General features: G+C 37.4%; 7 protein-coding genes across 13 annotated transcripts in view; 2 read left to right on the forward strand and 5 right to left on the reverse strand.

The window, feature by feature from the left end:
• Positions 1–2,050, forward strand: part of LOC306886248 (uncharacterized protein) — a 5,075-nt gene extending 3,025 nt beyond the window's left edge. The window contains exon 4 of the mRNA XM_079443201.1: positions 16–2,050. Within this exon, the coding sequence (XP_079299327.1) occupies positions 16–897 (882 nt within the window). The 3' untranslated portion in view covers positions 898–2,050. The remainder of the gene's footprint in view (positions 1–15) is intronic.
• Positions 2,051–6,754: 4,704 nt separating this feature from the next.
• On the reverse strand, positions 6,755–14,709 carry LOC306886739 (kinesin-like protein KIF18B; the record flags this gene model as incomplete). Its single annotated transcript, XM_079444059.1, is given in 16 exon segments — positions 6,755–6,810; positions 7,538–7,736; positions 7,740–7,939; positions 8,014–8,206; positions 8,968–9,051; positions 9,820–9,976; positions 10,066–10,145; positions 10,668–10,772; positions 11,545–11,568; positions 11,722–11,744; positions 11,845–11,899; positions 12,058–12,156; positions 13,752–13,814; positions 13,946–14,041; positions 14,344–14,435; positions 14,646–14,709. Coding segments are annotated over 16 exon segments (1,590 nt in total).
• A 3,931-nt stretch (positions 14,710–18,640) lies between these two features.
• On the reverse strand, positions 18,641–35,915 carry LOC306886403 (exportin-1; the record flags this gene model as incomplete). 5 transcript variants are annotated; one of them, XM_079443479.1, is made up of 25 exons in its annotated part: positions 18,641–20,161; positions 20,517–20,613; positions 21,187–21,346; positions 21,638–21,772; positions 21,867–22,035; positions 22,225–22,419; positions 23,149–23,255; positions 23,700–23,883; positions 23,981–24,115; positions 24,235–24,398; positions 24,644–24,800; positions 24,883–25,064; positions 25,148–25,286; positions 25,381–25,578; positions 25,676–25,834; positions 25,929–26,057; positions 26,416–26,535; positions 26,777–26,825; positions 26,942–27,123; positions 27,299–27,343; positions 27,432–27,493; positions 28,300–28,372; positions 30,714–30,815; positions 33,005–33,136; positions 35,850–35,915. In XM_079443479.1, 24 exons carry the CDS (start codon positions 33,128–33,130, stop codon positions 20,015–20,017), a joined length of 3,216 nt encoding a protein of 1,071 aa, XP_079299605.1. In that variant the 3' UTR covers positions 18,641–20,014. The 5 variants fall into 5 exon arrangements, with proteins under 5 accessions (XP_079299605.1, XP_079299604.1, XP_079299607.1 ...); XM_079443478.1 differs by lacking the exon at positions 35,850–35,915 and adding an exon at positions 34,763–35,178; XM_079443481.1 differs by lacking the exon at positions 35,850–35,915 and adding an exon at positions 34,763–35,153 and having other exon boundaries at positions 27,432–27,646.
• A 3,718-nt stretch (positions 35,916–39,633) lies between these two features.
• Positions 39,634–50,740, reverse strand: LOC306886441 (SANT and BTB domain regulator of class switch recombination-like). 3 transcript variants are annotated; one of them, XM_079443544.1, is made up of 22 exons: positions 50,491–50,740; positions 50,260–50,375; positions 49,725–49,876; positions 48,798–48,987; positions 48,616–48,709; positions 48,279–48,526; positions 48,004–48,062; positions 47,482–47,642; positions 46,557–46,643; positions 46,282–46,392; positions 45,989–46,112; positions 44,688–44,840; positions 44,468–44,601; positions 44,225–44,330; positions 43,372–43,404; positions 43,173–43,272; positions 42,940–43,028; positions 42,766–42,794; positions 42,149–42,216; positions 41,670–41,758; positions 41,425–41,516; positions 39,634–40,870 (listed from the first exon to the last, which is right to left on the reverse strand). In XM_079443544.1, exons 2-22 carry the CDS (start codon positions 50,309–50,311, stop codon positions 40,834–40,836), a joined length of 2,208 nt encoding a protein of 735 aa, XP_079299670.1. In that variant the 5' UTR covers positions 50,312–50,375; positions 50,491–50,740; the 3' UTR covers positions 39,634–40,833. The 3 variants fall into 3 exon arrangements, with proteins under 3 accessions (XP_079299670.1, XP_079299671.1, XP_079299672.1); XM_079443545.1 differs by having other exon boundaries at positions 50,260–50,337; positions 50,491–50,716; XM_079443546.1 differs by having other exon boundaries at positions 49,725–49,902; positions 50,260–50,740.
• A 949-nt stretch (positions 50,741–51,689) lies between these two features.
• LOC306886442 (peroxisomal membrane protein PEX13-like) lies at positions 51,690–56,488 on the reverse strand. Its single transcript, XM_079443547.1, has 4 exons — positions 56,126–56,488; positions 54,995–55,716; positions 53,917–54,039; positions 51,690–53,696 (listed from the first exon to the last, which is right to left on the reverse strand). The coding sequence occupies exons 1-4, from the start codon at positions 56,194–56,196 to the stop codon at positions 53,338–53,340; spliced, it is 1,275 nt and encodes a 424-aa protein (XP_079299673.1). The 5' UTR covers positions 56,197–56,488; the 3' UTR covers positions 51,690–53,337.
• Positions 56,489–62,598: 6,110 nt separating this feature from the next.
• On the forward strand, positions 62,599–100,731 carry LOC306886443 (PDZ domain-containing protein 8-like). Its single transcript, XM_079443548.1, has 5 exons — positions 62,599–63,607; positions 75,546–75,671; positions 78,939–79,041; positions 95,643–95,805; positions 95,945–100,731. Exons 1-5 carry the CDS (start codon positions 62,742–62,744, stop codon positions 98,203–98,205), a joined length of 3,519 nt encoding a protein of 1,172 aa, XP_079299674.1. The 5' UTR covers positions 62,599–62,741; the 3' UTR covers positions 98,206–100,731.
• A 2,166-nt stretch (positions 100,732–102,897) lies between these two features.
• On the reverse strand, positions 102,898–117,267 carry LOC306886124 (synaptic vesicular amine transporter-like). The gene is made up of 16 exons (XM_079443011.1): positions 117,186–117,267; positions 116,746–116,919; positions 115,233–115,569; positions 114,657–114,715; positions 114,378–114,461; positions 113,709–113,801; positions 112,876–112,965; positions 112,623–112,666; positions 109,228–109,288; positions 108,665–108,760; positions 107,465–107,543; positions 106,305–106,356; positions 105,774–105,837; positions 105,524–105,643; positions 105,280–105,413; positions 102,898–103,645 (listed from the first exon to the last, which is right to left on the reverse strand). Exons 2-16 carry the CDS (start codon positions 116,876–116,878, stop codon positions 103,541–103,543), a joined length of 1,551 nt encoding a protein of 516 aa, XP_079299137.1. The 5' UTR covers positions 116,879–116,919; positions 117,186–117,267; the 3' UTR covers positions 102,898–103,540.
• Between the last annotated feature and the right edge of the window lie 8,180 nt (positions 117,268–125,447).

The raw sequence follows: 125,447 nt of genomic DNA on the forward strand, positions 1-125,447 counted from the left end.
TTTCTTCCAAAACAGGCTCGGCAGAACTCCTTAGAGGAACAAAGGAAGTTGTCTCACTCAGCACAGAACTCATCTCACAGTGCAGCCAATCAGGGGATGGACAGCCTGAGACAGAATTCCAAAGTAACCAATCCCAAACCGTTTCGCATGATGCTTCGTGAAGAGGATCGCAAACGGCGCAATGTGAAAACCCGCTCTGAGATGGAGCTAGAAAATGAGAGACTGAAGAAAGAACTGGACGAGCTAAAAGAATGTAGCAAGAAGTTTCGCGCTAAACCAGCCCCCGCCTCCACTTATTTGCTCTTCTATGACATCAATAAGCACCCAAATAAGCTCCAGTGGCAAAAAAATCAAATCAACCAAATGGATCACCATGGAAACCACCACAAACAAGGCAAAAAAAGCCAATCCCCACCTCTTCCGCAACAGCCATTTAGCTTCATTGAAAGAGAGCGAATGAAAAGAGAGAAAAAACTAGCGGATGAGCTAAACAAACTGACTCCAAAAGCAGAACGAAGGGCGTTCAAAGCCAGACCTGTACCGAGGTCTCTATATAGGCCCAGCTCACCAACCTGCCAGATTTTTGAGGCAGTTAATCTGAATCATAGAGGCTCAGCACTGCCTCCGAGCATTCTGGATGACACACTGCAGGAGGGAGAGGAGGCCGAGAATGAGTATGATGATGAAGTTTCAAGGCCACAGAGCACAGATATATCACGCTGCAGCAGCAACCTCAGGAAATGGAAGAACAAAGCTGCACTGCAGGTGGAGGAAGAGATGGAGAGAAAGAGGAACAGAGAAAGAGACTGGTCCTACTTTCATCCGCTACGCAGGAGCAGCCTCTGCCACAGCCAAGAACCCCTGAACACCTGCAAGAGTGACTACATTGGCGTTTAAAAACTGACACAGATAGACTAAACCACAGCCTACAAACCGATTATTTAAAGGGGTCATATGTCGTTGCTAAAAAGAACATTATTTTGTGTATGAAGTGAAGTGACATACTGCCAAGTATGGTGACCCATACTCAGAATTCGTGCTCTGCATTTAACCCATCCAACGTGCACACACACAGCAGTGATCACACACACCCACCCACCCACACCCGGAGCAGTGGGCAGCCATTTATGCTGCGGCGCCCGGGGAGCAGTTGGGGATTCGGTGCCTCAGTCGTGGTATTGAGGGTGGAGAGAGCGCTGTACATTCACTCCCCCCACCTACAATCTCTGCCAGCCCGAGACTCGAACCCGCAACCTTTGGATTACCAACTCTCTAACCATTAGGCCATGACTTCCCTGTATAAGCACCCTGTATTTGTTTCTGTATTTGGTGTAATGCAACGTGTTTATGCAGTTTAAGGTTCAAAAAACATTATTTTCCACATACTGTACATTATTGTTGCTCCTCTTTGTCCTGCCTTTCTGAAACGCATCGATTTTTACAAAGCTCATAATTCTGAGAAGCGAGGCGTGCTCTGATTGGCCAGCTATTATGATTGGCCGAATACCTCAAACGTGGGACGGAAATGTTACGCTCCTTATTGTGATGCCGTGTCCTGGTGCGATGAGACAAAAACAATAAAACCCATTGTAAATGAGGCATATGTTGCATCCAGTGGGGACACAATTACTGATTATAATGACTTATACTGTCCTTTTTTATACATGTCTGCATTTGTGATTGGAGAAACGACAAACAACAAGCGCTACTCTACACTGCGTTTGAATAGTCAGTAGCAGAAACGTACTTACAGGCTGCGAATCAGAAGCATCAGACTGTCCTTGCAAAGTTGGAATTGCCCCACTTTAAAGAAACAGCCTTTGTGCAAGGAAAACTTGAAATCGTATCATATGACCCCTTTAATAGTCTCTATTACATATCTTGTCTTGACTGAACGTGTTTGCAGCTGGATTTTAAATGATTACATCGAATAACTCAAGATTCAAGATTTTTATTTGTCACATACACAATTATACAGGGTGTAACCAGCAGAGAAATGTAGGTCAGGTCCGCTCCGAGGACAGTGCAATTATATAGAATACAAATATTTAAGAAAAAGAAAAGTAGAAAAAAATAAAAGATAAAAAATATAAATATAAATGTGCAGGTCAGTATGTTGTTGACTTAAATAGTAATAAGAGGAATGTGCAAAAAAGTTGTACAGGGTATGTAAATAGCAGCAATATGAGGTAGAGAAAAATTATGAATAGCTTATTGATATGGTGATATTTACATGGAGTCAAGTGATGTTATGACACAGAGTTAGAGTTTAGGAGCCTGATGGCCTGGGGGAAGAAGCTCCTCCTAAGTCTCTCAGTTTTTGCCATCAGGCTACGGAAGCGCTTACCAGATGGAAGCAAAGTGAATAGTCGGTTACCAGGGTGATTTGAGTCCTTAATGATTTTGACAGCTCTACTTTTGCAGCGTTTGAGGTAGATGTCCTGCAGAGAGGGGAGAGCAGACCCTGAGATGCGCTCGGCTAAGCGCACAACTCTCTGTAGTGCTTTGCAGTCCTGATTGGAGCTTTCTATGGAGTCAATACACTTTCTATGGTCCCTGAATGTAACTGAAATGACTTTTGTCAAGTTCATTACTTTGTTAGCAATGCTTTTTCTTTATTGTTCCCTTAGTTAAAGGGGTCCTATTATGCTTTTTCACTTTTTAAATTTTAGTCAGTGTGTAGTGTGTATGTTTGGGCATATAAAGATCTACAAAGTTACAAATCTGAAAGTCCACTCCAAAGGGAGATTTTGTTTTTTAAAAATCCCTTTCAAGAACTACAACGAACGGCTCGTTTGGACTACAGCGTTGTTTTCTTGTATTTGTGATATCACAAAAATAAATCCTGCTTTCGGAAATTCGAATGGTTGGCAGGTGGGGAGCATGCTTGGTTGAGCACCCCTTACAAAAAGAAGTTTATTCAAGTGTGCTATTACTATACTTCTTTTAAACTAAAAATAGGAAAGTATACTTTTAGTTTACTTTTTATGTACTTCTCAGAAATATACTTAAAATGACATGTGACTTTGCAAACCCCTTCAGCGACTTTTTTTTCCCCTCTTCAAAAAAGCGCCTAGTGACAAATCTTTAGGGTTTGCCCAAATCGTATTTAGTTACTGAGACTCGCTGGTACTGCCGTGCGAGGTCTTGCTGTCCCATTGTGTCCCATCTCTCTCTGTGCATCTGCTCTGTTCAGCGAGCGGCGGAGAGCAGCAGCGCTTGTTTCAGTTCAACACAGATATTAATTTGCTTCTCTAATTTTACATGCAAGTATAGCCGAAATCGCAGCACAGCTATTGTCGCTATCTTATGTGTATTTGATTTCATCAGACGACGGCTTGATTATCAGGATTTTTGTGCAGATTAACATCTTGGAAGGGAGAGCTGGTTAATGGGTCGCCTTTCAGTCACTATTTTCATATTCATTCCGTTGTCTGACTACAGAAACAGTAAAATATATAAATGAAAATCAAAATGATACTGCATCAAAATACAGTATGTGGGCACAGAGAGAGAGGCAAACAAATATAATAATAAATGTACATTTTGCATGTTAAGAAGAAGTGAGCTGCCCTGTCCTGCAAAAACTAATAAAAGGTTTATGTAAGTAAATTGCTCAGTGCAAAGAAAGAAAAGTAATGGGAACCTGGTATTTCTTTTTTCAAGTGTCTAATTTTCTTTGAAAAACATCTATGACCTTTGAAACATGTCTAGTCTTCATGCTCTATGTTGACTATTGTTTCAATAATAATAAACATACATTTGCATCCATATTTGTCCATGCACATGTTGATTAGAGTATTAAAAAGTAATTTAAGGTACATTTAGAACAAATAAAAATGTGCAATTAAGTTGTGATTAATCACGAGTTAACTCATGACAATCATGTGACTAATCGCGATTAAATATTTTAATCGATTGACAGCCCTAGTCTAAATATATTTGAGCTATACTTGTGCTCCTAGAATCTGTGTATTCATTATTATATGGTAGAGGGCGCTAGTACACATCTTCTGTAAAGAATTTCCCCAAAAAAACACAAGTGAAGTAGAAACCAAACCAACACATGTGCTACTATAACACCTGTATTGTTCGAACCCTAATCAAACACACCTGAACAAGCTAATCAAGGCCTTCAGGTTTACTAAGGCTACAGGCAGGTGAGGGTTTTTTAAGGGTTGGAGCTAAACTCTGCAGGACATCGGCACTCCAGGACCGACGTTGACTACCCCTGCATTAGAGTGTGCATGGATCCACACTTCAAAAATCGACCTGAAATAGTAGACCATCCGGGGACTTTTGGCATATATGCTTTGGGACACACTTTTTAGGATGGATAATATGAACATTGGGACACAGGGATGGGCTGTTTCTTAATTCAAAGAATGCAGACGGACTTGTGTTCTCGTGGAGACCAGTCTTGCAAGGCTTCCTTGGAAGAACGAACTCGGAAGGACGCGAGGACACAGATCAGCATCCTTATGAGAATTGAGATTCGGCTTAACTGACCGCAGTCACAGCATAAGCAGTGGCCAATGAACAATAAATATAACATAACATTACAAACAAATGTCATAACTTATTAAAACATTTCATACAATTATAGATATTTTTCATATAATTGTATATTGTTTTATTTTACAGCGTTATACGTTTAACTATGACTATGTTAAGATTCTTTTTAATATGCCAATAAAAATACTGCAGACTTTCTCCGGGTCTCATAACTTTATTAAAATTAAGCAAAACAAAACGATAAATGTTTACTTTCAACTTCAAGATCCGTCGAGTTATAAATAAATATAGATATGAAGTCAAAGCAAGCAGGTTTAAATCCTCGATATCAAGAGCACATCCGGGCACTTTCATGCGTCCTCTGTACATGCTCTTCCCCCGTATTATGCGAGTAGGGAAGTAACCTAACGTTCTCTTTCAAACAATCGCTCAGTATCTCACTATGGGAATGATATAGCCAACTCCCGTAACGCATGCTTTCCGAAGCTGCCAAACAGACTCGAAAGAAAGAAAGATAACCTTACAATTTCAAAACCTTTCAGAACTGCATGAGCCAATGAAGGCGCCGTGACATCAAGGCGGTAAAATCTGATAAATGTATGCAGGGAAGCCCAACTTGCCACCGCACAAATATCTCCAACCGACACCCCTTTGAACAACACCCATGAGGTAGAAATCCCTCGTGTAGAATGCGCCCTTAAGCCCTCCGGGCAATGAAGACCCATAGATGTATAGGCTAGTTCAATCGCCTCCACCATCCAATGGGAGAGGCGCTGCGAGGATATCGGCTTACAATGAGTGGCCCATGAAACTAATAATTGATCATTCTTCCTGAACGATCGTGTCCTGTTTACATAATTGTCGTGTTGTGTCCATTTCACTCACATCGAGAGACGAGTAGCCCTTGATGGGCACGCGATGAGAAAAGGGTTTATCCCATGAACATCTCATCTCTGCGATGCACGCCAGCAAAGCGGGAAGCACTTGCTTCGCCTGGGGAAGGCAGGAAGGGAGTAGGGCTGGGCAAAAAAATTATTTTTCGATTGTTTTTTTTAATGACATCGATTTGATATCGATTCTCAAAAGCCGCGAATCGATCTTTTCAGGTATTTATTTCAGCACACATAAAACAAGGAACTCTGAATCCATAATATCCCCCCACGAAGGAAGAGTTTTTGGGGTTTATACAGAGGCTGTTCACAGTTGCTGTTGTTTGTGGTTTCAGACTTCTCTGTAAACTCCTCCTCAGGATGCTGAAACTCTTCATACTGACTAAAGCAGCATTCACTTCCTGCTGGCATGCCAAAAACAACATCATTAACATTAAAAGGTTACCTGCAGCCTAAAAACACTGAATAATGAATAAGGCTGATGTAGCTGTTTTTTCAAATGATATAAAGGAGAATATATGGATCTTTTGCCTAGTGTGACACCTGCAGGACACTGCTGAGACACATGGTGTGAGACGACAATCATCTCATGTTCTTTGTGACTGCGTGTGTGTGTGTGAAGTGTTTGTGTCTGGACTGCTGGATTCTGTAAAGGGTGCCGAGTTGATCTCCCTCAAAAATGACTTGAGTTTCTGTCTCAAACCAGCATGTCCTTCTTTCTGCAGTTAGAGAAAAAAAAATATCACAAGCACTCATTTTATTATGCTGCCACATGCTGCAAAACACATGGAAATTATTTAGTTTGTTGTATGTATTTCTCCTTTCAAACGCGGAGGGCAGCTGCCGCGATTGCGACATACATGTCAGTAAAACATTAAAAAACAGCTCACATGCACTCAATTTAGATTTGCACTATGTTCTTCTACATGTTTTTAAGCCAACTTAATAACTATAAGTTTAAGTAGCATTTCAATAAGTTGGCTTTCTCAAGCCAACTTAATAATTGACAGAATAAAACATGAAACCTTTTCAGTCTCAAACTGGCTGAGGGTAAGAGACACACTCTCTTGAAATCTTTTGAGCTCTTCTCTGCTGGTCTGTAGTTCTGCCAGCAAGCTCTCCTACCATACAAACAGCACAATAATAACATGTTAATATAATCAAACAGATGTTCTAAAACTCAACATTGGCAGACTGCGTGTGATTTGTACCTGCTGGTTGTTATGGGTTGACTCAAGCTGGTTGTTTCTCTCTCTGGTACTGTTGAGCCGTGTGAGCAGTTTCTGGACGTCCTGGGTCAGTCTCTCTCTCTCTCAGAGTGCAGCATTTGTGTCAGCATTTTCTCTCTCTTACGACATGAGCTCAGCTCTGATCTCAGCTCCTCTGCTTCTGTTTGCAAACACACCTGAAGGACACAGCTTTTTCAACACTGTGCATGGCACAAAACTCTTTCACATACAATTTGCATTTTAAGCTGAGGGTTGGGGTTGGAAATGGCACACAAACTATCGTAAATGGTCAAATGTACTTTTTTTTATCAAAATGACCATATTTCCAAAATATTAATGTAAATACATTAATGAATGTTTACCTGTATATTTGATTCCACTTTTAGATATATAATAATAATTTCAAGCACTATTTGCTTAATTTATATAATTTTTTTGTTCTATTACTTTTTGTTTTTTATTTTATTATAGACTGTTTCTACGTTTATTTAATAAGCATGCAGCAAATTGATCAACAGTGACATTTATAATGTAACAGAATAATTTCAAATAAATGCTGTTCTGTTGAACTGCTGATCTAAGAATCCTGAGGGAAAAAAAAAATTCCACAAAAATATTAAGCAGCATAACTGTTAGATCATCAATAATAATACATGTTTCTTAAGCATCAAATGAGCATATCAGAATGATTTCTAAAGGATCATGTGACACTAAAGACTGGAGTAATGGCTGCTGAAAATTCATCTTTGTCATCAAAGGTATAAAAACTGTTCTTTTAAATTTAACAATATTACTGTTTTTACTGTATTTTTCATCAAATAAATGCAAACTTAGTGAGGTTAGTGAGTCTATTTAAAATAGATAACTCCAGAGTTGTGATATAATCCAGCGCATTACTGGTACCTCTGCAGTATAATATTATTCCCATATCTGCAGATGTGCCGCTTGTAGATTCTTCATTTCCTCTTGTCTTTTCCCAGCTCAATCCCTCTTGTCTCTCCTGTGTTGCTCTTGTTCTCAACTCATTCTCCAGTTCTGCTACTTTTTGACTGAGAGAATCTTTGTCTCTCCTAGCCTGAACGATAATCTTGTCATATTCCTCTCAGATCTTTCGTTCCAGGGAACAGTTAGGACACTCCACAGCTGCTGAGGGAGCTGAAAAAGGTTCAAGAGAGGATGTAGAGAGCCGCTCTACAGAACGGCGCTGTGAAGATGAAAACTCTGATCCCTTTCCAGTTCTTTCTCTCCCTCCAGCATCATGGAGAACCGCCCCAGACAGGGAACGGGGCAGGGAGCGGGTCCTACCTGCAAAGCAGTTAAAAGTTCTTCTTTAGTGTTTAGAGTCATTACTGATTTTATTTGAAAATGCAGCTTGTTACCATCAGCTCTGTTTTTCTCATCTCCAGGTCGAGATCCACGGCTGTAATGCCCAGGTGGTTCGGTTTGGCTTGGTTTCTCCAGCTGGGGGAGAAATGTTCTGAGCTCCAGCCCATGTCCACAGTGACCTGAGCTGAGTTTAGGTTCAGAGGGACTGACTGAACTCAAAAGAGTGGGAAGCAAGCATGTCTGCGACTGAAAATACAGCAAATGAAACACCAAATATGAAAATACCAGATCATACTGTCTGTTTTTTTGGATCATAAGAAAAATGCAGTGAATGATAAAAAGTTAATTTCTGAAAATGTCAAAAGCAAGACATTATAAAGCCTTAAAGGTCTAGTGTACCATCTTTCTATCAAACCTGTTTTATTGCATGCAGGTCTATCATCTGACATTTAACAAAACATTTCTATAGTTAGAACAGAAGTTTGTCAAATTTACAAAAAGTCTTTGTTTACAAATTTCTTTAGCATCATATCTGATCACTGGAATTATTGTGAAGCTATACAGGGCATCAGTCACTGGCTTTTAAAATTAAACATTTAATATGTTAAACAATAGCCAATAATACTGAAAAATATTAGTAATAGGTACATAATAACATATTAATTTTTACTACTTTATATACTTAATTATAATTATATTAACAATCATTTAGTAAATTGACCGACAAACTTATAGAAAGTATACATCACAGTTTAACACTGTCCTCCTCTGTTCTGATGATGTTCCCTCTCACTATACTGTAACTTTAGAAACAGGCCACTAGAGGCAAAACTATTCAAATGAAGAGTCAAACTGATGAGCACAATAAAAGTTGCCCCTTTCATCTTTACGACTCACCCAGCTGCAAAAGGGCACTTGATATACAAATGCATTCAGGGTTTAAAGTGAAGCTATAAATTATGTCTATGTGAATATGTGCTGTGTATGTGTGTGGGTTTAAATCTCACCTTTCTGTCAGATCCGATCGGTGGTAAAATCTGCTGTCTGTTCAGATGATAAATGTCCTTCTTCCCATTCAAATATATACATGAATAGAATATTTTTGTGAGATTACGTCATTTATGAATGAGCTGATTTTAAAAAACCGTTAGATAAGAGCGGCGTGTGTAAGACTTCACCAGTATTGTGCATCTGGGTATGATCTGTAAGTGTAGTCATTGGGGAAAAAATCACTCATATTTAAAAGAACAGTTCCCAAAATTGAAAATTTGTTGGAAATGTCCTCACCCTCAGGTCATCCAAGATGTAGATGAGTTTGTTTCTTCATCTGAACAGATTTGGAGAAATTTTGCATTACCTTACTTGTTCACCAATGGAAGTGAATGGGTGCCGTCAGAATGAGAGACCAAACAGCTGATAAAAACATCACAATAATCCACAAGTAATCCACATGGCTCCAGTCCATCAATAAAGATTATCAGTTGTTTGAACTCTCATGCTGACGGCACCCATTCAAAGCAGAGGATCCATTAGTGAGCAAGTGAAACTAAAAACTAAAACTAAATTTCTCCAAATCTGCACAGATGAAGAAACAAACTCATCTACATCTTGAATGGCCTGAGTGTGAGTAAATTTTCAGCAAATTTAAAGTGAATAAAGGGTTAAAACTGTTAGCAAACATTAGTACAAAGACAAATATTATAGGACAATAATTTATTGTTGTGTTTTTCAAGTAAGGTGAGTTACATGTGGAATGCAATGCATCTGGGAAGACTGTGTGCGCATTTGTTGAAGTGTTTTGTATATTCTGAAAGTATGTGTTTTCAGAATGAAAATGCTCCTGGGAAGAGTGTGTATACCTGTTCAGGTGTGTAATGTAACTGAGATTTGTATATGGGTCGTGAAGGAACAGCCATGGCTCTGGAGGCAAACTGTAGAGAGCTGAGAGTTTCAGATATTAAAGATGATTGAGATGACACCGTGACCACTAAACACGTCTGGCAGTTCCCTCCCAAACTAAACCAAATAACAAAATAAACATCAAACTCAGAAACAAATGTTGAAGAAAGTGGAGAAATAATGATGCCGATATTGATGATGCTCACCAGTCCCTAAGTGCTCGGGTTAGTTTGGATTCTCTGTATGGGACATGCTGGGACCCCGCAGAGCTGAGGGCAAAAATCACCTAAAAAGAAAGAAAGGATTGAGATTTTCTGTACTTGGCATGTTAATACTTTTTATAGTATTACTGTATATGCATAATACCAGGACAGGTATAAAAGCATTTTGTTATGTAATTTATGACCAAAATGACTCATATTATGGAATTCTTTCTTCAAACACAGTGAGAAAACTCATAACAGAGAAGAAGAGGCCTCCACATTATCTAAATATAAATAATCAAATGAAGAGGTCAACATCCTGAAAAAAAATATTTTCTCTTTGTTAATGTGACATCTTCCCTTCCCTAAATGGAAAGCTATGTAATCATACAGATCATTTCCTGTGTATAAATTCCTGCATATGCAGCCAACACATTGATATGATTAAGACAGGGCTCTTAGACTGATAAATAATCACTGGAGTACGTCTTGAGATACTCAAAACAAACTCTGCTCTTCAAAAGTGCCGTTAGTCTGACCGGGACAACAGTGATAATAGATAAAGCATGTTCTTTTTTTGCTGACATGTTTGAGGTATTACTAACATTTCTGAAAATGGTGAGGGAGTGTTTCAGCATCTTGGTCTCTTGTGGGTTTTCATTTGTGGCATTGAAAGTTCTCTTAATGTCAGGAACCACAGAACTACGAAACTGGGGCTAGAGGAAGAAAGTGAACATTAAAACTGAAAATCTATCTATTTGTAACCCAAACCTTTGTATTAAAGTATATAACAACACTGTACATTCTGTTGAATATCTTGACCATTTGTTTCAGGTAATCAACAGTACTGATATTCAGAAAAACAACACAATTATAACACATGATTTCTTTTTAGTTAATATTGAACAAATTTACGTTTTAGATCCGACAACAAAAACTGTTACACACAAAGCCATGTTTGTTGTGCTTCTCTGAGCAACACATGGAAGATAGTGTTTTATTACACTAAAACTGAATCAACCATTTTGAACGAATCATTTGAATGAATGAAATTCAAAGACTTAATCGTAAAGGCAAATCACCAGTTTCATTCCTGGATGAATCAGCGTGTTTGATGGAATCAATTGAGTCAATAATTCAAAGACTTTATCGTTAAGGCAGTCGTTTACATCAGCGTATGTCTTTTGTGTTTGAAGAATTAGATGAATCATTCATAAAGGCGATCAATCATTCATAATGACTCATTCAAAAAGACGATCACTTGTCACCACCTACTGGCGCATTGATGTTTTTTCTTTAGGTAAACATTAAAAACAAATAAAAAAATTTGGAAACTTGTCCCATGGTTAAAAATAGTGGTCAGTAGTTTAGAATAATCATAATATTTGACTATTATAATAGGTCAATCAATAGTGATCAATCAATTTCTTACTAAAATATCATGATCTGACACAGAAACATTTCAGAGTAACATAAGCTTACTTTTCCTGAGCTTGCCAAATCCACCTAACAAAAAGCAAAAATCATGCACGTTTCAGAAATCTTTATTAATTCACAAATATGGTGCTCACTACAAGTATGCCAAGAATGTGTACTTCACACAGAGAATACCTAATATTTCAGTTATGCCAAAAGGAGTCTCCGATGCTATCATCTTACCAGAGTGGCTGTCAAAACTCCCTCTGCAACCATAAAGCACAAACACACACAAAGGGAGGTAGTTAATCAGATTTGTATTAATGGAACATAATTACGCCGCGACACTGTGAGTTTGCAACACACCACTGCAGGGGGTACAAGGAGACCCTGTGGGAGGCTCTGGTATGTTCATATCTCCCTACAATAACAATCAGACTGCAGGCAGAGGTTCCTAGAGCTGACTAATGCGTAGGGCGTTGACTGAGGGGAGCTATTGACCGACAAATGGACTGAGATCACTCTGATCGTCATACTTCAAATGAAATAGTGTTTGCTCATCAGATCAGATTGAGTTACTGGCTCTGTGTGTCTGAGGGTGGAGCCACTGCGATGCACCTGTAGGAGATCCTGGGCGGAGTTCACTTCCACCTCCGTCAACCCATCGAGACGCACCACCTCCTCACAGTCACGCACCCAGATTAGATTAGATTAGATTAGATTAGATTAGATTCAACTTTATTGTCATTGCACATGTAAGGTACAAGGCAACGAAATGCAGTTAGCATCTAACCAGAAGTGCAATAAGCAGAGGTACAGGATATACAGTGCCTACAATATGTTACATATGTACAGAAATATACAGATAAGGCAGTAGTACTATGGACATAATTTACAAGTTTTTAAATACTATCAGTATGATATACAGATGGGTGATATGCACATACTATACAGATGGGTTGTGCAGTTAATGTATGTACAGTAGTACTATGGACATAATTTACAAGTTTTTAAATACTATCAGTATGATATACAGATGGGTGATATGAACATACTATACAGATGGGTTGTGCAGTAAATGTATGTGCAGTAGTACTATGGACATAATTTACAAGTTTTTAAATACTATCAGTATGATATACAGATGGGTGATATGAACATACTATACAGATGGGTTGTGCAGTAAATGTATGTACACTATGAGCAAAAACTATGAAAATAATTACAAATGGATATGAATAAGCTATAAATTAAGATATATAAACACTAGTGCAATGAACATTGAAAGTGCATAGAAATAAAATTTACAGTACATAGTAATCAGTGTAGATTGGTTGTTTTTTTGTTTCGTTTTTTTAATCGATTTAATGATGGGGAGGGGTGAAGAGTTTGTAGTGGTGTGTGAGGGGGGTATCATTGGGCAGAGTTTAGTAGGGAAACAGCTGTAGGGAAAAAGCTGTTCCTGAGTCTGCTTGTCCTTGATCGGAGGCTCCTGAAGCGCCTCCCAGAGGGCAGCAAGTTAAACAGTCTATGGTCAGGGTGAGAGGAGTCCTTAAGAATGCCGCGAGCTCGACGTAAACAGCGTTTTCTCTGGACGTCCTCAATGGCAGGGAGTGGTGTCCCTGTGATGCGTTGGGCGGTTTTCACCACCCTCTGTAGTGCCTTGCGGTCAGCAGCTGAGCAGTTCCCATACCAGACTGTGATGCAGTTGGTCAGGATGCTTTCAATTGCACACCGGTAGAACTTCCGCTGGATGATTGGAGACAGGTGGTTCTTCTTCAGTGTCCTAAGGAAGAAGAGGCGTTGGTGAGCCTTCTTGACTAGGCTGGATGTGTTGGTGGTCCAGGTCAGGTCCTCCGAGATGTGGGTTCCCAGGAACTTGAAGCTGGAGACACGTTCAACAACCATCCCGTTAATGTGGATGGGGTCATGCGTTCCACTTTTCTTCTTCCTGAAGTCCACAATGAGTTCCTTTGTCTTGCTGGTGTTGAGGAGCAGGCTATTGTCAGCACACCATGCAGCCAGGTGCTGTACCTCCTCCCTGTAGGCAGTCTCATCGTTGTCTCTGATGAGGCCAATCACTGTGGTGTCGTCAGCAAACTTGATGATGGAGTTGGATTCATGCACAGGCCTGCAGTCATGGGTGTAGAGGGAGTAGAGAAATGGGCTCAGCACACAGCCCTGTGGTACGCCGGTGTTGAGTGTGATGGTGGTGGAGCAGGTGAGGCCTGACCTAACATGCTGAGGTCTGTTGGTCAGAAAGTCCAACAGACTTTCTGAAAGACTTTCTGAAAGTCCAACAGAAAGTCCAAGATCACCTCACTCCCTTTTGGATCCTGAACATATGTAAGAGAGACACAAGAGCATCTGAACACTTTCCTCTATCTTAGACTTCAAAAGTTTCATATATTCAGGCGAAGATGTCCTCAGTAGCGTGGCTGATGATGGCTTTGTGTTTAGCTGACACACTGCATCCCTGCATGGTATGAGTTTTACCGCTGCCCGGAGAGCCATAGACAATTACACAGCCATTATAACCCTGCTTTAGGTACTTGACCAGAGTCTGGCACAGAAACAAAGAGAGAGATAGATTAGTATCTCAATTTACAAATAAAATATATTAAGGACTAGTATTAAACATGAAAATTGTTGCTAAGAACATTCTTTGAACCTTTGTTGTAGACTCATAAACATCTCTCTGTGATGCCTCCTCATTTAAGACTGCATCAAGGTCTATAATACGAGGACTTGACTTTATTGCATACTTTGATTTCACTTTAATCATTTCATTCGGGTTTTTTTTGCAAAAGAGCATGATGAATCTAATTAAGTGACATCTTTGATCTCATTCGAATCAACACTCACCCTTCCAGTGTCAACAACCACTCTGTTGAGATGTGTCACTTTGATGGAGGCTCTGGGTTCATCTAAAGAGACAGAACGTTTGGGTCTGTTCGCTGAGGAATTGAAAAATTTGGGTTAAATAGCTTTAGGATGTTTGCAGAAATCAAGATAAGAACAATGGAACAAGGTAATACAATCAAATAAAGTAGAATCATGCAAACTTCAGTAAAAGTTGTGCAGACCCTTATATACACTGTTTTTGTTTTATATAAATATGTGTGAGAGCATGTGTGTAAGACCTGTGTGTGAGTGTGTGTTCTCACGGGCACACAGACGGACGACCACTCTGAAACTCCTCTCCGTGTTTAGGCGTTTTGCTGCAGACATCCTCTTCAAACTTTGGCTTCTTGCCCAGTGGGTAAATGTTGTAGACAAAGACAGAGATATAGATGCATGATTATAATCATAAATAATAATTAAAAATTTAAATTAAAGAACACTGTTGCTTGCTTTTTTGCCAAATATGATCAAATTAATAACTAGTACCAGTTTTTCAGTAAGGGTCATCAGAGACAGGTCATCGAAAACGTGGAACGGCAGTTTTATAGAATAATACAAGAATTCCAAAAAAAGTTTATCACATTGTAAAATTCTGTATGTGTAAATGTGTATGTGTAAATATGTAAAAAAAGTATAAAATATAACATTAATTCTAATATTAATGTTATTCAGTTTACATTACAGGAATAAATGTTAAACTTCGTTTTTTATATTATTATTATTATGAGCATATATTATTATTATTGCTGTTAAATGCAGTAAAGCTGTGATTGTCAGAAATTACCATAAAATACTGAGACAACGATTTTGGTAAATAAGGACTAATCCATATAAGCCATAGCCAATACATAGACTATGCACCACGGTAACACCGATGATTTTTTAATAATTCAATAAACATAAAACGTTAACTCAACAGCATAAAGTGGACGATAAACACCACAATGTACACGTAAAAACCAGATAAAACTATATATTAAAAAAAACATACAATAAACGAGAGTTGGCCTACGCAATATTTTGTTTTAATATTTTGAAAGCTCCTGTTGTTCATCACTCCTCACCTCAGATGAGATGAGCGCGTTGTCTCGCGCACTGTTTAATTGGCGTTCACGTGATGCACGCGCGCGCAGGGAGGTGAGTGAACGCTTCACTCGGACTGTGACTGTGTGCTGAAAATGTGAAAATTTTTAACCAATAATTCAACCCCCCAGAAAAAAAAACTGCAAATTATCTTCAGATTTGGACAAATGTTATTTCATTAAATTAAAACTTAAGTAATAAACTATATCTTACTAAAACACATCTCAAACCACCAGTATAAGATGGTTTTCTTGATGATTTAAGATGGTCTTACAAACAATTTTCCGAGCTCATCTGAAAACTGTCCAAGAACCTTTATAAAACCAGCAAAATGAAGAACTAAAATCATACAATCATTTTAGGGTGGTTTAAGATGTTAGGAATGATCTGTCCTGTATGTTGATGCCGTTTTGCAGACTTTTGACTTTTAAATAAGCTTTGCTTTTTAAATAACCAGCATGGTCATATTTGTATATTGATACAGGGTTGTATTTCCAACCATGCTCTTTTACACCCAGCCGTTGCACCAGTCAGGAATAGTGTGTGACAACTTATGGCTGTTCCTCTTGACCCCCTGTACCTCTCCTCCAGCAGTGTCCTTTACTCCTTTACAATGTGCTTGGAGGAGGAATGTGCGTCATAATATGGGATTTTTAAGCTTCTGATGCACAAATGCTACATAGGAGTCACACACATCCAAGGGGGGACGAGGGCAAAGGATGGACTTTTTGATATAAACCTAAAATACATATATTATGTCAATACACCGTCAGAAACATTGCTCAATTTGAACCAACATAATTGAATAATCAAATACTATACTCACAATCAGAGCAAAGAAGCACTTCTCATTGAATGGCATTGTTTTTCATACTGTACCAGGGATTGTGAGTGAAACAAAGAGGGAGAGAGAGGAGTGATGGGACACAGCTTAGTGCTGCCATTGCCAGCTGTGTCAGTGTCAAAGGGCACAGATTCCTGATGCTCTGTATCTCGGTGTCTTATAGTCTAGTTTAACTGTGTCACTTCACCTGACATTTATCCTTTCTCTAGAACGAGCTACAATGGGTAAAATTTAACCTGTTATCATTTCATAAAGGTATATGCATGGGGGCTGTGTTGGGTGGGTGGGGGAGGTCAGGACAAAGCCAAAAGGCCGTCAACGTGATCACAGGGGTCTGAGTCAATATGTTCAGGGGGCCCTGAAACCATAGCGATGCCCCTGGGTATAATTATTATTGTTGGAGATCAATCTAATCCAATATACTTCTACTTTAGATGGAAAAATATAAAAAAATTATATCCTTTATTAAGGGGTTCTTAATATCATTTAAAATTAGACTAAACAAGAATTAAAATAAACTATAACTACTACAAATAATTTTGCTAGTAAAATAGAAAAAATAGGAAAATTAATGTAATTTTTTATAATGAATATACATTTTTCTATTTATTCCAAGCTCAAAAAATATTTTATCAGGTAGAATTTGCAAGTTAAATAAATAAAAAGTCCTTAATCCTTATTCATTATTCATTATTTGACTGGAAAAATGTAAATTCATTGGTTAAAAAGAATGGGAACCCTAAAGTACATTCGACTGTTAAAACTTCTGGAATTCTGAAATGCAATTATTGTGTTGTTACTAGACAATGGCGCCTTGGGCCTTGTGGCGCTTTTCTTGGAATCAAAAAGGTTGAAAACATGCAACTCACACACTTAATAGTGCAAATCACACCTATAGACCGCAGTATAGGCTTTACAACACTATGAACACGAGACAGTACAGGTCGTGACACACATTGCGAAGGAAGAATAGCTTTAGGATAGCTTTTATCTCTTTCTGTTTGTATGATTATATAACATTCATGTAAATTACATTATGTAAAACATGCCCCTTTTTCTGGACTATTAAATAAAATCTCACTCGATTAATATAGTGCTGCAGATGTTATTAATATTATGCTTTTTTTTGTATTTTTAATGGACGTCAAAATATACAAAAATACTCCACATATTTTAAATTCTAAAATTTATATTTTCAGAAGTAAATTGTTAAATAGGTTTGTTTAGCACTAAACTACCTGTTTAAATGAGTAGGGGGTGGACTGGATTGACCCTTGAACAGCATTTCTGGAAGAGGTTCTACTGGAACCCACCGAACAGGATTCCAGTTGTAAAGTGGGTCAGCGGGAGAGAGAGCTCATCTTTCCACGGGACTGAATTTTACTGCAGGCACCTAACTTGTCACACAAGCTCACGGGAAATAGATTATTACCAATTACAACACAGGGCCAGTTTAAAACTTCAAACTCAAAGTTATAGAATTTTCTGAGTTCTAGAACTTCAGTGGAATCCGGAGGGCTTCAGAATGTCACGTGGGTGTTTTCTGAAAAGTTCTAGACTCAAACACATTCCCTGGGCATTCCAGAGACTTTGTTGAATCAGATCTCCAGAGCTGTGCTGGATGTGGCACTGGCAAACACAAACAGCAGCGATGCATTCAAACAACTGTCACAGCATGTCAAAAGAGGCCTGTATCTGCATACTCGTAAGAACACAAAAAGAGATGCGTTTCTTGGGATGTGCATATTAGAGTAGAACTATTCAAGGAAAATGCACCAGAAGAGAAACTCAACACTACTCTTCCGTGCCAGTCACGTCGCTCTCGAGATCTATTCAAACAGCAGGATACTGTTAGAGCTCAGTGGATGACGGGTTTCGTTTTAACCAAGGCCTTGGAGGAGCATTAGTGCGGAAATGGATCTCAGCTGCTAGGATCGAGCAGGTGGAGGGTAGAATTCATAAAAATCAGCTGGTTTGATTCCAGCTGCTAGTTTTTGAGATGGTGTAGTATACAACATCTTTACCAATCTAATGTGGTGCTGGACTTAAAGGGATAGTTCACTCGAACATTAAAATTCAACTGTCATCATTTACTCATCCTCATGTTATTCCAAACACATGACTTTTCAAGATCAATTCAAGATCTTGTCTTGGGACATGATCCCAATCGATTTTAATTGTATAGACAAAAATATATTTTTGTGTGTTCTGCAGAAGAAAGTACACATGAGGGTGAGTAAATGACCATTTTCATTTTTGGATGAACTATCCCTGTACTTCTAATGTTCCAATTACGAATTTACACAAAGAAAAACCCAAGAGAAATCAGACAAAATTATAAAATTCTTCCAACTTTAATCAGTTCAAAAAGTTTCACAACAAATGCAACACATAGTAAAGGGGGAAATTCACCACTGATAATCAGTATTTGGATTGGTACATTCTTCTTCCTAATGAGAATGTTGGCATTTATGTCGTTTTCTCCAAAATAAACTCTTGCATTTATTTGGACAGGACATTAAGATACAAATGAAAAATGCAAAAATACAAAATTAAATGTAAACTGAGATTTATTTTGCTCTAAGTAGTGTCCTGTAGCACTACAGCATGGTAAACAATGTAAATTAGTACAATTCAAAAAACTCCAAAGCAGTCTTTGAGTGAGTTAACATGAGCAGTTATAAAGGTGTAGCCTACAAGAACCCATAAATATTTCAATCACTTTTTTTTAAACTTCAATTTAATGAAAGCTCACAAAAGGAGCAACCGTCCTCATTGAGGAAAACAAAAAACCTGATGTCGGCTTAACGACAACACACGCGCACGATCACACACCCACAACAAAACAGGACGAAACATCCGCGTATTCCCATGGTAGTAAAGATGCTGTACAGTGATGCTGATATGAACATGTAGAGGGGCTGCCGAACACTCCTGTGTAGAAAAAGCAAACGGAGCGTCGTTTCGAAACGCCACTCACAACCACAGCAGCATCGATCAGACCGGTCAACTCAGCGATCCGCTTCACATTCTGCTGAGAGCTACTTTAGTCCCGAACCACTCACCCAACACACACAAATCACAGGCCAATGAGCGCACAGCACCTCTGCTATCTCACCAATCACAGACATTTGTTGACATTCTCATTGGCTGGACCAGGTGCGTCGCTCATTGGACCACACACCCTGACATTAGGTACCATCTACCCACTGCCAGAACACATTCAGCTCTCTGCAAACACAACAAACTGCACTCTGGTCTTTATATATAATATACATGAACAAAGACATCATGTGTGGAAGGAGAGGAGGAAATAGAAGGGAAAAGGGGCAACGAAAAAAAAACGAGCACAAGCGAGTTAATTTTACAGATGTGACACTTCATGCACGTTCGGGTTACAGTGACCAAACAGAAGCAGTTAACAATGGAAAGGTGATACGTAAAAGTGTCTGTATGAAACGTGTACTATGCAAATAGGACCACTGGGTAACAGTAGCTTTTACATATTGGCATTGTTTTGGTCAAGAGACAGCCAAGTGCGGAAATCGCCTCCTTGCAGGAAGAGCCTAAAGTACTCACACACACACACTTACGAGTAAAACACACAGACGGCCCACAGAAGAGCAGCCACAACAGCGCTTTAGTCGTGTGCTTAGTTTGTTCAGGAGGCAGCGCAGTGTGTGTGATGTGCGTTTGCGTGCAAACTCAGTCGCACATCTCCTCTGGTATTTCGTGAGGGTTGAGGATGCCAGGCACAGACATCTGCAGCTTGTGTTTCTCCTCCTGGGCCTGACGCAGCGACGCCTCCCTCTCCTCCAGGAACAGATCCGAGGTGTCCTCACCCGCAAATTCCTACAGGTACACAGAGAAACGGGTAAGCATTCATGCGTTCTGCTTGCACTGACCGCTCTACCAGAACGCTGTCATCTCTGCTATAATCGCTCTCTCTCCATCTCACACACACACCTTCTGTCCCCGTGCACTCCAGATGACCCATAGAGTTACACCATGTTTCACGATCCCTTAAAGGTCAAAGGGACAGCACTCTCTCTCTCACACCATCTCCATTTCCTCTACCACACACTCTCAGCTGCATAAACACTATTACTACTGATATCAAAATATTTGCATATGGCAAAGATAAGATTTATTAACCGTTACTATACTATCAACTATTACTATGGCTCTCAGTGTCCTTGCAGCTCACCTTGATCTGTACAAGGAAATCCCTCAAGTGTTCCTTGAATGCTGGGATGTCTTGGTTTAAACTGAACAGACCAGTCACAAATACTTTGACCTGGGCACTACAAAGAGAAAGAGAACAAACATACAGTCAGACAGGAAATACTAATAAAACCAGACATAAACAGTCCTAAGTATTTCAAAAAGACTGCCGCTGTGGAACAAAAACCTTTTCAATTAATCTGAGAGCAAGATGTCTACTGAGAGACAACATGCTTATACCTAAGAGATATGTTGTGCAATACTTAACCAAATGCAATAATCATCACAACAACTGCAATTGGTTTATTTACAGGCACTTGAGACACAGGTTCTTGACATGTGTGTTCTTAAAATAAATACAAAATAATTTGGTTACACTATTTTAAGGTGTCCTTGTTACAGTGTAAATGCTGAGTAATATTAATTAACTACATGTACTTACTATATGGTTAGGGTTAGGATTAAGGTCCAGTTTAGGGTTCCTTGCATGTAATTATGCATAATTCATTGTTATTATAATAGTAATTACATGTAACGTGTTATAAGGACACTTTAAAATAAAGTGCTACCAAAAATTCATGTATCTCCAAAGCTCAAAGACTGGACAGTGACCTCTGAAGTGCACAAGCTTAGGTGCACTGTGGGATACTCACTCTTGTAAGTGTGGAAAAGCTGATTTGAGCAAGTTGGCCACATACTCCTGAATAAACACTTGGTTGCTGACTGGGTTTGAGGGGTTTAGAGCTGTACTGATTTTTCCTTCCTCGACGAGGTTAAACATGTACGCCAGAATAGAAGCATGCATGGTCAAACCTGCAAAACAAATATGCAGATGTTGAACAAACAGGAAAAGATGCATTTATAGATTTAATCATATTGCATAAAGTCACTATAAAAAAATTGATTATAATGACATAAAATAATATAAAAATATATTTTATTACAATTAAAATACAAACATTTGTTTTAGAAATTAAAATTAATTTTAAATAATTGTTAATAATTAGATTAATCAATTATTTAATCAAAATAAAACCTTAATACTTGCAATAACTACATGGTTACACAGTGTTTAGATAAAAGAGCGATACAGCCAGAACTGACCGGCTGTATGTGATGTATCTGTGACGACAGAGAAGATGTGTTGTAGGATGTCACAGAAGTATGTCTGATAGAAGCTCTGAGCTGCCGCTTCCTCCTGGGCCACGTTCTGCAGCAGTGTGTAGAGAATCTGAAGACCTGTATGACATTTTTCATGGTACAGTTGTTGTATGCATGTTATGATAAATGATTAGAGTTAACATTGCTTCAATAAATGCATTTGTGCTCTCACCAGTGTCTGCCACATTTCTCATAGTGTGTTTAAAAGCCCATATAATAGAGTCAAGTACAAGCTTAAACTGGGCTGGTGGGATGGCCAGGAATGCTGGGAAACAGTGAGAGTTCACCGCCTGCAGCAGGTAAAAGAAATGTGTCCGGTGTTCTGGGTACTCTTCAAAATCCTAAAAATAAAACCCATGTACAAACAAAGAATATTACGCACTTCCAAAAAAAAAAAAAAAAAAAAAAAAGAAACATTTCAAAAGACTCTTGAAAAGAATAAACAAACAGAATCTGGTTTTAATAATAAATGACAATGGAATATTAAATATTTATCACAGAATGTTGAGAGATGAATAAGGGCAACTTACTTTGTTGATCATGTTTAATGTGCACTCAAACACTGCATCAAATATCTGTGGGATCTCTCCAGTAATGTGTCCACCCAGTTTGTTTACGATTGTTGCCATGGTACTAAGCACTTCAGGTTCTCTTGCCGCTGGGACATTGCGCTGGTAATCAATGAGCACAGCATCCAACAACGGAGGAACAAAATTTTCCCCCACCTGGAGTACGGACAAAAAAAAAAAAAAAACACACACATGCGCAGACAGGCTTAAAAGATGAGCGGATAAGTGTGTGTTGTGTGAGGACAGCACTAATCTGAACAGGTCCAGACGGACAGACCTGAAGCTGGTATAACTGAGTTATCTGCACAGAGACACAAATACTGGATCTAACCAACACAAAGACATGAGCCCCGAAAGCCTCGAGCTGCACTTGCTTCCCAGATGAGATGTAATGAGCTGCTTGTGGGTAGTTGTTGCATAACGTCTCAAAAAAATTTAGATTTTGTTTTTAAAATTAGATTAATGTATAAGAAATGTAAAAGAGCATCATTTGGATCCTGTTGTAATATCTACATTTTTTCTTGCCGTCACAAGTTAACTTTAAATGTGCTGTGACAAAGATTTAAAAGTAAGAATATGCTGTATGGACAAGTTTTATATTGTAATAATTTTAAAATACATTACAAAACAATGTATAATAATTACAAAATGCTGGTAAAATAGTAGTTTCTTCATGCTGCTGGTTACATTGCTGCAATTTGACATTTTATTTAAAAAGTAAAAAAAAAAAAAAAGATTTAAAAACATTTATGAGAATGCAATACTGCAAGACATGTCAGCTTCTCAAAAACATTTTATGTCAACTACACATTTAACAGCTTGATTTTCTTTTTTACTTTCAGTATAGACCCTTTGGCTTTAATAAATCTGTGATTTGTGTCTCACCATCTGTGGGTCATTGGAGCGGCTGACCCAGCCTGATATCAGCTTTAGAGTCTCTCTCTTCACCGTGCGCATGCTCCTGATTAGAGGCTGCTTTGTCACCATCTCACCTATATAAAACAGACAACCACAAATCAAATAAACAGACATAAACAAAGCACTTGTGGTTCTTGAGTGCAGTCAATTATTTATATTTACGCAACACAAGTTCAGAGAAAATTAGACTCTCATTAGTAAGAATTTTCTTTGGGCAACTCTTTAGTTAAACTTCACTCATTCTGTTCAAGCTGCAGTGCTATATATAGCTGCCCAGACAGCCCTGTAATGGACTGCTGTTCACACACGCACATGGCGCTAAGCTCTGCGGCAGCCTTTTGTCTTCCAGCTGAGCGAGTTTGTGTAATCAAACTGACTTCAGTTTAATGTGGATCTGTCACTCTGAGATAACCAACAGAGATGCAAATATACACATGCATAAGGTAATTCTGGAATTAAACTCACTATTTGTCTAAAACACATGCCCATCTGTGATGATAAACTCTTAAAACACGCACCATTAGTTTGAATGGCAGCAGAGATGTTTTCACTGAGGCACTTGTATACATTTAGCATGTCCAGGTAGATCCGGCCTAGCTGAATAACAAAAGGGTGTCCCACAGCTTTACATGCTCTGACATTGGTCTTCAGGATGCTGCCCAACTGCTTCACTGTCTCTGGGTCCTTCAGGATGTCCACATTCTACAGCAGGATAACAGCATCCATTTAAGGTTAGTCTTAAAAATAAGCAAAATTTGTTGTTTGAAAAAAATAAAATAAAAAAGAATAAATATCACACCTTGGTGGCCTGCTGAATGATGCTGTCCCACACCTGGTTAGGCAACAACATGTACTTCTCTATCAGGTGTTCCTGTACAGCCTGGTCGGTCTGTGCTCCAATCATATAGCCGACAGCTTCGTAAAATGTATGGACCTGAGAACAGCAAATGGTCACACTGCAACATCTCCTCAAAAGTTGTATATTTCTAAAGCACAATCTGTCGCAACAACACACGGTGCAGGCTAACTGAGATGGATGGAGTTATTTGGTACCTGCTGGGGCTGGAGATCACAGATGATGGTGTTGATGTTGTTGAGGATCTCATCAATGAAGGGCATCACTTCTCCCACCTGCACCTGCACGAAATGCCTCCTGCACTTCTGAGCAATCTTAATGAACGTGTCACACGCCATGTCCTGCACTCCATCATGGGTTTCTAAGAAGAAACACTAAAATATTACAAGGAGAACATGATTTCCTCATAATAAAGCTAAACTTAGAAGCTTAAATATATATAAAAGGGCTGCTCCATAAATTACTAAAATGCAGCACGGCTGTGTATGTGTAAACAAATGTGACATCAAATCTGCTTCTATTTAAAGATCAATCCAAAGATATCACAGCTGTATACAGATGCAAATCCCTCATTCTATTCTAAGGCTCAAAGACTTTGTGACTCACCATGCATGAACTCAAACAATTTGTTGACGACAGTCTTCAGGAATTTCCAGTGCGCACGTAGGAACCGTGGATATTGGCCCACTATATACATGATGTTGGAGGCAATGATGGCTTTGTTATCCTTGCCTCTCTTCTGCTCACATAGACCCAGCAAGTCCTGTAGATCACATGGGCACATTATTATAGTTCTAATTTTACATTATAAGACTTTGGATCTTTGCATTGTAGGATTTCTGCACCTTAATGACAGTGACGAGGAACCGTTTCTCATCTTCTTCGTGCATGGCTCCACTGATGGAACCAATGGCCCAGCACAACGTGTTCAGGTTCTTCCAGGACCACTCAGTACCGTTCACCTGATTATGAAGCTTTTCTGTCATAATACGCTCTGTATCGGCATAGTCCAGATGGGTAAGATAGACTGCAGAGAGAGAAATATGATGATAAACATAATTTAGTGGCCAAAACCTCTCCATTTATAATATAAGGGAGCAGAGCTCTCACCAAGCGTCTCCCTCATGTTCTTGTAGAGGTTAATGGAGTCTGTATCCTTCATGAATTCTCGAACCACCTCGCCCTGATCGTTTTCCACCACCAGCACTTCCTCTGGCTTGGCCATGCGGCTCACCATCAACAAACGCACCTGCAGGACAATAACACAAACATCCTTGTAGTTTCTATCTAAAATTGCCATTTCAGGTGAAATTTCTTCTTGAACCTTCTGTTTGTGAGCCAACCTTAGACAGCACAGGCAGGTAGAGTTGTCTGCGGGGCGGTACATCGAAGTGTTGGCTCCCTGAGAGGAGAGGAGAGGTGGATGTTGAGAAAGGACTCTCTCTGTAAAGCTCAGCTGCCAGGTGGTTCCAGTACTCCAAACAGATCTTAAAGATCTCCGTCTCCTCCACCTCTGACACCAGCAACATGTAATGTAGAGCCTAAACAGAGAAACAAACAGGGCCTTAACACAATGGCATCAGTGACTGAAGCTGATTCTCCATAACTATGTGCAGTTCAGTCTATGAGTGGGTGTACCTCCATAAGCGTCTCTCTGAGGTTCAGTCTCTTTTCTATCAGCTGTCCGTGCTCTTTGAGGAAGGTGCAGAGGAACAGGCTGAGGTTCTGAATGAAGTTTTGCTCATCATCTTTACCATTTGCATACGCCAATCGAATGTTGGTGTTCAAAGGAAGCATCTTCAACACACAAATAAGAAAGAGAGCATCAGACTGGCCCAAAAGCAACTGGTATATGGGAACTTACTTTGATTTGCACTGGAGAGGAGGTTACCTGTTTGAGCTGCATCATGGTCAGAGTGAAGAGACTGACGAACTGCTCCTCGTACTGGCTGACACTCACTCCTGCTATCTCAGTCAAGCACTTCAGCGTCACATTGCGAAACATCGGCACATTTAAAAACTACAGATCAACCCAAAAGAGGAGAGGGGCCAACAACCACAGCTTTGTAAGTGTGAAATATAATCTTTGCGGTTATTATTGCATGACTATGTAATTATACTATTTCATTGTAAAACAAATAAATACATGTTACAAATCCATTTACTACACTATTATCTGGAATGCTTGATTCTGATTGGTTAAGTGATGCAAGCTACAGTCTAATATTTTTGTTTTTTAATAGAAATATAATTCAGTGTTGGTTAATACGGGGTAAAAATCTAATTAGCTATCAAAAAACTGCATGGCAAAAGCATTCTACTATATTCCTAGTTTTTCACAAAGTCTGTAAGAGTAAGAAATTCTCCAGGTATGTTACCTTGTACACCAGAGTACTGATGAGTTTAGTTTCAAAGATGTAGCCCAAGGGAATCCAGTTGAGAAACCTCAGCAGAGTTTCTAATGTAGCATGCACAAGTGGGGCATTCTGGGAATTTTCCTGAGAATTGTATGGAAAGAAGAAAAAACCTTTAGGCCACCAGTCATTAACATATGGTTTGTTGTGTATACAAATCAGCATTAAAAGTTAATAATTCAATCACAAACTAGAACAGCCAGAATATGTATTGAGTGAGTATGTGTGCTTATGATGAAGAAAGTCTGTATACCTTAGCAAATGGGAACATTTGTTACACATCATTGTTAACGTATGTGAGAAACAATATGAAAACAACACTTACCATCACAAACTGACACAACTGGAATATCTGGGAGAACTCATTGCACATGCTGCAGAAACCAGATCACAAAACAATATGGATTAATTAACAAGAACAAGTAACGTGAATATGGCCTCATTCTCAACCATAAAATACGACAGTTACTCTCTTTTAATGCCGCCATACCTGTCCTTCAGGTGTTTGGCTTTCACTTGTGTCATCTGGCCACTAGAGAAGTCAAACACTTCCTCACTGAGGAGCTTGAGAATGATCATATTGTTCTGGCAAAGGCTCTCACTGGTGCGGCTCGCTCCAACGATATCGCTGATAAATGTGGGCCAGTGTTTCGGCCACTCCTGCTTCAGGATCTAAACACAAAAACAGCAAGTAACATTACACAAACCGGAAGAAAAGTAACAGACATTTTCATTGAAGTCATCAAATATACACACATCATTATGTTATGTGACATTTACTGCTGTTCGTAAACCTGTGGCTATGAATCTCTAATGTACTAAGGAAAAGCAGTCAAACAAACCTCACCTGTACTAATATCATGTTGAGTTTTCCAATGTACACTTTCTCTTTCTGAAAAGAGGCAGATCATAGCATAAAACAGACAATCGGACAGAAACCAAAGGAAAACGGTAAACAAAATAAGTGGAAGTTCACTGACCTCAACATTGGCTGCATCTGATGATGTCTTGATAATGAGGCCCACAACATACTTTTTAATGCCTGAAATAAAGCAGAGCAGTGAAGAGCATCAATGCATAGAGTTAGGCAGCATAAAACCCCATGAGCTCTCCATCCGGATGACAGAAGCTCGTCTCAGAGGACTTGTTATCTGTTCATCTGCAGATCTGCATCAGCATATGAAAGATTTTCCACCTATTTCACATTTGAAGAAACAAGAACACTACTTGAAATTAAAATTTAAAAGTGAAATGTTTTAAAGTGAATGATGCAATGTTATGTCTGTTGACGGAATATCAAATACTGGTCCGGATAATTCTAAATTAAATTAAGAAACTAATGTTATACCACAGTATTTATATTATTTTCTTTCCCATTCAGTGTCTGTGTACAGACTGACAGCTCATACAGAGATGTGTTTTGGATGTTGTTGAGACATCAATATTGGTTAAGCTGTATGGTGTAGAAAGTATCAAAGTGATGATTCATTAGCAATTTAAAAATCTTACATCATGTTTTTCATTTCATGTGATCTTTCACAGAGCAGATTCTGTTTTTTTCAGCAACAGATGAACACTAAGCTGAGCAGACGACCCTCCATGCATTTTTAAAAGGGGAATTCAGCTCAACTTGGCAATCACACGCTTGATTCTAATGAATGTGTTGGCCTGCTAAAAACATCTTGCAGAGTCAAGTCCGTCGCAGAGTGAACGGTTTACTTCTACATTTCAATGATCCCTTCACCGCTTGTCCAAATCCAGCCTTTGAGCTGCTTATGACTTAAGAATTGATTTAGACTGAGCTATGAATTACTTGTGGTGAGGGGAATTCTTGTGAGTCAGTCTTACCTTCACACTGGTTTCTGGGCAGGATCTTCCATCTTGTTTTAATAACTGTTTCCAGAATCTGCAGAGCATAGTACTGCAATGCCAAGAGAACAAATCAAGTGTTAATGATCCAAACATTAACCAGCCAATCTGCCAGAGCTGTACCATTACACCATGAAAACAAAAAAATTGCTCTTAACTTTGACTGCCTAATATATTTTCACACACTCTTTGGTTTATTCCAAATTAATTCAGATTGAAAAAAAAAACATCATGCAGATTTTACTTCAGTAAGAATTTTATTGTACTCAAAAAGAGAACCAAAAAAAAAAAAAAAAAAAAAAAAAAAAACATAATCCCCCATCAAAACTATACAATGTTTGTATGGGATTCTGTAGAGGTTTTGCTGTTTCTGGCCATGTCACACCAGAATGTGAAAGACAGGAAAGAAGACGTTAATGGCAAACAGCTAATGGTTTGATTCTGTGCCCGGCCACAACAAAGCAAGCAGCTTGGGAGAGCAACGCAACAACTGTGTCCCAAAACAAAGAGAACCGAAGGATTCTTTTAAGAGTCAATAGCCACTCACAAGGCTTTAATCATCAGTGATATGTTTCCCGTTGGTCAAATAAAGAACACACCACTTTCTGTCTTTATGCGACACTACTGTTTTCACCGTTAACTGGTGTGGGTCTCAGGAACAGCAAGACGAGCCACAGGATTGGATCTATAGACTGCCTTAAGATATTTTATATACTGCTCTTAAAAGGGTATTCATGGTGCATTAGTGGTCTTGTTATGGTCACTAGTGTTATTTGGATTAACAGCATTTCGACTGTAGGGATTAATGAGAAAAGAGAAAAAAATGTTAATGTGTTAAAGGAAAACAGGGAATACGGGTCACATACTAAGTGAGGATATTAAATGTGAATATTGAAGTTGGTTACTTGCATACTGACACATTTAAACCTGTAAAAAAAAAAAAATCACCAGGATCCTTTCACCTTTAATTTTTCATAGATCAATAAATAATAAAAAATAATAAATAAATGAAGACAGAAATACACTGCAACATCACACAAAGCATCAAGCATCAAATTGCTCACATGATGTTGCAGTATTTCTTGGTGTACAATCGAGACAAGAAAATAGGGTAGACTAGGGTAGAGGAGAAATGCTTGGGGGAAAAAAGGGTAACCAGCACACAGAGACACTGATGATCCCTACAGTGGAAATAACTGTTACTATCCATAACTGAGGTAAAAAAGGGGGTAAACTGCCTGCCTATCTCCCTGCCGTCTCTGAGCTCCATATGAGGCATGTGCAGTGTGAATGGAGGCACAGCAGAATTGAGAGTAAGGGAATGAAAAGGTAGACCTTGTGGAGGCCTGCCGCCAAAGCCTAGCTGTGTCAAGGTGCACAGGAAGACACACCCCTTTTCGTCCTATTACAAGCAATCAACATAATGGAACATTGTGATTAATATCAAATATGAACAACTTCAATTAATTGTCTTTTGTTTGATTTTTCACCTACAAAAAAGGCTGTAAATAAATTAAGCAAAAAGCCAAATGTTCAACAGCACTTTAATGCGCTCTTTCTGTATGTTGCTTGATGAATTTAGACAAATTCAAAGAATTTACCTGCTCTGTATATTTTCCTGTCTGTTCTTCTAGAGGCCTCACTTTTGGGCCATTATCATTTTGAAATTACAGATACTGTTGATAAACCAACTCAAACATTAGTAATGACCAGAGTGTTAAGAGCAATCTTAAAAAGGCAAGCAGACGGCAAACTGGGTCAGCAGTACTTTGAGGAAGTCTATTAACACACTGAGGAAGACAATTCATCCCAAATACTACACTGTTCACAAACTATTAATCGATTTGCATTCAGTCCACACAAAGTGAACAAATCCGCTACGTTGATATTAACTCTGGGAGTGTGTAGTTTACCAATGCAGAAATTCTGTTTCAGTGTACTAGAAATTCTACACTATGAATCAAAAAAAAAGAAAGAAAAAAAAAAAAGAAAGAAAAATCCATGGAACTTTGATCACATGGATCAGGTGTTTTATATATCTTGACCCTAAACGGTCAGTCATTAACACACCTCTGGCTGCTGTCAAGATGGAAGTACTGAGGTATTTCATTGTCAACCGAGGATCCTCACACACCAATTTTAACTATGACTTTGCTTGACCAGGACAAGGATGTGAAGAGAGGTGTAGGAAAATGTGATCTCACATGTGTACAGAGGAATCTGTTTTTGGCAGGATGCTAAGCAATCCCAATACACTTAAGAAATGGGTATTGCTGGTTTGAAGGGAAAGAAAAAAAAATTGTGTTCCTGTATAATGTGTGATAAGAGATCAGATCTTCCTCAAAGTATAGAAACCATGACCCTCCACCTGAGTAAGTTGGGACTCAGCTTACTTTGGTGTTCATATTCTGAGAGAACTCCAGAATAGTGTCAACACGTGTCCAAGCGTCTGGGTGCTCCTTCAAATGAGTCAGCACCTCCTGGGCCATTCTTTGCTAAAATAGAGAAACAATTGTCATAACTTACACTATAACAACAACAACAAAAAAGTGGCTAAATATTAATGTTAACATACACTAGGTTATAAATACACACACACACAAATAAATATACATATACACACACATATATATATATATATATATATATATACACACACAGTCATGGCCAAAAATATCAGCACCCTTGCAATTCTGTCAGAAAATGCAACACTTCTCTCAGAAAATTGTTCCAATTGCAAATGTTTTGGTATTCACATGCTTATTGTTTTTGTTTGCACTGCAACAACACAAAAAAAAAAAACAGAAGAAAAGTCAAACTTGATAACATTTCACACAGAACTCAAAAATGGACTGGACAAATTTATTGGCACCTTGTCATAACTGTAAGAAATAATTACTTTTCAAGCATGTGATGCTCCTGTAATTTGTATTTAGACACACCTGTGGCAAGAAACAGGTGTGGGCAATTTAGTAATCACACTTGTAACCAGTTAAAATGGAGAAAAGTTGACTCCACCTTTGTGTTGTGTGTCACACTGAGCGTGGAGAAAATAAAAAAGTGTAAAGAGTTGTCTATGGATTTGAGAGAAAAAATTGTGGAAAAACATGGACAATCTCAAGGCTACAAGTCCATCTCCAGAGATCTTAATGTTCCTGTGTCCACTGTGCGCAATATCATCAAGAGATTTACAGCCCATGGCACTGTAGCTAACCTCCCTGGACGTGAACGGAAGAGCAAAATTAATGAAAAATAACAATGAAGGGTTGTTCGAATGGTGGATAAAGAACCCCGTTTAACTTCCAAACAAATTCAAGCTGATCTGCAGACACAGGGTACAACAGTGTCAGCTCGCACTATCTATCGCCATCTGAATGAAAAGGGACGCTATGTTAGGAGACCCAGGAGGACACCACTGCTGACACAAAGGCATAAAAAGCAAGACTGGAGTTTGTCAAAACTTATGTGACAAAACCACAATCCTTCTGGGAGAACATACTGTGGACAGATGAGACAAAAAGTAGAGCTTTTTGGTAAAGGACATCATGGCACTGTTTACAGAAAAAGAAATGAGGCCTTCAAAGAAAAGAACACAGTCCCTACAGTCAGACATGGTGGAGGTTCAAAGATGTTTTGGGGTTGCTTTGCTGCTTCTGGCACTGGATGCCTTGACTGTGTGAACGGTACTGAAATCTGATGATTACCAAATAATTTTGGGGCGCAACGTAGTGGCCAGTGTCAGAAAGCTGCGTCTCCACCAGAGGTTGTGGGTCTTCCAGCAGGACAATGACCCGAAACGCACTTCAAAAAGCACTCAGAAATGGTTACTAACTGGAGAGTTCTGAAATGGCCAACAATGAGTCCAGATCTGAATCCCATAGATCACCTGTGGAGAGATCTCAAAACAGCAGTTGGGAGAAGGCATCCTTCAAATCTGAATGACCTGGAGCAGTTTGCAAAAGAAGAGTGGTCCAAAATTCCAGTAGAGAGGTGTAAGAAACTCATTCATGGTTGCAGGAAGCGATTGATTTCAGTTATTTTTTCCAAAGGGGGTGCTACCAAATATTAAGTTAAGGGTGCCAATAATTTTGTCCAGTGCATTTTTTGGGCTCTGTGTGGAATTGTATCAGATTTGACTTTTCTTCTGTTTTTTTGTGTTGTTCCAATGCAAACAAAAAAATAAACATGTGAGTACCAAAACATTTGCAACTGCAACAATTTTCTGAGAGAAGGCTTGCATTTTCTGACAGAATTGCCAGGGTGCCGTTATTTTTGGTCATGACTATATATATATATATATATATATATATATATATATATATATATATATAATATACACACACACACACTTTATATACTGTATATGTGTGTTCTGCTGCTTAATATTTTTGTAGAAACAGTGATATTTATTTTCAGGATTCTTTATTGAAGTTCAAAAGAACAGAAATCTTTTGTAATATTGTAAATGTCTTGTGAGAATGAGAGTGAGCTTTATTGCCAGGTATGTATATACAAGGAATTTGTTATAGTAACAGAAATTCCTTGTTTAGGTAAACATACCTGGCAATGTGTAAACATACCTGGCAATAATTATTGTCGCTTTTGATTAGTGTAACTGGTCCTTGCTGATTTTTGTTTTGGGGGGGTACTGTACTTCACCTGTTTGTGAGAAAATCTTACTCACCTGTGGCCCAACCCCATGGTACAGACAGTTGACCACATTATCCAACAGGTTGATATCCAGTTTCTGGTTAAAGTCCAGCAGCTGTCTGGCTGCGTGGTCGGCTAACATTGTCATAATTGCTGGCATAGAGCTCTGTGGGGGACAGGGAGGAAACATCCAGCAGGGGCAAAGTGAAGTGAAATAAACATTTGGGTTCACAAATCCAACCAGCTGACCATTACCATCCAAAAAGCCTTATATGACCTGGCCTGTCAACACACCAATGCCCGCTAAAGGGTTTAATCCTCAATCAATAACAATGGGATAGGTGGGTGGCGCGATAAAGGTAACATGCTTGCAGAATGAATATCCTAATATGTCTGAGAAACAAGGGCCACTCACTGGGCTCGTGATCACATGAGCCATTATTCTCTGAATGAGACCACGTGTTTGTCAGCCCTTTCGCTGACGTCATTCTGTTTACATATAACACAAGAGACGTACAGAGCTCTCCGACTTACTCCGTCTTTTTCTAATCGTATCGCGCTTTTATAAGACCACGAGACTTCGATAATGTTTACATTCAGTTTTAAAGGACACTTGAAAGGCCAATGCTCAAGCTAATTCAATTTGCATCCCGGAGCCAAACTATTGCGTAACGAGGTAAGAATTACGGCCAAGAACCCAGAAAAAAGTTTGGCATTGGAGGAAATTTCAAGAATTTACTTGGACACGACACAGTCAAGCTTTGTGAGACCACGAGTCTCTCAGGCCTAAATAAAACGACTAGTCCTCGGTACTGCGCAACCTGTTGATTTACCTTTTGCCTTTTCCACACCTCACCTGGTTTCATTCAGTAAGCAAAGGCCACAATAGGATCTGTCTCCTAACACGGAGCTACTTATCAGCTGATTTCATGCACACGTCCTCAAAAAACAACAGGGTTGGACTAGATCCACGCTGAGGAGCGCAACAACTAACGCTACTGATGCGATCGCTTTGGGTTGTTTAGCCACGTTTATGCTTAAAATGCCTAATAATGTATCGCTTTACATTTTCACACAGTGTGGCAACAATTACGCATACGTTACATGCTATCATACTAATGCGCTTAAATGAACAGCAAGGCAAATGCTTTAGTGCGCAACTGACATTAAAAACAGTCCTCGTCCATAACAAACACCGATGTTTCTGACGGTCTACACCCGTCTCAGATGACTTCTACGGGGGTGACTTTGCAAGGATCTCCCTCCCTGACTCCGGAGCAACCCCTCCCACCAACAGCATGCTCTGCACCCTACACCTGAAAGCTCTGCAGGCTTTACTAGCAGTAAACCAGGTAATTGTATTTGTATACGCTGTTAACTCTTCAAATGAATGCTACAGCTCTACAATTGTCCTGAATGCATTTTACAATTGAATTTTACTCACTGAAAGAACATAACCTGGGACTGCGCTGACGGTTAGCTATTCTTATCTCGTGATGTATTTGTTATTGTTTTGACGTTACGTGAGAGATACGTTAACGATTGTTAAACCGGACAAAACCCAGATGCATTATTCAGTCCAGCGTGACACACCAGTGCTGAACACGAGCCATCACGCAACACACCCCTCATAAACCCTCAGCAGCAAAGCCATTTCACTTTCTCTCGACCTTAACCTCCATACGTGCAATTTCTAGGCATTTCTACACAATCTCACAGCATCATCATTCTCCACAGAGCACAAACCAACCCAAGCACTCTAACTGCAAGTTTTCACCCCATATTTACCTACCTAAAGTCCAAGCCTTTGAGAGAAAGAAGGTGGGCTTGTCTGCCAGAGTTGCTAAAATTATGTTTATTTGATCCAGTATCGTTGGTGCCTGGTTTGTACACGCTTTCTGGCTTTAGGATGAGCCGTTGACTGACACACTAGTCCTCTGTGAAGACTAACACGAGCTAGTTGCTTGATATAAGGACCACTGGGATGTGAATTCCGCACCAACAATCACGGCGAGCTCTGCATTTCCCCAGTCCGGTTCATTTTACGAAAAAAAGTTAACCTTAATTAAGAAATGTGCTCTGTACTGAAGTATATTTTGCACCAGGGCGGTATTAGAGACTGAGCCTGTGCCTCTTCTTCTCACAAGCAACAAACTCGTAACCGGTTGAAACCGGTTCAGACTGGGAGATTCCATCTCGGTTTAGTTTTCAGCCGATGGCGCCGCGAAAAAGTTTGGATTAACGTCACGCCCATGGAAGTGTGCCATTGGGCGCAGCGTTGCTAAGCACGTCCTTACTGGCCATCCATTGGACGACGCGCACGTCAATCAATCTCAACTCTTTCTAGCGCCCACGCGACCGCTCCGCCCGTTTAGAGAAAAAGGCAAACTGCGTGCAGAGTGGACTTGTAATTTGCGATAATATTATGGTCGTGTATTATTTATTGCTTTTGCAGGGAAATGCAAGTTCCGAGTTAACGTTACGTATTTTGCGCGGCTCTTCCGAAAACACCCGCGTTTATATATTCCGTGAGCTTTAAACGAACCGTATTTTGATATTCAACAACAGTTATCGCTTGGTAATTGTATACAGGCTCGGAAAAATGAAGTTCACAGTGGACTGAAGGATATCGAGGGCATCGGGTCCGTGAGGCGGATGTTGGAGCTTGTATTTGTGCTGATTGTAAGCTGGTAATTTTCCACGAGCCACGAAGGGGAGTGGTTGTTCAGAGTCAGGGTATGATACGCATGGCATGGGTCAGAGCCTGATACAATTGGCTTGTGATGGTCTCCATAAACTTAACTACCGCGAAGTTAACTCCAATATGGCAGTGATGTATTATAAACACATCGAATCACTCGAAAACATAATAACATAACCTGTCCTTGTGGTGCTTCATAGAGACGTCAAACGCTTGCATCCTCCCTCTTTGCAAGTCACGTGACGCAACGCCACTTGATGGAAAAATACTGGATTTTGTGTGTGCAAACTATACTGTAGTGTCTGTACTGAACAAAGACTGAGAAAAATAATACATTGTCCTGCAGTCAAGAAGTCATTTATGCTTATGCATGTTTTTATAAAACTGTTACATTTCACAAGGTCATGGTGTGCATTTTATACATGTAGAATATCTGATACAGCATTTCCCTTTAGTTCAATATGTGGCCCATTCTACACACCTTTTAAAATGGTTGCCTAAATAAGCAGTGTTACAGCAGTTTAGGACCAGTGATTTGGTAAATTTATATGTTCTGTCTTAACCAACAAACTGATCTCACTTCCAGTGAAGGTGAACCTTTAATCCAAATGCAGCAGGTTTATTCTCGAACAGACACTAGCATTGCAGTTTTCTGCATTTAATAGGTCCAGGCGTAATTTGATAATCGGCTGTTGTTGTATGAATTAGGTCCATATTTACTTCTTTTTATCTTTTATTACGTGTATGTCCCATGCTGATGTAAACTTTGGTGTTGTGAGATAAGTGAGATGTAGTGTAAATGAATTGTAGGTGTCATGTTTACCTGTCTGCGAGTCAAGTCGGTGCCACAACACAGGTCAACCTGCTTTCCAAGAATCACAGGCGAAAAATTCTTTGAACCCCAAGAAGGTTGATCTTCCAGTTTTCTGTGTTTTTGAAAAATTGTTGAATACTTTACTGCAGGTTTTATAATAAAAACCATTAGTAAACAATGAACAAAGAGTCTTTTAGATAAGCCTTTATAAATTGTCACCTGACTAGTGTGAGCTGAATAATATGGTCCATTTGTATGTCATGTTTTTTGTTTTGTTAATGTTTTTGCACAGATCATCATTTGAGAGACATATTTGTGCAAGTTGAAATTCCACAATTAAGCATAGTAACTGCTTTAAAACAGCAATCAGAAGATGTGCTCTTATTTTAGAACTGAAGTTCCTCAGGCTATGTCTTCACTTTGTGTAACAGAAAACTCACCAGGCTTCCTTTCCTTGTTGTTTCAGCTGTTTTGAATTATTTTGAGAAATACAATAAACCATTGAAACTTCTCTGGATGTCTGTTTTTGTTTATTGCAGCCAGGTCCCAGAACATGCATATATACGAAAGGACAGAACGCATTTTGTTTACGCTGATGTGAAAACCGTGCATGTTTCCTCTATTAAAGTATGTCATTAATCAACACATACAGAGGGTCTGAAAATTAACAGGGTCACAGGGACGACCGAAAGAGGTCATCTTGTTTAAGTGAGCAGTAGGAGGGGTTGAGGAGAGAAGCCATGCATGTGCATTGTGGCACATACATGTGAAATGAAGTGGGCTGCTCTGTTCAGGATCGAGCTGGCTTAAGCCCGTTCTGTCTGGTCCTGCCTTGGCATTTACATGCATTATAATGACATCACCTGCTCCTCCCTGTCACTCAAACAAGTTTGACAGTTGTCTTGTTTAGGGTGTGTATAATGTACTTTCTCATAACCTGTGACTTCTGCCTTATTTCACTTTTTGTTTTCATTTAATAGTGAATAATTTTGTAAGTAAGTTGTCACTAAAGACCAGGCTATATTTAAGTCCTTTATTATTAATAATAAATGATTTTTTAATTTAAATTATAATAATTTTTATATATTCATTATAAAATGAACAAGCAGCGCTAATGTAATTTGCCGCACATTCACATTAAATAAAACTTATTTACTTGAATATTATATTTAATTATTTGATTGCTTATTTAAACTGCATTGTATAATAAAGAATTACAAGCTATTTGTTGTAGCTAGGGCTATTTACGGGAGTGTCTTCCTAATGCTGGTCACTATAAATAGCTCTGTCCTTCTTGAGAGAGGTGAACCTCATGACAACAACACAGACAATGAGGGAGACCTCGCTGCACAGAAAGTTTGGCTTCAAGAGGATCATGTTTAGATACAAACAGCTCCCTCTAGCGACGATAGTACAAACCAAAACACAGGTAATAAATTATATTGCCTTGATCTAGATTCTAGAAATTACATTGTGGCTTTTCCCTATTTGTGTGGCTGATGGCTAACCGGTGTAGCAATGTTTATAGCTTCAGCAAATAATTTATAGCGACTATGTGATATATTTAGCTTTAAATAAATTCAAAATTTTATATTTTATGGTATACTTTAGCAACCGGAAGATGTGGATTATATAATACCTTCATCCAAAATGGTTCGCATAGTACTTTCATTCTCTAAAGTAAACATGCCATTCTAAACAACTGCACAACACCACTGCCAACAAATCATTTGTTACAAATAACAATAGACAAAAGAGCATTGAATGATGTGGATATGACCTTTGACCAAGTAGGGAATGAGGGCAGCTATACTGTCCATCCTGGACTTTGAATCAATGTTTGGGACCTTTAAGATTAACTGGTTGAGAACATATCTATCACAATCAGATTCTATGTGGTTTCACATTCCTAGACATCTATTTAAAAAAGTAGGAGGGCTTGATTTTCTTTTGCAATGTGATTTTGAGGTGACCAAAATTCCTGTTAAATTATCAAACTTCCACAAACAAATTCTCCAATATTGGAAAATGATATTCACCCATAACTTTTCTCCACATGGATCCACCTTATGGAACAATAGGGTCATTATTATCAACAGAAAATCATTGTTCAGGTATGATTGGTATGAAAATGGCGTTGTGTTTGTGAATGATATTATAGATGATAACGGTAACTTCTTTGAATATAAAGCTTTCTTAGACAAATTTAATTTAAACTGTACGAATAGAGAATACAGCAAGATCGTGGTGATGGCGGGTGGTGATGGCGCAGTGGATAAGACACATGCCTTTGGTGTGAGAGACACAGGTTCGAATCCACTGTGAGACACCAATGTGTCCCTGAGCAAGACACTTAACCCCTAGTTGCTCCAGAGGCGTGCGACCTCTGACATATATAGCAATTGTAAGTCGCTTTGGATAAAAGCGTCAGCTAAATGAATAAAAATTAAAAAAATGTAAGATCTGTAAAGCAATACCTGTACCATTATTACAGTTAATTCAAAGCACATTGTTATATTCAATAGTAAGACCCTTACCAACTTTACAAAATTTAGTTATTAATGATTGTAGTTTAGTTGACTATAAATGTAATAATAAATATATTAATGGTGTTTTGAAATCTAAATTGTTTTTTGATTATAACAGAATATTGTGTGTACAGGTTCCGAATATGGTTGCATTGTCCATAGAAAAAACACATTTTAAATTAATCAAATGGCCCATTTCCCCAAAAGTCAAAGAGACTCACTTTAAAATAATTTATAAGATATATACGGTTGCTGATTTTCTTAGAAAAAGATTCAAATTTGTTGTAGACCCCTGTGTTTTTTGTGAGATGGCTGATGAGACTCTGGAACACTTCTGTTCTTCTTTTGCCCCGTGGTCAATAGTTTTTGGTCCGAGTTACATAATTGGCTGTCACTTAAGATTGATAATATCCCTAACCTCACCTTGTCACACATCCTCTTTTATATGGATAATGTAGATTCATCAGTATCAGATTTAGTCAATTTTTTTTTTAATTATTGTAACATTTTATAGTATTCCCATACTGCTGTATTTGTGATAAAATAAATGCAGCCTTAAGCATAAAAGACTCATTAACAAAAAAAGATTTTTTTTTTTTTAAAGAGTTCAAAACACAGATGGATATTAAATGGTAGTTTAATAATAAAAAGGCAAGTAAAGGAAATCCAATAATAATTGTTTTGAGTGGTATGTCAACTTTTCAGAGTAAGAGATAGACAACTTTTGGAAAGAGGTGGGGGTTGTGATGGATCTGGTTCCCACCAGCAAAGAGGGAATTAACACATGATTGTGTTCTTGGCTGGCAGGTGGCCCAGCACTGTAACCCAACCTGCCTGAGCTCAATCAAACACCGACTGTCACCAAAAAAGGCAGACCAGCTCATCTAAGCTCCCCGCCTCCCCCGACACATTGCAGAACGTTCTACTTCCCTTTCCTGTTGTCATGGTGACAGTTGTGCTGAAAATCCTCTTCAATGATATGACTGACCGATCATGAGATAAAATACCTTCCTTTTTTCAAGCACATGACAGAATTGTGTAAAAGAAAACTGCGTGTTTACATACAGAATTTTTCTAAATCAAAGGCCAGGGAATTACTCATTTCATGAGAACTTGTAACAGTAGCAGTACAAAAAGACACAGGTTTATTTTAAATGATTTTTATTCTACTGCTTCTGTATTCTACCTCATGTCACATTGGTCCAAATGGCACAGTAGTGATAGTTTCAGTGCAACATAATCATGGACCTCACAGGTATTAGTCGTCAGCGTCGCTCTTTACCCAGTGGCTTCTTTGCGTATTATACAGGTTTGAGTCATTGCATTAAGACGGCTTAAAGTGCAGGGTCAGTACCATGGAGATGAGCTTTGTCTGGTCACCTGAGTCGGCTAGATTGAAGCAGGGACATTACAACACACTGCGGCTGGGATGAATCCTGAGCTAGACATGAGATGAGATAACGCAAAAGGTGCAAAATAAACCATACTAGTGTAACAAAGATTAATGGGTGCAACCAATTCATTAGCAGCCAAAAGCTTGTATTGTTTACAGTGCAACTGATGGTTTTATTAGGTCCATTGTTTATGTTCTATAGCTACAGTTATGACATCAGTGACCACACCAGCAATCCATTCTTCTCCCAGGACTGTAACGGAAAAGACTAATGCTATTCCTGCTGTGTGTGGACGGAGTTTGGGAGAAGGAGGGGGTGAGGAGTGGAGCAAAGAATGGACGGAGAGAGCGATGGGTTATTCTGAATCGTCAAACAGCAGCAAGTTCTTTTACTCCTCCTTTTCAAAAACTCATCTCCACATTTTCTCTAAGTCGGTCTCGACGGCCCTGAGCGTGTCTTCGCTCTAAAAAAAGATCAAAGTGCTGGTTAAAAATGGAACTGAGAGAATAGGAGAAAGGGAGTAAGCAAAAATTAAAGCTGCAAGCGAGTCAATTACAAAGTAAAGCAATATTATATAAGCAGTAGGCTTCGGGTCTTCTATTAAAAGTTCTTGTATTTTAAAAGGATAGTTCACCTAATTTTAATTCTGTCATCATTTCCAAACAAAATGATTTAAATTATTTTTTTTTTAGTATTTTTTTAAACAACAATATTTTGAAGAATTTACAACCGTTTAAGTCTGTACAATAAAAGTCAGTGGGGTCCAAAACAGCACTAGACTCCACTAACCTTCACTAAATGGACTAAAATATATTTTGATATACAAAGAAGAAAGATTTATGGGTAAACTATCCCTTTAAATTTGCCTGGCAAGAGCAGACAAGCCAGTTTAGTAAGTGCGCCAAAACAAACATGTTCCTAATCCTTCCAAATCTCATGATTAAAATTATGAATCATAATTTGAAACACTTCCACTCGTTTGTGCAGTGTCCTCAGTGCTAGAGGTGACTGTGGTACCTTAGAGTTTTCTCTGAGCTGCTGTGTCTTCCGCTGGACTGAGAGGAGGCCTTAAATTGGGCCTCCAGCCTTGAGTAGAGCCCCCCTGCAGGCTGGAACCACACAAACACACATGGATGCAAAATACTAGAGTACAATGTTGGAATACTGCTGTAAAAGATGGTAATAAAACAACAACAAATCAGAACACGTATGTGAAAACTTCAAAAACAGTCTTAATCTAAAAGAGTAAAGATGTTTTGTACCTCTTTTGTGTCTTTAAACTTCGTCTGCTCTTGATCACCAAAGCGCATTTTAGTGAGATTTGCTATAATCTCCTCCATTCTCCTCTGATCTAGAATGAGTTTGAACGTATAGACATCCATCAAGATCACTGCAAATCTACACATAATCTACTTGAAAGCTTCCGTGTCAGAAACACAGCCAAAAATGCCTCTAAATTAATTAATACCACTGATTAATCGCCATTACAAACAAATCATTAAATAATGACGAGGCTACCGTTTTAATCCTATTTGGAATACAAAAGTATTAATGAAACAAAAATAGCGATTTAGTCTTCTAAAGAGTTGGCAGATGTACATGCTGATGGCTGGATTTAACGTTCTCTGATGAGATTTTCTAGGGTTTGAAATCACTACTCTTTTTATTATAAGACTCGCTCTACCGCTGTGCAATTGTAAGAATCTTTGTTACAGTCAGAAGATCTGAAAAAGGTACCTACCCTCCTCCCTCTGTGCGTCCTGATTGTACCTCATGGAGCGATTGCTATCCCACTTATTCCTCTGGATGCTGACGAGCGAAAGAAGGACAAAGAAAGAGAAAAATGTGCCAAATGTCTCATTCAGAAGCGTAGAAATCCCTTCTCAATCACATGGCATGAGAAAGCATTGCAATACAGTGTTTAAAAAAAATATACTGAGATCCCTCACACAGAAAACAGTAGGTCTTTGGAATTAAGTAAATGAAAGCTGCAAACAAGTACATTAAAACAAATAAGAAACAAAGCAATACTACAGTATATAAACAGAGGACTTTGTTCTTGTATTTTAAAGTGATAGTTCATCCCAAAATTTAAATTCTGTCATCATTTACTCACCCTCTTTTAATTCCAAACATATATACATTTCTTTTTTTTATCTTCAACTGTTTCAGTACAATTAAAGTAAATGGGGTCCAAAACAACATTGGACCACAATGACTTTCACTATATGGACCAAAATATCTTCTGATTTCCAAAGAAGAAAGAACAACATGAGTTTTTCATTTTTGGGTGCGCTATCCCTTGAAATTTGCCACTTATTCTTCTACAGAAAACGGCAAGTCTTCGGAATCACTTACATGAATGGGGTGGAGTCTCGAGATGGTGCCTTTAAAACAAAAGTATAGAATGAATGAAACCAGAAAAGAGACATACAACAACAACTAAACCAGACCAGAGTTTTCTAAATAAAATATGTTTTCCCACATAAAAGTGCTTTTGCTTGGAAGCATCAATGAATTTGTTGCACTCACCTTTTCTCCAGATTTCTCCTTACGCTGGAAGCTGGGGGAGGACACTTGTCTTTTCAAAGGTTTTCCAGATTTTCTTGCTTTCTTTGCAGCTATGCACATAAAGTCACAAACCCATCTTTAAGGTCAGTCTCGTTGAAATTGTACATGACTGCCACCTTTTGACTATAGTGAGGTACTGCTTATTAAAGATTATCTGGCGATATTTTTTACTAATGTGGAACATTTTAGTCCACCTTGTTTTTTTGATGTGTCTTCTTCATCCCCGACCTCATCCTCTGTGACCTCTGACCCTGTAGTGTACTCCTCATCTTCAGAAAGTAGAGACTGCTGCCGCTGCAAAAGGTCAAAGCAACATGTCAGATGTGTTTGTCAGTGTAGGTATAAACTGTAGGAAAGGTGTTGCATTTAACATTTGAAGAACTTGCTTCTTACCAGCTGAAGACTCCAGTTTTTTAACAGTGAAAACTGCAACAAAACAAAAAAGGTGCTTATAAAAGGTGCTATAAAATTTTAAACCGATGCATCATTCAAAATAAATGAAATCCTTATTCAACCACTGAGGACAATAAAATAATTATGACTTAATATATATTATAATAATGCAAATTTATCTCACAATACCAAGTGTATTTTGTTGTAGCTGTGACTTAATATATCACAATGTGAATGTCAATGCATTTCCTGCAATTGCATATTTATCTTACAATTGCAACTTTATATCTCACAATGTGAAATTATTATTAAATGCTCTCACACAATTATCACTTTTTAACAATATTTTTCAGTCCGAGATAAAAATTGGTTTCCATACAACAAAGCAGGAAGGATCTTGGAAAGGAAATTTTGCTTATGATTTATGTTTTTTATGTGCACAATAGATGTTTCCTTCGTTGTTGTTGTTGTTTTTTTTTGTATTGTCTTGTGTTCATTTGTGATTGTACACTACCAATTTGAATTAGAGAAGTCTCTTAAAACTGAAGTCTCTTATGCTTACCAAGGCTGCATTTATTTGATCAAAAATACAGCATCAAATCCAAATACAAATCAAATAAAAAAAATACAAATCCAAATCAGCATCAAATCAGTATACAAGAAAGATTTCTGAAGGATCATGTCATGATCATCACAGAAGCCTGGAGTAATTATAAAAAATTAAAATCAAACACTGTTTAACTGTTTAAATTGCAAACTAGTAATGTATGTTGTTGATGGTTGCATAAAAAAGAAAATGATCACGTATATAAATCACACACAAAAATAATAAAATAAAATAAAAAAGTCTCACTGCTGTGGTTTCCTTGGGTCTGTGAGCTGTAAGCACCCCTGGCTCCAGCATTACATCACATCCTGGCACACGTTCACTGCCTGCAGAAGGGTCCTCAGAGCTACAGCTAAACAAAATGGATTAGAACATAAAACGTTGTCAAAAGACCCGAAAACAACACTAGGCAAAGCATCAAATTAATCAAACATGGCATGCAACAAAGAACCAATAATTTTTTTCTAAAGGAAGTTACTATAGTCTGACCTCTCTGGCACACACACAGCCTCTCTGTGTAGCAGCAGGTCATTGAGTATTCTGGTCTGGGTTGAGTTTACATTGTGATTGCCGCAGTCACCACCATCTGCTGCACCCACAATGTGGTCTCTTATTTTACAGCCCTACACAGGCATTCACGGTGAAAAGTCAGACAGGTTCAAAGGTCATTTGAGTTTAAGAGGACATATTCTAAAGCAACAACACAAACCTTGGGCATGGAGGAGGGATCGAATCTCAGGACTTTCTGGTTGCAGCAGGGGTAAAGACCAATGCCGTGCCATCTATGATCTGCCCCAGTGCCAGGATACACAACTGCCTCTGGGTGGTACTTACACTGGCCCAAATCTGTACACAGGAATACCTGCCAAGAAGATACAAGATGCACTCATTTCCCATTTTTATTTTTAAAATTACTCAAGGTGCCAGCCAACCAATCAATAGCTATACATACTCGATGTCCATGATTAAAGAAATAGTTCACCCAAAAATGAAAATTTGCTGGAAGATTACTAACCCCATACCATTTAACATATAGGAGTTTGTTTCTTCATAAAAACAGATTTGGAGAAATTACATCACTTGCTCACTGATGGATCCTCTGCAGTGAATGGGTCCCGTCAGAATGAGAAAGCATGTTAATAATCCACATGACTCCAGTCCATCAATTAACATATATGAAGCAAAAGGCTGTGTGTTTGTAACAAATTAATTCATCATTAAGATGTTTTTTTTTAAATCCCACTGTCGCTTCCAGCTATTATGGATAGTCCTCTATCCATAATATTGCTTTCTCCAGTGAAAATGTTGCATAGAAATATGCATAGATCAAGCACCATTTACAACTGAAAACGGTCCAAAACAGTTCAAAACAAATATGTTGATGGACTTTGATATGATAGGACAACGGGGAATGGACAGTGGATTTTTCACTGGTGATGTAATTTCTCCAAATCTGTTTTTATGAAGAAACAAACTCCTATATGTTAAATGGTATGGGGTTAGTAATCTTCCAGCAAATTTTTATGTAAAGCACTTTGAATTACCACTGTGTATGAAATGTGCTATATAAATAAACTTGCCTTGCCTTGCCTTGGTGGAAGCGCTATGGACTATGGACTGGAATTTCGGCCAGAAGGGACAGTTTTAATTTAAAATGCATTTATGATGGATTTGTTTCACATGAACATGCAACTTTTCACTTCATAAGACATTAATTGATGGCCTGGTGTCATGTAGATGACTTTGAATTATTTGGATAGATTGTGATGTTTTTATCCTGTTTGAACTCATTCTGAATCTGACGGCACCCATTCACTTTAGAGGATCCAGTGGTAAGCAAGTGATATAATGCTAAATTTTGCTGTTCCAATGAACTCATCCGCATCTTGGATGGTTTGAGGGTGAGTACATTTTCAGCAAATTTTTATTTTTGTGTGAATTATTCCTTTAAATCTTCCAGCCCTGTACCAAAGTCTTAAATTATGATCTGTGAAGTACACATTTGTTTACCTGTTTGCAGCGTGAACAGTTAAGGAAGTTGACTGTGCCCCAGATCCTCCAGTAGACCAGTACCCAAGACTTCAACTCTTCATAAAGCCCATTCACGAACTCATATACCTCCCAGGTCTTATGTCTACAGACACACCACAATTACCAACATGTCAACATATATGTGTACATGTGTGTGTGTGTTTGTGTGTGTGAGTGAGTGTATAAAGCTGGAATATACAGTAAGCATTTGGAACCTAAAACTTCAGTGATAGAGTGTTTTAATCCCTTTATGCGTATGTGTCTCGTATAACCTGGTGTGAGTGAATACAATGTTTCCTCGGACATCTATGTTGATTTTGTTTGGAACACAAGGGATTTTTCTCTCGGTTTCTTTGGTTAAAAGCTTAAGGCAAAGTCCACATCTGGAGAAAGAACCACAACATAAAATTATTACCCTGAAATCCACTTTATTGCATTAGAAGAATCATTTATAATACTTCCAGTGCATGTTTATACAATAATACATCATGCTATTATCATGCTAATACAGTATTATTGCTTGCACTACAACACAAAAGTTTCTCACCTGTACAGAGTAGATGCATTACCAGGGGAATCGTGATTCTGATAACCATGATCAAATAATCTCTCGATCTTCTTCTGAAACAATTTACTGGTGAGAAAGTACAAATCATCACAAATAAAATAGTGGAATACTTATATGATCTTATATGGAATATCTTATATGAATTCATTTCACCCTGGACCAAAAAAACAGTCATAAGGGTACATTTTTGAAACTGAGATTTATACATCATCATCTGAAAGCTGAATAAATAATCTTTCCACTGATGTATGGTGTGATAGGATAGGGCAATATTTGGCTGTGATGCAACTATTTGAAAATCTGGAATCTGAGGGTGCAAAAAAAGAAAAAATCTAAATATTGAGAAAATCACCTTTAAAGTTGTCCAAATGAAGTTTTTACAATGCATATTACAAATCAAAAATTAGGTTTTGATATATTTACAGTAGGAAAATTATAAAATATCTTCATGGAACATGATCTTTACTTAATATCCTAATGATTTTTGACATAAAAGAAAAATCGATAATTTTGACCCATATAATGTATTGTTGGCTATTGCTACAAACATACCCCAGTGACTTAAGACTGGTTTTGTAGTCCAGGGTCACATATTGTATTAAAAATCATATTATCTGTACACTACCATTCAAAAGTTTGGGGTCAGTAAGATTCTTTTTTTTTTAAGAAATGGATGCTTTTATCAAGCAAGTTTGAACTAAATTGATCGAAAGCAACAGTAAAGAGATGCATCTTCTTTTATTCTGAAACTGCAGCAGTAATATTTCACAATATTATTAACCATATTTGATCAAATAAGTGCAAATAAATCCAGCCTTGGTGAGCACAAGAGACTGTTATAGCCAATAAATATCCACCACCTTTAGATAATTATGTTTCTGTTTCATGTGTGTGCTGTTCTCACCTTTTGAATTTGTCTTTTTTGTCCTTGAGGTCATCTGCCTCATTGTGGCTGAACAGATCAGTGATGCGTCCAGCCAGGTTGTTGTTGATGCAGTTCATATTGCACGGCGTTGCTATGATGGCACTCATATGTTTGTGACAATACTGGATACACTCCTCAACCTTCAGATCCACAAAACACAATGATAATCAAACCCCTGAAGTCCATTTAACAATTGGATGAATAACTTCTGATGAGATAAAACAACATGCTTTCTGCACACTGCTCAGACAAATTTATAATAGTGATCTGATTATTGATAATTTTCTCCAAGCAAATAAAGCCATCAAAATTCACCAGGTCTTTCCTCAAAATTACAATTGTGTGTCTCATTAGTGCTTGTCTGGGCAGTGCACAGACTTGTCCACAAGAACAACAACACAAATGATAAAACAGCCATCATGCACTATTACCTGAAGGTCACCCAGCTCAGAGCACATTTACTACATTACCCATAACATTGTCACCCCTCACAACACTTACTAAAGTTTCCATCTTCAAGAACTCGGAGGAGATCAGGATTGAGATGACATTGCTGTGCTCTGCAACCAAACACCACATAACATAACCGACAACATCACAAACAGCGAAACATCAAACTCACAGCCAACGCATAACCGTTTACAACCACATGAAACACCATTCAGCCAGGTCAGAGAACACACATTACACAACACCTCTGATGATATCTTTGATTATAGAAATTAAAACAGTAAACGCACACAGAACATCTGAAATAGTTACCAAAAGACAATTACCCAGTTTGGGTTTGTCCATGTGTTTTCCGTGCGAATGTTCAGTGTTGTGACTCTTGACATAGTTCATGAGCCAGTCGAAGATCTGGATGTCACAGTGGACAGAAATGTCCACCTCGTCCCAGCGCTGTGGGTCCACAGAAAGATACTCTTCAAAGTAACGCATCTCTTTTACCAGAAGGTTCCTTGGACACACAAAGTCCTGTTTCAGGTTCTTTGCCTCATCACAAACGTGGATTACCATGTTGGGGCTATGTGAAAGGAAATAAAACAAAAAATAGACGGTCATTATTAGCGAAGACGATTCATTGATGGCCTGATTGGTGTGAATGTGCCTCACCTTTTATTCCCTTCCGTTATCTCAATGTTCTTGGCAGGATCTGCAATCTCACTCTCTGCAGAGGCTCCTCGACCAGTGGAGATCACAGTGAGGCCTGAATAAATAATTCAGTATATTAAAATGTAATCCAGCATTAAATGACAGATTGGAGATTTTAATCCAGGCCCCACCCACTGACTCACCTGACACTGAGAGAGTGGCCTGATTGGATGGTGGTTCCCCTGTATCTACGGTAATGTCCAATAAATTGGATTTGATGTAGGTGGAAAAGGGTTCTGATGGAGAGCTCAATGCTCCGGTCAGTGGGTTACACTGGTCATCAACATGAGGGAAACTGCCTGTAGCCTTTAACTCTTCAAACCTTTGTGCACACTATAAAAATATACGAGGAGAAGCTAAACAAGTCAAACATTTGCTGAGAAACTTCTGGATCTTTGTGTGAAAAGTGTGGGTGTTAAACTCTCAAAAGTATGCACTGTGTTTGACAATATTATTGTTATAAAATTACATATTTTATTACAGTATATTTATATTTTTAAATATATTTTGGATGATTAAATTCAATATTTTTGTTAAATAGTTGTAGAATAAAATAGCACAAATTACATTTTTTTTTCTTACTAAGGTTAAATTCACAGGCATTCTACATAAATATTTTTTCACTTTTGCATTTTTATTTTTATTACTAAATTACAACTTGACTGGACATTAATCACATTCCATGTCTCATATTTCATTTCAAGCATGATGCGTTGCTTATTTGGTAACCAAGTACACTAATTTTAGATAACATTTTAGTAAAACAATGTTGGCTGTGATAGAAATGGCCCCACAGCTATATAAATGTCTATATCCATCACTATAGTAAATAAATATTTATATGCATACAAATATGCTAATATTAATATGCTAATATTTGTAAATATCTATAAAAAAAAAATTCACACAACAACAATGGAAAAGTTTTTTCTTTCTCATCCTTTGCTTATTTCATCATAATCTGTGGTAAAATAGGAATTACTTTTTTAAAACCAAGAATATAGTTTTTATAGTTTATAACAAAGCAAATATAGTTAGTTTATATAGTTAAAGGTCCTCACATCTCTTACCTCTTTAGGTGTGAACCCTGGGACCAACTTGGCAACATTCTCCCAGTTGATTGGCTGAGATGAAGCCCATAGTGAGCTCAGGACCATGTCCAGCACCAGAAGGTTGTTATCATATGGAAAGTTATTATTAACAGAGCACAGACGATTCATTTCTGAGAAAAAGGAAGACAACTATCATCTATTGTAAAAAAAAAAAAAAAAAAAAAAATTAAAACGTTTATATTTTAAGAATAACCTTGACAATTAGCATCGTCTAGCTCTTTAGCGTCCCTTTGTATTGAATTTTAGAGAAACAAGGGACAAACTGAGAGAATGACAGCTGTCGCATTTGATCTGGTAAAGTGATGTTATGAGCTCAGATATAACAAAAACTAACAGTGCTAAGACAATATACCGTTTGCAGCAAATAATATTCATTGTGTGCAGCAGTAAAAATGCTTAGCTAGCATAATAAATAACAGATCGTGGCACTCCCCACGTTTTGTGTCGAATCACCCTGTGAAATGCTAAGCTAATACACACACAATCAGTTTACCCTGTTCCAGATGTATGCGCTGTTTCCTCTGGTAACAATGCTCTTCTTTCATTCCAGCTGAGCGGTGCTGATAACGAGCTGGGTTTGAGTAACATCAACAGAGATGCTGTGCCTTACTTTGATTTTATCCGGGGAAACAAGTAAAGTTCACATCTACACAGCATATACAAATCATAATAAAAACAAATACTATGCGTGAAATTCGCAGATTTGGTGGGCATGACTACCCACATCCGTCCCTCTCCTCTTGTTAAAATGCCAGAGATCTCACGCTCGGAGCTCGGGTGCCATCATGATGATGCTCGCGCTGCAGTGTCCCTCCTCTCCGCTGTCTGCTGCGATGTGACGGAATGCCAAAGCTTGCCGACCCGAGCCTGAAAGAGGAAACTAACAAAAACGGTTGAAGGCGACTCGAGGCAGAGGATTATCTCCACATCCCCTGCTCAGCCGCTGTTCTGCTCTCTATTTCCGGTGCCGCAGTGCAGCAGGTGCGCGCCGGCGTCGCCGTTGCTAGGCGACAGCCCCAACATCCCATTTGATTGATGGGATTCTGTTTTTAATACAAGGCCCAGACAAACACAAATGCATTTAGTCTCTATAATCAAGTTAATTAAATTGCTTAACCCTTGTGCGACCATATGGACATTTTTGTCCATTTCAGTTTTGTCTTTTGTTATAAGTGTGCCTGTGTTAATGCCAACTGCATAAATTTTGGCTCAGGTGTTTATTTTTATTGGAATTTTAATATTTCACACTCATTTCCTTCAAAAAAATCTATTTTACCCTCCGTACAAAAAATACTCACACTCAGGACCTTAAGGACAAAAATGTCCCCATTGAAACCCATTAAAACAGCTATTTTTAATCGCAGTGCTGTTTAACTGTAAAATGATGCAATTTTTGTTAATAGGCTTTCATTCTGTTGGCAAGGCTTCAAATTTAAATTTTTTACCCGATGGTGCCATTTTTTCAGGTTTGGTCTATAAAGCAAATACTTGCTTTATTCCTGCTTTCTGCTTCTGTGTATTATAGAGCCAAATGGATAAATAATGTAGCTATAATTGTGTGGGTGTGTTGGTATGGATGTCAGAGTGTGGTTTATATGTGTGTCATAAAAAAAAATTGTGTATGTGTGTGTTCTTGTAAAAATGGAGAGAAACTCTACAGTAAATCACAAATCCAAGCACTGTGTGCAGCAGCAGAGTTTTGCTGGCATCTAATGGGGACAATTTGGTACTGCGCCCAAACAAAATTTTACTGAAAGCTAATTTTTTGAGATATCAACCTCAAATTTGGAACACAACTTTAGATTTATGGCTTTGATTTTCTAGCAGGTTTAGAGTTCAACATGTTTCATATATAAAATATTCATAAAATAACAAAATATTGTTCATAAATCATTTTCATAAACTTTTTTTTTGTTTCACTTTTTAAACTTTTTTTACTTCAACAATAATCTGCCATGGGTTTTCTTTAAAATGAGACCACACTTAAGTCTCTGCTCCCAAGCTTCCAATTTTTATGACCGTTTTTTTGACATGGACATTTTTGTCCACTATGGACCTAAGTGTAACTTTTTTTTATTGATGCACAAGGGTTAAAGACAAATAGCACTGTAGATATGCTGACAGACTAAACACTTATTTTTAGACAGAGATGTAGCCATGGATTAAACTTGTACATACTACTGTTTAAAAGTTTGAGGTTAGTAGGATTTTAATTAGCAAAACACACAATTGTTAAAAAAAAGTGACAGTAAAGACATTTTTAATGTAAAAAAAAATCTATTTTAAATAAACGCTGTTCTTTTGAACTTTATCAATGAACCATGAAAAATGTAACATGGTTTCAACAAAACAATTATAAATACAGAATCATGTTACATTTAAGACTGGAGTAATGGCTGCTGAAATTTCAGCTGTGCCATCACTGGAATATATTACATGTGATAATACATTAAAATAGCAATCTGTATCTTTAAATTGTGGTAATAATTTTCAATATTACGGTTTTTACTATACTTTTAAAACTCAGCAAACTCAAAACAAAAGCACACAAAAGTGCTCGGACAAAAATAACTTGAAAAAAGAGATAATGTCGGCACACCACAGCTCTAAAAATATAGAAAAAGACTCTCAAAAAGGCGACGTTTTGAGTTCTCTTCATCAGATATGACTGCTGACTATCTTTTTTGTTCTACATTTTAAATAAATAAATGCAGCCTTAGTGACAATGAGACATTTTTCAAAAATATTGTAAAAAAATCTTACTGACCCCAAACTTTTGACTGTTAGTAGAGCTGAAGTGTAAAACATACTTTTATTTACAAATGCACCTCAATTTCTTACCCAGCTAAATGTCAATTTGAAATTTTCGGTAATCTTGAAAATGCAGGAACATTATAAATGACAGGAGATACATTTTTAAGCATTTACTGGCAAAATAATTGCTCGTATTTACATAAATGCACATTGTGTTAGTGGCATGAAAAAACAAAGAAAAATGCACAAACTAATCCTTGATACAACACAACTTAAGATATTAAATATTCACATTGCAGAAAGATGAACAGTAATCTAAAACTCTTACATTAGGAGAAATTCGTGATAAACACTGCATTATAAATTTAGATTGACATGAGAACTCATAATTTAAACTAGATGCATTAACTGTGTATGCTTGAATGACAACATATTTGTAACATTTTATGCCTGATGCGTGCATATCAAATCAAATTGAATCAATTTTTCCTAATAATTATTCAAAATAAATTAATGGCTCTTATTAACACAGTCGTACAAACAATAATGTTGAAATACCCAATATTTTTGTTGAAGAAAAAGTGTGAACAAATATTGGTAATGGCTTTGAGCCTAACAGTCTACTGAAATTTGTGGAATTATGCAGTTCATACATTACAAAGTAAAATGACCTCCCCTCCACAACATCTTCATTTTTCATTTGTTTCTCTCCTTTTTTAGGTGCTGCATTAAATTATAAAGAGGGTGATACATTCTAATGAAGGATACACCTTTTTTGTCCCACCAAGACACACACCTTCCTGCACATACACATTATTCATAAGTCCATCTTTTCTGAGGTTATGACTACAGTATCACTGTTGTTGTTTGTGGAAGGTTGCACCTCCAGGGCAGCATGAAAGCCTTGTGTTTCACCGTAAGCAGACTCCAGCAGCTCATCTGGAACTGATGTGGTAGGGACCACCAACCTGGAGTCGGGAACAGAAGCTGTAGCCAGAGCAGTTTGAGGTGCAGGAAGGTTCTGTGCAGCCTGCTGGGCCTGTGCCATCCTCTCTAATTCTGCATGCTTTCTGCCTCTCCTCCGGCCCAACACTTTGACGTAGTTGGCAGGTACGAGGCCAGTGGTTTGCCCATCCACGCTGGCTAACAGCCAGCCACGCACCCTGGGCTGTTGTTCTGAAAGTAAGAGTGAAATACACTGAGTACAAGCTGTAAGTTAGTGTTTTGTAATACTAATACTAAGGACAAAAGGTAAAAGGTATCAATATGCTTGACATCAGTCAAATGTAAAATATTACATTGTTTAAAATGAGATGTTGCCACACTAGCTAGTGTTTTTATGCATGTCAAAGTGTTTCAAGTACACTTCTGTTTGGAATTTTTCTTGTTCTTTTACCTTTAGGGGCAAGATTAAGCATGTCTCCAGCCTGTAGAGAGAGCTCTTCTTCAGATGCAGCTGTGAAGTCATACTCGGCTCGTGCTACCACATGGTCATCCTCCCCACTTGCCCAGTTACTGGCTATAAAATAGATCACGGACACATGCTTCAGAACTTCCATCCAGCACAAACATACAGACACAGCTACATATTCAGACACACACAAAAAAAACTACATACAAACACATTTAGGTCATACAATATTTTCTATAAGCTGCTTCTAAAGATGTGCATTTCTGAATTATAAAATTACTTAACTCCGCAATATATTCAGTAACCTAAGTGACCTACTGTTCTAAAATTTGTTTTTTGATTATAACATGTTGCATTAATTTGATCAAAAATACAGTGTTATTTCAAAGTATTATTACCATTTTATTAATATTACAATAACTGCTTTCTATTTTAATATTTAAAAATTATTCCTGTGATGGCAAAGCTAATTTTTCAGCAGCCATTACTCCAGTCTTCAGTGTCACATGATCCTTCAGAAATCATTCTATGCTGATTTGCTGCTCAAGACACATTTCATGTTGTAAACAGTTGTGCTGCTTAATATTATTGTGGAAACTGTAATACATTTTTAAGGTTTCTCTAATGAACAGAAAGCTATTTTTATATAACTAATTAATTTATTTAATTTATCCTAATTATTTAAAACAGAAATGTTTTGTAACATTATAAATGTCTTCACTGTCATAATTAATGCATCCTTGCTGAATAAAAGCTATAATTTATTTTTTTAAACCTTACTGACCCCAATCTTTTGAATGGTAGAGTAAATCCTTCTCAAAACTGTTCCTATAGTCCCACATTAAAGCCAAAATATAAATAGCAATCATATATATTCAGAATAACAGTGGTCTCTAAAACTTTCACCACTATCACAAACAAATAAACAATAAACGGTGAACAATAAAGCAAAGGTATCCTTGGTTTTCTTTAAGAAGTCTCATGTCAGATCAAATATAGTGATAAGAGTGTGTGCAGTTTAAGATGAAAACAGACAGAACAGGACGGGAGAAAAATGTCTCACCGTTTTCCTCAGGACCCTCAGCAGACCGCAAAAGCTTCCAGATCAAATACGGCCCTCCAACAACTACAGCAAGAAACAAGAAAATGGGCCATGATTTGACAGAATTCGCTCTGGGGTCGTCTATCCCTGCTCCTCTGGTTCCTGAAGCAGACACCACGGAGGAAGCGGCACTGTCCGCCCACAAGTCATCCACCTCTGAATCCTGACACACCCCCAGCAGCCTCTGTAGCCTGCGATAAAGGTATCTAAGGGTCCTAACCAGGGCGAAAGCAGACAGCACTTTTGTGAAATGTACACGCATGCGGGAGAAGTGATTGGCCACATCCAGAACAGCACGGAAGCTGTTATAGACGGCAGAGAAAGTAGCATCCATCATCATGCTGACCGACGAGAAGGCGTGCACAATGCTTTCAATGGACTGAAATGCTCCACGGCTGCTCTCCTCTGCCTGCTGGACAAAGCGGCTGGGTGGGACGTCATCCGTTAGGTTATAACGGTTATAACCCAGGCCGCCTCCAGCTCCATAACCACTGTAGCTGTAGGGGCTGTAGCCCCCATAGATGGAGCTCCCATAAGGGCTGTATGAGGAGGAAAATGAGCTGTATGTAGGGCGGTATGCCTGTTGAACGGATCTTGGAGGGATGGGTGGTGTCACACGTGTTAGAACCGGAGGACCAGACATTGATGGCACACTTTGTGATAATGATCCAAAGTCAGTTGAGCTAAATATAAAAATGAAAAAAGTCAAATGAAACACCATATATACATAAGATCAATAATAAAAATAAATAATGACACCGTTGAATGTTATCAAATAAATGTATAGTTAACAGTAAAAGACAGAATACAGCATGGGTATGTGGAGTGAACTTTGACGCTCGCATACAAACACGACGCAGTTTGCGCAACTCGTTAGCAAGTAAAAGTGTCAACACAACTAGACAGTATTTTTTTCTCAGTCCACATTAACACCAAACTTATGAACAAACTTATTAATTTTATAACCACATACCGATTTGTCATGTAAATATATTTTAGATATACAAGTACTCGACAGCTAACAGGCTTGCTAGCGTTCCTACACTTCGTCTTTTGGACATTCTGACCAAAATAAGACGATTTTTTACGAACCGATAGTTTAGTGGTGCAGTCATGGTTCCAGGGATTCGCCTTTCCCATGGTTTTGGTGGAGGCTGAGCCATTATTTAATATTTCAGACCAAAGTCGAGCTGCACTGAGCAACAAAAGTCAGAACATAAACTGGCCCATTCGCCAGACAAAGCAATCGCTCAATCACATCGTTCTGACTGTCTTTCGACGCGAGACTAAAGCAATCTATTACTGATCGATTGCAATGTGCTTCTTTCTTTTTTTTGCCATGTTGTTGTAATCTTTAACCAATAATAATAAATAACTACACAAATGTGTACGAGGTGAACAAATTCAATATGTATTTCAGGTGATCTGCCGCTAAAATCAGTGAAACTAGACTCCTACTCGTTTGACGCTGCACATAATCAAATCACTGACTAATCTGACACTTTATTTTTTTTACATGAAAATCGTGACAGTGAGACGTGACTGCTTTTGAGCTGTTGTGGATTTAACATTGCTCTAGCACACGACGTTCTGCGTGAATAAACCTCGTTTTCACTGTAAAAGACTCTTGTCAGAAGAGGGATTTGAACCCACGCCTCCATTTGGAGACCAGAAGCCTCATTCTTTGTGAAGGTCGAAACCTTGAGTCTGGCGCCTTAGACTGCTCGGCCATTCTGACAGAACGATGAGAGTTTTATGTATATTAGTACAATAACTTTGGGAGTAAAAAATGTTTCATTTAAATGCTATGTAGGAATTTTAAATATTTAATTTGAAATCATTTTTAAACATTATATTAAAAACTGAAAACATCTCGGGTAGAGAACACATAGCCTATACTGCTTAAGTCATATTTTAAAAATAAGCATATAAGGTATTTTACTTCAGAATCAGCTTTATTCGCCAAGTGTGACAAACACACTAGGAATTTGTTGTGGTTTTTAAGAAGCTCTTGATACATAGATGCATACATAGGCTACATACATATCTGACATGAGAACAGAAACATTTAAATAAGACTTAACAATAATAATAATAATAATGTGTAAGAATCTGGACAGAAGATTTATGTACAGATTTGTGCCTCATTTACTCTATATATACAGCTGTTTAGAAAAATATGCATATATTTACAAAGTACTAGGGAGAGAGTCAGTAATTAGAGATGGGGAATGAATTACAGGCATGAATTACAGAACACAGGTAATAATTCCCGTGTTAGTTGTTTAGGCTGGAGATGGCATGGGGGAAAAACTGTTTTTATGCCTAGATGTTCTAGTGCACAGAGATCTGTAGCGTCTGCCTGAGGGGAGAAGCGCAAAGAGATCATGTCCAGGGTGAGAAGGGTCTGTGATGATGTTTGAACCCACACCTCCATTAGGAGATCAGAAGCCTCATTCTCTGAGAAAATAGAAACCTTGAGTCTGGCGCCTTTGACCACTCGGCCATTCTGATTTTTATGACATAATGTAAGGATTTTTTAAATATTTAATATAATTTGAAATAATTAGAAAACATTAGGTTAGGTTTTGTAAAGTAATTTATATTTGACAAAATTATAACACACACTTCTTTGCTTAAATTATATTATTTTTAAAAAGCAAGGCTTTTTAATTTCCAGTCTCTAAAAGATTCTTGTCAGAAGTTGGATTTGAACCCACGTCTCCATTTGGAGACCAGAAGCCTCATTCTTTGGGAAGGTCAAAACCTTGAAAATGACGATTGGACGAATCCCTAAAGCCTTCTACAGACTGTACGATTTCAGCAGTCTTACAAGATTATGTCAAATCACACTGTGCGACATGGAACTAATAATTCTGTTTGTTTAAATGTTTTTCGAATTCACTGCTACTGCTTTACCCTCCAGACCCAAATTTTCATAATCAAACTCCATCATAAAAATAATTATATTTTATGATTTGAACTTTGATCATATAAAAAAAGAGACAAACACAACCCCTTTCAGTATTTATTGCGTGCTAATTATTTATATAAATTGTTCAAACCTTTATATATAGTCACATGTTAATTTAATCTTACAACTTAAACAGTACACACACCTGATAGTAAATACAGTATATATAACATCTCGGTTACATATGTAACCATGGTTCCCCAAGTAGGGAACGAGATGCTGCGATGACGTCATTGCTTTGGGACATTGCACACCCTCGGTGTGACCAATGTCTGAAGCCCTTATACCATCACGCCAATTTATTGGCCTAATAGCACTTGGCAACGCCCCCCCATGCATACGTACCATATGCTATATCAGCGTGCCACGTGCTATTTCATCAGATTTCCAAAATGACAAAGGAAGCGCTATCAATGTATGGAATGGCCCTCATCGCAGCATCTTGTTCCCTACTCGGGGAACCATGGTTACATATGTAACCGAGATGTTCCCCTTCCTAGGTTCACTTCAATGCTGCGATGACGTCATCGCTTTGGGAACACTATACCATAACGCCTGACGTACCTTAGATAGCTGGAGACCAAGGAAAGCATCTGCTCAAGCGGATAAGACCCGGGAGCCAGGAGCCATCCTCACATCTAGACTGTAGAACTTGATGAAAGTGCTAGGAGAGGACCATCCATTGACGATCCTTTCAGAAAGGCCTGAGAAGAAGCCACTACTCTCGTGGAGTGAGCACGTAGTCCTAGTAGGCTAAAGAGATAGCTTCAACTATCCAATGCGACATTCGCTGTTTGGTGACAGCGGAGCCTTTGCTCTTACCACCAAAACACACGAACAGCTGGTCAGATCCACACCACTGAGCTGTGCGGTCTACATAGATTCTTAATGCCCTCACCAGACAAAGATCCATGTTACCTGATCCCGCGTCAGCGTGGGAGAAAGCCTCTAAGACCACTTGCTGAAAACGAAATGGATACGAAGCAACCTTAGGAACATAATCCTAAACATAATAAAAAAACATAACACAATTGAAAGATCCCAAGAAGGAACTCGTGTCAGGCGGAAAGGCCTAAGCCGTCTCGCACCCTGCATAAAACGTGATACCAAAGGATGACGACCGACTGAAACATCTCCTGTGTATGTACCGCAGATATGGCCGCCACATACACTTTGAGAGCAGCGGGGGTCACTCCCTCTGAAAAATGACTCTGAAGAAACTCCAGCACTGAACCAATGGGGCAATGAACTGACCCAGATGCAATGGGGAAGACAGGGAAAACCAGAGCAGGCAGTGCGTAGTCATGCTCAAAGCAAATAGATCCACTTCCGCTCGTCTGAACCTCTGCCATATGAGATTCACCACTTGAGGGTGAAGTCTCCATTCCCCGTCCTTCAGCCTCTGCCTCGAGAGCAGGTCTGCTCCTGAGTTCAGGTGACCTGGGATATGGACTGCTCTGACTGACAGGAATTTGGTGTGCAACTACTGGGTGTGCAGCCATTAACTTGATTGAAACAATCAATCCCCATGTTGGCTGGCAGCAAATACCCTCTCACAAATCCCGTTTGATCTTTATCAACTCATGTTTCACTGCTGCTGGAGATCTGATCTATTTCAGTCCAGAGACACACATTTATAATAGATTACAAAAGTGGTAAACTAAAATCAAACTGTGGTGAACATTACTCCAGCTCCATCTTGTGGACTGTCAAAGATAGTGCTGAACAAAACGGACGTAATTCCTTTAACGCAACAAGCGTTCCCCTTCCTAGGTTCACTTCAATGCTCGAAGCAAACAGGGGGTGAGAATGTAATCCTCCTTGACGATTCAGGTATGAAACTACAGTCATGTTGTCCGTCTTAACTAACACATGACAGCCCGTCAACTGTGGTAAGAACTACCTGAGAGCCAGGAAGACTGCTAGTAGTTCCAAACGATTTATGTGCCAACTCCGCTGGTCCTCTGACCAGATTCCCCAAACTGATCGTCCTTGATGGCCCACCCCCCAGCCCGTCAGGGACGCGTCCATCGTGATAGTTTTGCGATGAAGACATGCTCCCAGCTAGACTCGTTTCTGAAGGAACTGGGGTCTTTTCCACGGTTTTAGAGCACGAAAACCTCACCGTGTCACCGTAATACTGCGAAACGGATGACAACAAGGTGAAACGTTCTGGCTCTTGCTCCACCACTGAAACGGTCACATATGGAGCAAGCACAACTGAACTACAGGGGACGCTGTCGCCATCAGACCCAACAACCTGAGACACAAGCCTACGTGGACTACTAGACGTCCTGTCTTGAACTGACTGAGACAGGTCTGTAATGACTGCACACGTGCGGGAGTCAGACATGCCCGCATCGTGTGAGAATCCATGACTACCCCCAAAAACGTTGTTTCGACACGGTGGCGAAATCAGCGGCATTAGTAATCCGCGCCGAAAAAGGCTGCTTCCAAGACCTCGAAACCTCTTGGTGGAGGTCTTGAAAGAAGGGAAGAGGCCTACGGGGCTGGGATGGAGTGCGACTAGGGAAAAAACGGTCATCCAGTTTAGATTGGGCCTGGTTTTGCGTCGGCTCACAGTCCCATTCTAGTCACAACGTCTAACAGCTCATTGTAAGACGGGGAATTGCGTTTCTCCTGTCCGCTCGGAGGGAGAGAACTGCAGAATTCCACCATTAAATCCTCTGAGTCATTGGACAACACATCATCGTCATACGGACCACAACCAAAGGAAACCGCGCTGCGGGCCTCCAGGGTAGACCGTAAATCGTCATTGACGAAAACAACCGGCTCAACATAACGCTCTTTTAGCTCTTGAACATGGCCGGGTGAGTGCACGAGGAAAAGCGAATACTCCGTCATCTCACTCTCCATGGGCTCTAACTCACACGCGGTCACCCTAAGCGATCATCTCATGCGGCGCCTCGGCAACCGCAGAAACAGATTGGCGGGGGTTAGACGCAGGGCCTTTAGAAAAGGCTGCGAACCTCGAGTGTCATACTTTAAGCCGCAGGCTATCACAGTGTTGACAATTGAATAGGCTGCTAAGCGCCGCTTGGGCGTGATTATGGCCCAAGCAAAGCACGCACCTGTCATGTGTGTCTCCCACTGTGTTGAACCTTTCAGACGGCTAATAAATTAGCGTGATGTATAAGGGCTTCAGACATTCGTCACACCGAAGATGTTCACAAAGCGATGACGTCATCGCAGCATTGAAGTGAACCTAGGAAGGGGAACGCTTGTTGCGTTAAAGGAATTACGTCCGTTTTGTTCAGCACTATCTTTGACAGTCCACAAGATGGAGCTGGAGTAATGTTCACCACAGTTTGATTTTAGTTTACCACTTTTGTAATCTATTATAAATGTGTGTCTCTGGACTGAAATAGATCAGATCTCCAGCAGCAGTGAAACATGAGTTGATAAAGATCAAACGGGATTTGTGAGAGGGTATTTGCTGCCAGCCAACATGGGGATTGATTGTTTCAATCAAGTTAATGGCTGCACACCCAGTAGTTAAACATATGCATTGCTATTGGCTGAGAACTAAACAGTCCTCAGAAGCAGTTCCCTGACTTAGTATTAGAAAATGGGGTTTTGAGTTTAGGCTCTGTAAAGTTTTGAGAAAGCTGTTTAGGTCATGTAAGTCCCTCTGCCCATTTCTGTTAAAAATGTTACTTGCAAACGTAGGTCTAAATACATGTGCATTGCATGAAATATGACGGTCTGGGAAAGATTAAATTTCTCAGCAGACAGCATTAATTTTTTCAAAGACAATAATAATGAATAGATATTTGCAGTAATAAAATAAAATAATAAAATATTAACAAAAGGCTCCAGGCTAAAAGAGATTTGCAGTAAAAATGCATCACTAAAACGGTCATTTTACAGTTTAAGTCTCATGTATTAGGACTCGTCAGCCCATTAATCTCAAAGGGGCGGTTTGTTTGTTTGTTTGTTTATTTATTTATTTAACACAAGCAACACAATGCTAAATGTTCCATAATAATATACTTTTTAACTTTTTAACTGGGTAAATTATATAAGCAGCAAATTTTAATAATAATAATAGGCCTAATAAAGGTTCAAGAGAGGAAATAATAACCTCTAAAAATTGTAGTAGAAAATGGTACTACTTCAGTGATCAATAGCCTACAATGCAAAACATTTCACGTTCATTTATTAAATAAAAATGGTTTGGAGCCACATTGTTTGATTTAATGTACGGAACTTTCTATTTAATAAATGTATATGTTTTTTCTCATGGCCTTTGCATTATATCATAATTTCCATTAAGTTAAAAAAAACTACATTTAGTTCCCTCTTAATGATATTTGTCAGTTCAAAACATAATTTTTGCATATAGGCTATTTTATGAAAAAATATAAATAAATAAATGGTTTCATTGTCATAATAACAAAAAACGCACGAATAATCAATATTCAGCATGCAATGTTCCAGTACGTTTCTTGTGACAATTTTTATGCATTAGCCTATTTGTCGCGATCACAGCCATTCGGTCGCTTCCCGGCAGATGCCGTCATGACGTAGGACTTCCAGCGCGTTGACGCGATGTTACGTTCCACCAATCAGCGGCAGTTTCCGAAGCCCAGGAAAAGAGCAGATGATATGGCAGCTTTGTGAGCGGCCAGGTGGAACTCGCTTTTGTTTAATCGCGTTGACAGCGGAACATGAGTACACTTTAACCCGCACGCCGCAGCGGGGGATACGAAAATGATATACCTGATATTAATTTCTGCCTTCTCCGGGGCCATCGTCACGCTCCTTCTGCAGCTCTTACTGTTGTACCGGAGGAGCCCAGAGCCTATCGCTAGGACAGTTCAATATGTCAAAGCAGTTCCTGATCCCGCACTGAAGGATTACTTTAGCAACCAACAATCAGACATCACATCGTCTGCCTCCAAACAACCAGAGGCCGCTTCTCCCAAGCAGCAAGAGACCACCGTCCCTGGCAGCAGCCCCAAACAGCAGCCGTCCTCGCCACCGCCTTCATGGAGCGACACTCAGCACACCTCCAAAGCAGAGACATGCGATTTCCTCAATGCCATATTTCTCTTCTTATTCCGCGAGTTCCGAGACACCCCAGTCGTCAGGCACTGGATCACCAAGAAGATCAAGGTAGAGTTTGAGGAGTTCCTCCAGACCAAGACCGCCGGGCGTCTGCTCGAGGGGCTCAGTCTGCGGGATTTCTCTCTGGGCAACTCGGTGCCCGTTTTCAAAACAGCCAGACTCATGAAGCCGGTGGCTCTCAATGAAGACAACATGCCAGAGGAGCTCAATTTCGAGGTTGACTTAGAATATAACGGCGGCTTTCATCTGGCCATCGATGTCGATTTGGTATTCGGGAAATCGGCTTATCTGTTTGTGAAGATGACACGAGTGGCAGGCCGCTTGAAGCTGCAGTTCACCCGCATGCCTTTCACGCACTGGTCCTTCTCCTTCCTGGAGGACCCGCTCATAGACTTCGAGGTGAAGTCTCAGTTTGAGGGCCGTCCTCTGCCCCAGCTCACCTCCATCATAGTCAATCAGCTCAAGAGAGTTATCAAGAAGAAGCACACTTTACCAAACTACAAAATAAGGTAATGTCTCTCTCTGTCGTAGTGCAGTACTTCTCGCCTGTCCCTTGCCTGAAGTTCATCTGGGGTCTCGGGTCTGGAGTGAATGTCCTCAGCTTTGGCAGAACAGTCAAAGTTAGGGGTCTTGAAGATAAATGATTACAGATGATCCCAAAATTAATTCCCTCCATTGTTATTTTTCAGTTGTGACGTTGGACAGTGTTCGATTAGATCCGTTTTATTATGCTGATACCAATTTTTTTTTGTTAAATAGTATGTCAGACCAATTTTAAGTTATTTCAAAATATTCTTAATTATTTGTCCTAATATTTGACACATTAAAACTGGTCAATATAAAAAGATAAAAAATGAACATTTTTAGAAAGAAGTAGCAGCAGCAATACTGCTACTACAAATAATACTAATGCCACTACTAATATGATAATTTTATTTGTAAAATAAAAACGTTATTATTATAACGTTTTGTTATTGTTTTGTAATGATAACAACCATTTCTTTTGTAATAACTATTATTATTTCTATTATTTATGGCATAATATTTGTTATTACCATCTAGACCATCTAATTCTTAAGCAACAAAGTCTCACTGCAGAATGAAAGACCTTTCAAACAACACATTAAGCTATTTACCGCTGTTGGATAATTTTATTTAGAGACCACCCGAATGGTGGCAATTATCATTAGACCTTTTATTAAGTCAAAAAGTGTAATTATCTGTAAAAGATATCTCTCAAGCTATTATCTGAGCATTGCTTCGACTGCACATGAAGAGTCTCGAGAGGTTGTGTAACTGGTAGTGTGTGTTCATGTCTGAATGGTGTTGTGAAAAGTGAACAGACGTACTGTGGCACTGCAATAACTGAGCTGATTGGTATAGTCATGTGTCGAGAACAGCAAGTTTGCTTCTTTTTCTCAGGGTGAAACTGGAAATGGAACCCATCTTCCCCATTGAATCACGATTTCCTTTACTGTGCTCATATTCCTGACCGTTAAAAGTGAAAACAACTCCGAGTTTTGTTACTTCCTGTTTTTAGCCGAGAAAAATATAAGGTCTGTGACTAAGACGTTCAACCAAGCTGTGGATTGATTGCTTGCAGGATTCATCCACCTACACCTCACGGCTCTCTATTACTCAGCATTACTTGGCACACCTAAAACGTTTGTTTGCCAATAAACATTAAGACATCTCAGCGAGTGTGTGTGCTTTGACTGGATTTCTCAGGTGTTGTAGATTCTTTAGGTTTAGCATTGTCTTTGTAAATCAGCAGGTGCACAGAATGGTCTGATGCAGAGTCGTTTTTTGCTCATCAGTCACATTGCTTATTTTTGTTGATATACTGTGTCTGTGTGCAATCAATATGAACATAATGTGCAAATCACAAAGTCAAACACCGCATTGAGCACCACACTGTGATTCTTATCCATTAATTTAATTGTAGAGTCCGTAGAAGGCACAAACAGTGAGATGAATTTAATCTGCGTCAGTTCAAATGGTGCATTTGAACTATGACCCCACACAGCTGGGATTGGGAGTGGTGATTTAGATCACTGCGCTCTCTGTTAAATGTCACATGCACTTAACTATTGATTAGAGTGTCTCAATAGTAGTACGAAGAGTTTGGCTTCATCAGAGACTTCTTTTCATAACATTTCTCTCTTTCCTTTGGATTCAGCATCCTGGAAGAGTTCTAGTCATCACAGCACAACCAGCAACAAACTTACTGAAGCTAAATGCTTTTCATTACCCAAAGGGAAAGAACTTCTCAATGATGTGAGACATTAAATGACACACTCATTTTCTCAGTATTGGCACCTTCCCAAAAGTTGGAATCACTTCATTGGTGTTTGAGATGAGATTTTTTCTCTTTACGTGTGTGTGGGTGGATACAGCACTCACGCACTAGTCATGTTTTACTGCCTCAGAGTTTAATGGTGTTTGTTTTAGGGCTGAGATGAAAAGTACTTACTGTTTAATTTGTCACGTGGGAGGTGACGTTAAGGAGCTGACAATATTCTCTTTTAAACAAGTGAGTGAGTGGGAACTTTGTTTAAAAAGCAGACAGCATGGCCCAGGGACAAAACAAGCGGGCAGTCCACAATCCGTTTCAGTTGTCTCTGTGTGGGATGAAAGTGTCACAGATGGAGGTGGTGTTCAGAACAGGACAAGTGTGTGTGTGTTTGTGTGTGTTTGTGTATGTGGACAAAACTGCCAGAGACTTGAATTACGTAGTGTGGTTTTAATATACTGTGTATTTATATTTACTATATTTTTGTAGCCATTGTCACGTGATCCTTCAGAAATCATTCTAATATGTTGGTTTGCTGCTCAAGAAATATTTCTGTAACACTTTAGTATAGGGGACCAATTCTCACTATTAACTAGTTGCTTATTAGCATGCCTATTATTAACATATTGGCTGTTTATTAGTACTTATAGAGCACATATTCTGCATGACCATATTCTACATTCCTAATACTACCCAATACCTAAACTTAACAACTACCTTGCTGACTATTAATAAGCAGCAAATTAGGAGTTTATTGAGGCAAAAGGCTTAGTTAATTGTTTGTTAATAGCAAAAATTGGACCTTAAAGGTGCAATAGGTGATTGTCTTCAGAAACATTTTTTGTTATGCTGGTTGAAAGTCTCTTCACATCCTGATAGCAATAATTAAGTAAAATGGTCTAAATGTATTTATATGTTCTGTGGAAGGCGTAAGACCAAGAAATGTTCGTCCAATCAAAATGCTCGTTCCGAGCAATTTGATTGACTTTAATACCTGCCTGTCAACATATATATTTGCATACCTCTGCACACCCTGTTCGCGCAGACAGCATACGTCATCAGCGCGATCACGTACGCTATGCAGACAGAGCAAGAATGGCAGACAAACATCAACAACCTGATCTTCCTCCTTGGAATTGCAGTACTGTTACTAACTGTACTATAAAGTTTTCTCACCGGTTAATGACATGATGTATTATAGTAATGTCACTGGTCATCTGATCTGTGTGCGTATATGCTTTAAGGGGGCGTGGCTTTGGACGTATGCTTTCAGTGCTATCGCTAAAGTTAGCATTTTCCAAAATGTCCTACTGCACCTTTAAAATAAAGCGTTACCAACATTTCTTATCAGTGTTGAAAACAGTTCTGCTGTTTAATAGTTTTGTGTTTAAAAATGTTAAACATTTTTTCTTAAATTACTAAAATGCAAAATACTTTTGACTTTTTAGACCATTGCACATTTTACTTAAACGCTGGGTTTGCACTGATTCAGTGAGACAATGTGAAGGGCCTTTTCATGCAGGGAAATGTTCTTTCCTCAGCAAACATCTTCTGTTATTGTGTAGTGTAGAGGACACCCTATTATGCTTATCCAGCTCCTTTGTCCAAATGTAGATCTTAACAGTCCTCAAAAGCAGGATGACAGGAGGTCTTAACTCTGTTTAAAGTGAAATTGTCATCTTTATCTGTAGCAGTGTCATGAAAGGTCTGCAATATTGGGAGATATGTCAGATACAATGTGTGAACAGAATTAACCCAAAATGGCTTACTGTTAAATGCTGAGTAATACTTTAAATAAACTACTCTGAACTAACTAACTATAGAAAGGTTTATTATAAGCTATTCATTGTACAGGAGTCCTGTTCTCTGTACCTGTGGGGGTGTTTATAAAACCCAAGACAATATGATGTCATCTCTGGTGCATGCTGGATGGGCTCCATGTCACAGATGGGCAAAACTTGAAAGTCAGAAATGTGCATTTGTTTATACGCGTTTACTTGTTCTTCAGGCATTAATGTTTCTCAGGGTGTTGTAATTAGGGAACTAATTGAGTAGGTTTCTCCCTTCCCATCATTAGTAGTTCCGTTATCACAAATAAATTATGAATGATGTTCTCAGATGTTGTAGATGTTTGATATATGGTGTGGTGCAGGTGCACGTTGTGTGTGCATAAGAATGTGTTTTTGTGATCTCTAAGGATTAACCCATATAGTTCTCCGGTTACACCAGTTGATGTCATGTCTGGTGTGTTTGCGTGTCTAGCTGTTATTGATGGGTGTTTAATGACACCTCCTGTTCTCAAAGATGGAGCGGCTCTGTATGATTGGTCAGTACAGTCCCAGTTGGGGTGTTGATCTGTACAAAAGAGTTACTGAGAGACTCCTATGCTGCATGCCCTTGAGCGAGGATCGGGACAAATTTTCCTGACTGTGCTGATTTAATGGTCCAGTTCCTCAGAGGCATTAGAGAAACACATTCTCAGTAGAAAAAGACACTGCGTTCAATCCATCCATCCATCCGTGTGACAGCGATGGAGTTTGGCTTTTTAAATGCCCCTTGCTGGAGAAACTGTCTGCTGTGCTTGTTTGAAACTGTCAACTTATAGCTTCTTCCTGTGGCGCACATTCAGAGTAAACCGGAATTGATGTGTCATGATTAACTAGTAACCTAAATTTAAAGTGGACACGCAGTGTTTGTGACGCATTTGTATTTACTGAAGGACAAAGAACCACAAAAATGTCAATATTGTAAGCACTCCCTTGGCAGTAAAAATACATTTTTGGTCTACCCAATTTCATGAGACAGCAATGTTTGTCTGGACAAACTTTAAAGGAATTGTTTTGTAAGATGGACACATTTTTCTCCACACAAGTAAATATTCTCTTATATACAATAAAAATTTCAAAAATTGTTATCAAATGTTAGATAGATTTAGTTTGAGACACCTAGCACATGAATTGGATATTCATGAGAAAAGCTATATGGTTGTTTTCACAGACAAAACAATTATTCTCTTTCAGATATGGATGCACAATATATTGATACCACATTGGTAACTGACCAATATTAGAGATGTTTTTTATGTATTGCATAGTGGATATTTAATTGTGCTTGCTTATTTCCATGCCTTTTCCAGTGTTTTTTTGTTTTTTGTTTGGTATCAGCCAGAATTAATAAAGGACGTATCAAGAAAGGCCAGTTGAGAACTATTAAAAATTTTGTCATAAAATCTAACATATATTAGGGATGCATATACTATATATGCATATATAATATAAACTATATTAGGGATTTTTAATGAATTAATTTACTTTTGCTTGCTATTGCTTTTCTATTATTACCTTTCTATTGTTCCTTTCTTGCACTCAAAGTTAAACTTTAAAACCAGTAATAATTCACTGTCATATGTAATCTTTAGCAAATCTCAAAATGAATATCCATTTCATAATGTATAATATAATGTTGTGATGACTAAATTCACTGGCTTTTAAAGACTTACATTTTTGTTGTTTTCATTTTAGACAAAATAGTGTAGAATTTAAATATATAGACTATTTATTGATTTTCAGGAATATCATTAAAAGAACAAACGGTAGATATAGGTTTTGCTTAGTTAACTGTGCCTTTTCTCCCTTGTCGTCACATTGAAAAGGACATTCTTGAGTGATCTATCAGTGACTCAGTTCTACATTCGTCATCTGTTGACTGTGCAGTGCACATTGCGGCCGTCTCAGATCATCAGCAGTGATTGACTTGACCGTGATGGAAACTTATACCTCATTCTCTCTTCTTTCCCTCTCTCCATGTCTCTAAAGTCCACTTATGTAAGTGCTCTTCCGAAAACATCTGCTGTGCTTCCGTTTGTATGCGCTTTCAAATACATCCCCCTCTCACGATACACACATTCTGTCTTTTTCTCTCTCTAGCCTCAGCAGTGCATTTAAAAAATAGTAACCTGTCCCAAGCCAGAAGGCACCGTGACTTCAAAATGCACCTCTTCGATCATTTGAGCCGTTTCATCTGACCACTGAGGTTATTGAACCTCATATCTCAAAGTGTAAACTTGCAGGGAAGGAGCTTCTGTGCACATTAGCAAATACAGTCAGGCCAAAGTTCAACTGGGACGAAATCCCTCTATTTTCGCCTTCTCATGCTCTCTTAAATAGAACATTAGAGGCTAGAGAAAATGATCAGTTTTGTAATTACTTTCATTTGATTACATCACACAAACTCCTGGGAAAATACAAACATTCCTAAGCTCCATTTCCAGAGATATTAATGCATTTAGCTGCTGTTTTTTACTATTTACTAAGGCCTGAAAATTCTCTTTGTGTAAATTAGGGTTGCATATTAAAAATGGTCTCTGACGCAGATAATAATAATAATAATGAACAAAAATCATGTTGTGACTCATAATAAATAAATAGCCTTTACTATTTTGTCTAAATCAATCAATCAATCAAAAAAAAAAAAAAAATCACTAGAAATGAACCATTTTGAATACTGCAAGTAAAATGTGCAGTATAAAAATAAACATTCATTTTTAGATTTTCAAATTTTTTGTGTGTGTGTGTTTGAAGGTAATCTAAAGGTTAAAATAAATACATTTTTGGCTGTTATTAAATAACACTCATTGTGCAGTTACGTAGCAGTGCTTACACGTGTAATGCAAAACAGGCACATTTTTTTGCAGTCAGTTCGCAGAACACACACAATAAGCTCCTAGCGCGTTCACCTGATTGGACGAAGTCATACGTTTCTTCCTGCTGCACATAAAAGCAAAGCTGGTTTGGTTTGTCCTCAGTGACCTGGCTGTGGTGAATATGAGTTATTTAGAGAGGTGCTGGTGATATGAGTGGGTTTTAATCCGGTCAGCAGCACATCCACACTCAAAGACACAACAGGTGTGTTTGTGTGGCTTATATAAACTTTTATTACTCATCTCTTACTCTGTAACTCTTATATACTTTTTTTTTTTATAGTACTAATGACTGTTAGGCGCTGAACGTGGACTATAAAATCTAATTTACTGACATTTACTTTCATGGTCTATCAAAAAATATAGTTGCATTATGAAAATTCATTATGCATTATAATTAATTATGCATTGTGTTAATTTTTAAATGACTGAAGACAGTCATATGCTTTAATAATCTAACTGAGGCGTGCGTGTGAGTATTTGCCTGTGCGTGTGTATGTATGTTTGTAGTCAACCAAGGAATTTCCTGTGGTTTCTTAAAGATTTTGCAGATATGGCAGAAATCTGAAATCTGTAATCTAATGCAATTATTGCACCATTTGATTAATGACTTAAAATGGGAAATGTTTTTTAACTGCTCACACTTAACACTTAAAGAGTACAGAGTAAGATAGAAGGTGATAGGCGAGATAAGGCCTTCACAGTCGATAGTCGTTTGCTGGACTTTTTCCCTTAGAGCTGCTTACCGCAAGTATTCTCACTTCTGCTGGAAGCCCTTGAAAGTACTTTAAACAGCAAAGTGTTTTGCCATACAGGTTAAGTGTTCTTCATTTCAGCTCAGTGAAAATCATCCCCTTGAAGAATATCTTCTGTATGATATATTGAAAAGTACATAGGATGCTATTGTAAAGATAATGATAACTTCCTACTACATTTCCTATAGCAAGAGAGCCATAATGTTTCCTCAGAATGACAAAGTGTTTTAAAGGAATAGTCTACCAAAAAATGTAGGTCCTGTCATCATTCTCTCATCATTTGCTCACCTTCGTTCCATTCCAGACCATGATTTTTTTCTTCTGTGAAACACAAAACGATATATTAAAAAACAAAATAATAATAAAAAAAATCTGTCTTCTCTCTTCCATACAATAGCATTATATAGTGATATAAATACCCATTATATAGTATCATAAATGTGGTCCATGCAACTATGTTCAAAGCCAACAGACCAAAATGTTTTCTGTTAAAAAGAAAAATTAATATATATATTTTTTTTAGTGGAATAAAACTGAAATAAAATTAAAATATGAATTTCATGAAAATTATGTAAAGGGTTGCCTTGGCTACTGACTAAAATTGAAATGTTTAAGCTGAAGTACTAAAATGACTATTAATTCATAATATCAATAAATACTATAATCGTTTAGAAATACAAAAACAACACTGCGTATGCTGTCAAGACATGCCACCCCAAGTTTGGCATCAGTTTTGCCAAAACATCATTGGTTGTTAAATATGTAATAATTTGACTGTGACAGCTCAAATTTGAAAATGTGTGAAAGTGTTCATGAGATTTGAGAATAAATGACATTATTGTAATACATTGCATTATAAACAGTTGTTGGTTCATTTTCCCATGATGCATTTCCTTCAGCTAACAACACCAGGAACCACACAGAGACTACTTTATTCACTAGAACAGTCTGTTGACATAAATAGAAAGACAGCTAGTCTCGCATTGTTAGGATAATTACAGTTATGATTAAACCTGTCATGCTTTATAATTGAACTCTTTTGGCCATAGATAGCACTGTACATATAACAATGGATTCGCGCAGTAACTGTATATTGCCTGTGAGATAATTACTGCTGTTAATATACAGTGGTGTGAAAAAGTGTTGGCCCCCTTCCTGATTTTTTTATTTTTTTGCATGTTTGTCACACTTTAATGTTTCAGATCATCAAACAAATTTAAATATTAATCAAAGATAACACAAGTAAACACAACATGCAGTTTTTAAATGAAGGGTTTTTTTATGAAGGGAAAACAAAATCCAAACCATATGGCCCTGTGTGAAAAAGTGCCCCCCCCCCCCACACCTGTTCGCAACTTTTTCACACCACTGTATACACTGGTGAATGTGTGCTAGTAACTGCTTACACTTGGATTAGACTGCAAGGTCCAGACTCTAGGCATTGCAAGCTTGTTTCTGTGAGGTGAGTGAGTGTTGTATTTTTAATGCTGCAGTCTGGCTGTGTTCCTGTAACGGTGTTGATGGTAAGTGATAGGGCTGTGCTCCATGCCCTGTGTGTGCTCTGGAACAAACTGAAGTCATGTCCTCCAATTAAACAGCTGGGAAATGGAGAGGGAGGAAGGGGCACAATGAGAGTGTTACCATACCAGATCTTGTTCCTAGAGCTTTGCATCATGAGGTGTCTGGACAGGAAGGAAGTAGAATCACTGAACTGCCCATTTGAGTCGCACAACATTTTAGACCCCGTTTACATCATTATTATTTTAGTGTAATTTAAATGACATTGTGGTATTTATTCATATTTTGAATGAGCTTTAATTGTTATATTTCAGTTTTAATTTTAGTTTGTTTTTTTGGTTCTTTGTTTTATTATAATTTTTTTCGTACTTCAGCATAAGCGTTTATTTTAGTTAGCTGCAAGGCAACATTTCTAATTTTCTTACATTTTTAATTTCATAATCTTATTTTATATCAGCTTCGTTTAACAAAAACGAGTTTTAATAGTTTTTTAATTACCAAAACCAACAACCAAAAGCTGTCCACTTGTAAATAAATCATCCAAGATGGATGTAAACTGGGTCTTTAGGTTAACAGAGCTAGGGTGAAAGATCAAGTTTGTCACAGAATCACATTTTACATCGTTGTAGGTGGTTTAAGTAGTTCATAAGGGAACTCCATGGTCACTAACACATCTCAGGCTTTAATTTAGAGCAAGACTAAGGAAACATTTTCAAAATGTACGTCTTTCAAATCCCCTCCTGCTGGAATGGGTCGAGCTGCCCTCAGAACTCTATGTACTGTTTCCTGTATTTCCTGTTGTGTAAATGGCTAGAATAGAGAGGACAGATGAGTAATAATGTTATGAAGAGACAAAATTGAACAAACCTAAGCAACACAGACACAAGAACGCTGTCTGTTTTTTTTTGGCGGTTTTTTTCATGCAGATTTTTGGCATAAAATATATCACTGGAACTGTTTATAAGATCTTTTGAATGCTGAGACTTGCATGTATTTTACACAGACTTTGTTTGCACAGTGCACATTGTTTTTGATTGTGATTTTTTTTTTTTTTGATCTCAAAGCAAGCATTATGTCCACGTGACTCCACTAAATCGTGTCTTAATCTCAGGATTTTGCTTTTGAAAGCCTCATTAGTGTTTACATTAGAGGAGTTAATGAAATTGCCTTGTCTGTTTGTGTGGTTTAGAGGAGTGTTTCATTTCACTTTGACCTCCTTTGTGAAAGCATGTGATTTGGTTTCATTTTTTTTTTCAAGGGAAATAGCAACTTCACCCGGCATGCTTAAAGTTTTTCAGAGATCTGAAATGTTTAGACATAAGCAGTTTGTGTTCTCAGAATATAAACATTCATACAAAGTCCTTATATCCTCTATTATCTATTAATGGGTCATGCATAAAACCTAACGATTGTTTTTGAAAATCGGCCCTTCCTTAGCCTGTTTCCATGGCAATTTGAATGATAATAAGACAGAAAAACAATCTGTCTGGAGAAAAAGGCCAATGAAGCAATTTCTGAGACTGACTGGTCTTATAATATTTTGTACCTCACAAGGGTAAATCGGAGGGCTTAGTGTATGGAGAGAGAGAGAAAAAGGCACTTCCTGTTTTAGGAACTCTAATCTCTCAGGTTATTATTAGCAGTAAAGAGTCCTGAAATAGAACAGAAGCACTCTCCTCAGAGGAATGCTGCTAAACTCTATCAGTGCAGCATTCTGCATGAGGAATCACCCTGTTTATAAAGTTCCTCATATTCAGTCCGGTTTCACATGATATAGACACATTTTATCACATGGACAAGTAAATACTTGTAATATTTACAGTTATGCACAAATAGAGGATGATCAGTCACACTCCAGAATGCTGAATGAAGAGAACTCTTTAAGAAAGAAGAATCTCCCATTACTAAACCATTTAGTTCAATATTTGGACTAAATAAATATATGGGAAACTCTTTAAGTGAGGAGGTCAATTAAGAGGAGGAAGCACCAGATGAGTTTTTTCCTTGTTGACTTTCGGATCTGTTTCTCTTCATTTCATAACCTTTTTTGGTGTGGGATAAAAGTGATTTCACAGATGATACAAGAGGAACAGAGTCTGGGTGTTTCACAGATGAATTGCGTGAAGTCACTCATTAGGAATATTTTGACATTGATGATGTAAGGGGTTCCATGAATAGGGCACAAAATAGGGCCTAAAGTTTTAATCTGAAGTGGTTAACCTTCTGAAAATGTCAGCATTAGGAGGTTTGAATTTTATACGAACTGTTGTAATTTTTTATTTCATTTATTTTAAGTAATACTTCGATTATCTTGCGGGGTTGATGGATATGTTAGAAAAACTACTAGTTTTCACAAAACAGCAACGGCAACAACAGGATCTTTGCCTCTGCTGCTTTTAAAATCCATGAGATGCCAAGGTGTACTTCAAATTCATGGAAATTGCTGGGTAATGAGTAGTAGCAGTGAAAGTGAGACCTCGAGCAAAGGCATAAGATTTAATTTCACCTTGATGCAATCCGACATTTAACAACATAGTTTTCACTTTAGTTTTGCTTGAAAGCCTACCTGTCTGATGATTTGCATAATTCGAAAAGGCCTAAAAATCCTTGCAGCTGTATTTAACTGAACCTAACCCTCAAGTCTTTGTGTGGGAGGACAAAAAACACACACACAGAGCTGAAATGCTTGTTTTTCTGGTAAGGGTAGAGTGAATGGGTTACACACACCCAAAATGACCGTTGACTTTGCAAATGTTTCCTGTTGCCCTCACGATTCAGGTCGTGACTTACTGTTTTGCGGTAATGAACTCAGGGCCAGAATTACTAACAACTTTTAATTACTAACAGTTTTTGCAGATGACCTTATTGCGTATGTGTTTGTTGGAGTTTCCCTTTCAGACATTTAAGGGAGGAGAGTATGATTCATGCCATGTTTACGGTTGTCAATTTACTAATATGTGCACCATTACTTTTTGCCCCCCTATAAAAGCAGTTTTCCACTTGGCATGGGTGGTTTAATTTGTGGTGCTCTTTATAGATTGCATTGGTTATGGAAATGAGCTGGATGCATCTTATGCTAAATTGCTCTGTTTAGTAAATCTGGCCTTTAATGTGTATAAAGCAAGGGTTATTACTGCCAGATTATTCATTGTCTGATGATTTTGTCTGTTTTTGATCAACAGGTACAAGCCCTTTTTTCCTTTCCAAGTGCAGCCACCGCTGGCATCATCATGTGACCTGGACATCTCCATCCGAGACACACTATTGGTGGAGGGGCGTCTACGTGTCACACTTGTTGAATGTAGCAGGTAGGGCAGATTTCTGTTGCTGTGCGTGACACAATCAACATTTGCCTTTCTATTTTTTTTTTATCTTTTTGGGCAAATGAACCATGGAAGGTTAGTAAATACACTTGATTAGGTAACTATAGGCATAATTATAATAATAATGCACTGTCATTAAAATGCTGGCCAGTGTAAGCAGACGGTTATTTATGTTATGGCCGATATGAAACTTCTGTACTGTTTTTTTCGAAATAATATAAAAAAAAAAAAAGTTATTTTAATGCTACAAGTGAATTTAGGCATCACAACATTGTAATGCACAGTATGAAAAATTCATATTCATTTTACGATTTGGTACATATTTAAATATAACAGTGTTGTTTAATTGACCATATGCACGGAGCGCTATTTAGAACTTCTGGATAAAGATAAAGATAAAGATAAGCCAGCACTAATCTTCAGGTGAAGCTCATTTTATATGTGCTATTTATAGGTAGAGACTCTCACAGAAACATCTCCTGCCTCATTCTTATCAGAAACTGAGAAACAAAATAATTGCAACACTGTAAATAATGATAGTGGAATTAACATAGTTTCATGTTATTTTATATGCAGAGTCTGATAATCCCAGGAAAGTACCCAGAAACTAGGCTAACTGTACATTTAAATGCTGACAAATAAACATTATCGTAACTGTTTAGGCAGTTCTGCTAATCTCTTATACGACATCGTAATGGTATTCTAGATAATCAGTATCTTACCTTCATAGCCATGAACACATTTTTAAAATCTTATACAATTTTAAAGCCTTTATTGTTTCTTAACTCTGTGCGGTAAAATTCCCATTATTAAAGGTTCACCTTTCATTCATGAAGAAATGTAGCAAAAACGTGTCTCGACGAAAAATAAAGACTTTTTAAGATGAAAATGAAATTACCATTATAACCAGGAGATGACAGTAGACCATCACTCATTGGCTGCAGCTGCCATTTCAACTTCCTAGTTTTTTCACGTCTTTTGATTTATTATAAAATAAATATAACAAATTTAGTATATAAGCAAGTGCAGGAAGTCATTTAAAGAAATAAATAAATAAGGCCAGACAACAGCCTAATGCTGAATTATACCTATAGTCAAATACAAATTAAATAAGTCAGTATAACAATTAAATAATGCATTCAATATTTTGATATGTTTAGATTTAATTTTAATAACTACATCATTTAAGTTTTATCCAACACAGACTTGCTGCTGCTGTAGTTTTGTTAGTCTGAATAACTTAATGCACAGCTTTATTTTGACATCGGCTCGTCAGATTAATCACAGCAATGACTCGCGCATGATTTACTGGATTCCCACGCGTAAATTTAACATTTGTGTTTGTCATCCCTGAAACGGTATACGTAGAAGTTTGGTCCTCTTAGACAAACAAAACTTTTCTCTAAATTGTGAATGGATTATGTAGAGAAACCGAGCAAAGGGCGCTCCCCTTACAGCACAGTACAGTTGACCGGAAATGCCTGAGCTGGCTTATCTACAACCAGGAAGTAACCGTGCATAAGGTCAATTATTGGTGTATTTAAAAACTGAAGTGCTCATTTAACTGAGTATTAAATAAAGGCAATTGGAAAACAACTGGAAAAATAAGGGAAATCATCTAGCACAGTTGAATATTTAAGCACAGCTTGTCTTGTTTTCAGTGTCATCCCAGATCAGGCATATTAAAGTAAAACAATCTTATTGCTAGCCCCTATTTTGTAGGTAAGTGCATTTACACCTGTCTTTTTGTTTTCTTTAAGTCTCTTTACTCATACGAAGTTTTTCAAATTAGTAGCACATGTAAAAGTATAGTACAAAAAGATTCATATGAAGAGACTGAAATTATTATTGGTGACTATTCAGTGTAGTGCACACTGCTGTTTCAGTTTTCTTATTCTTTTGGGACACTAAACTCATAGACAGCCATAACATTCTAAGCCAATGAAATTTGAAATGGCCTGGTCGCAAGCTGTTGTTTTTGAGAACACACACACACACACACACACACACACACACACACACACACACACACAAACAATGCAACAAAAGCTGTATTCTTCTCACCATTGTGTCTTTGTTAGATTATTAACAGACTTCAATAGTGTTTATAATGGGCTTTCTATTAATAATGCAGAGCCTTTAACAATTACAAACCCAACTCAACCCTGATGCACACACATTTGTATTTGTAGTCTGCACACAGGATCTTGAGGGTTTTGTAAACTTGCTGTTAAATAGCCATCCAGTGTGTGTTTGTGTGTTTGCACTGGTCCGTTTATGTCTCAACTGTGCTGGGCTTTTCCACCACCAGAGGGCAACAGTGGACTATAACTTGATCAGCATTTACAATGGGGTGAACAGTCATGCTTCTGAAGGGCCAGTTGGGTTTTTGCTTGTTGAGGATTGTTTAGTTATGGTTGGAGCTCAACTCTGCAGGAAGGAGGCCCTCCAGGAGCAGGATTGGCACTGCCTTAGTTACAAATGTGATAAATTATTTTAGGCTATATTTATTTATTATTAGAGAAAGTGTCACATTTTTAATCAAAGCACAGAAAGTTAATACAGTCTGGTCAGGCTTTTCTTTATTACCTTTTATGTTTATCACAAGGCTTTAATAATCTTTACATCTTAAGTATTATATTTTTATATTATGTAATGCACTTACAGTACCATTCAAAAGTTTGTGGCTGGTATGATTTAAAAGTTGGATTTGTTTGATCAACAATACAGTAAAACAGTAATATTGTGAAATAATAATAATAATAATAGTAAAATAATTGTATATATCATTAATTTAATGTGATATTAATATAATACAAATTTTCTAAGTTTTGATGAATAATAAAAAAACAGCATTTACTAATCTTTTGTAATAATGGATTTAACATTTACTTTTCAAAGTATTAAACTATTTTTTTTGTTTTTTAATCTTACTGGTCACAAATGTTTGAATGGTATATTTTTATTTTTTATTTTTTTATATATAGCCATAATGCTTCTTTTTAGTGCTTGTAATGAAAATGTTTGTTAGCTCTAAAATACGTTAGCCAGCAGATGGCAGTAGTGTCTTTATAAACAGTCATTTGAACTCGACTGTTGATCAGGTTTGCCCTCTTCAATTCTTTTGATCACAGCATTATTTGTTTTTTTGTGAGTACATTCAGTTATTGTATATAATGTACTGAAATATATCAGTACTTTAAAAATAATAAAAATGGCTTTGTTTTTTCTTTCTCTGTGTTCTCTCTAAAGGTTATTTATCCTGGGTTCATATCAAAGGGAAACATATGTTCACTGCACCTTAGAGCTCAGTTCTGACGAATGGCGGGAAAAAACTCGCTGCTCCATCAAAGAGGTACACGTTACACGTCCTGCTGCATGTGTTTCTCTCTGCCTGAGGGTGCTGAACTGCACATGCATAAACACGCATGTTTGATATGCATTAATAAATACACATGCACAACCAGACATGCATGCACACTGTTGTCTATGACTCGGGTCAAAAGTCAAAGATGAACCAGTAAATATCCAGCTTTAATTAAACTATTATTCTTTGCTATTAATGAATTGCGGTAACGCTTTACAATAAGGTTCATTAGTTAACATTAATAAACATGAACTTAGAGTGAACAATACTTCTACAGCATTTATTAATCTTAGTTCATGTTAATTTCAGCATTTACTAATGCATTATTAAAATCACAAGTTGTTTGTTAACATTAGTTAATGCACTGTGAACTAGCATGAATAAACAATGAAAAACTGTGTGTCCATTTACTAACATTAACAAAGATTCATAAATAGTGTAATAAATGCATTGTTCATTGTTTGTTCATGTTAGTTAATGCATTAAAATAATGTTAACAAATGGCACCTTATTGTTAAGTGTTACCGTTTTCACTTCTGGGGCTGTTGTTTGGGGCAATGTTCAGGAAGTAAATGTTGGTCATCATTAATATGCAAGGTTCATTTTGGTGGAAGTTGGTGTTGCTCATTTGTTCTTCTCTATGAGGAGATATTTAGACACTAAAAATGTCAAATTAGTGTGCTTTAGTTTTTAGTTCAGTTTGTTTTATTGTTGCTTATCCACCAAAATGGGCAGCTTTGTGAAGTGGCTCGTGTCCATAAGAAATCTGTAGTCTATTTCCCTCTATTATAAATGTCTGTTTGTCTTCCTTTTGGAGGAAGGACAAACACCATCTAATTGCTATTGATTTAAACCAATTCATATTTGCAGAAAGGTTTTCCTTTTCTACCTGTTAACTGCGACTTCAAGCAGTCAATGACAGCGGTCAGAAAATGTCAACTTAATTTGCTCCGTTCTAGTGATTTTATTTTGTCTCTCATCTCCTATTAAATCCAGCAGCATCCGGTGTAGAAAGAGTAGGTTGTGTACATTTCCAAGCGACGTCACATCTTTAATTAATGTAGAATTCAACTGATGCACAGTACACTCACAGGTGTTTGAATATGGGCTATTTTATAGAGGCTCATCCAGTGTGTTTGGTAATCTATTAATCTTTGAGTCTTTTGTTTTTAATGTGGGTGTTACATAATGTGGATCTGTTTGTGCACTGATGCCAGTCTCCTCATTCATTTATGAATAATATTATCTTTTGGTTTGTGTCTGACTGAACAAGCTGCTAATTAATAAGATGATTACCAAAAAAGACGAAGCACTGTTCATTTGTAAAGTATTTAATTTACTGGAAATTTATATCCAAAAAGATGGAAATATATAGCAATATAAATGCTTGAATAAATTGGGTGAATTTTTACGAAAATAACTTTGTGATAAATACTGTTATGTAGAGTATACCAGTTATTTATTTTGATATAAGAAAATGACTTAAACCATGATTTTGGTAATACTGACCAGCCCTAGTTATTGTTGATACTATTGCTCTATTTATTTGATCAATAAAGTAAAAACTGTAATATTGTGAAATACTGTTACAATTTATATGAACTGGTTTCTGTTTTTAAAAGTTAAAATGTAAATTATTCCTGTGATGGCAAAGCTGAATTTTCAACAGACATTATAGTCTTCAGTGTCACATGATCCTTCAGAAATCATTGTAATATGCTGATGCAGTGCTTAAAAACATTTCTTATTATTAACAATGATGAAATTAGATGTGTTGCTTAATATTTTTGGAAACCCTGATACAGTGTTTCAGAATTCTTTGAATAGAAAGAACAGCATTTAAAAACATACATTTAATATAAATGCTGTGTCTTTTGTAATGTAATCCATTTAATGTGTATATGCTGGATACAAGTATTAATTTCTATATAAAACACCTTGAAGGGTAGTGTAAAGTATAATAACATAATTCTTCTTTTTCTTCTTATTTAATTATTTACTGTTTGCTTATTCATTCACTTGCTTTATATTATCTGATTTTTAGAAGTTCAATAATACATCTGAAATGAACAGCTGTACAGAAACTACAATATATTTCTTTGTGTGTGGCTGTAGACTCTACTTAATTAAGAAACACAATAAGCCAGAGCCTGTGTGTGTGTGTGTGTGTGTGTGAGAGAGAGAAACAAAGAGCGAGATATCTGATCACTATAACAGGCATGCACCAGCACTGACACAGCATGTTTATATGCTTGATGACTCTATATTGACTTAAGGGTTCTCACATGTAACATTGACCAATCCCATCAGCAAGGACATGCTGTGTTTAAGCGATTGCTTGCATGCTGAAGTGTGTGTTTGCATAGACGCTCATATGAATGTGCACACATGCAGGCATGTTTATTTGAAATACAGAATTGTGCACGGAGATGCAGATGCATACTGGCCACTGTGCGTTTCACCTCGTGTTTATCAGCTCCCCCCAGATTCAGAGACCTCAGCAGGGACTCAAACACAGGATTAGTACAGATATCATCAGGAAAAGGTCATTGTTTTTCTTTCTCCCTCGCTCTTATGTTCTCCTATCCTTCTCTTTCTCTCTCACTCCACTCTACATCTATCTCTTTCATCTCTCTATATTACGTTCCTCATATCCTAAAGTAATTTTACATGTAAAACAGCGCTGTGATCTCTGCTCATAAGTGCAGTGGTTCATTTACATGGGTATAACCATGGTATGTGCACAAAAGAATATGTGCATGGTAGCACTTGTGACACCCATTTTGTCTGTGTGCATGCTGGGGGATTGTTTTTTAACACAATCTAAACGCTGAAGTGTTAAAGCATGTTTTCTTAGCTTACGCCTCTGGTGCAGAGAGGCTAACACCGCTATCAGTAATAAGTAAGTGATACTGAGCCTCTGGGGTCTTTTCATATGTTCTTATCTCCTGCTGTTCCAGCCGCTCTCACCATCGACCTGCACCGCCCTGCAGTCGCTCGCCCGCCGATGCCCATTTCCAGCAAACCTCAGTGTACGTGGTCATCTAGCTAATTTAGAGACTGTAAGAAATGTCCATGCAAAGAAACCCTTTTTTAACATGCATATGCTATGTAAGGTTCCTGTGGTATTGGAATGCCTTGAAATGTCAGGAAGTTCTAAATAAATTATTTAAAATATAATTAAAAATAAGTAACTTTTTAAATATTTAAATAATGATGGGCAACGATTAATATAGATAGAGATATAGATAGTATTATTTTATAGTTTGCACTCAGAAAGAGCCAAAATAATTATAATTTTTTTTTATATTTTGCATTTTTAAAGTGAGATCAGCTGTAAAATGTGTTCTTGAAATGGAGAGTGCAAACTCTATAAAAATGATTCTTAATAAATTCATAAGAGATTAGTGAGAAATTCTTATTTAGTATTTGCACCTGGCTGGAAAAGTCACAGAAGTTTATTGTCCAACAGACGTGGCTCTTTTCCAATAAAGCAGCAGCAAGTGAGTTGACATCTGCTCTGATGCCTGACTGATCATTTCTTTTAACAACCTGACTTCATCCGGTCAGCGAGACCATAGTGACCCTTGGACAGAGGAAAAAAGCTTTATGTCTGTGTGGCTGTTTCTGTGGAGTCATCGGGCTTTTGCTCAGTGAAATATTTTCTGTTGTTGTTATTCCAGCTGCAAGAAGCATTAGAAACTTGTTAGACATTTCTGTGAGAATAACGCTATGTCTTCATTCTTCAAAATATGGTCTGTGTGAGTTCCTTACAGTCCAAATAACACCATCGAGCGCTGCAGGGTGTGTGTGTGCGGTGTTTATTTGTGTGTGTGCATTTATATGTGAGTGTGTTATGGGAAGCTAGTTTTGTCACTGGGATTTTTCCGTCATCGTTTAGAGCGTTTCTGATGTTGTTTAAAACAGGTTGCCAGATCAGGTTGCCAGATCAGTGGCTTTCACTTCCTTTCCTTCATTTTTCTTAGTTGATTGACATGCATTTGAGTGTGTTTTAAATTTGAAGTCCTGTTACGTCCGTTATGTCCATGACGTCTTTGTGATGCTCTCATTTCAGATGTTTGCTGTTGAATGTCCCTCAGACATGCACGCATGCACACACACACGCACAGACTCAATTTTACCTTCAATTTGTGGCGTGTGTGTTATCCAGCTGCCTTGTTTTCGTGTTTCCATTTGCCCACCTAAATTTAAATCTTATTTAAACCAAAGACAAATAACCCTCTGTATACGTGCTTTGTCAAGATATCAGTTCAGGTCTTGTTCATCTAAGCTTATTCAGATACAGACATCTCTCATAATGGCTCTAAGATGGCTGTTTCATGCGCAGCACCTTGTCTTATCACAGTCTTCCCCCCCGAGGACTGGCTTTCGGGCCACTATGATGCTGTGTTAGTGTCTATTTTAAATATCTAAAATGTTCTTAAATTTGTCATTTAATGTATAATTATAAATATATATTTTAAATATAAAGATTTATATATTATATAAATTTCATAAATATAGAATTAAATATAATTTAAATCATTGGAATGATTTATAATAAGAACATTTCTTATGGGATACATAATAATTCATTACATTTACATAGCTCTTTTCTAGACACTCAAAGCTAGACACTTGTTTTTTTTTCTTGTGTGTATAAGAAAGTCATATTTAGGGTCTGTCATTAGGATTTTCCAGGCTATTTTTCTAATTTATATTTCCAATTGATTTTGCTCTGTGCCAATGATGATCATCCAACTAATTTGACAGCCGTCCTTGTGCATGTCGGAGTGTCTGATGGGTGTATTACCAATGCCACAGAGCTAACACTCATTGCTGGTTATTCTGGCCCCTTCACTAAATGAATCCCAGCTCCGCCCTCCACAACAGAAAAAGCTGAACACCGATTGGTTGGCCGAATCTTGATGCACGTAAACACAAACAGTGTAGTTTTTATCTATTCAAAAGATGACGCAAGTTGGAACAGATAACGGAAATGTTACAACAGGCCAAATTAATCAATATAATGGAGATCAATTAACTGGATTTCTATCTTGAGACACAGACAGGTGCACTTTTCAAAGCCGCAAAGATTTGTTTCTTAATGACAGCATTATTTTGCAAAGTGGTATAAATCCAATGGAGCCGCATTTTGTGAGGTGATGTATGGAGAAACCTCCTTGTCTTTAGTCAGCGCAGCGTGATTTTCAGCCAGTTGACTCTTGTTCACCGGCCAAGTGTACGGGGTCAGGGCCCAGTGTCTTTAACTTTGTTCTGAAGTATGTATTGCCCGCAGTCAGCTGCTGCTGTATTTTTAGTTAATTGTTGTTTGTACTGGGGTGTCTGACAGGCCAGCTGCTCTTTGTCTGTGCTGTTACGATTTGATGCAGTCTGAAGTATATTGCTGCTAAATCTCATTTTTATGCAGTTTATTGCTGCTCTCTGCTTGGCCGGGCACCTCTCCTGGAAATAAAAGGATTGGAGAGAGAAAGAGAGAGCTGCAGAGACGACTGTGAGGCTCTAGAGTAATATATCTACGCTTACGGCTATCTTTTTTTCTTTGCTTTGATTTGCTTTGCTCATTTCCTTTTGTTTTTTCCATTTCCTTTTTCCTTTTCTGATTATCTTTCTCTTCTTTCCTTATTTTCATCTTTTATATCCTTTCCTTTCTTTTACTTTTCTTCCTGTATTTCCTTCCTTTCTTTCCCTCCTTCCTTAATTTCCTTTCCTTACTCCTTTACCTTATTTGTCATCTTTTCCTTTCTTTATTTCCTTTTTTCCTTTCCTTACTCCTATACATTATTTCCTTCCTCTTTTTTTAATTTAAATTTTTCCTTTCCTTCCTTTTTCTTTTCTTCTTTTTTCCATTCATTCACTTTCCTTTCCTTTCCTAAACTCCTAAAAGTTCATAAAGTTTCCTATTTGTGACCTTCCTGTCTTGCTTAGTTTATTTCCTTACGATATTTTGACCTACTATAATTTCCTTGCCTATTTCCCCCTTTTTTCCTGTCTTTCATTTGCTGTTTACTATATTTCCTTAATCTTTTTCTTTGTTTCATTTCTGTATTTTCTTTTTTCATTTAATCATTCCTTCCTTTTTTTTTATTTTTATTTGCCTTAATTCTTTTCCTCCCTCTTTTTGTTTCTTAGTCTAACTCATTTCCTTCCCCTTTCTTTCTTTATCTTTATTTGTGCTGATTGTTGGGTTGATGAATAGTAGTTTGATGTATAAGTTGTGGACCTTCATTTGAAAGCCGTTTTAATGGATGAACAGTGTTTGAATGTTTCTGACTGGCCTCATCAGCTGCACAGTTCTCACTGGAGCATTAATTGCTTGCAGTCAGATTGGAGCCAGGCGCTAGTCTACCCTTCAGAGTCCATCGCTCTTTGAAGCAAAATGTCACCTGTTGAATATAGAGCTGCTGCTGAGAGTGTTATAAAGCCATGAATCTTCTGACAGTATCAGACAGCTGCTGATTGCATGGGAAGGGACATTTGAAACTCCACTTTTAAGTAACTGCCTCAGTTTAAGCTGAGAATGAAAATGACAAACAAAATGCCAGAGTGATAAGGATGCACTCTTGTTCCCCCCGCATGTTGGTTGGCCTTTGAGCACTGATAGGAGAGACTCTTCATTTTCCCTTCCATCTTTCATTTGGTTCTTCCCATTCTACCTTTCGTCCTGTGCGTGTAGGGGTTAAACCGGGGGCGGGTCCATGTAGATGAGGGGACAGATCCTGAGCAGCTGAATAACAATGAAGGTGCTAAAAACGGAACCGAATCGACGGATGTTAAAGAACGCTCTGGCCGCTGCATGTGAACAATTGTAAATGAGAGGGATGAGAAGGGTCTTGTTTTTTTTAATGTCCCCCGTCTCCATAACAACCCTCCCTTTTGTGTGGTGCTCTCTGAAAAGCCTCCTCCTATCACAAAAACGTAGCGGCAACATGAAAATTCAGCCTGTCCGTGATGAGACGCGACTGCATTCATCCCAGCTTTGAACAAATGCTTGCAAATAGAGTGTTTCCTGGAATAGGTTCGTCCACGAACAGAAAGTGAGATGCAATTAGTGCAACTTGCTGAACCCATGGTTGAGGGTTTCTTCCAAGAAATAAAGGCTTATTTTGTTTTGCACATAAGTTTGATTTGGAATCAGCAAATTTGTGGTAGATTTTTAAGGTTTTTATGATATGTATATATTTAATATCTAATATTTAGTGCAAATTGACTTCCTCTAATTTAAAACTTTGAGTCAGAACTGGATATGGTAGATTTAGTAAATTATAACCTCCTGTCATTGTCATGTAACTATGTGCAATGCAGTGTTTTGTTAATTTGCATGGATTGGAGGATGGGTGAAATGAAGAAGAGCGAGTGATTGAATTAGGCGAGAGTTGGAAAAGGGCAGTGTTGATGATATTCCACCACCGCCATGAGTTATTGTGCTTCATGTGACTCAAACCAGGCAACTTAATATAAAACACATTAATCCACAGCAACACTTCCTGTTTAATTATCCTCACTTCCTGCCAGCTTTGGCTGTCAGACATTTTGAAATTGAATTTTCATCAAGCTCTGTAATTTCTCAATATGAAATTCCATCGCTTAATTTTTAATCTTGTCACTAATGGAATAATTGAGCATATTTTTTTCCACTTTATCTGAGGATATGTGAATCCTTGCAGTTTTGTTGTAACACTGAGGGGGGAAAAATCATTAAGAACCTTTATAGATAAATATGTGCATTAGTTTTGTACTTCGTAGACATTTGTTTAAAAAAAAAAAAAAAAAAATCATTGATTTCAGTTTAGGCGATCGATCAGCCGCTAGCCAGGTCAGATGGTAAAAATAAATTTCTAAACAACAATTTTACATTATACAATATAAGTTTACTTTAAGGAAAAAAGTTAAAGATATTAACACTACTTTTCAGATAATTAATATATGTATATGTATCTATGTGTGTCTGTGTGGTATGTACTTCACAGAAAAAAAATATTAATTCTTCCTGGATGGATAGATGTCCCCAATAGACAGATGTCTGATTGGATTTATTACATAAATTATCTAATATAAATTGGGTATTTTTAAGAATAAAAAAAAAAAAAAATTGTGACATTGATGCTTGAAAAAAAATGCACGCATGGGATAAGAAAAATAAAATTCAGTATATTTTCTTTTAGGTGCAGTTTTTTTTTTTTTACTGGAAAAAAACTAAACATTTATGTACAATACCACTTCTAAAACAATCCAATTTGTTATTTGAGAACTTATCATATCTGACTTTCACTTCCGTTTTCACCAGATCTTTCTAAAATCCTCTGTCTGGCCACTTCAGCTCATCGATCTAAGCCTCCTTTCTTTCACGTCTGTTACTTTTTTTTCTTCTTCCTTTGAAATAAACTATTAATCGCTAGAGCTCTCTTATGCTGTGTGTGTGCATGTGCGTGCGTGTGTGTGTGCGTATGCCTTGCGGGGACTGCTACCCTATACCCTAACACTAATCGCTCTGACATGTGCCAGATGATTCGATTACTGGCCATTGTTCTGACGGCTCTCACTACTGCATCTGACCACTGAACTCAGCCACTGTGTGTGAGGAAGATACTGGATGTTTGAGGAGTAGGATACTGTATCTAAAAAAAGATATCTTAATATTTTAATATTTATTTGCTCTGAAATTAGTTTTTTTAATCAGAGCAATCTTAATTTCAGTTTAACAGACATTGTGGCCAATTTCATTCAAAATGTGCAATGTAAAAAGTAAAATACAAACCAATCTAAAAATGTCTCTAAATAAACCATATGGAGTTCTTATTCATTTATTTTATTCAAATTGTATTTTAAATATTATTTACAGAAATCTATTTCTTTGTTGTAGCATGACTCTTTGGTTTGTTTTCTCTTTTTGCCAGCTGGTGGGAGTGAGTCTGAATGTGCTTGTCGATCTTAATTTCATTAGCTCACCTCTGTAGTTCAGCTTGTGGATTAAACTAACAGATGAAGAAAAACAAACCTTTTAAGAGAAACAGGCTCTGAGGAGACAGTGCTACACTTTTCTCTGTGATTCTTCGTGCATCTGAAGTTGCTGAAGGTTGCTTCCTCGATCCTCGATGTTTGTCACTCAATGAAACACGTCAAACCACATTACATTTCCAGTGAGTTATTCCATAGTTATTTGACGATGGATCTTTTTACCAAACACCTCATTCACTCAACAAAGGAGGACCAAATAAACCTGCTGCTTCATTGTTGATTCTGTCGATTTATCACATGATCACTCCTGGCACGAGTGTTTGACTTGGCACGGTCTCTGTCATCCCTCAGAACTTCTGTGCATTTGATCTGGAAGCTATAGGTGTGATCTAAATAATCACAGTCAGATTCAACCAAGGTTTTAGTTGGCCAACCTTTAGTAGATTTATTCTGCAAGGAGACATTAAATTGATCAAAATGACAGAAAATTTCCATTTCAAATAAATGCTATTCTTTGGATTTTCTATCCATTAAAGAATTCTGAAAATAATTATCATGGTTTCCACAAAAATATTAAGCAGCAAAACTGTTTTCAGCATTTATAATAATAATAAGAAATGTTCAGCATATTTGAAAGATTTGTGAAGGACTGGAGTAATGGCTGATAAATTCAGTTTTGCCATCACAGGAACAAATTACATTTTAGAATATATTAAAATAAAAAAGTAATTTTTAGTAATAGTAATAATAATAATAATAATAATAATTGCAATTTTGATCAAATAAATGCAGCCTTGGTGTGCATAAAAGTCTTCTGAAGAGCTAAAATATAGTTTGTAAGCAACCACAAATTACAAAGAAATTATTTTCCATGTTTTTTTTGTTTTTGTTTTCCTGAATGTGCCTAAAGGGTAAAGCAAAGTATATATGTGACCCTGGACCCTAGGATCTTTTGGTAATACACCCCCAGGACCACAAAACCAGTCTTAAGGGTAAATTTTTCCAAATTGAGATTTATACATCATCTGAATAAATAAGCTTTCCATTGATGTATGGTTTGTTAGGATAGGAGAATATTTGGCTGAGATACAACTATTTGAAAATCTGGAATCTGAAGGTGCAAAAAAATCTAAATATTGAGAAAATCACCTTTAAAGTTGTCCAAATGAAGTTCTTAGCAATGCATATTACTAATCAAAAAGTAAGTTTTGATATATTTACAGTAGGAAATTTACAAAATATCTTCATGGAACATGATTTTTACTTAATGTCCTAATGATTTTTGGAATAAAAGAAAAATCAATAATTTTGACCCATACAATGTTTTTTTGGCTATTGCTACAAATATACCCCAGCGACTTAAGACTGGTTTTGTGGTCCAGGGGGCGTATTACAGAAAGATCCTAACATTAAAATCTTATCTTATCTGTTTGGTAACCTTAGTAATTTCAGTGAGGACCACATTTAGGACTAAAGCTATTACAGAACAGCATTTAAGTGGGTTATCTTATCTTAACTACAGATAGGAAAGGGGTATTACAGAAACCTCCTAACTTGACAAAAAACCCTAAAAACTGTCTTAACTTTAGGACAACCCCACAGCTGTCCTAACTTCAAAATTATTTGAAAGTTAACAGAAAAAAACGCTTACAACTGTGCTGTCGGACAATGATATTACATTTATTAATAGTTGAAAATGAAGAACGAAGATGTTTAATGGTAGTAAGTCTCTGGAGGACCCTGAAGATGTTATATTTTGATGACAAACACTTATAAGTAATTACAGTTAAGTTAAGATTTGCTTCTGTAATACGAATTTGCAAAAAATCCTAATTTAACATCATATCTTAAGTTAAGACCTAAGATAAGAAACTTTCTGTAATACGCCCCCAGGGTCACACATCAATTTTGTGTTGTCTGCTGGGCATCATCATTATCGCTCGTGTTGCTTAAGTAAAGGATGAGAGTCTGTTCTGAAAAGGGTAGATTTATATGAGCCAGTTGAAGAGAAAGGTGGGGGATGAATGAAATGGATAGCAGGAAAAATGGAGGTAGGGAGAGAAATGGAGAGTGGGAGGTTTGGCTGAACACACGCAGTCACTCCTCCAGCAACAGGTGTACACACAAGGCAACTGTCCGTTCTGCACAATAGCTTCAATGGGCATCTGTCAATAATCACACGTAACACATCTACCACCTACAAACATGCATGCACTCGCTGGCACCTGATTACTAGAAGAAAACTACCATTCTGTTGTACAGAGTGTACTATATCTGGTGTGTGTGGAGTGTGTAAGGCTGATTTTGTGTGGCATGTTTTCTTTCTCTGAGCAGTTACTCATCTGTCTGTCTGTCTCTTTAAGTGCACCGTACAATTTGATGTCTGTGCGCATTTAGAGGCAGTATTAGGGTGGCCAAGCATATTGCTTTGTTTTGTGTTGTGCATGTGTGTGAGAGAGAGAGAACTCGTTCTTTTTAGAGGCATCAAAGAAAAACTAGAAAAGTAAATGAAATCAAAAATTTGATGCTGTTTTGTTTGCCTCTCTTTCCTTGTCAAAGATGCTTTTGTAATGTAACATTGTTATTCCTCAAAAGATTCTCAAATTGTTTCACTTATTTTTTTCGATTCAGCGTAAAGCTTTTTACATTACTTCAAATCAGTATTTACTCACCCTCACGTTGTTTCAACTTCATTTTACATTCTATCTTCCATGGAAAACAAATGAGTGTCACTAATATGTGACCCTGGACCATAAAACCAGTCATAAATCGCTGGGATATATTTGTAGCAATAGCCAAAAATACACTGTATGGGTCAAAATGATTGATTTTTCTTTTATGCCAAAAATCATTAGGACATTAAGTAAAGATCACGTTCCATAAAGATATTTTGTTAATTTCTGTAAATATATCAAAACTTAATTTTTGGTTAGTAATATGCATTGCTAAGAACTTCATTTGGACAATTTTAAAGGCGATTTTCTCTATTTTTATTTTTTTTGCACCCGCAAATTCCAGATTTTCAAATAGTTGTATCTCGCCCAAATATTGACCAATCCTAACAAACCATACATCAATGGAAAGCTTATTTATTCAGATGATGTATAAATCTCAATTTGGAAAAATTTACCCTTATGACTGGTTTTGTGGTCATGGGGGTGTATTACAGAAAGATCCTAACATTAAAATCTTATCTTATCTGTTTGGTAACCATGGTAATTTCACTGAGGACCACATTTAGGACGAAAGCTATTACAGAACAGCATTTAAGTGGGTTATCTTATCTTAACTACAGATAGGAAAGGGGTATTACAGAAACCTCCTAACATGACATAAAACCCTAAAAACTCTCTTAACTTTAGGACAACCCCACAGCTGTCCTAAATTATTTGAAAGCTAACGGAAAAAAACGCTTACAACTGTGCTGTCCGACAATGATATTACATTTATTAATAGTTGAAAATGAAGAACTAAGATGTTTAATGGTAGAAAGACTCTTGGAGGACCCTGAAGATATGTTATATTTTGATGAAAAACACTTATAAGTAATTACAGACTGCCGCACAACATATTACAGTTAGCACAGGAACTGCAACCAGCATTATAGAGACCAACAAAAGTGTCACGGAGCATAACTGTTTGTAGTGCAAGTGAATAATGCCTTACGTTTTTTTTGCAAATGGCGATTTTCAAAGTGAAGTAGCTTCTATTATTTTGTTTACCTCATCAGCAGCTCGGGCAGTGTTGGTTGCTTGGTAACAGACCTGAGAGTGGATTGTCGAGCTTGATTATGCCATTTAAGATTTCCTAAATAGAGATAAGATACTATTTTGTAAGATAGGATAAGATAAGAATCCCAAATCAAGTTAAGATTTGCTTCTGTAATACGAATTTGTGAAAAATCCTAATTTAACATCATATCTTAAGTTAAGACCTTAGATAAGAAACTTTCTGTAATACGCCCCCAGTGTTTTTCATCAAATTATAACATCTTCAGGGTCCTCCAAGAGTCTTTCTACCATTAAACATCTTCGTTCTTCATTTTCAACTATTAATAAATGTAATATCATTGTCGGACAGCACAGTTGTAAGCGTTTTTTTCTGTTAGCTTTCAAATAATTTTGAAGTTAGGACAGCTGTGGGGTTGTCCTAAAGTTAAGAGAGTTTTTTGGGTTTTTTGTCAAGTTAGGAGGTTTCTGTAATACCCCTTTCCTATCTGTAGTTAAGATAAGATAACCCACTTAAATGCTGTTCTGTAATAGGTTTCGTCCTAAATGTGGTCCTCACTGAAATTACTAAGGTTACCAAACAGATAAGATTTTAAAGTTAGGATCTTTCTGTAATACGCCCCCCAGTGTGATGCATTTATTTGGTCAAAAATACAGTACAAACAGTAATATTGTGAAATAATATTATCATTTTAAATAACTAATAATTGAATATATTTTAATGTTATTTATTCCTGTGATTGCAAAGCTGAATTGTCAGCAGCCATTACTCCAGTCTTCAGTGTCACATGATCCTTCAGAAATCATTCTGATAGGTTGATTTGTTGCTTAATCAATATTGAAAACAGTTGTGCTTGCTTAATATTTTTTGTGGAAACTTTGATAATTTTTTTCCCAGAATTTCTTAGAATAGAAATTTTCATTTGATTTCTTAATGAACGACATTTAATTTGATTTTTTTTAAACAATGTAAAAGCCTTTACTTTCACTTTTGATTAATTTAATGCTCCCTTGCTAAATAAAAGTGTTAATTTCTTTGAAAAAACATGTTGCTAATTTGTTCAAATATTGTCAGGGAACTACAAATCTTAACTACACGTATGGCTTCTGAAGATATGCTTTGTTACATGCTGCTTTTATACTTTCTTGTGCTTTTTTCAGAGCTTGTAAGCTCAATTCCACATTGTAATAATAGAGAAGCAGGAACCAGCACATTATTCACAATATATATTTCACAGAAGTAAGTCATATGTGATTCGCGTGACGTGGGTGAGTACATAATGACAAGAGGTTTCATTTTTATTGTGGTTTTATTGAATGTGTGTAGTGGTATTTAAGTGTTGTGTTTTTATTCTGACATTTATGCTGTAATCAATGGAACTGACCTGGAAATGTCCAACAGGGCCCCTGTGTGTGTTTGTTGCTGAAAAGCTGTTTTATATATCCCTGATACTTGATGTGAGGGTGTATCTGTGAATCTTGTGGTGATGAGGTGAGACGGACGACAAATTGACACATGAACAGCGTCCTCACGTACCAGTTGGAGCGGCAGCAGTCCGTTTACCTGCACTCAACACATGCAGACACACAGTAACACACACAATGTGCGTGTTCTTCCTGCTGTGCCTTGCCATGGTTGTGTAATTACCCCTTAGCCACCGCTCAGCTACAGAAATCGCCTGTAATTGCTGCTCAATGTCGCCGTTCGGTTCCTGTGTCAGACAAATCTCTTTTTCTCTTTCATTTCTTCTCTCTCTGTCTTTGAACCTTGTCATTTTGTCGTTCTAAAAGTGGGAAAACAAAGGTGCGTGTAGAGTGCAGGTGTCTCTTTCACCCTCTGCTATTTACTTTTATTTTTGGTCTAAGGAAAATCTTGTCGTTTTCTTCAGTAATTCCAGTTTGGTGGTGCACTGTATTGTAATTAAGTCTGATGGTAGCGCTCCTGTGCTCATTTTCTTTTATGTAGATAACTTGACCAAATATTGCTCATTCAGTCTTCAAGTCTAGGCATGTAATGTAGGTCCAACATAATCCTGTACCAGAAGACTTTAATCTGAATGTTTGGAAGTAATTTTTAGTGTTTGTTAAGGTGAATATCAGATAAAAGCCTTCTCTAGATCACAGCCCTTGCAAACAATGGTGTCTTGTTTTGTGTTTTGTCATATTTGTTTCAGCAATCTAACTCATTAAATCCAGAACATCATTTTTTTTCTGGATTCCTCACATACACTTAGCTTTCATTTTCTTTCTCTATCTTGAACAAGGTTGCAATAAATTATCCCAAACATGCCGGTAAAAGACCATCAGTGTCCTCAAAAAAGCCTGAAGCTTTTGTTTTTCTCCCACGAACCCTCTCTGACATATGTAAAGGGTGGGATCAGGTTGTGTCCTGAGGGAGGAAATGTTCAGAATTAATCATCTCTGTGGAGAGTTTAACAGCAGCCCTTCAGTCATTAAGATTTATGTTCCTGTGTATTTATTTTGTCTTTTATAAACAAAATTATCTTCAGCATCTCAGCTAAGCTGACATGTATGCAAATAGAATTGGAACAAGTGTTCTCTCCTTGTCTCTTTTCATACTCACTCCTATGGCTACCAAAAATGCCCTTGTTCAATTGCAGTGCAATTGATTATGTAAAAAAATATGCTTCAAAATAATGTTTACGTGACCATTTTAAACAGTAAATATTCAAATAAAACATTTAATGTTTTTATTTTGAATCAGTGGCAAAATGGAAACAGCAACATAAGATATCAATGTTAAATAGTTAGATTTATTATTAAGATAGACAGACAGACAGATAAGACAGACCGATATTAATATATGAAATATGAAGTTGAAACTATCCATTTTATACTGTTGAATTTGGGTGTCTTTTTGTAAGTTGCCTTCATAGAACTTTCAGTGGTTTCTTGAATGTTTCAATAGACAGTTAGTCATTGGTCAAAACTGGGCAAGTCAGTCTTCCGCTTGCCAGCTTGAGTAGATTGTCTGTTTTTTCATCCCATGTTTAACTCAATCAGTGCCCTTCTCAAGGGTTATAACAAATGACAGCAGCAAAATTACAGTCATCCATCTCGGCAGCGTAGATCTGCTTCCTGTCTTTTCTTTCCCATCCCCAGCACAAACAACGGAGAGAGAGAACACGGGAGACACAGAGGGCATATCATGGAAAGATCAATGAAAAACAATCATACTGGTGTTTGTGCAACTATTATACAGTCCAGATCATCATTCTTGCTTCTTGGTGGTTCTAGTGGAATCTTTCCACACTTTGGCACACTAACTTGCTCCTCCTGTACCTGCTGTTGTATGGTGTCCCCCCGAGGTGCAGGTGGACCTGCAGGTGGATTTTTGATGCAGGCTTTGTGATGCAGCCAGCCTGAAACAGCAGCTGCTACTTCGTGTCACGTTTGCAGTGAAATTATCAGTAATTGCAGACCTTCCTTCCTTCGTTTTAGAGAGCATTGTTTTATCACCATGAAAATTGTTAGATGTGATGGGAAGAGAGAGCTTTCTATAGAAAGTGAAGGCTGTCTTGTTCACATTATAATGTAGGTTGTCCGCCCTAATTATAAACTGCTGTTGCTGTCAAAAGATAAGCTTTAAAAAAACTCTTTCTTTTGGCTTAACCGCTAGCACTCTTCTCAACTAGTAACAAAAGCTTCTCCTAACTTCTCCTTTCCTATCCAGTCCCACTTGTTGATCTTATGGCTTAAAGTAATGTATGCCAGAACAACACCTGCAATAAAAAAGATGTTACAATTTACAAAGCTACTTGGAATTTAATTATAATTGTGGATCCCAAGATTCTTCAAGTACACAACCTTTTCATTAATATTATTCGCAAATCTGATATTGTTTCTCTTTGTCTGTTGCAGACTGAGGTGATCAAAGGACCATCTGGGAGCGTGGGAATGACGTTTAGGCATGTCCCGGCCAGTGATGGTGACACGGTGCATGTGAGCATAGAGACTGTCACCCCAAACTCCCCAGCTGCCCTGGCAGACTTACAGAGAGGAGATCGCCTCATTGCTATTGGAGGTTAGTGATTACATACAATTACTTTTACTATTCAAATGGCATGTTTGACACGGTGGATAGTTCATTTGATGCCCAATTTTGGAAAATTTTATAATAGATTTGCAAAGCTTCAAGTGTTCTTCATTGTCTGTTTGCACAGGAGTCAAAGTGACGTCCTCTGTCCAAGTGCCGAAGCTGCTAAAACAAGCTGGAGAGAGAGTGATAGTCTTATTTGAGAGGCCGGTCCGGCACCAGGTGCCGACTGTGGGCTTGGGGACACTCCAAGAAACCCTAGGCCCAATGGAGGAGCCCAGCTATTTTCATCAGCCTGGGGGCTACGAGGAGGACCCAGCCCCAATAACCACCATGGACATATCTGAAAACAGAGATAATGACTCTGAGTTTGAGGAGCTAATCGTCGAGTCCAAATCAACTGCAGCTCCAGTCACAGTTGACACTAAGGAGGATTTCCTGCTCTCTGTAAACCAAAGTCCCAAAAAAACTGTGGCCAACTTGGCAAAGCCCCTTGGTTCCATCTCGCCAATTCTCAACCGCAGACTGAACCTTCAGTCCCCACTCAAACCCCAGCCCAAAGAATCACCAAAGGCGCCAACTCTCAAGACTGCTGAATCTTCTGAACCACCACAGAGACCAACGGTGCCCCCTCCTCCACCGCCTGCACGCCCTCCTGTCCCTCCCAGGCCTCATATAAAAGTCACATCTGCCTCCTCAGAAACCCAAAGCCTGGTCGAAGGTAACGAAGCTGCAGTGGAAAAAAGTCCAGAAAAAACACAACCCACTTCTGCCAATGGTGACAAACCGGTAGAGAAAATCGCTGTTAAGTCACCAGAGCCGAAGCCTGTGAGCAAGCATCCAGAGCCTGCAGAGGAAATCCCAAATATTCAAGCCACAAACAAGCAAGATTCAGCCAAAGACAAGATATCCGAGAGCTCCTCCAACACTAGGGACAGTGTCGATGAGCAGGGTCTCTGGGAATCGTCTGAAACCATGTACCGCAACAGAGCTGCCCGCTGGAACAAAGCCTCTGTGATCCTTGAGGTGGAAAGCCACCACAAATTCCTTAATGTAGCACTTTGGTGCAAGGACCCCTTCAAGCTTGGTAGTCTCTTGTGCTTGGGGCACATCAGCTTGCACTTGGAACACATAGCACTGGAATGCTTAGCTACGTCATCTGCTGAATACCAGAGCACCTTCCGTCTATGTGCACCCGAACCAAGGGCCAGCGTCAGCCGTACTGCTTTGCGCAGCTTGAGCACTCACAAAGGTTTCAATGAGAAACTCTGCTATGGTGATGTTACACTCAACTTCACTTACCTTGCAGATGGGGAGTCAGACCTCTCCAGTGGACTGGTAGAACGTGAGCAAGAAGGGAGTCTACAGGAAGAAGACTTAAAAGACCGGGAAAAGGAACGGGAGCAGGTACTCATAGTAACCCGGGATGAACCAAGTTACAGCGGCATGCATATCGGAGAGATGCGGCATAATTTTCAAGACACTCAGTTCCAGAATCCCACTTGGTGCGAATATTGCAAGAAGAAGGTCTGGACCAAGGCTGCCTCACAGTGCATGACCTGTTCTTATGTCTGCCACAAGAAGTGTCAGGAGAAGTGTCTAACAGAGCATCCTTACTGCGTAGCTGCCTCAGACCGGCGTGGGGCGGATCCTGAGGCCAAGTCTACCATCAATCGGGCAACTACTGGCCTTACACGTCACATTATCAACACTAGCTCTCGACTCCTCAATTTGAGGCAGGTGCCCAAAGCCAGACTTGCAGAACAGGTTGCAGAAATGGGACCAGGGGTGGTGGAACCTTCTCCAAAACACACACCTAACACATCTGACAATGAGAGCAGTGACACAGAGACCTATGCTGGGGCCAGTCCTTCCAAGCAGCCACCTGGAAGCAGTGGCTCCAAACTGGTGCGCAAGGAAGGTGGGCTGGACGACAGCGTCTTCATCGCCGTCAAAGAAATTGGTCGAGATCTTTACCGTGGCCTCCCGACAGATGAGCGATCACAGAAACTGGAGTTTATGTTGGACAAGTTGCAGCAGGAGATTGACCAGGAGCTGGAGCATAACAACTCTTTGAGTGTGGAAGAGCGAGACACGATTGACTCTCGACGCAAGACCCTCATCTCGGCAGCTCTGGCCAAGTCCGGTGAACGACTCCAAGCTTTGACTCTGCTCATGATTCACTACCGTGCTGGCATCGAAGACCTAGAGTCTGTAGAAAGCACCTCACCATCTGAACAGCATGGCTTTCCGAAGGCCAAAGCAGTGGGTCTGGAGGAGGCGCTGATGGGCACAGAAGTGTACAACAGTGACATTTGCAGTCCTGTTGATGTTCAGATGCTGGATGAGATTACAGAGGAGCAGATTTGTGTGGAGGCATTACAGTAAAGGTGACAAAAGGCATCAGGGGCTTGGGATTCAAGAACAAAGACTTTTTCTCATGTTTGACTTGGTTGACCTGTGGGTGTTCCACAGGTGATTGTGAGGTTTGTAAAAGTATTCCTAAAGATCATGGCAATGTACTGTCAATTGAGGAATTTTGTGAGTGTGTCAGTAGTTTACCAGTTTTTTTTTTTTTTTTTACATTTAAATTTTTTTATAAATATTTAGTCCTTAGTTACTGTTTTAGAGAACCATTTGTAGACTTTCTGCAGTATTACATAAAATACACAGAATATGAGTTCCCATGATCAAACCAAGTTTTACCTGCCTTACCTGAAAGGTGCAGTCATTTTTTTAAAGCAGAAGCTTCAAAAGGGAGAGTTAGTGTAAGCTTGAAGCAAGATGAGCTTGAATATGTATTTTGATTTTAACATGTATTGGTAGAGACTGAATTATGTTCATGTGTGCTGTTAGTGATGTTCATGGAAATACACCCTATTCATTGTGTTTTGAGCTTCAAGCCCCTCTGCCTTACACTATGTCCACTAAAAAATGTAGGATTATATCCTGAACAGCAGTCCATCGAAAATGATGCCATTCCTAACCAATATTTTCCTCTCTGAGCACCTTTTCTCATGTTACTTTACAGTTGTTACTAATTTTAAAGCATAATTTCTTTATTCTTTCATGTTAATTTTGTTATTTTTAAAATATTTAATGTTGAGAGGGGATCCTCATAGGACAGATAATCTTGATGTTATTATAATACTAGGGACCATTCTTTGTGTAATTTATATTTGTCACAAAGCCATTGTGACTTTTCTCTTTTTTTTTTTTTTTTTTTTTTTTTTTTGAGGGTGGGATATTCATATCGCATATGTATGTTTCATAATATGTTTCCAATAATTGTCACTTATCTCATTACATAATCTCACAATTAATTTGTTTTGAGCCTTTGAGTTCTAAAATAGTGGCGATTATTCTCAAACCAATTTGGATACATTTTATCCACCATCATTTGGTTCTGGTGAATGGTTGTTTGTGTGAATGTGTCAGCCTGTTCTTTTTTGGTTTGGAATATGTAATTTTATCATCATGCAAGCAAATTTTCAGTATGTCTCACATTTGTGTGCTTGGGCATGATTTGTTGCCATTGAAAGTTCATTTTACATGTTGTACTAATGAATGTATCTCCCAAATTACTCACTTTACATTCATTATTCCGTTCACCTCTCAACACATCACCTTTCAAAGTGTAAAACATCATTAAAACTATCTTTTGTCAATGCATACAGTATTCCTTAATTCCCAAAGCTACTGTGTAAGTTCATGAACAGTCTGTAACCTGTCTGCTGGACTCAAAAGCTGAGAGTGTGTTGTGGCCTCTGTCTGTGTATTGCTGGTTAGTTTTCATTTATTTAATTTACGTTAAATGGACTGGAGTAAGATTCTTTTTTGCTGTTACTTCATGTGGTTTACACTGTAACGACGGTAATTGGCTATATGCATTACTGAATTAAAGATTTTTAGTAAAAACGAACAATAAACTTTAGGTGGCGAGGACAAAACTCCTAGCCCAGGGGTGACCAACTTCATCCCAAAGAGCCACAGTGTAGATTTCCTCCAACCTTGATATAAACTGACCTGCCTGTAGCTTTCTAGTAACCCTTAGAGACCTTGATTAGCTTGTTCAGGTGTGTTTGATTAAACTTGGAGCGAAACTCTGCAGTGGCTCTCCAGGATTGAAGTCCTAGTCCTGTGCTTGTTCAACCAACCTGTTAACAGTCGTGCGGTCCTTGTTAACATTTCTGCTGCTATATAATCTATTCAATGGGCCTGGGACATCATTTTTAAGGTTGGGTCCTCTCACCCCGGCCCAATGAGTATGCATCACCTTAGTGGACCCCCCTCTGACCCCTACTGGTGTAGAATTAAGTCAGTTTTTGCTTGTGCAATATTTGCATAAGAAGTTCATAACCACTCAAACCAGAAAGGAATTTTGATTCACTTGAAGAAATAACATTTAAATGGTAAGCTTTCTAAGTTATTTTCTGGCTTCTTGTCTAGTAGCTGCTGCTGTAATCCTGTGCTTTTCAAATACAACGCCACCATCATATGCTCTCAAAATATTTCTACAATTATCTCCATCACAATAAGAAAAAAAACACAACGGTAAAATAACAAGTACGAAACATAACATCCTCTTCGGCAAACTGTGGTTAAGCTTTTTTGGGAAAGCTGTTGTTCTTATTGGAACCTGTGTCATGTTTAAAGCGCTATTGTAAATGTAGGTGACTTTCAACCCTGTTCTTTCTCCCTGAACTTATATAGTGCTCAACATGTGGGTTCATCCTTTCTTTTTTGTTGTTGTTGTTGTTTTTGCTTCATGTAAATATGATTTTGTTCTTTTGTGGGTTTTATTTATGGTGGAGGGCATCTTCCAACAAAGTGCACAGCTTTTAAACTTGCTGCAAGACCTTTACGCACTGACATATCATATTTGCTTATGCACTTGAGATAAATAAATGATTAGAAATGAAAAAAGTTCCTCTGTAATTTTTGCACCTTCCCGTTCGCACTGCTCTGCTGTAGGCTAGGTATATCATTTATTACAATGACTCTAGAAACAAGACGAATACTGCAACAAAATTCATTTTTAAGTCATCAGTGGTCATTTTCGCTACATTTGATAGCCGTGAAGCCAGTTGCGTTCTCAATCCTGTGTTTAATGGAAAGGTAGCACAGTGTAATGGAAAATGTGTTTAATATGTGAATGACTCCTTGAATTTAGTGGGTTAAACTGCATGGACAGTCACTTAAGAAAACCCTGCGATCTGATATCAGGATTATCAAAAACGAAATGTTCACAACATTAGCCATTAATAAGACATTGGGAGCAGGTGGTATTTTGTTAGTGGTGAACCCGTTAACAAGATTGCCACGCTGCAGAATCAATAACAGGAAATAACACTCTTAAACCTTGGTCCAATTGACTAAAGCAAAGCACATTTTTAAATCAATAGAACGTATTAAAGTTCGATTTGATTGGATTTCCATTGGATAATGCAGTCTTGAATTGTCATTCTAGCAGGTTTTCTTTTCATACCAGTACTAAAATGAATGATCAATCATGTAAAGTCTGTGTTTGCAAAATGAAGATCATTGGGGAGAAACAAGCATTATGTCTTTTTAAACATTTATTTTCTATTGCGGTCACACACACATTACCTTCAGAGCTCTAAAGCTGATGTCTGAAGGCACACACTGACATTGGCACGTACACTAATTTCTGATAAAACTATTTGAAAATAAATGACAATACTCTTAACCCTTACTGGGTAAATGGGTTAAAAAACAACATCGAGGTTAAAGGACACCGCTGCAACTCAAACACTGGCAGCACATTTACCAATCTGATTACAGTTTGCGTTTAAAAATCAGAGATTGTTTTAGATCATAGTGTCACTGGCGAATCTTGTCTGCTGACTCTCGCGCATTTGTTCTGTCCACAACTGCAGTTGTTATGATAGGAGACTGGGAGCAGGGCACCGTTCCTCACATCTAACACAAACATCCTCCAGTTGTGCAGATACTTAAAGCTGAGCTAACAAGATTTTTCGCAACGGTTGCGTTAAACTGATTGTAGCTCCAGAGGAAAACATCTATGACTTTATTTTCCTGGATGTATTCTGCAATAAAATGGTTTCCCTCAGTACAACAATGCCAAGAAAATAAAGGAGAATCAAGCTATACTGAAGACTTTTTTCTAAACTGCTTTACCTGTACTAGTCAGATCATTTAACTCCAAAACCAGTTATTTCAGCTCACGTGAAAATGCCTGATCTAATCTACTTGATAAACAAAAGATAGGAATGATACATGTTTTTAATATTAGATTAAGCTGTCATTTAGCATATGAAGAACACGGTCCATGGTACAATAAGACTGAATTCTGGTTCTCAAAAACACATTTACAGCTACACTTGCCATTAAATGGTGTTTGCAGCAGGTTGTCTGATTTTAAGGCATAGAATACATCTTTTTTTAATAATAAATAAAAAGACCTGCACAGACCTCTGACTTGATAATTAAGCTCATTGCCTAAATAAATATTTATAGTCTTGATAAAACCCCAGTAATTTCATATATGGCTTTAAGATTTAAGGAGCTCAATTTAAGGCCATGTTTCATTTCACAGCCAGTTCAGTTCTTAAAAAGAAGATCAATAACACATTTACTAGAAGCAAAAAAACTGAGGAAAATTAAAAGTCAAAAATGGGGAAAAAGCAGTATTGAGGCATTCTTTACAAATGAACGTATTAGCACTCCAGCACATTCAAAGGACTTACTAAAATATATAAATATATATATATATATATATACTATATACACTTTAAAAGCAAAATATAATCTAAAGTACCTAAAGTATCTGGATGCTTTACAGCAATAATTTACTTTAACTGAACTGAAACAGTTTGTCACCATATGTAATCAAAATTTAGCTGTGGCTCATCTTTGATAGTACAGTATTTAGCAGACATCACGCAAGTCACACAAACAGAACGTGACAGGAGGAACTGTTGACCTTCTGCTTGATTATCTGATGCTTGCTTTTTCAAAAATCTCCTCTCAAAATCCTAAATGAAAACAACAGCAATGGAATCGTATAATGTACCAGATTTGAAGAAATCGATCCCAAACGTGAAAATTCAAGTTTTAATTGACCAAAAATGTTCTTAAGCTGTTCTCTATAATATAGGATGTAGTTTGAACTGATTATGATACGTGTAGCAACATTTTAAGGCCCATTTCAAGGTGAGTTCTGACTCGAATACACTGACATTTACGCCTATGAAAAGAGTTTAACAGGACCGATAGATACATATATGAAGACCATACTTTCCTACCACCACAGACAAACAATAAATATCCAGTACATATCTGTCCATTAAGTCATACTGAATGAATCTGATCAACTACCCTGTCTGACTTTCGAATGAGAAAAAATGAATATTGTTATGCTGAAGAAAATTGTAGTTAATGTTTTTCTTTTATCCTCACTCAATTCCCGCATTTTGAATCACACTGAAATGTTATCCATATCAATAAGGCTGTTGGTTAGATATTTCACCTCTCCTACATTGAGAACAAACAGCAACGAGAACAACTTTGGTTTGCTTCAGAATAACATGACCATCACAACCACAGGACAGTGTGGGACAGATATGGGACATTCTCACCAATTAGCATTGTGGTTTTCTTTAAAGTCTGTTGTTTTCCTCTTTCATACAACAAAATAGATACTCTGGGTGACATACATGGTCGAGGGCTTTGATGAGGCTTATTCAGGGCTCTCGGGATCAAAATCGTCACCCATTTGGTAGCTGGAGCCCTGGGTGGAGTAGGAACGGGTCTTCATTGAGCAGCTAGAGTCCATCAGAATGGCCTGAGAAAGACACAGAGATAAGAAACCATCATTGGTGTAAAGGACACCTTACATTTATCTAGAGTGATCTTATGCCATATACAAACCACATCAAAGCATATATATTGTGTGTTTACATAGACTTAGCATTTATGTATTTACACAACAATTATGTATGCAGGAAACAATTTATCACACACTCCGATATTGATTATCGATTTGTTTGCGCAAAAGATTGTGCAAAAGATTGACATGAAAGAGCAGTAGTGTACAGACGGAAAGGAAGAAAACTTTTGAACATCATTCTGGAATCACAAAATCCCTTCGGCCTCATTTATATAATGTGAAATTTTGGAAATTTTTTATCTCCAAAGCTGCTAATCCTCTGTAGACGTGCAGTTATGAAATGATCAATTTATTAAATTAAGCAAAATATATATGTAAACAAATACCTTACAAATTAATAACCTGTTAAATTGACAAATAAATAGCTGTACTTATAAATAAATAAAATATTAAAATAAAAATGTAATTTATTTATAAAATAAATGAAATGATTATATTTATAAAATAAAAACAAATTAATAAATCGCTTTTCAAATTTACAAATAAATTCTGAATAAAATAAATAAATGATACCTCATTTAAATTCATGTTTAGAATGTTAGCTATCTGTGTAGCAATTTATTTTGGAATTTATTCTAGTCTTTATTTGTCAGTTTGAAATTATTTGTCAATCTGTGTTTTTATTGTTGGTTTAATTATTTTTATAAAATACTCATTTATATTTGAAGGTGGTACTCTGTGTTAATCTGGTTGGCTACTGCTATTGACAGAAACTTTAATTTCAGAAAAGGACAAATAAAGAGTAAAGTATTTAATAAGAGGTCTAAATTGCGTAACCTCACTATCTCCATTAGTGATTCGATTTCACACCTAATGGAAGCATTTGTGACATCATCAATTATGGGCGGAGTTGATCTCATTGGCAGTGCACCACTGCTAGTGAGAGAGGGTTTATTGCTCTCTGATTGAATGAGGCTTTGATAAAGATGTCCAGATCTGGCTTGTGTGCGTGTGCAAGTTAGTGCTCTTCGGGAACAGTGTAGTGCTCCTCTTGAGAAAGAAAGCCTGTGATGCTTGGCTTTGATCACACAGCATTTGAGGGTAAACGCACAAGTCTGTTCAGATCAACATCACTCTTTGATCTTAGCTTAAGGGCATCCTGCGCAGTTTTTATTTGTAGCTATTATGTAACATAATTTCCTATTGCAGTCATATTCTATCATGTCAGTGACTTGAAGTATGAGTGCATGAGTGAATGACAGGTGGAGAGTGAACATATGATTATTATTGGAATAATAATAATGTTAATAATGAAGAGAGTATGGATACGAGTCAGGATACTTCCATCTTGCAGAAAAGTGCAATTGTATAAAAATCAAGTCCCTATAATTCTTCTAATTTAATATCCAGTTTGGCATGGAAATTGTCACACTTCAGGAGTAAAACAGACTTCAAATGTAAATTACTTGGAATTGTAAATATATGCATATGAGCTGTAACACTGCATTATTATTTGTGTTTGAGAGTGAGTAGACTGAAATGAATGTAACGTATGTTGAATTGATGAATGACATGTTGTGCGGTCTGACCATCTTTTCCTCGCTGGCAGGAGGATTTCGCAGGAAGAAACAGAGAGGAGCAAACAGGATGTCTACCACACCAATGATGGTCATGAGCCAGGGGAAGCCGATGCTCCGCGCGATCGCCCCGCCTGCTGATGGACCTACACAACACACACGAGTGTTAAATGCTGTTAACACTTTCCTCTAAAAAACTTTCAAGTAGAAATTCAAATTAATTCATGAAAATTAATAACAGAATTTGAAAACTTACCAAATGCGAAGCCCATGCAGAAGGCAACATCAGCAATGGCGTACACACTACCGTACACAGACACGTGCCTCAGATCTACTAGGTAACCCATGATAGGCATCATGGAGGAGTCCACCATACCTGCAGACCACAAAATATGGACTGTTTCATAAAGTGGGTCTGATGCCATTAGTAAAAATATTTATATTTTCTGAATATAAAACAGATTTCATTACACATTATATAGTTTTATCAGCACATTAAAGCTCACCTATTGCAAATCCAACTCCAAAGTTTGGCACAATGAGTCCGTATATGTCTTTAGCAAAAGGCACCTGTTGGACAATTAGAAGCGCTCAATACAGGAAGCTGGTGCATATATAGCTTACTAATTATTAAATTATAAGTGAAAACACCAAATACAGTCAAACATTCTGTAGAACAGAACACTGATTTGTGCCTTTTCATAACCTTTTTAACCCTGATGTTTTTTCCATAAGAAAAATGTGTCCTTGACTCTCATCTGAACTTGTTTTCCAGTCTAATCTGATAAGCATCTATAAGAGAACAGACTGTCTTCCTGCTAAGCAGGATATGTCCAGGGCAAAGAGAGTCAGAGCTCTTTTTTCAAATAAACTTTCTGTCCAGTCCTCAACTGCGCTAGTGGGCAAAACATCTTAGGCATCTTTGAGCCACAACAGTATTGAAATGACAGAAAGATAAGATGTTGAAATATTCACAGGTATGTTGTGTTCTTTGAGAGAAGTTAATTTCTGACAGGGATTTAGTCTAAAAAACTTACACAGAGAATGCTGACTCCAACCAGAAGCATCCCTATAAGCGAGCACAGCCATCTACAGAGAGGGAGAGAGAGAAAAAAATTGAAGATGAGGTCAACAATTGTCTGCTATTCCAAACCAGAGGTTGCTGGGGACTAAGACATTCAGTGACAAAGCTCCAACAACTGCACCAGTCCTAATAGAGATGCATAAAATGTAAAATGTCACAGTGTAAATCTACAGGCCCTGCTGAGTTTTTCTACTGACAATTCAAATGCTTTGCCAGATATGCCTGTCTTTTCTTAGAAACATCTCCAGGCATTTTTAAGAGACTGTCATATGTGACATGGAACTGCAGAAAAACATACATCCAGAGTCCAAAATGAACACTCAAAGTTTGTAACTTTATTTGAAACTGTACCATAATACATAGTCTACAAGTTAAATTGTATAAAATTATAGTTTGACCCTATATGGCTCATGGAGGTGACAAGTGTAAATCAAAATTATATACACTAACATTCAAAAGTTTGGGGTCAGTAATATTTTATTTTTGAATTCATTTTATTTTTCATTCAGCAAGGATGCATTAAATCGATAGTATCAAAAGTGATAGTAAAGGCATTTTATAATGTGACAGAAGATTTCTATTTTACATAAATGCTGTTCTTCTGAATTCTCTATTCAAAGAATCCTGGGAAAAAGAATATCAGGTCTCAACCAAAAAATTAAGCAGCAAAACGGTTTTTCAACATTAATAAAAATGATATTTGAGTAGCAATTAGATAGCTTATTAGAATGATTTCTATGTAATACATAAGAAATGATATTTAATTTTAATGAAAAAATATTGTACAAAATATTTATAGCCAATAATATTCTCAAGCCAGTCGACATTGGCAGGTGTGACTGTTCATTTTGGACCCTGCAGACATAACATATTCTAAAAATGGGAAACATATGCCTCTTATAAGCGCTTATAGTTCATTAAAAGTAGTGTGTATATTTTAAACAAACAAATAAACAGCATGCTACTGAGACTGATTTTTAAAAACACAATTACAAAACCTGGCGACAGAAACTCATTTAGAGTTGCTTCAAAACAGAGGAAGCTGATAGCAAAGCGGAGGAAGATAAGGCAAGAGAAGTAGGGGAAAAAAACACATTCATTTCCCTCTCCTACCTCCCCATTTTGTGAGCCAAAACGGCAAAGATGTTGGTCCCTATTAGATATGAGATGCTGGCTGGCACGAATGCAACCCCTAAAAGGAGAGAGGAGAGAGAGATAGAGGGGAGAGCTCAGATAAGACGACACAATATCAGTTTGATCTCAAAGCTGCTGTTCGTCTCACAGACGCTGTTATGAAGCTGCTTCTCTCATTCTCCCGCTCCTTCTCTTTCATTAGCTCTCTTGCTTTCCTTTGCCTGCCAATGACACCTCAATATCCTGCCAGACCAAAGACACTCCCTTTCCCGCCCTCACTCTCCCTGTTTCTCTGCATTCCTTTCGCTCTCTTTCCCTTTATTATCTGTCAAAGCTTTGTAAGCAGCAGGAAAACCGTGGAGAAACCCAGAAGAAACTAACTGTTTAAATTGTATTTTGCAGTCTGGAGTGTTTTACACAATTCTGAAAGTATGTGGAAATTAATTTTATATATATAAATGCTAAAATGCTCTTAAAATTTAGTTCTCATTATAATAAAAGAAATTAATTCTCATTACTACAATGCAAAAAAGTCTCATTCTCATTATTACAATAAAGAAAATCATCCAGTTCATTTTATAGTAATTAAAATCAGCATAACCTAAGTTCAGTAAAACAAATACTAATATAATGTTTACTTAAAATTGTACTTTACAAATATATTTTTGCAATTTAAATTATATAACATTTTTACATTACAACAGTTTCAGAATGAGCTTCGTAAGGGAACTTCAGGGGGTTGTGAGTTGATGAAAAGCTAATAATAAATTCATGAAATAACAAAAAAATAATTAAATAAATAATACTATTAAAATAAATAATATATTTTATTTAAAATATAAATTTTTTGTTCATGCAAAAAAAAAAAAATCTTTTAATTTTGCTGTAAAATACAACCTGTCCATTTTTATTAATATTTACTTTAGCTTTTTACTAATATTCACTGTCTTTAGCTTGTGTCCCTAATGTAACATTAATATACTAATAAATAAAACATACTTTAGGCTTTATTTGCTGTTTCTTTCACTTTGTCCATAATTGTTAATTGTAATTGTCCATAATAAACCCATTGTAATTTATGCCCTTTTTCTATCCTGCCCACAGTAACCATTTCTCTGGAAAGACAGGAAGTGAAAAAATGTGTAAGTGTGCACATTAACAAGAAGCACATTCTCCAACCTAGTTGCCATTTCCTGGGACACATAGTCTCCATCATCCATATGGGCAGAGCTGGCTCCAGCATAGCAATGGCCATGTTAGCAAAACAAATGGAACCTGAAAAAGAAAAGGAGGAGGGTAAGAGGATTCATCCTCTGAAGAATTCAGTCTTTCTGTCCATCTCTCCCCCTCCCTCAGGACCCATTCTTTTCCTTTCTCAGATATAATAAACAGCATCGTCTTGCCCCTGCACTCAAGTCACTGTAATTGGAGAGGAGGGGAGGCACAGATGTGTTTCTTGACCACTTTCTCTCTCTCTTTCTCACATATACACACACTTGACACTTTCTTATCTTCTCTCACAGACAGATGACCCTCTTAAATGTGTCACACCCCCTAAAGCACAACTAATGCCACACACAATTGACTAAAACATCGGTTTCTTTCTTTACATGTATTCGAAAACACACAATTCTGAATCCATTCTTATAAAAAAACATTCACCTTTAAAAATAATAAGGTTTGCATTTTATTTTTGCTAAAACAGTAGGAATGAACAGTTAATTTGTGTTTACTGGTCTGACCTGCTGCGATGAGGATGTATGGATCCTTCATGAGGGTAATTATTGAACTTCCTTGTTGGCTCTGGGAAAAATTTAAACATAAGTCCATTAATATCAAGGTTTTTTTTTAAATTGCAAACAATTTACCCTAAACATCAATGTTACAGTGGAAAAACAACAGCAACGAGGCCCTTGCCAGTCAAAAACTTATCATACTGGGGACGTGGTCTTATGTCACAGGAAACAAATCCTGAATACCATAGTTATCCATTTATTCCTATGGGGAAATTTAAAAGAAATGTTCAATAGATTTTTGCTGTATCTGAAATGAATACCAACATTCTGGAATGTTTTTATTAATTAAAGTCAAATTTTACATGTTTACTTTTTGCATCAGGATATAAGAAGACATTTATTTATTTATTTGATATGGGATTTTATCTCATTCCATTAACAATCCTGGCCTCAATCAGGTCAGGCGAGTTTTGCTAAAGGGATGTACGTCAGGGTATATCATTCTATTTGAGAAATCTTGCCCTAGTCACCACAGCAGTTCCCATGGAGATGGGCTACTTGAGAGTCACACAAGACAATATATATAATGCCCGTACGCAGTCTGTTCCCTTTATGACACATCTGAGCAATCAGTGAAAAGAAGATCACAAACAAATTTGTGAGTGACAAAATATACCGGTCTTAACTCTCCATATTGAAGTGAGAATTGTGGCATCTCTAGTGCAAATGCCCAGGCTACATTTCTTGAAGGGACTGAAAGATTTCAGAAATATTCTTTATTTTAGCTTTAGGTATGATTAAAAGTTTTACTAAAAGAATGGTAAAGCATATTAGTTAAAGTATTCATTTAAGTATGTGATTAAAAAATGATGCCTATACTATTTATAATGTTAAAATAGTTTCTTCTGTAACAGCATAATACTTAGAAACATCGAGTAAGCCATTTGTTGGTTGATTTGAAGCATTGCTCTGTTTTTATTTAGGCATCCTAGCAACAACACTGACTCAACTAATTTTCATCGTTCAACCAATGGCAGACAAGGAGACTGTTTAGGTAACCTATTTGAAAACAATCATTATTTAACATTTAAGATTTTCAATCTAGTCATAACAGCATTTTACAAGAAATGCCTGCATTTTTTTGGAGCAGTCACCAGACAACAACTAACTCCCCTTCACTGCACATACTGCTCCTCTGCGGACATATCATCCCACTCAAAACACCCTGTCACATTCAGTGGTACTGCCCTAACCAGGTTAATTAATTCTGCGAATGGTCTCATTGAAGATCACAACCCCCAAACAATTAGTTGTCAGTCGCTGCTAGTGTTGTAGTACTCGAGACCGGTCTTGGTCTTGGATTTTACCGGTCAAGACCACAACTAGATAGTGGATATCACTAAATTGCAAGTGCATTGTCTTTGTGAACATCATGAGATTGGATGTAAATCTTACAAATGCAATAGCCTAAATAACATATTTCTATACTGATTTCTTTTGTTAGGCTACCTCTGTGCCACCCTGCAGTGCAAAGATTAATTTTGCTGTTACTTAATTTAATTATATAACAATTTGACATAAATTACGATAATGCAAAACAATTGGGGGAAACTAGTAATTAGTAAAAAAAACTGTAATTATTGTAAAAACTGTATTATTGTGACACATTATTACAATTTAAATCAATGGTTTCTCTTTTAATAAATTTTAAAATGTAATTTATTGCTGTTATCAAAGCTGAAGTTTCAGCATCATAACTCCAGTCACATAATCCTTCAGAAATCATTCTAATATGCCGATTTAGAGCTCAATTATTATGAATTATTTAATTATTATTACTGAATAATTTTGAATTATTTTAAATTGTAATAAAATTGTACAGTATTAATGTCTTACTGTGTTTTTGATCAAATAAATGCTGTTTTGGTGAGCAGAAGAAACATTCAAAAACACTAAAAGAAATCGTAATTATTCTAAACTTTTGACACCCAGTGTGTATCTTGGGTATTTACAATTTTCTAAATTTTAAATGTTGAATGTTTCGCTTTTTTGCTTACACCAAAATAGTAATATGTTAGTCTTATGATAAAACATAGAAAATAAGTGTTGAATAAAGATGGTTAAGTTGTTTTTAGCTTGTAAATATATTTGTTTGCCAATTTAAAAGGAAAATTCCTATAAAATAATAAATGATCAAATTCACCCCTGCAATGATTTTTATTATTTTTTTCAAGACATTTCACAGCAAATGTGGATCTTTGAAATGAATTTGAGTGCTGGTCGGTCTTGGTCTCGACTCAGTCTCGTCCTGCCTTGGTCTTGGTCTTGTCTTGGTCTCAAACCCTTAAAGTCTTGGTCTTGTCTTGGTCTCAACGTACTCTGGTCTCGGTCTCGTCTTGGTCTCGGTCTAGGTGGTCTCACTACAACACTACTCGCTGCTATTCTTTCCCATAATCCTGTTGGATATTGACACTCAAGGGGGCTTCTGAATGAAGGATTAGATTTCCCATTAGATTTCTTTTTAAGCTTATTTATTGCTGTAAAATAGTGGGTTAAATGCTTCATTCCTCTAAAAGATGACAAAATCTCACGGATAACACAAACACGAGGAGCTACATAAATACACACACTGTCTGTAGGGGCACTTGGGGTCTCTGTAGTAACTGATACCCATCAACCCCATTGATCAAAGTCAGACATGCTTTGATTGGATCAGCCACTCCACTGTACATTTCCAATTACTGTGACGCAAACCAAAGCACTATTCCAAATACGCTGTCCCTCTACACATATCGCTATAAACATGCACTACAAACTATGAATGCACACACTGTAATCCATATAAACATATTTTCAATCCCAAATATATATTGAGGTTTAAAAGTACCCAGTGTGAGACCCAAACTCCCCTTGCAAATCATTCTAGTGCTGTTACTGATAAGACTAGTCCAATCATAGTACGAAACACACATCATCCCTAAATCTGCTTCTCCCAGTTTTTGCCCACAAGAGGAATACCAAGTAAAGATTCAGTGTAATGTGGAGCTTCTTGAAGTTACATTTCCCATTAAGGTACAAATACAAAATTACAAATATGAGCAAAGCAATTACAAAAATGAGCCCAAATCATGATTAATAGACTGTGCAAATGTTTTGCTAGGCCATAGTAAGCCTTGCTCAGGATATTAGACAAAATAATTGTCATTTTAAATCCCAAATATCAGTGGAGTAAGTATATACACCAAAACATACATTCTTTGTCAAAATGTTCACACAAAGCCTTTCAAATGTCGAGCTTGACCTTTAGGTGAGCGTTTACCTAATGCTATACATCACAACTAACCCCCCTCCCCCCCAAAAAAGTATTCAGATCAGATCAGGACAGAAGGTACTGTACTCACCTCTGGGTCGACCTTCGAAGGCTGAAGCACAAATAGCTGCAAAGCTGCTCATGACAATAAGAAAAAAACATCAGATATGAAACCAATCTTGTTCAGCATCAGAAAATTCAGTTATAATGAGTTTCTGTCACCAGTATTCAATTCCACACTTGTATCACAATAAGATGAAGCTTTGCTACTGAATCTGTCATTCCCATTGTTTTGATTGGAAAAATGTTGGCAAGCTTAAAAAAACAGATATTGATGAACTCACCTCCATCAAGCACCGCCAGCACTGCTAGGATAAGGAAAGGAGCCGTCTTACCAACAAACTCATACATGACACTGCCAAACGGAGGGCCAACTGCACAAAACACACACACACACACACACACACACAAATATAATATACTGCATACTACTCACAGACTTAATGCAAGCACTGCACCACAAAATATCTTCACTTTGAAAACTCTTGACGGCCACAAATCCAATAATAATTGCCCTGCAGAGCATTCACATAAGCAAAGTTACCAAATCACAATAAAACAATAAATTGTGCAGCAACAACAAACCCCTTTCAAGCCTCAAACTATCCAGATGAATATAGTTTTATAGGTTTTGACTGAAATTATTGTGCTCCATTTTTCGGCTGCTCTCCACTTGATTAACAATGACGGCATGATGTCAGCAAAATGTAATCACTTAGGACACACAAGACAGGTCTTATCCGGTGGAAATTTTTGGAAATTTGCACATAGTGCAAATAGCCGCTGCCATAAAATAATGGACTATCAAAGATCAAACATCCTGCAACAGTGGTTAAAGCATGACATCATTAACGGGAAGCACTAGGTTCAGGCCCCACTCAGGCCATTTCTTCTGACCACTGCTCTTGGGCTTTAAATATGCTACTTAAAGTTACCTCTCAATCTTAAACTCCAAAGCACTTAATTCATAACCACCCAACTTAACGTTTCTCTCTTTGCTTGGTATGCGTTTCATGGGGTAAGGTTAGAGTTAGGATTCAAGATCTCCAATGTACCTGTGCAAACCAAGTTTTGCAGATCAAAATATTAAAAGAACTCCTAAACATACAGTACACACCCAAAACTCCCATGGCTAGTCCTCCTAGGGCAATTCCTATAGCATTTCCTCTTTCCTCATCATCTGTGTAAACACTCGCCAGCATCCCCATACCTGCATAACGACACACAGAATTTACAGAGGTTAAAGGTTTTTTTCTTGTCTGTTATATTAGTATTATTTTAGTATGTCTGCTTATATTAGTATTTTGTGCAATATAATAGATTTATTTAGCTTTTTTAGCATTCGTCAGTGTGACATCAAAAAAAGTATTTGTATGTGCTTTTTGGGGTGTACATTTAAATCTGTGTTCAAGCTCTTTCAAAAGATTGAGGCAAATATGATTCCTCACAACATTAGCCTTTTAAATTCTAGCAGTAAACACAAAAATAAACTCAATAAAATCTGTTTTTACAATGAAACAAGTAATCAGGAGTTTCAAGAGTTAGTTTTGTAATCTAGAGCCAAAGCTGTAGACATCTTTGAATGGGAACAGGGTGCATTTTACACAAGCACCCAAACACCATTAACATAAACAGTGGCTTTATGCATGCAGAGTTCTGAGAACATCAAAGTCAAATGTGTTTTAGCGCACTCAGGTTTACAAATTGTGCACTAAATAAACATTACATTACAGCTTTTGACAGCATCCTTTTGTATTCTAATGTAAGGTTGCAGAAGATCTGTTACCCGCCACAGAAGAACAGGAAGAGCCGACACCTTGTAGAGATCTGGCCAAAAACAGCAGCGTATAGCTCGATGAAAACGCAAACACTTCACACATAGTAAAACACAGACAGGAGAAAAAGAAAAAGTAGACATGTTTATAATAGAAATACCCACAACAGATAGTTTGTGTCTAAATCTTACATTGTATAGTGCATCTTCTCCACCCCTTTTCATAAAGACACTTTGAAATTAGATCAATGTTTAAAAAAAAGGGTTCGAAATTATGTTTTATGTACTCACTTATGGTTGACATAAACATGATGCAGAAACCAGCAAACATCGGGATCTGATATCCTATTCTGCAATTATAAATATGGAAACGTTTTTCATTTGACCACAAACATTACACTTGCAGTGCTGGCATCACTCAGAAGTAAAATCAAGATGTTATTTTACTATAATAATCATAAGATCATATAAATAATGTGTTTTTGTTAAATTTTTCTTTTGCTTCACATCTAGTGAGTTATGCTTAGTGCATTACTAATGGTGGTAAATATTCTGCTAAAAATATATTATAACTGACTGATCCCAAGATTTTGCCATGCATACTAGTGAGATACGTTCAATGCAGTGGTGCTGGACTGGCCAATACTCAGCATGTAGAGGGGTGAACGACATGCACGAGTGATCACACTACTGCTGATCACTCAACAGACAGAGACAGAAAGAGGATTGCACTGCAATATTCACCTTACTTACACTCCATTTACACTCACTGCATGCACAAACATATCATGCAATCTCATGCTCCTTTTGAGAGAAATGCTAGTTTCTGTACTTTCAAAGATAAACGTGTGATTTGTCTTAACCCACCTGTTGGTTAGGGGCCCTATGAAGGGGTTAGTAATTAACTGTACTGTTGCTTTAGAGGCAAACAACAGACCCACTTTCACATTCTCATTCAGAAGCTGGTCACCTGCTTTGGGGCAGTCGGACTTATTTTGAGGGGGCATCACAGAAGCAGGGGCCGGGGTCATTGGGCTAGCCGTGCTCATCTGTGGGCTGAAGCCGGTCAGGCGTGTTGTGTTATCGTACAGAGACACAATGCTCTGAAAGGTGCCAGATGGGGACAGAGGGGACATGGAGTGATTTCGGACCGACTGAGCAGCCTCGTCATCCACTGTGTACAGGTAGCTTGGAATAATAGGCACTACAGAGAGGAAAGAGAAGAGAAAATAATAACCATGAGACAGAGATTGATATCATTAATATGTTTATACATGGTCTTAAATTATATCCTACATTACTTGAGGTTTGACAGCGAGCAAGCTTTGTTCTAATCTTAAAACATAGCCTAGGTAATATTCAGCAAATCACGAATCAGTTTTAGAATCAATGTTTACCAATCATTTTCCAGAAAAACTCAAGTTCAAAGATTTATCTAGCTGTGTAACACCACATTTGACCTTTCAAGTGAACAATTGGGTTTGACATTATCATGCGTAAATAACCCACAGGGACACCGTGTGCGATAACGCTCAAAAGCCTCTTCATTCAACACTTGTGCCAAAGAACGACAGGTTCATTTTCCGCCTGGTTCCATCTGTATGTACACACAGGCCATATTCATCGTGTGTATTATTTCCAGCTTAATTGCCGTGCCCGTTTCTTGGCTCGCGGACGTGAGAACAAACACAGACAGTTTAGCGCGCGCGCGTCACTGTCACATTATGAGAGCGCGCGCGCGGACGGAGCTCCGGCAGCATTCGAGGACATGATACTTTAATTCAGATCAACTGCGACCACTGGAGCAGCCAACAATTTCGAGTTTACACGGGGAAACAGTCGTTTAGAATAGTTCAAGGTATTTTATTCAGGCCTATATCCTAGGCATATTAATCAGATTTATCATTTTACTTTTAATGCAGGTTTTTTCGAACAAATTAAGTTTTTTAATAATCAAAATCAAACAATTAATTTAAATTAGTACTGCAAAACTGCTTTAAAATCGATTATTGAATAAATAAATAACTATAACCTATATGCAAAAACATTTTTTCCAATGCTAATTTCGTTTAAGAAGACCCGCCCTATAATTATAACATTTGTATACTCTTTGCGAAGGTTTGAGTTTTGTTTGAATTCACATTGTTATAATGCAAACATAATGCTAAATATGAAAATATATGAATACATGAAATGTTAAGTTTTGTGAATATTACAGATATATTATGAAAGCATATTAGCTATGTGATAATATAAGCTGTTATCATTAAATGCATCATATGTTTATAAGGCGTGTTTGCATGAACAGTTTATCATTGATCGCTGAGGGATATCAAATATGCCTTCACATGTAACAGGTGTGAACAACAGTAGCACTTACCAACCACCGTCAACAGCATGTTGTCCAACAGCAAGGCAATGAAAACGATCAACAGAATCAGCCTCCGAGACTGTCTTTCTTCTCTTAGCCATGTTAATAAACTAAAATCTCTAAGAGCATCAAATAGTCCCATTTTAATAAAATCCAATTGCCAAAGAGTGAGTGAAAAAGATCCTGCAACAGAAAAAAAAACTGTCAAAAAACATCAGTGGCATCAAAACATTATAAAATGTGTTTAAGAGAAACTTGAGGGGATGATTACTAAAATTAGATAAATATGTCAAATATTAAAGTAAATTTACACTTTTATACAATTATAAATATATGCACTGAAGCTCTCTGAAAATAATAAACTATCAACAATTGTAATTTTTCTCTTTCTAATGCTAAGTCTAAATATTTGCAATGAATAATACACCCAGTATGGTTTTAATTCTTACCTTATAAGCACATTTGCATTGAGCTTTGCTGTCAGATCCCGGGTGAAAGGCACGCTGGATGCGGAGCGCTTTAGTTGCTTGACTGCTGTTTGACGTCACGATGGGGTGGGGGGGCTGCCTGTGATACGGACGAATGAACCATCGCACAAAACTCAGAGAGTCAGGAACACCTTATTTACTGCTTTTATTTTTATGTATAAATCTATTTAGCCACTACTTCAGTTAATATCAAGTTTTAATTTAAGTTCTTTATAGGCTATTATTTTCATGAAATAATAATTACGATGCAAGTCGTATGTGTGCTTTAAGATTGTGATGCTGTTGTTTTAGCCGACTTGACAAGTGTTAAGAAGTTAGGCTATTTGCTGAGGGAAAGTTGCAATCACTTGTTGAGTTTAACGGCAGCACCAGCAACTTCACATCAGTCTGATATTCAAGTGTTTCAGCGCGTTTTACTAGATGGGAGAAATCAGCAGCCTTCTCTTCTTCAATATAGTTTTACAACAGCGCTCTCTTGTGGTGCGAGAGGAAGTGTGTTACTATGAATTTGGTACCCTAGATGCTATGAATTTGGTAGGTGTTAATATTGAATTTGGTAGATGCTATTTTAAAGTGTCTTAATGAAAATTCAAGCTATATTTTGTACTACCGTGTGCTCAGCTATGCCAGATGTGAATCTGTCCTGTTGTTGATGGCCCACTTAAAAGAAACAGAGGATTAGATGTTCCTTTTAGCCGATGTATGTGTTTTTCATTTAAATATCTGACAACTGATGATTGCTATATAACTGACACTTATATAGCAATCATCGGAAAACGGTGTGTTTGTGTGTGTGTGTGTGTGTATGTGTGTAGGTCATAACAACTCTGGCAGATGCAAAGACCAGGCTTTGACTTCTTTCTACTCCAAGGCTGATCATGCTTGGTAAAATCTTTTAGTACATGATTTAGTGATGTTAAAGGGATGATTTTTAAAAATAAACATTTTGTCACACTTTATTCTTGGCTCTCTATGTCTAACATTCTACCTAACATTTCCTCAAATAAGTTTTGAATAACAAATTTCAACAATAATAACAAGTAAATGATATAGAATTGTCATTTTTGGGTCATCTCTTTGAACTAATGAGAAAGGCTCCAACATCTACATATTTTTACTGACACCAAAATCAAATGTGAAATGTTTTTGCAAAGCTATAAATAACACAATAAAAAAACATGAACATGATAAATTATTATTATTTATTTTTTTATTTTTTAGGAGATTCAATTCTATGCAGCAAATATGGATGCTGGTATGTCAGATATGTCCCTTGTATTTGCTGTTCTCTTCGGTTGTAATTATGTTCATAACATCAAGTACCAAGTGGAAGCAGCCACTACTTTGGAGTTTATTCAGATGTAAGTACATCCTGCAGTATGCTGTAATGTTAAGTAAACATTAAAGGGAAAAAGAAGAATGAAAGCCATATACATCAGGGATGGCGTGAGGGTGAGTGAGTGATGAGAGAATTTGCATTTTTGAGTGAGCAATCCCTTAAATGGAAAAGTCCACCCAAAAATGAAAATTGTAATCATTTACTAGCCCTCTTGTCTTTCCAAACTGCACCTCCTTCTTCTGTTTAACACTAAATTAAGATATTTTGAAGAATGCTGGTGGCCAAGCAGTTTCGGTTCCCATTGACTTTCATTGTATATTTTTTTCCATATAATGGAAGTCAACAGGAACCAAAACACCAACACTGGTCACCAACAGTCTTCAAAATATCTTCTTTTGTGTTCCACAGAAGAAGGAAGTGCATTTGGAACGACATGAGGGCGAATGAAGCATGACAGAATTAAAAATTTTCAGTGAACTATTCCTTTTTAAGGGATTGTTCACTCAAAAATGCTAATTCTCTCATCACTTACTCACCCTCATGCCATCCCAGATGTATATGGCTTTCATTATTCTGTGGAACACAATCAGAGGTTTGTAGAAAAATGATCCATCTCTGTAAGTCCATATAATGCTAGTGGATTGGTCCCTCAAAGTTGATGCTTCAAAAACCACACATAGAAATCACAACGCTATGTGACCCCAGTGGATGAATCAATGTCTCACTACTATAGATATGTGTGAGAAAAATACAAATATTTTAAACATTTCAAATGATAAACCTTTGCTTCTGGCCAACTGTCAAACATGGGTTCATGAGTTTACGCTTGATGTAAATATCAGCTTATTGTGAAGACTGACAAGCTTGTTGTGAATCTCGGCTGAGAAGTGATGAGAATGCACATAGGACCGTCACATCTTGCGCAAGTTTCACAATGTGCTTATATCATGCTTCACAACGTGCTGACATTAACATCAAACAAACACATGTAGGACACTTGCCCGGAAGCAGTGCTTTAAAATTTGACATTTTTTAAATGGTTAAATTAAATTATTTAAATATTTCTCACACACCTATCATTTTGCTTCAGAGGACTTTTTTCCCTAAAACTCTCCATTTGTGTTCCACTGAAGAAAGTCACATACATCTGGGATGACATGAGGGTGAGGAAATGTTGAAAGAATTTACATTTTTGGATGGAGTGTCTGTATGTTACTGTCATGTGTTCTTGGCATGCATGCAGTAATGACAACTGACAATTAGAGTTTAAATAAAATGAAATGTGCTCTATTCTGTTTATCCTTCTAATGAATTCATAACAGACAGTTACAGAGTAATTTTTATTTATATACTGTAGGTGAGTAAGTGGAACTTCTTATCATTCTTATTATTTAATAAATGGAGTCTTTTATGACATGTCAAAGATTAGACTTTTATTATACCATGAAACAAAAGGAAAATTAAAGACTGTTAGTTTTTATTTCACATCAGGCATGTGACATTTCAAATTCTCATATCACAATTAATTCTGAAGCTTTCATTATGGTATTGAATTAAGTTACAAAAAAGTGCTTTCCTCCTATAACAGGTTCAGTTCATTTTTAGAACAAAAATAACTTTGATAATTTAAATACAATAAAACAATACACAAAAAAATATCAAGTAAACATTTTATAAACTTATTAAACTTAATAAACAGATTAAAGTGCAGAAGAATTATAAAGAACAATAGGTAACACTTTACAATAAAGACTCTACCTTATAGTAGACCAGTAGATAGATTGGGGAAATAGACCAGTCAAGAGGGGCAGTGTTTTAACTGGTTGATGGAAAAGTAATCTTAAAATTTATTCTAAAAATCTAAATTTGTAATAGAGTTATTCACAGTAATTTGAAGTGCCCACTATAACAATACCATGCATGTTCATTATTGTGATATAACGTATTACCCAATATTGGCATGTCTATTTTCCATATGTTTACATTGAATGAAGAAAACAATATTTTTACTTTCCTCTCCTTATGATATCTTTCTAAGTTTTCATATCTTAAAACAGTTCAGGGATAGTTCACTCAAAACTGAAACTTCTGTCGTCATTTACTCACCCTCATGTTGTTACAAACACATAAGACTTCTGAAAATGAATCAGAGTTTTATGGGTTTAGAACAACAAAAGGGTGAGTAAATGATGAACTAATGCTTGAAAAAATATTTACAAAGAAAATGAAATGGTCTAATGAATTATTTATTTTATGTGAAAGTTCATTGCGAGGATCAATCCTGTCAACAGCAAGTGCTCTGCAAAATTCCTGATCAGCAAAAGAAGTGGGAAGTGCAAAGGAGAAACTCTGGTCTGAACCCTCATGTGTCCTCTATCATTAAGGTGTTTGTGGAATTCAGCTGGCAGCTTTGAAAAAATATAGTCCATGCTTCTTGTGTGTAACAAAAGTTTTGGGATCTTTTTGAAGATTCACTTTTGTCGCTATTCACTATTATCATAGTAACTTGTGCTTAGGTTAAATTAGAATAGGATGTAATATATAATAGTTTGTAACAATATTTTGTTTGAGTCTTTACTGAATCTGTGAAAATATGAAAATGTTATTGCAATTACAATTGAACAATTAAAAAAAATTAAAAGTTACACAGTTGTCATTGCTTATTTTCATTGAAATCATTTAAATGATATGTTTCTTGTATTGCAATACGTTACTGGAGAAAAGACCATATAATTACTAATATATTACAGTAAAACTAAAAGTACAGTATACATACTGTAAATACATTTACAGTAAGTTAAATCATACTGTAAATATTAATACAGTATTTTTACTGTAAATTTAATTTACAGTAAGTTACTGGCAAACTGCTGCCAGTACGTTACTGTAATTTCTACAGGAAATTTTTAACAGTGCGGTTATACGAACGGTAAGGGAAAATTCCATTGTAACATTTAGAAAACATGGAAATATTACTTTTGAATGATCTTTCAAACAGGCAGTGCATTTAAAAATGTTATACGTTCGTCAAACATTTCAGAAAAAAAAACCTTCTGTGAAAGTTGCATAGCCTAAATCATGAGTTTGTGCTAATGTTTTGAGAACATTATTAAATAACACATGAGCGAACGTTCCATTAAGTGAGTGAGTGAGTGAGTGAGTGAGTGAGTGAAGTGACATTCAGCCAAGTATGGTGACCCATACTCGGAATTCGTGCTCTGCATTTAACCCATCCAACGTGCATACACACAGCAGTTAACACACACACACGGTGAACACACACCTGGAGCAGTGGGCAGCCATTTATGCTGCGGCGCCCGGGGAGCAGTTGGGGGTTCGGTGCCTTGCTCAAGGGCACCTCAGTCGTGGTATTGAGGGTGGAGAGAGCGCTGGACATTCACTCCCCCACCTACAATTCCTGCCAGTCGGAGACTCGAACCCGCAACCTTTGGATTACAAGTCCGACTCTCTAACCATTAGGCCACGACTTCCCCGTTTAACATTACTGGAATAACGTTTGCTCATAACTTTGAGAGAAACCTGCCAAAATTATGAGAATGTTGCCTGTTAGTTAAGTGTGTTCCTTAGGAATTAAATCTTTGACTTACTCTAGCACCAGTTGAGAAAGAAAAGAAGAGACGTGGATAGATAATTTTGTAAGCATACAAACTCATCAAATGGCACAGAATGATTCATTTATTCACTTGATTTCAAAGTACATGATCAGTGGATAATATTACGTTTCACAGCCAAGATATTACAGGTGCTCAATCATATATTTACAAACTAGCTTTTGTATAGTGAATAAATTAATTTTACATACTTTCATAACAGTGCATATTGCAGGTTAATTTTTTTTTTTTCAAATGAATATATAACCTTGTATGAAAATACCATATGAACCGGTAATGCAGGATTTGAAAATGTTTTACAAGACGCGAGGGCACAAATTTAGATGACGCACTCTGCTTTGAGCGCGCGCGAGTCAGTGTGGCTGTATCCGAAATCGCCCCCTATAGCCATTTTAAGTGGTGTTCGAAACCATAGTGGATGTTCTCGAGTGCACTCATTCAATCCCACAATGCACCGCAAAAACGAGTGTACAAGCGATGTACACTCAACGGCTAGAGAATCCCCAGAGAGTCGCGCGCCGAGTGAATTCCCGCGTCTCACCAGAAGATGGCGCCCACAGCTGAATCATCCATCCATTAATTTTAGAAGCGCTCGTCCACGGCGTAATACAACACAGGTACAAATTAATTGTAAATTGACTACTAGGGTTTATACATAATTTCCGTGACTGAGTTCTAGATAAATCCTTCAATCTTACTATTGGAGCTGCCCGTATCAAATTATTATATAACAGGAAGCAAACTATGCAAAAGGGGCAGTCCTTCCGGTGCACTTAGTGTCCGAATTCACTCACTCGTTTTCATTCACTCATTCAAGTGAACTATATGAGTGGACTAATGTAGGGAATAGTGAATGAGGGTATAGGGGGCGATTTCGGATACAGCCAGTGTTTTCGGTAGTAATTTTTATTTCAATTTATCATCGTCATGGTAAATTATTACGCAAAGCGTTTGAGAGGCGAATGTTTTCTATGATTTCTTTATAGGCTAATATCTGTTCGTTTGTGTGAATTAAATATAAATAGCTGTACAAAGTTGTATTCTATCTTTGTGGTTAAAAGTTCTTATGTGAAGGAAAAGCAGCCAACAAGTAGCCTACTCAACACCTCTGGGAACTCCTTTAAGATTGTTGGAAACCCATTCCAGCAGGTGACTACCTCAGGAGGCTGAGTGAGAGAACACCAAGAGTGTCATCAAAGTAACAGGTGGCTACTTTGAAGAATCGAAAATCTAAAATATATTCAGTGTTATTTAACAAGTTTTTGTTGACTAGGCTACATAATTCCATATGTGTTCTGCGATAATTTAAGTGTCTTCAGTATTAACATACAGTGCTGAACATAATAAAAAAAAAAAAAATCCTACTGAATGACAAGGTGTGTCCAAACTTTTAACTGGGACAGACAGACAGACAGACAGACAGATAGACAGACAGACAGATAGATAGATAGATAGATAGATAGATAGATAGATAGATAGATAGATAGATGCATAGATGGGTAGACAGATAGATGATTGATTGATTGATTGATTTTTTTAAAAGGCATAGCTATATCCAGATATATAAAAAATGTATTAAACTTGCATATAGAAATATTACAATGCTCATCACACATCAAAATGATTTTGTTAGCTGTGTGATGCTGGTTATTGATTTCAGTGCCTGTGCATTTTAGGTGTGGCCTTATACTAGTATTTCCACGTTTGAATTATTTATGACCATACTGACATGCACTTATTTAATACATCTGACTCTTGTGCATCTTTAGTGTTTCGACCAGCAGGGTTATACAAAAACTGCACTGGATGTTAAAGATGCACTTGATGGGTCACGTATAGCTTATTAACAAGTGATGCACTTGAGGGGAAATGACCTAAAGTCTGACTGAAATCATTCAACTTGCTAAACTGCACACACATATCATGACTATGTCAGCACACTTTTGCTCTTCACTTTCACTTCACATCAAACTGAATCTTAAAACAGAAGCAGTATGACTGCACTTCACAACCCATATACAGTAAAGAAAAACATTTTTTGTATGTACCTGGCTTTGGAATGCTGTCAGAAGCTTTGACAGTTCCATTGTCTGGTTAATGTTCTAAATGAGTAAATATTTATGCAGAAAGCCATAGTGCTGGCCACCCACAGATTCCAGATCAGCTACTGGGCAGATGCAGCTTCTTCATGGCCATTGTGGAAAATTATGTAATTTTGTTGGTCTGTAAGCAATCCCATATAAACAATGGCATTCCTCAGTCTGAGACTTGTGTTTGAGTGTTGCCCTTCACGGGTGAACACACAGGGACGTTCTACACATCCTCTAGCTCTTGTGTGTTTGTTTATTTAATATCCTTGCCAACTTCATTGCAAAAATCTGATTAATCCTCATGAATCTGAGTTTGTATATCATTGGGACATGTGGCATTGCTTTTAGTTGGGCAAGAAATGAAAAAAGTAAAGTCTATGTTTAACCAAACTGCCATTTCTTTCATTTGAACATCACAGCAATCTACATTTACTGTTGGGTTGAGAGATATGCTATTTTCACCAGCTGTCTGAATAGATTAGATTGTTTAGATATTATTCAAAATAAAACATCATTATGCTAATTACTTTTTTTCAAATACGGTTTTGAATTAGTTTGCATTTGGCTGACACACAAGTAAACATGAAGGTATAGAAGCCCAATTCTACCACATATGAAAGAAATGTAATTCGATAAAATCATAATTATGATAAAACATCATAATTCTGATATTAAAAAGTCAAAATTATGTGATAAAACGTCATAAAATATGTAAAGTATCAGATAAAAAGTTGAAATTATTGCATAAAAGTCAAAATTACAACAAAAAAAGAAAAAAATTGAAGTTATAAATAAAACATTATTGGAGTATGTTTTACAAGAAAATACTATTTCAGTTTTTCTACTTTCGGATTTCAAGATTTACTTGCCTTTTATTTGTGAAACGTACTAGCAAAAACTAGGTTAACGAGGTGAAAACCAAGTCAAAATGAGAAAAAAATAAAATAAAATCATAATTATGACATAAAAAGTAAAAATTATGAGATAAAAATGGGAAGTTACTACATAAAAATGAACATTACTACATTAAACACTCAAAACTGACATTTTATTTTTTTAATTCAAAGTGAACTTTTTATGTAATAAGTTTATGGGATATGGCATATTAGAGGGCTTGATTGCTCCAAATACCCCAAAATGGGGACAATACAAATAGGCCACA

Source organism: Barbus barbus (genome assembly GCF_936440315.1).
Source record: "Barbus barbus genome assembly, chromosome: 20".
NCBI lineage: Eukaryota > Metazoa > Chordata > Actinopteri > Cypriniformes > Cyprinidae > Barbus > Barbus barbus.

Excerpts from the sequence above, each read along its gene's own strand:
- LOC306886441 (XM_079443544.1), bottom strand. The coding sequence starts at position 50,311 with ATGAAAGAAGAGCATTGTTACCAGAGGAAACAGCGCATACATCTGGAA. Across the intron at positions 46,113-46,281 it reads ATTGTATTCACTCACACCAG|ACATAAGACCTGGGAGGTAT; the intron begins GTTATACGAGAC and ends GTGTGTCTGTAG. Across the intron at positions 44,602-44,687 it reads ATCCCTCCTCCATGCCCAAG|GGCTGTAAAATAAGAGACCA; the intron begins GTTTGTGTTGTT and ends ATGCCTGTGTAG.
- LOC306886442 (XM_079443547.1), bottom strand. The coding sequence starts at position 56,196 with ATGGCTCAGCCTCCACCAAAACCATGGGAAAGGCGAATCCCTGGAACC. Across the intron at positions 55,717-56,125 it reads ACTGCACCACTAAACTATCG|CTCAACTGACTTTGGATCAT; the intron begins GTTCGTAAAAAA and ends TTTTATATTTAG. Across the intron at positions 54,040-54,994 it reads TGAGGGTCCTGAGGAAAACG|CCAGTAACTGGGCAAGTGGG; the intron begins GTGAGACATTTT and ends TCTATTTTATAG.
- LOC306886443 (XM_079443548.1), top strand. The coding sequence starts at position 62,742 with ATGATATACCTGATATTAATTTCTGCCTTCTCCGGGGCCATCGTCACG. Across the intron at positions 63,608-75,545 it reads TTACCAAACTACAAAATAAG|GTACAAGCCCTTTTTTCCTT; the intron begins GTAATGTCTCTC and ends TTTGATCAACAG. Across the intron at positions 75,672-78,938 it reads ACACTTGTTGAATGTAGCAG|GTTATTTATCCTGGGTTCAT; the intron begins GTAGGGCAGATT and ends TTCTCTCTAAAG.
- LOC306886124 (XM_079443011.1), bottom strand. The coding sequence starts at position 116,878 with ATGGGACTATTTGATGCTCTTAGAGATTTTAGTTTATTAACATGGCTA. Across the intron at positions 108,761-109,227 it reads ATACATCCTCATCGCAGCAG|GTTCCATTTGTTTTGCTAAC; the intron begins GTCAGACCAGTA and ends TTTCTTTTTCAG. Across the intron at positions 105,838-106,304 it reads TTGGAGTCAGCATTCTCTGT|GTGCCTTTTGCTAAAGACAT; the intron begins GTAAGTTTTTTA and ends ATTGTCCAACAG.